We start from the raw sequence: 144,179 nt of genomic DNA, 5'->3' as shown, positions 1-144,179 counted from the left end.
CTGTTGGTGTATGAGAAATTGCTTGGAAATGTTCCTCATGTCAGCACGTTGTATGTATTGCCACCGACGCCAACCTTGTGTGAATGCTCTGAAAAGCTGATCATTTGCATATCACAACATCCTCTTCATGTCTTCGTGGTGTATCAGTTTTAATGTAGTGTATAAGAAAAGTCAGATTCAATGTAACACTAAATATTCAGCCTCTCATCCAGCGGAAAAGAGAGTCTGAAAGAAAAGCTACGGAAGTCTGGAGCCACCACGAAAGCTGACAGCATAGGGAAAAGAGTACACGCGGTGTCATTGCCGGCCTCACTACAACAAAGTGGCATAGAAGTGCCAGCGTAAATACTACCTCTTTCTTAATCAAGGATATCAGTTGCAGCTGCCTGTGGAAGGGGGAGACTATTTTAGTCGATCCTCTACGTCCCTAATAGTTTGTTATCATAGATGGAGCCGCAAGTCTCACTGGAACGATTCCGCTGCTGCTCACCGCAGCGCCACCTTCCGTGTCATCACTGACTGGGTGCAGAGTCTGCCATTAATCTGCTGGACTTCTGAACGGTTGAACACCAGCACGATTGACGTGCCAGTGCTCTGAGAAGACAATTTTGAATTTCTGAGCAAAAAATATGTCACTGAGAGTAATGTTTCCTTGCAACTCTCGAGCGTAAACAGATCCTCATTACTGGAGCCTGGTCGTCACAATCCAGACGAGTGTAGGGGTCTAGGATGTGACAATTGTAGTACTCTATGTTCATTATTGTTCCTGTACAAGCTCCCATCCTAAACTAAAAGTTTGAAATTTCTCATTGAGATGTTACATTACTGCTTCTCTATGTAATTTGTGGAACATACTGATCTTTCTGCTCGCCTTAGTTGTCCTTTGTACTTTCGTATTCATTGCTGCTACAACTACCTCATGCTCCGTGATATAGTTTCAATGAGGATTTTCTCAAAGAAGTCAGGTCTGTTTAAAAATGAAATGACACAATTTCAGAGACTTTACTGGTATTGCACAGATACGATTTTATGTATATATACTGAAGTGGTGAGTGAAAATGTGTAACAAGGCCAGGATTCGAGCCCGAGTCTCTTGGTTGGTTGGTTGGTTGGTTCGGGGAAGGAGACCAGACAGCGAGGTCATCGGTCTCATCGGATTAGGGAAGGACGGGGAAGGAAGACGGCCGTGCCCTTTGAAAGGAACCATCACGGCATTTGCCTGGAGAGATTTAGGGAAATCACGGAAAACCTAAATCAGGATGGCCGGACGTGGGATTGAACCGTCGTCCTCCCGAATGCGAGTCCAGTGTGCTAGCCACTGCGCCACCTTGCTCGGTCCGAGTATCTTGCTTTCTAAAAATGTGCACTAGCAACTAATCCACCTTGGCACAGTAGTTTGCACAATTCCATGGATTATCCTGAGACACTTGCGTTCTCGATCCAAATTCTCAAGCTCATCCCAGTTTCCCCTTACAGACTAGCAGAATTGCTAAGGCTCTCTACGTTCCGTAACACCACCTCAGCATCGCGCATAAAGGGGGGATCCAGCCTGAAACCCAAGTAAAGATTCTTATACGAATGAGATGATACAATGACACAATTTCAGAGACTTTACTGGTCTGAGTCAGATTTTTACGTATATAGGTTGAAGCGGTAAGTGAAAAGTAGTACCAAGGACGGGAGCAGAACGCAGGTCACCTGCATACTAGGCAGTTGCGCTAACCACTAAACGACCAAGGAACAGCGGTTCGCAGGACTACACAATTACGCTGTCACATCTCCATCCTTGATCCCAATTCTCACTGCCACTCCAGTCAACTTTAAATTTACCTTACACACAAATAGAACTGATAAGGCTGTATGTGCTCTGCAATAGCATCGTGGTTGCTTAGTGGCTAGCGCACCTGTCTAGTAAGTGGAAGATCCATGTTGTATTCCCGACCTTGGTACAAATTTTCACCAATTCATTCACTCTCTCTCTCTCTCTCTCTCTCTACCTACCTCGCTCGCTCTCTCTCTTTCTCCCTCTCCCTCTCTCTCTCTCTCTCTCTCTCTCTCTCTCTCTCTCTCTCTCTCTCTCTATATATATATATATATATATATATATATATATATATATATATATATATATAGTCTGTATGAGGGCAGTAAAGCCTCTGAAATTGTCATTTGATCTGTTTAGGTACCTGGACCTGAGTTTCAGGTAGGAACCACATTTGCGCTCGATGCTGAGTAGCTGTTCCAGAACGTGGAGAGCCTTGCCAATTCTGTTCGTGTGTAAGGGGGAATTTAAAGTGACTGGGGCGGCAGTGAAAATTTGCATCATGGAGGGAGGCGGGCCGGGGAGGGGGGGCGGAGGGGAGGGATAATCAGGGGATATATGTGAACCTTTTTGCCAAGGGGGCTTATGGCTAGCTGGCAGGGTTTTGTCCAGAAGGTTCCCTTTGATGGACACGGACACTATGTGTTGACTGCTGCAGCATACCGACTATGGTGTCCTGCTGGATCCTGTTTAAAATCTCTGTCCCAACAACAAACAGTAGACTGTCAAGTTAGGAACTACTACGTGTGCAGCACTAATCGGCCGTTCCTACAAAAACTATGTCAGTCTTACGAGCAAGATTCGAGGCAACTTTCCAGATACGTTAGTCGACATTAACTGGCTGGTACCAACTGTAAGCTGCCTCCCTGGAATGTAATCTGGCCCTCCTGGTGCTCTTTCTCATTTTAAGGAGTTTCTCTAACGGTCACCGCCATCTTGGTGACCCCAATGATTACACTTGGAAAAGCATTGCCTTGAAACTGTCCTGGCCACCAATTACTCCCATACAGACGTAAAATGCACAGTAACTTAGCTCTCCCTCTTGTCTTCGGGCACACACCAAATAGGGAATTAAGTCTATTTTTTAATTTTAAGTTACGACTTAATTCTCTAATTATAAAGTTGTTTGTACTCTATGTGTGGGACAGCAGCTCGCAACTATTACCAGACACCCGAAGAAGTATCAATGTTGCACTCTTCACACCGCCGGCCTTGTTGAAGACACGACCCTCGTCATTGCGGTGTATAAAGTTGACTACTTCGTTTAAGACGAGGAGCCATAATCTAATGTATGTTTCAGTTTATTGAATTCATGGGGCAAAATGAGTCTCAACAACCCGTTTATGGGGGCATTGTGTGTTTTTATTCGTTGCTGAATTACAGGTATATCAAATATTATTAGACTGGGTGAATGCCAATTACTACTAATGATATAGTACAATAATGTCTACCACACACACGAAAAATGGATAATTTTAAAGGTGCAACCGTTTTGGTTAGTATCTCACTGGTCGTTACTACATGAAATTTCTATGGTCTTATAGTAGGGAGGGAAAGTCCCCTCAATTTTGTCATAATTTTCTTTCATAAGTCTTTCGTAAAATATTTTCAGCAAAAGATCGCAGGTAGAACAACAGATACTTTTCGTATGGGTAATGATAGTAAATTTCATGTCATTCGAGAGAGTGAACACAGTATCTCTTCGTTTTAATGGGCTAGGTGTTTTCTTCTTAAAGGCATCAGAAAGCCTTTTAATGTTAGCACTGAAATTTTTCGCAAAACCATCCGAGATATGTATTAAAGTTTAGAGTAAACGCTTACGCAATCAGCTATTGCTCTGTAGTTTTATGCAGGAAGAAGATACAATTTGTGAAAAGCTGACACACCCGAAGCGTTTTATCACAATGCTCGGAATTTCAAGAGCTTTCAAATGTTGTCAAAATAATTATAGAGATTAAGTCGAAGCCCTGCTTAATACGAGTGTTACAACCATTCACGAAACAAAAGTGCCGAAGCCTTTGGTGTTTCGCACTGTACACACAAGCGGAGGGGTAATGTTGTTAGGCAACCTGGACTGTAAATCAAATCTCGAACGGTACCGTAGGCTTAGTGGCAACTGCTAGGTATAGAATGGCAGGAAATTCAGACATTATTGGGGACTTACGCGCTCAGGCTTAACGGGCCCTTTGTTCTCGTTATGTAACCAACAAGCCCGTTTTCCTAGCTCCGTTATGTAAGCAAACCAGTCAATTACACTATTAAGTTCACGTACTATCCGCCACTATATTATTGGTCTTAGCCTCCTGTGGCCGTTATCAGAAACAAGTTGTGAAGTTACTGTAACAAGTTCAGTGGTGACTAAGGAAAACACATTGCGCTGTGAATAATTTCAAGATAGGTGTGTATTCATGTATATTGACAAGTGGTTCAGAGTGTTCTCGTGAAATATCAAGATAAAAATTTACGATAAGCGGACAAAGTTGCCCCCACTCCCTGGTATGAGTAATAATCTAATTTATGACCGTTATGTAAACAACATGGCCGACTTACGCTTTTATCCTTGTGTAAACAAACCAGGCACTTGCGTTCTTATGTTATGTATATGTAAGTCTAATTTATTATCAGATGATTCTAGCCTCATCTTAACGGTCATAACGTATCATCCAAAAAAGTAGCTGCCACTCCCCACCCTCTCCTCCACTCCTCTACTCCAATAGGGTGATGTATAAATGGGAAGAAGGGCTCAGTTATCTTAATTTCAATAATTTATGACCCCCAAAAGTGAGGTCATGGCTGCCCAGACGAGACCGTCACAGTGAATGGCGCTAACATCATAATATCTATTTCCGTTTTTAAATCATCTAACCAACCTCAACTGTAAGGGATCTGGTCTGAACTACAAATATGCATATTTGATTTTTCTGAACACATCTGCCTGAGTACGCCCTGCCCAGTGTTCCAAATAAGCGAACTTTTCCTCTGGAACTGAACCTAAGAGAGGGCCATTATCATTAAACCACACATGCCCTTGGGGACGATAGAGAAAAAGAAGTGAAAAAAGGAAAAAGAAAAGAATGAAGTAAGCCGTTGTTTCCACTCGCTTTCAGCTGTTTGCAGTACCAACAGTACAGCAAGGCGATTTTGGCTGATGCGACAATGCCAGATCAGACAATTATCAGTGTTGCCCCTTCAGCTACTGAAAATACTGCTGTCCCTCTTCAGGGAGGGTGTGTTAGCCTGTCCTCTCTTCAGTCTTCAGTGTAGTTGCACCTGTGATGTAACTGTCTGTGTCAGTGTGGCAAGCAAACCACATCATCCCAGTAATGCCCATGGTTTCTGATATTTGAGAGTTCTGTTTTCCAACTTCATCATATCCCTGTGTCTTTATGGTTATAATTTTTCTTTTTGTCTCTGTCAAGTGGCATAAATTGTTATTCACAAATATGTGTGAAAGCTTATGGGACTTAACTGCTAAGATCGTCAGTCCCTAAGCTTACACATTACTTAACCTAAGTTATCCTAAGGACAACCACACACACCCATGTCCGATGGAGAACTCGAACCTCCACCGTGGCCAGCCGAACGGTCCATGACTGCAGCGCCCGAGACTGCTCGGCTAATCCCACACGGCTATAAATTGTTATCTTTAGTATTATTGAAGTTAAGGAAAGTAATAAAACAGCCGTGAAAAGGGTAGTGCTACCACTAACGAAATATGACCTGCCTCTGACAGTGATCATCTATGGGTCGATGCTGTTTGTTTACGGTGTATGTTAAGTTTCTGCACCCACCATATTTCTCTTTCACTATTGGCGTAGGGTCGCAACACCGAAAACTGAAACTGACATCTACATGATCTCTCGTTTCACTTGTGACTTCAAAAGGATTTGTAGGAGTATCGAAGACGGTACCCTTTCGTATTCTCTTAAGTTATCTGAACATCAGTAGCATTGCTTCCGCGTTGTTGTAAGATGATCCGATCCAACTACCTCTCTGTTAATGCTTTGGTTCTCTAGGAAGCGACTGTAAGAACTGCTTCGCAGTCCTGCAACAGTAATGTGACCACCGCCAGCGTTCGACGTCTACGTGCAATAACCACTCACCTCGTCCGTCAGAACAGACTTCGGTGGGCCCAACTCTTTCAGCCTACTGCCGTGTCATCCTTAGCCGATAGAAAATAACTGGATGCGGATATGGATGCGGATATGGATGCGGATATGGGTGCGGATATGGATGTGCATGTGATCAGCACACCGTGTCCCAGCCATTGTCAGTTTTCGTGACCGGATGCTCTACTTCTAAGCTTCTCAGTTGACGTTACCAGGACTGAGTGCACCCTGCTTGCCAAAAGTGCCGGCAGACTCGGATAGTCGCTCACCCAAATGTAAGTCAATCCCTACAGCGCTTAACGTCGGCGATCTGACAGGAACATGTGTTACCACTGCGGCAAAGACCACTGGCAGCAATACTAATGATGGTATATAAGGATATCGGGGAGACGCGAAAAAGGGTACAGACGCTGTCGTAATGCGGAAACGGATATTTATCTGCCTTCTAGAAGGGCATGATCATTTTCTTTTCGGCCAAGAGTGGAAGCTAAGTCTATTGGTGTGCCTCCGGGATAACATACGTGGTGCGAGAATAAAGTCATGAGACTGATGTGAAAAAAAGGTTGCTTACCGTTTCAGTCCAATTCAGTGTCGTCTCCTTCTGACTGCTCACACTGTTTCCAGCGCTTCTGCCGTTGATGGTAACATTTCTGGAACTCATCTTCTGTAATATCCTCCTAGACCCTCGTCACGGCTTTTTGGACATCTTGTGTTGTTTGAAAATGGTGTCCTTTGGCCGCCGTTTTGATTCTTGGAAATAGAGAAAGTCGCACGGAGCGACATCTGGTGAATAAGGTGGCTGTGGTAGTACTGAAATTTGTTTTGAGCTTAAAAATTGCTGTACCGACAGAGCAGTATGGGATGGCGAATTATCGTGATACAGAATCTAATTATCAGCAATTTTTACACGGACACGAAGAACTCATTTCTGAAGCCTTTCTAAAATTTCTTTATAGTAACATTGGTTAACGTTTGATCCAGGAGGCACACACTCTTTATGAACAACTCCCTTGGAATGAAAGAAACACACAAGCATGCATTTTACTTTTGACTTTTACATGCGAGCTTTTTTTGGTCTGGGTGATTCCTTTGAGCAGCATTGCGAACTTTGGTGTTTTGTCTCTGGATCGTACTGAGAAAACCAACTTTCATCCCCAATGATAACACGGCTCAAAAATTCTTGATTGATTTCCGTTTGCTCTAACAGATCGGCTGCCACATTTTTCCGTGTTTCTCGCTGTTGTGGTGTGAGATTTTTGGTGACCATTTCTGCTCAGATCTTTCTCATACCATGATCTTAAGTTATTGTTAGACGAACCATTTCTCAATTTATGTTCAGTTCTTCTGCAATCATTTTCATGGATAATCTTCGATCAGATCATATGAGTTCACGCAGACTGGCCAAGTTAACAACCGTCAGTGAGGTTGATGGTCTTCGACTGCTGTCTTCAATATTCGTTCTGCCTTCACCAAACATTTTATTGCAAAGATAAACTTGAGTTCTTGACATAACCTCCTCTCCAAAAGCCTTATGAAGCTTACCGTAAGTTGTCATCTCGTTGTCACCCAATTTAATGCAAAAAGAAATGGGATACCTTTGCGCAGTTCTGTTTCTGTGACGAGAGATACAAACACGCGTTAAGTTATTACAGCACAACTCACGACTGAGCAGTTGCATCGATGTGCCGCTTGAACTAGAAGCAGCTTATAAACCAAGGTCAAAGATATTGTGCCTATGCAAAACTGCAGGGTTGCCACATGTTGCAAAGAAAATCAGTCTCATTACTTTATTGTCGCACCTCGTATACCGTGCGTAGCAAAAGGGCGCTGTCCAAGACTGGTGCCGACTGAACAGTGGGCCATAGATGACAGGCGTGAACGACAGATGCTGAGATGTGTACGGGCACACAGACGTGCAGCTGTAGAGCAACTAAACGTCAATATGAACCAAGGAGCTACCAACAGTATCTCCTGGCCGACTGTTCAGCGAAAGTTGTTGCATATGGATCTAGCCGGCAGGCGTCTGTTTCATGCACCCATGCTGCTCCATGAAGGCTCAAATTTGCACGTCATTATAGCAGTTAGGCGTCCACTGAGTGACGACAGGTGACTGCTTCAGGAGAATCACGTTTTATGCTCCATCCAGACAGGTGACTGATGACAAACACCTTGCAACAATCGTCGGATGGGTCCATGCCGGAGGAGGGAGCGTTAGGTCTCCGGTATGATTTCCCTGCACCTCTGGGTGGTGTTGTCATTCTGCAAGCCACAATGCGTCAATAGAAACACGCATCTATCCCTGGGGACCATGTCCACCATCAAATGCAGTTTGTTTCTTCTCGGGCGATGGCGTCTACCAGCAGGACAATGCAACGTGTGACACAGCTCGCGGTGTTCATGCGTTGTTCTAAGTGCACCAGGATGAGTTTATCATGCTGCATTGGCTCTCAGAGTCCCTGGATTTGATCCCAGTGGAGAATCTGTACTATCCTAAGTCGATCGCACTATTCGCGCCACCGCGAAACCTAGCGCAGCTGACCGGCATGGTTCCACATCCCTGTCGGTAACTTCCAGAATTTCGTTAAATGTTTTCTTGCAGGTCTCGCTGTGATCCGTGCTGCAAAAGATGGTTATTCAGGTTTTTGAGAGGTAAATGTCGTATGACTACGGCCTCCCGTAGAGCAGACAGTTCGCCGGGTGCAAGTATTTCGATTTGACGTCACTTCGACTAGTGCGTCCATGGGGATGAAATAATGGTGATGATGACAACACAACTCCCAGTCCCTGAGCTGAGAAAATCTGCGACCCAGCTGGGAATCGGACTCGGGCCCGTAGTATTGACATTTTGGCGCGCCGATCACTAACCTACCGGGGTCGGACTTTTGACAGGTGATCACATTAATGTGGCTGGACATCATTCACAGAGGAAGCTGAAACGTTTTGCGCTAGGAACCTGCCATAGTGAATCTTTCAGTCTTACCTAAATTGCATCGTTCCTGGCGTATAATGCCGTCTACGCCAAACATCAGAAATCGCAGACGATTCACTTGTAAACGCGATGTCGGCTGGTGGCTCAGTGCAATTGTTGTCAGCCGCAACGGTGGCGTTACAAGCGCGTGGCGACGCTGCTGTTTTGTTATTAACCGGAGCAACACAAAACAGCTTTCAGCAGACACTCGGCCGCTAATCTGTAAATTATATTCCGGCGCACCGCGCCTGCGCTGCGCTGCGCTGCGCTGTGCGGCTCGGGGCCAGCGCCTTAAGCTGTGAATTTATTGCGTTTTCCCGACGTTAATCTTGCGAACACGCCGTGAATTACGCCACGCCGCCCACTGAGGCGGGCGTCGTCGCAGCGGAACAGGACTCCAGTGTCGGAGTCCTTGCAGTGGAGAGAAAGGTTAGTGGCGCAAACACGGTGCTAGGGGCTGGGAACGGGCAGAACACTGTGTCACGGGATTAGTTGGCTAATTTAGCGCAGCTGTGGAGAGGGGCGTGCCGTCTGTATGCCCCATTTAGAACACATAGAATTACCGGAGCACAGGACGCATCGAGTGACAAAGATTCTTAGGTTAACACTCTACTGAACTTTCAGTAAAAATTGCGTAATGAAAAGTACTATTACATTATAAGAAACCGAGCTATACACGCTAGGGTGCCCTGTATCACGCAGTGATGGCCACTTGATTACTAGCTTGTATCCAAGGTTCTCGGGTGTCCAGCCGGATCCGATAGTCGAAGTTCCATGATATTTCGGCGAATAACCGTTCCACCATCATCAGGTGGTGCTGATGGAATTCCATTACCAGCACCTGATGATGGCGGAACGGTTAATCGCCGAAACGTCGTGGAACTTCGACGATCGAATACGGCTGGACACCCGAGAACCTTGGATACAGAACATTCGCCGGGAAAGCCTCAGATCACTGATTACTAGCTTGTTGGTCCACCTTTGTATCGCAATACAGCAGTTACGTGCGTGGGGTGCGATTGACAAGTCCAAACAGTCGTCGCAAATTACAGGCCCGGATGTGTTCCATCACTTTCAGATGAAACAAATTTAATGGCCAAGAGAACAACTTGAGTTCGCTATCAGGAATATCGAACCACTGTTGCAGGGTTCTAAATGGCTCAAATGGATTTGAGTACTATGGGACTTAACATCTGAGGTCATTAGTCCCCTAGAACTTAGAACTACTTATACCTAAGGACATCACATACATCCATGCTCGAGGCAGGATTCGAACCTGCGACATTGGCAATTATCCCCCTGGAAAATACCCATCGCCGATGGCAAAGATTTCAAACAAGAAGGGAAGCAGTTGTCAAGTTGATTTTGGAATTTTCGCATGTGTATCATACGAGGGTTGGAACTTAAATTGTGGCAACTACTTATTCACAGCTGATACAAAAGAGTTACATGTTTGCACCTGTTACTGTCGTTCAAAGTAGCCTCCAGCGTTGTGTAGAACCTGTTGCCAGGGATGTGGAAGGCGTAGTATACCGTTAGCAGAACAAGTTGTGTTAATGGTGCTAATGGAGCGGTCTACTGCCTATCGAATCTCTATAACAGTTCTGAAGCGAGTACCACGGAATGGTTCTTCCATCTATAGAATCAAGTCAAAGTCACAAGAACTTAAGTCCAGGGAGTATGGTGGATGGTACAGTACTTCCCAGTTCCATCGACCCAACAGAACAGCCGCACCTTGCGCCGTATGGTCCGACGTACTGTCGTGCAGAAAGTCGTGGGCTGAAAGTATCGCCGCTTGTTTCGCAAAGCTGGTCGCAGGTGATGCTCCAAAAACGAACAGTAATACTGTGCATTCACGGTCTGCCGTGGAGGAACGTAATGCGTTGGGATAGCACCATCACAGACGTACACGAGAATCGCCATAACTTTTGAAAGTGTACAGTACTCCCCGACTTAGAAAATACGTACAACAACATACTTCGTTGTTTTTGACAGAATAGCATTTTTTGTATAATAACACAATTTTATTTAATACACCGAATCCGGATATGAATTTAGTAAAGTAGGACAGTTTATATATTTAATTATTCAGATGCGCCCTTCCTTAAAATAGATCCCTATATCCAGTTTTGTGTTGTTTGTTAATTGAATGAATGGTTGGTCGTCTGCTGACCACAGATAGTAAAGGTAGACTCTATAATCATCTTTGAGACACTCCTCTGGTTACCTTTGGTTGAACCAAAGAGAGGAAGAGTGGAAGTGTACCAGTGCACTAGAGGGCCTGGGATGTGGCTGACCAATACGGTGGCAAGGTCCTCCCCCACTTCTGCGGAAGCGTGGGATGACCTGGTGAACGGCCAGCACTCTGTCGCTGGTTCTTGAGGTGTGGAGACGTGTTTTATGTGTGCTCCATAAAAATAAATTTAAATGAAAATGGTATGCATCTGGAATATTTAAGCGAAGATAAAAATAATGATTTCTCTTTTCAGACACCTTTGTTGGGAGGGTCATGTGAATAATTAAGAAACCAAAAATTAGATACATTCGTGTGATGATTGCTTGATATTCTGATATTCTGAGAGAGAACTAAGGTGAGTCAGCCATCTGCCCAGCAACGCCATGTGGGTTGCATTGTAAAGGGAGATCTGCATAAATCGTCCAGAGATTGTAGTAGGGAAGTTTTCTACGTGGGTCAGAGCACTGTGAATCTGGGATGACAGCCCAGTAGTCAGTAAATTCGATATGTTGCTAATGTTTGAACTTATGAGAGTATGGGGGAGTATGAAGTAGCGAAAGATTGCTTACCAATCCAGAAAGTGCTCAGAGGTAATAAACAGAAACATTACGAGACCATATAGTAGTAAAATGATTATGTAATGTCATGCCCACTGCGTAGAGAATCTTTTGTTTAACTATTGTGTTTCAGCGTAATGCAAAGAATTATGCAACATTAGTGTGAAATAATTTATTTTAATAAAAGAGTAGATAAATGAAACAAATGGTGGTCTTGATTATTGAGTTATGGGTAGTCATATTGTTGAGGCGTTATACCATAAGCTCCATTTTTTGATGGTATGCCCAAGCTGTGATTATATGCCACAGAATGGAAATGACGTCTTTCCAGGGTGGAGTGAGTCCATCAGAAATGTACACAAGTTATTAGTTATATGCGTTATCCATTCTGTTGCGTTAAGAAGTGAAGACGAGAATAAATTATAGCTTAACTGTTAGGTGCTAGGGCTCTAATTTCAACCATAGCTCATGTGGGTATGATAAACCATGAAAATATTTCTGATGTACGAATAATAATTGCACTCACTCGGCAGGCCACTCATGTAGACGCCCTGACTACTGAATGCCAGAGATGAGGGTAACCTCCCACTTTCACCGTTCTGGGGCTCTGACGCACTTTTGACTTTCGTGGCGATGCATAATGACGCCATTCGTTGGACTGGTGTTTCACTTTTGACTTCGTGGCATTCGCTTCAGCCTGCTCCATTCGCACCATCAGCAGAACAAGCTCTGTTAACGGTATACTACGCCTTTCACATCGCTGGTAAAGGGTTCTACAAAACGCTGGAGACTGCTTTGAAGGACAGTAGTAGGTACAAACATGTAACTCTTTCCTATCGGTTGTGACTAAATAGTTCCCACTATTTACATTACTGGCCATTAGAATTGCTACACCACAAAGATGACGCGCTACAGACTCGAAATTTAACCGACAGGAAGAAGATGCTGTGATATGCAAATGATAGCTTTTCAGAGCAGTCACTCAAGGTTGGCGCCGGTGGCGACAACTACAACGTGCTGACATGAGAAAAGTTTCCAACCGTTTTCTCATAACAAACAGCAGTTGACGTGCGTTGCCTGGTGAAAAGTTGTTGTGATGCCACGTGTAAGGAGGAGAAATGCGCATCATCACGTTTCCGACTTTGATAATGGTCGGATAGTAGCCTATCACGATTGCGGTTTATCGTACCGCCACATTGCTGCTCGCATTGGTCGATAACTAATGACTGTTAGCAGAATATGGAATCGGTGGGTTCAGGAGGGTAATACAGAACGCCGTGCTGGATCCCAACGGCCTCCTATCACTAGAAGTCGAGACGACAGGCATTTTTATCCGCGTGGCTGTAACGGATCGTGCAGCCTCGTCTCGATCCATGAGTCAACAAAAGGGGACCTTTTAAAGACAACAACCATCTGCACGAACAGTTCGACGACGTTCGCAGCCGCATGAACTATCAGCTCGGAGGCCAAGACTGCGGTTACCCTTGACGCTGCATCACAGAAAGGAGCGCCGGTGATGGTGTACGCAACAACGAACCTGGGTGCACGAATGGCAAAACATAATTTTTTCAGATGAATCCAAGTTCTGTTACAACATCATGATGGGCGAATCCGTGTTTGGCTACGTCACGGCGACAACCCATAGTGCTCAGAGCCATTTGAACGATTTTTTAACAATTCGCTCTGGTCAGTAGGATGTAGGTAATTCGATGACCAAGCATCTGACAGATGTATACCTTGAAAAAACAGTTCGTGAAATAAGAGACCCTTTATTGTATATCGCTTTTGCAAAGAAACATATTGTGAAACAGCAGCTAATCCGCTATATGAGGAAGCCAAAGCACTCGGCTACAGACCCCAAACCAAACCAATTTAATATCAAAATAACTACTGTGAAGACTTTATTAACTACAATAAATCTCCCTCCGTCCCCAAAGAAATATATTAAGACTGTCAGTGGTAAAATGTGAGGCCTTCAGCAACTACCGTAGCGGAATTTCAAAGAACCCAATGGTATTTTAGTGATAACCGTTTCTAAAGGTATGAATAGTAGTAGGCAGACGTTCTTGGACGATACAAGTACCGAATCTGAGAGCAGCAAACCAAAATCAGAATTGATATTTTCTATTTTAAAATGTTCCTTTACAAAGGATCCAGGATCACTGAAACAGTTTAATTCACGCATCATTGCAAAAATGAGTGATACAGATACTGAAAAACAGCTGAACTCGTTAAAACTGGACAAGTGTGGGGGCTTGATGGAATACCCGGTAGGTTCTACACACATTATGCAGCTGCATTAGCTTTTTTCCTGACTTTAATACAACAGAAGTACCAAAAACGAAAACTATACAATAGTTGGTGAATACAGTGGTTCAAGACAATCAGGTCGATGTTATTGCTTGATTACGGAAAATTATTTTAATCTGTTATGGGTGATATCAGTTTTATGGCCATTAGGCCGTGTTCCAAGGAATAATTGTCTTCCTAAAGTTTTGTCTGCCAATGCTGGAGGCATCATCAGAGGTTTAAACGACTCTAAAGCAATTATAGTGTCAAACAAACTCAGTATGCTGAACTGTTGATACGTATCTATTGATACGGCCCCTTTGTACATCCTAACACAGAAATGATTAGAGCTGGATAAAATCACGTGTAAGAGAATTTGGTGGGTCACTGCTTCTAGTGCATGATCTGTTACTGCTGATTTATCCGTACTGCTTAGGTGACATCTCTTGGGTTCATTAAAACGGTGCTAATACTTTTCTTCGTTGTCCCTTTCTACACTTCACCTCAAGTCCAAGGGCTTTTATACACTCCCGCTGTGGAAAGCGGCCAGGTGTAGGTACTTTACAGGGTGAAAACATTCGCTCACCTTTCTTTTGGGTTTAAACTATGTGCTATAGCAAGCAGCGGGAGTAGGTCCTATGTAGTGTTGAAGTATTCCCATTCATTTCTTGTTGGTTCAAACACTGTATCGATTTTACAAAACGCAAGAAAACTTTTCCTTTGTTAACGTAATCGTTGTCGTGGGAGCAGAGTTCTCTGCACCTTCGTGGTTTCAATAAGCCCCGAATTTTACTGCATTGGTATTCTTTCTTCATTGCCATTGCAGTATTACCTTGATGTGTGGTAAGAATTAAAATGTCTTTACCAGAATTTAAATATCTTAGAGTTTTCATCTAATCTTCCGTTAAATTCTTCTAGGTTGTTTGCGCTTAAGTGATCTTCGACGCCATCAACTGACCGTTGGTGGCTTTCTTGAGACTGTAACTATTTTCGGAGTTGTCAAAGCTACTGATGTTGTGTCCACCATTGAAACACGAGACGTTTCGGAGAAAATCATACCTTGGACCACGGAGATTTGTGAGTAAAACAAATAACACCACTAATACAAATACTGGCTATGAAAGCCGGCATTTCGAAAAAAAACTGTACGAAGTGTCAAACGAAACTGATGACTCTGCTTAAAATTTGTTCGTTGGGAGGGTGCAGCACGTTATCTTGGAGGGAGAGTCATTGACACATTCATATCAGGTAGACAAAAAATTCAGATAGCAAAATTAACGTTAACTTCATACTTTTCCCAAATGACGCTTTTATCTAAAATTAAGTGATGTCCATCAAAAACTGCGCAAATAAGCAGTCTCTGAATAGATTTCACAAGATTTTAACGTAAAATTGTGCTCATCAGGAAACTCAGAAATGAAATGTGTGGATGCAATAAGAGTCACAACTACACTGATATAATTTTGTGTTTACAACAGATGAACTGGTCACATGGCCCTCATTGTAGGTTAGGCAGTTGACGGACTTCGTTTCATTGGTAGGGTAAATGGAAAACGCAGTCTGTCCGCAAGATTACTTCAAAAATACTCAAGCTAGTCATTCTAGAATGTTGTTCAGTTGTGTGGGATCCATGCCAGGACTAACAAGTAATGTTGTTTGTATGTAAAGAAGATAAGCACTGATTGTCATACATTTAATATGGGTTTTACATCTGGAAGAACGTCGCGGAAATGCTGTAAAAACTGACAGACGCCTGGAGGTAGACGCCAAATACCCAACGAAAGCCTTGTTACGAAGTTTCACGAATCATCATGCAATACGCTACTGTACTTATATTTAATTTCACAATAGATTTAGGTCACACTACGGCCATCCTTCTGTCTCGGGACATGTATTTAATTATGCATTTCACAATAGCAGTAATTAGTCAAAATCTTTAAATGGTCTTCTTTGGTATAGCTTGCGATTTAACTAGTAAAGTATTTCCGACTTCGAGTTTCACACTAAGTTTCGAATGTAAAATTCCTCATGTAAGAACTTAGTTTCTTTGCATAAGGACAAGAAGAAGTAACTTTTTCTTTATCTGTTTGCACGTGATCGTCTGTCTTCAGTATAGTAAGAAGCCTGTTGATGGCGTAACCGCGTTTCCAGTGTGCTGAACAATGTTTGTCATTAAGACACGAGTGTTGTATCATTTTTCGAGATACCTATATTCTGCTTTGCACTAGGAGAGACGAAAAACCTCTTCAGGTATATGAATGGATTTATGCAACCAGGTTTCAACCACGTAAACACTACAGGCTTAACTTCGAAAATCGTATATTCATTTAAATTGTGTGCTCTTTAAAGATATGGGACATACGAAAGAATCACCTAGCAATGTATTACTTGTTTTGATTTATGATTATGTAGCGTCACTACTGATGAGGTTTCTGTTGCAGTTTATGCAAATAGTTACTTCGTTGAGTTGGAAAGAAATGAAACTTGAAAAATGGACCGGTCGATTCGTGGGACGGCGATTGAAAATGGAGCACAAGAAAATCTATCGGAACAGATTATATTCCACAGTGGCATCTGAGAAGTAATATGCTACCGGCACGCCATGTCCCCAACTTCCTTTTCCTTGCGAAAATATGTTCAGCTGCATCTGATAAACTGGGGAATACGATATCGAAATTGCCAATCAGATTCACTATAGTGTCACGAAGGTGGTACTTAGCTGCGTGCAGATATAAAAGGGGTGGCCCAGACACCTGAAACATTCCATTATAGCCGAAAGTCATCAAGATAGCGGCAGTTCTTGGGCACCTGAGAGTGGACAAATACGCCCTTCTCATGCAATTTGGGAATTCACAGCCGAGTTAATGTGCGTAGGGCATGCATCGAAGCGGGCCGTAATGTGACTATTAGCAATTCACGACATACTTCACACTTGCAGCTCAAGCGTATTACGGCCGTTTTAATGGACGTCTGCACTGCGTCAGAATGACAACCCTACCTCATCGAACGGAGGTGTACGTGCCAGCTATAGGAAACACTTACCAAACTGGAATAGCACTCGGTTTCCGAAGGCTACTGACGCAGGGCGACAGATGTGCGAATATAATTTTACTACTTTACAGAATGTAGGCATCCGAGCCAGTAAAGGTAAAGCCAGTTTACGAGGTTTACGATACCTTTAGAGCTTTCAGTTTATTTCCAGTTATAAAGGCGTTGCGTTACGTTAACGTTGCAGTTAGCATATACTATAAAGAAAGTTGCAGAAAGTAATTTGAAGCTTGAAGCTGTATCTGTTATCTTTTATCAGAATCAGTTTTTATTTGCATTAATCATGTCCATTGTTTTTAAAAGACCTCATAGTAACTGTGTTTGATGGAACTTCGTGGTTTGATTTAGATTTTAGGGCGATGCCCTCTAATATAAATTCGTGCCTATCGAATATAAATTTGTTCTTATCTAACATAAGTAAAGTATTAGGAAGTTGTTTGTGATCGTACTTGTCTGAAGTGTATGTTTGTACGTAAGTCTAACGTTATGGTAAAATATTCCGACAAAAAGAGAAAGGAATCATCTAATGTGTGGTTCTACGAAAGGATGCTGAGGATTAAAATAGGGTGGATCGGATAATTAATGAGGAGTTACTGCACAAAATTCGGAAAAAGAGAGATATGTGGTACAATTGGTCTAAAGGAAGGGATCAGTAGGGATATTCGACTTGCATAAACATATGAGAACAAGTAGAATACTTCGAGAGGGGAGGGAGGAAGGCAGCCATTTTGGGTCATAATTTATGGTCATTAAGATTAGGCTAAAATCATTTGCTCTCAGACTAGACTGATGTAACAATAACTAAGATGTATGTACCTCGATTGTTAACATCAGGGTCATAAGTTTCACTGGTTTGTCAAAATAAGGACTCTAGGCAAAGTGACCTGTTTTTTTCTTACACTAGGAGAACAAGGGACCCATTGGTCCTGTATGCCCACTGTTGCAAAACTAGGAAAAGTGATTAATAAGATATTAGCAATATAAGAAGCCGAAGTCCTTAAATGTATTGCAAACACTAGCATCATAAGGCGTGTCAAACCTTTGGAGTATTTGGGAACTATATCAAAGATAATACACAGTACTACCAGTCCATAATGAAACACATATGACGAAAACTGTAGATGATTCAGAGGTCGGCCAAAAATTTTCAGTTTGAAGAACTACCATCCCTTCTTTTTTAAAAAATACCTATTTTCTGAGAAAGAAAAAAAAATTTACAGGTGTGTGTTTCCCGAAGCTACTCGCATAAAGATTATCAGTAATACAGAATTATGACAGTCCCATGCCACCTACTGTTAATTTCATTCACATAATATAAATTAATTAACATATATAATTTATTCTGTAAAATTATTATTCATTTACAAAAAGCTACTGAGTGAAAATAATGTGTGCATCAAGTCACTGCGTGACGAGCGATTGCATGCATTTATGGATCAGTATCGGAAATAGTTCTTAAGACACCATGAGTAAAAGTTAAACAAAAAAAAGTAGCGTACACACAAAAGAATCAGCTTCACAAGTCATGTGAATGACACAGTAGTTATCATGAACGGTAACAATGAGTGTGATGTCCAGACCAACCCTCGATTGTTGAATATTACGCATCAGAGAACGTAGTTAACATATGAGCACGAACCATCAACGCGATCAGTTTCCTTCATCCAGCTGTCTTCATACAAAATGATATACTGTCCTTCGAAATTTAAAGAAATCCAGTTACCACAGACGGTGATATACACCAGTCCTTATGCAACCTCAATTCACATAATTTAGCAGCACTCCAGTTTATTATACACATGCCATACAGGATTCCTCTGAATGATGAAGACCTTCAGATATGAACAGAAACCATCAGGGCAACAGTTGATGCTAATAGGTAGTAGCATCAACTTACAGACAACAAATGAAGAATGAATGTAGTAGAAGAAAGAAACGAAAGTAATAAAAAACAAAGTGCCCCTCCCACTTTAGGTCGACGTTATCATATTACATACAGAGGCTCGGGATCTGCTTGTTTCGTCTTCACAAATTTTGTGATCATCGTTTCCTTGGTCTAACTATTTCCGTCCTCTGTTTTGGGTTGCTGTTCAGAAATTTTTGGTATCCTTTAATCATTCTATTCATATGGTGCTTCCACCTAACTTTATATTTAGTTATGTCCTGATTAACAGCGTGGACAAAATATTCCGAAAACCTTTATTTCTTATTAAATCGCTTTTTGTGCAGCCTTTCATTACAATCAAGAATCTTATACCTGCTTTTTGAACTTTCTTTTAATATATCAATCTCCTGCTTTTTAGGGCCAGGGTTTGGATCGAGGTGGAGTTTGGCTCGGGGTTGTACCGGCTTCGACTCTTATTAATATTATGAATCTTGTAACTGCCAGAGCACCTGCATCAGGCAATAAAATCAAAAAATTCGTGCTCAGTTTTACAAATGATTTAATATTTTTTTTCTTAAGTCATTAATCTTCTGACTGGTTTGATGTGGTCCACCACGAATTCCTCCCTTGTGCCAAACTCTTCACGTAAGAGTGCACTTGCACTCAACGTCTTCAATTATCTGCTGGATTTATTCCTATCTCTGTCTTCCTCTACAGTTTTTACTCACTACAGCTCCTTCTAGACCATGGAATTTATTCCCTGATGTCTTAATAGATATCCCTTCTTCTTGTCAGTGTTTTCCATATATTCCATTCCTCGCTGATTCTGCGGAGAACCTCATTCCTTGCCAGTCCACCTAATTTATAACAATCACCTGCCGCACCCAAGTCTCAAATTCTTCGATTCTCTTATATTGAAGAATGAATGTACTAAAAGAAAGAAACGAAAGTAATAAGAAACAAAGTGACCCTCCCACTTTAAGTCACTGGCACACAAAGCTGTGCTGCAAATGTACATTCTCAGAAACTTCTTCCTCAAATTAAGGCCTATGTTTGATTCTGGGAAGCTACTCTTAACTAGGAACGCCCGTTTTGCCAATGATAGTTTGCTTTTTATGTCCTCCTTGCTCCGTACGTCCTGGATTATTCGGCTACCAAAATGGCAGGATTCTTTAAAGTAATCTACTTCGTGGTCACCACTGCTGATAATTAGTTTCTTACTGCTTCCATTTATGCTGCGTCTTATTAATGTCGTCTTTCTTCGACTTCAGTCCATATTCTGTACTCAAAAACCTTATCACTCTACTCAACACGTCTAACAATTGAAACTTCCTGGCAGATTAAATCTGTGTGCCTGAACAAGACTCGAACTCGGGACCTTTGCCTTTCGCGGGAAAGTAGAAAGAGAAGGAGAACTTCTGTAAAGTTTGGGAGGTAGGAGGCGTGGTACTAGCAGAAGTGAAGCTATGAGGACGGGTCATGAGTCGTGCTTGGGTAGCTCATATGTTGGAGCACTTGCCCGCGAAAGGCAAAGGTCCCGATTTCGAGTCTCGGTCCGGCACACAGTTTTTATCTGCCAGGAACTTCCATATAAGGGCACAGTCCGCTACAGAGTGAAAAACTACTTCTGCATCCAACAATTCTTCTTCACTTGCAATGTGGGTAGCAATATCATCAGAGAAACTTATTATTGATATTGTTTCAGCTTGAGTTCTAATTTCACTCTTGAATATCTGATATAATGACATAAATATCTTAAGGGGGCACAAATAAATATAAAATCAGAGAAGCTTAACCAAATGTAAATAAATCATCCAATATAAGTCCTGCACCAAACTGACGTTAATTTAAGACGAGAGGCACTGAATACAACCTGTAAAACTAGTCAACAAGCTAATACAAGGACACTCCACTGTGACCACCACCTAAGGACAAACACAGACAACACGCACAGCTACATAATGTGCAACGACACAACAACAAAACGTGCTTCAGTCGTCAAGGCACGCAGAAGACTACTTCAGTCATTAGAACCTTATCACTAAAGTGCAGTTCCTCAGATAAATCTGAGTCCAACACTGCCTCACCATATTCCGTGAATATATAGTTCACTTGTACTCCTCAAATTACAGGCCCAATAGCAGCCTCGCTGTTCCATCAGTCAAAAACACAGCAATGCACTAATGCCACCACAGACTCAGAAGTCAGCACAAAACAAGACGCATTCCAGCCGTTCAAACCAAACATCCTCAGCCTGTACAGAGGAAAACACAACCTGCTGCTTTAAGAGCCTAGGGGTGAAACCGGGGTACTTCCGGTGTTGACTGTGTGTAAGTCATCTCGCTTGCTGCTTACACGCTATCCGTTCCGATGCCAGATGCCACTGTTGAGCTTCTTCCAGAATGTTGGAAGATTCCTACTGGACTCCCTCCTCTGCTGTATCTTCCCCTAATGGCGACAGGAACCGAACCTCATCGCTCCCATACCGCCAGCTCCCTGGTCCCGCCACGCCGTTTGAAAACAAGGTCGGCTGGAACACCTAGCCAGGCCCCCGGCACCACCCAGAATCCTTGTGTGCGTAGACCACTGGCCCCGGGCTGTAGCTCCCAGAAACACACTGCAGATGTGTCGCGAAATAGCTTATTCACAGCACACTCCTAGACACAAGTGAGGCTCTGCCAGAAAAAGAAAAAAAAAACATCAGTACCTTGGAAGACGACATCGATTTTGATACGATGAGGGCGTATGCGACCTGGGTATGGAAGATGTACTGATAACGGTTTCAAAGTCGTCCGCCAACAGGTAGCTTAGCGGCTAGACACTAGAGCGCCGGCTATGCTAATAGCTCACAAGGCTCAGTGAGGTGCAGAGGCGTTGAAGCAAGTAGGCAGCCATGCCACAAATACGAACTCATGATTACTACACCCAACCGTACAAGTTTGAAATGGGGGGTAATGGGTCAAATTGTGGCCTTCCGAATGGTGGAATTTCCTTTTGGAGAACTGCGACACAAGTTAGAGGTGCTGCGTCAGTTGTGCAAAATACACTGGCCCCACCCGAGGCCTAATGGTGTTGTTGTTGTGGCCTTCAGTCCTGAGACTGGTTTGATGCAGCTCTCAATCCTAATCTATCCTGTCCAAGATCCTTCATCTCCCAGTACCTACTGCAAGCTACATGCTTCTAAATCTGCTTAGTGTATTCATCTCTTGGCCTCCCTCTACGATTTTTACCTTACACGCTGCCCTCCGATGTTAATTTGTGATCCCTTGATGCCTCAGGACATGTCCTACCAACCGATCCCTTCTTATAGTCAAGTCGTGCCGCAAACTTCTCTTCTCCCCAATCCTATTCAATACCTCCTCATTAGTTACGTGATGTACCCACCTAATCTTCAGCTTTCTTCTATAGCAACACGTTTCGAAAGCTTCTATTCTCTTCTTGTCCAAACTATTTATTGTTCACGTTTCACTTCCATACATGGCTACACTCCACACTAATACTTTCAGGAACGACTTCCTGACGTTTAAATCTGTACTCGATGTTAACAAATTTCTACAGAAACAAATTCCTTGCCATTGCCAGTCTGTATTTTATATCCTCTCTACTTCGACCATCATCAGTTATTTTGCTCCCCAAATAGCAAAACTCCTTTACCACCTTAACTGTCTCATTTCCTAATCTAATTCCCTCAGCATCACCCGACTTCATTCGACTACATTCCATTATCCTCGTTTTGTTTTTGTTGATGTTCATCTTATACACTCCTTTCAAGACACTGTCCATTCCGTTTAACTGCTCTTCCAAGTCCTTTGCTGTCTCTGACAGAATTACAATGTCATCCCCGAACCTCAAAGTTTTTATTTCTTCTCCATGGATTTGAATACCTACTCCGAATTTTTCTTTTGTTCCTTTACTGCTTGCTCAATATACAGATTAAATAACATCGGGGAGAGACTACAACCCTGCCTCATTCCCTTCGAACCAATGCTTCCCTTTCATGCCCCTCGACTCTTATAACTGCCATCTGGTTACTGCACAAATTGTAAATTGCCTTTCGCTCCCTGTATTTTACCCCTGCCACCTTTAGAATCCTCCCCATGAACCATGGACCTTGCCGTTGGTGGGGAGGCTTGCGTGCCACAGCATTACAGATAGCCGTACCGTAGGTGCAATCACAACGGAGTGGTATCTGTTGAGAGGCCAGACAAACATGTGGTTCCTGAAGAGGGGCAGCAGCCTTTCCAGTAGTTGCAAGGGCAACAGACTGGAAGATTGACTGATCTGGCCTTGTAACAATAACGAAAACGGCTTTGCTGTGCTGGTTCTGCGAACGGCTGAAAGCAAGGGGAAACTATGGCCGTAATTTTTCCCGAGGGCATGCAGCTGTAGTGTATGGTTAAATGATGATGGCGTCCTCTTGGGTAAAATATTCCGGAGGTAAAATAGTCCTCCATTCGGATCTCCGGGCGGGGGCTACTCAAGAGGATGTCGTTATCAGGAGAAAGAAAACTGGCGTTCTACGGATCGGAGCGTGGAATGTTAGATCCCTCAGTCGGGCAGGTAGGTTAGAAAATTTAAAAAGGGAAATGGATAGGTTAAAGTTAGATATAGTGGTAATTAGTGAAGTTCGGTGGCAGGAGGAACAAGACTTCTGGTCAGATGACTACAGGGCTATAAACACAAAATCAAATATGGGTAATGCAGGAGTCGGTTTAATAATGAATAGGAAAATAGGAATGCGGGTAAGCTACTACAAACAGCATAGTGAACGCATTATTGTGATTATTGTGGCCAAGATAGATACGAAGCCCATACCTACTACAGTAGTACAAGTTTATATGCAAACTAGCTCTGCAGATGACGAACAAATTGAAGAAATGTATGATGAAATAAAAGAAATTATTCAGATAGTGAAGGGAGACGAAAACTTAATAGTCATGAGTGACTGGAATTCGAGTGTAGGAAAAGGGAGAGAAGGAAACATAGTAGGTGAATATGGATTGGGGCAAAGAAAAGAATTTTGCACAGAGCACAACTTAATCGTAGGTAACACTTGGTTTGAGAATCATGAAATAAGGTTGTATACATGGATGAACCCTGGAGATACTAAAAGGTATCAGATAGATTATATAATGGTAAGACAGAGATTTAGGAACCAGGTTTAAAATTGTAGAACATTTCCAGGGCAGATGTGGGCTCTGACCACAACGTACGTCTTTCCTTAATCTTTCTTTTAAGATACGTCGTAAGGTCAGTGTTGCCGCACGTGTTCCAACATTTCTACGGAATCCAAACTGATCTTCCCTGAGGTCGGCTTCTACTAGTTTTTCCATTCGTCTGTAAATAATTCGCGTTAGTATTTTTCAACTGTCACTTATTAAACTGATAGTTCGGTAATTTTCACATCTGTCAACACCTTCTTTCTTTGGGATTGGAATTATTATATTTTTCTTGAAGTCTGAGGGTAATCTTGCTCACCATATGGTAGAGTTTTGTCAGGACTGGCTCTCGAAAGGCAGTCAGTAGCTCTAATGGAATGTTCTCTATTCCCGGGGCCTTGTTTCGACTCAAGTCTTTCAGTGCTCTGTCAAACACTTCACGCAGTATCGTATCTCCCATTTAATCTTCATCTACATCCTCTTCCATTTCCATAATATTGTCCTCAAGTACACCGCCCTCGCATAGACCCTCTATATACTCCTTCCACCTTTCTGCTTTCCCCACTTTGCTTAGAACTGGGTTTCCATCTGAGCTCTTTATATTCATACAAATGGCTCTCTTTCCTCCAAAGGTCTCTTTAATTTTCCCTTAGGCTGTATCTATCTTACCCCTAATGGTTTGGGGTGCGATAAGCTGCAACTGTAGTTCACCTTGGAGGTACTGGAAGGGTTGTTGGGCGCAAAATTTTGTTAAACCCGTTCTTTCGCCGTTCTTGCAACAGCAATGTGATGTGTCGGTCCAGATGGATAATTGTTGCCACACAACGTTCTCTGCAATTCGTGCCGCTACTTCCCTGGCCAGAAAAATCTCCGGAGTCTACTCCAATCGATCACGTGCTTTAAAATGATGGGGCAATAAGTGATTAATGTCACCCGTCAACCAACAACTTGCGAGCTAACATCTCAAAGATGTTCGGGCTCACATGTGGTTCTTCTTCGTCGAAATTTCTAGGCTCAAACTGGTTTAGGGGTTGAACCGCACGTGTCGCACTACACGCCCTAAATTAGAAAGCAAACTATAGCGAAAGCGGTCGTATTGAGAGTTACTGTTACACTCGAGCGAATATCCATTGGACACAGTTGGATCATTCACAATCTCATAGGGAAAAACAATGATGTACGCAAAAAGTTAGAGTTCACACCAGGCTCGCGGCTGCTCACCGCTCAGAGACTAAGTCCCGCGATACCACACAAAGCGTTTCACTTCCTAGTTGCCTCAAGACCGACTGTCCGCTTTCGCGTCTGCCCCATCACTGTCTCTCTGCCCGTACCAGGTCGCGTTCCCTGCGCGCCGAACATCCTCCCTCAACTGACTAGGGCAGTTCCCTTTCCTGTAGCCGCCAATCTGATTGGCTACTGCTTATTCTACATTATTTTACATTTTAACATATTTAAATAATCGAAGCTTGACCACTTTCACGTTCTAAATAAAGTAATACTAGTATCCATTACATAATAAACGTTAAATTCTTTTACATAAAATCATAAAATTTCATGGTGATCCCAACAAAATTTGAATATTGATCATATCTATAATACTTTAGGATTTACTGTTAAAGTGAAATTCAAGTTTTGTAACAAATGCTGAAATCTGAACGCTTTGGTCGATCTTAGCGATCGACATTGCATATAGAAGCGCTTCATTCATCAACTCTGAAACTTTGTTTCTTTAAAAGATATAGTAAATTTAAACTAACAGTATTTTCACTTAAGCATCAGCTCATCATTTCCTCCACACAAAACACATTGAACGATGACAGCGTGACCCCTTATTGAATCATTAGGTAATAGAATATTTGTTGTAAAGTTAAATGGACTATAGTTACTTTTGTTCTTTATTTATTTATCAGAAAGCACATGGGCGCAAGGCTACTGGCCATGGCATCTGAAGCTAAGAAGGAAGTTGTATTGGTTGGTAGATTAAACTACTCTTGGTTCATTCCCTTCATTACTGCAGAATTAAATAGTTTTCGTAAATGTTTCCCTTCATGGCTGATCTTAGGTGCACCGTATTTAACACTGCTACGTCTCCTTGGGCACAAACGACTTCTACTGAGTTTCCCTATGATGTAGGTTCTCGTCTGTGTCACTCGCACACTACAGCGCTTAAACCTCAATAGACAATAGACGCCTGTGAGTTTCCCCATCTCGTGCTGAATCTCCACCCGTTTTGGCACACTATCCTGGAAGACAGGGGTAGTTTCACAATTCCTGAAAGCTGACACTTAAGGCCATATACCTAAATGAGAGCAAAATGTTCGTTAACTCACAAAATCTTACAGAAGTACGTTAACAGGTCGAGCAGGAGCAGCGTAACCTACCATAGAACAATCTTCGCCGTCTTATCATTGAGTGGATGCTACAGTCAGTGGCTGTGTTGCTCCCGGTAGAGACTACACCATGTACTACTATGGGTGTTCCAGCAGGGTTAGATACCTGGTACCTCAGAACAGTCTGTAAGGGAATTCCTTTTATGTACCCCATATTTACTGTTGCAACAACAAACCATGATTGAATTGGAAACCTCTAAAACGATGTACTTTTATTCAGGCAGTGTGGTTCACTCACAATTAATCTGTATATGTTTTCAGACTTGTACTTTCATGTTGTCATTGTTGTTGTTGTTGTGGTCTTCAGTCCTGAGACTGGTTTGATGCAGCTCTCCATGCTACTCTATCCTGTACAAGCTTCATCTCCCAGTACCTACTGCAACCTACATCCTTCTGAATCTGCTTAGTGTATTCATCTCTTGGTCTCCCTCTACGATTTTGACCCACCACGCTGCCCTCCAATACCAAATTGGTGATCCCTTGATGCCTCAGAACATGTCCTACCAACCGATCCCTTCTTCTGGTCAAGTTGTGCCACAAACTTCTCTTCTCCCCTATCCTATTCAGTACTTCCTCATTAGTTATGTGATCTACCCATCCAACCTTCAGCATTCTTCTGTAGCACCACATTTCGAAAGCTTCTATTCTCTTCTTGTCCAAACTATTTATCGTCCATGTTTCACTTCCATACATGGCTACACTCCACACAAATACTTTCAGGAACGACTTCCTGACATTTAAATATGTACTCGATGTTAACAAATTTCTACAGAAACGCATTCCTTGCCATTGCCAGTCTACATTTTATATCCTCTCTACTTTGACAATTATCAGTTATTTTGCTGCCCAAATAGCAAAACTCCTTTACTACTTTAAGTGTCTCATTTCCTAAACTAATTCCCTCAGCATCACCCGACTTAATTCGACTACATTCCATTATCCTCGTTTTGCTTTTGTTGATGTTCATCTTATACCCACCATTCAAGACCCTGTCCATTCCGTTCAGCTGCTCTACCAAGTCATTTGCTGTCTCTGACAGAATTACAATGTCATCGGCAAACCTCAAAGTTTTTATTTCTTCTCCATAGATTATAATACCTACTCCGATTTTTTCTTCTGTTTCCTTCACTGCTTTCTCAATATACAGATTGAATAACATCGGGGAGAGACTAAAACCCTGTCTCACTCCCTTCCCAACCAATGCTTCACTTTCCTGTCCCTCGACTCTTATAACTGCCATCTGGTTTCTGTACAAATTGTAAATAGCCTTTCACTCTCTGTATTTTACCCCTGCCACCTTAAGAATTTGAAATAGAGTATTCCAGTCTACGTTGTCAAAAGCTTTCTCTAAGTCTACAAATGCTAGAAACGTAGGTTTGCCCTTCCTTAATCTAGCTGCTAAGATAAGTCGTAGGGTCAGTATTGCCTCACGTGTTCCAACATTTCTATGGAATCCAAACTGATCTTCCTCGAGGTCGGCTTCTACTAGTTTTTCCATTCGTCTGTAAAGAATTCGCGTTAGTATTTTGCAGCTGTGAGTTATTAAACTGATAGTTCGGTAATTTTCACATCTGTCAACACTTGTTTTCTTTGGGATTGGTATTATTATATTCTTCATGAAGTCTGAGGGCATTTCGCCTGTCTCATACATCTTTCCACCTGATGGTAGAGTTTTGTCAGGACTGGCTCTCCCAAGGCTGTCAGTAGTTCCAATGCAATGTTGTCTACTCCTGGGGCCTTGTTTCGACTTAGGTCTTTCAGTGCTCGTGTTGTCATAATAAATAACTAATGTCATAATGATAACTAAACTCATCACTCATATATATTAAGGCGTGAGGTTTATGAAACTATTTCATTGTTGATGGCTGTCTTCTATAGTACTGAGTATGTTGCGTAACGAACTTTTAAGATGGTGCTGTCTGCGTTTTTGATTTAGTTGATGTGCGACTAACTGCATGTATCTCAAATATTCTAAATTTTTTTCCAGAAGGTATAATTTCAGGTTCGGATTACCCAATCAGATACTGAAATCTTTAAAATCGTGTGTACTGGTCGTAGGTTCAAAACAGGGTTCAGAGAACGTTTCCACACTTCCCAATGTCGCACACCTAATATATCAGGAAACACACATCAGAGACATAGGAAATAAATTTAAAGACGTGTACGAATAACCTGAAACTACGGCATAAGTTAATGAAACGCTATAAAAGGGCCATATGTGAAAAGTTCTAGATTTTCCTGCACAATATATACACTGGAGAAAACATAAAAAAAACTTAAAAAATTTGTATCCAACTCTAGCAGCAACTTTATCAGTCTCTTAAAAATAGTAATTAAACATGAGTAAACCTTTAACAATACTTTAGAACCTCATTTGTGGATGATATTTTCTTTATTTAATTAGATCATACAAAAGTTTTAGTTGGTGGCGTGGCATCTGTAAATCCTTACGACTGGTGGCTATAATGCTTTAAAACTCCGATAACTAATTTCATGCAAGTGTAATACTGTAGATGCTCAGCCGCACATTTTTATGTTTCCCTCTCACCTTTTCCCACACGTTTCTTATATAAAACGGAATTTGATCCAACACTTACGTAGCCCTTCTCAAAGAGAGGCATTGTTCTACTCTCACCAGCTTACTCAATTCCCGTTTTACGTCAAAAAAATTCCATGTGTGTGTGTTGAAACAAAAAATATCGGGACAACAGTTCATACAATCTCCACAGAAAAACAAAACGTACAGGAGATGGGCAACTAGTCGAAAACATGTAAGCAGAGTGACGTACACACTCACTCATCACGAAAACGTGTTTCACAAGTGAGCAATATTCTTTATGACTACTTCGCAGATGACATGCTGTTAAAACAGTAAAAAGGCATAAAAACAAGCCTTTTTTACGAGTGAGCAAGGTGAGCAATCGAAACAAATTTAAAAAATTGCACATGTACAGTTGTAATGCCTAAAATAGAAAAACAACCATGAACTCTATATGATATTTTACAGAAATAAATCGAAACCAACAAGATATGACACTCATGCCAAAAGACGTTTGAATCAGAAGAAATACATTATGTTTAGCGTAAGGTTGAGACGTTGACGTACAATTTTCGCAGTTATTCTATGTTTACTTCGGACCTGGAAGAGCAGCTGAACGAAATGGACATTGTCTTGAAAGGAGGATATAAGAGGAACATCAACAAAAGCAAAACGAGAATAATGGAATGTAGTCGCATTAAATCGGGAGATGCTGCGGGAATTAGATTGGAATATGAGACGCTTAAAGTAGTACATGAGTATTTATGGAAGTGAAACGTGGACGATAAATAGTTTAGACAAGAAGAGAATAGAAGCTCTCGAAATGTGGTGCTTCGGATGAATGCTGAAGATTAGATGGGTATATCACATAACTAATGAGGAGGTATTGAATAGAATTGGAGAGAAATTTGTGGTACAACTTGACTAGGAGAAGGGATCGGTTGGTAGGGCATATTCTGAGGCATCAAAGGATCACCTATTTAGTATTGGAGGGCAGCGTGGAGGGTAAAAATCGCAGAGGGAGACCAAGAGATGGATACACTAAACGGCAAGATGCAGTCAATACCCTCGCTGCGCAGTGCCGGTGGTACTGTTACCGACGACTGTGCCGTTAAAGCGGTGTTATTGAACGCAGTTTTCCGAAATTCCTTCACCAGGGAAGACGAATGGAATATTCCAGAATAAGAAACACAAACAGTTGCTAGCATGAGTTTCTTAGAAGTAAATACCTTAGGAGTTGTGAAGCAACTCAAATCGCTTGATACGGGCAAGTCCTCAGGTCCAGATTGTATACCGATTAGGTTCCTTTCAGATTACGCTGTACAACAGCTCGCTACTTAACAATCATATGCAACCGCTCGCTCACCGATAGATCTGTACCTAGAGATTGGAAAATTGCACATGTCGCACCAGTGTTTAAGGAGGGTAGTAGGAATAATCCATCGAACTACAGACCTATATCATTGACTTTGATTCGCAGTAGAGTTTTGGAACTTATACTGTATTCAAACATTATGAATCACCTGGAAGGGAACGATCTCTTGATACGTAGTCAGCATGGTTTCAGAAAACATCGTTCTTGTGGAATGCAGCTAGCTCTTTATTCGCACGATGTATTGACCGCTATCGACAGGGGATCTCAAGTTGATTCCGTATTTCTAGATTTCCGGAAAGCTTTCGACACGGTTCGTAGCAAGCGACTTCCAATCAAGCTGCGGGCCTATGGCGTATAGTCTCAGTTGTGCGACTGGATTTGTGATTTCCTGTCAGGAAGGTCGCACATCGAGTAAAACTGAAGTGATATCAGGTGTTCCCCGGGGAAGCGTCCTGGGATCTCTGCTGTTCATGATCTATATAAAGGACCTGGGGGACAATCTGAGCAGTTCTCTTAGGTTGTTAGCAGATGATGCTGTAATTTACCGTCTAGTAAGGTCATGCGAAGACCAGTATCAGTTGCAAAGCGATTTAGAAAGATTGCTGTATGGTGTGGCAGGTGGCGTTTGACGTTCCAAAAGAAGTCCGTTGGAATTCGATTACTCGATAAATAGTACAGTTTTCAAGGCTGTCAATTCAACTAAGTACCTGGGTGTTCAAATTACGAACAACTTCAGTAGGAAAGACCACACAGATAATATTGTGGGGAAGGCGAACCAAATGTAGCGTTTCATTGGCAGGACACTTAGAAGATGCAACAAGTCCACTAAAGAGACAGCTTACACTACACTCGTTCGTCCTCTGTTAGAATATTACTGAGCGGTGTGAGATCCTTACCAGGTGGGATTGACGGAGGACATCGAAAGGGTGCAAAAAAGGGCAGCTCGTTTTGTATTATCACGTAATAGGGGAGAGAGTGTGGTAGATATGATACGCGAGTTGGGATGGAAGTCATTAAAGCAAAGACGTTTTTCGCTGCGGCGAGAACTGTTTACGAAATTTCAGTCACCAACTTTCTCTTCCGAATGCGAAAATATTTTGTTGAGCCAAACCTACATATGTAGGATTGATCATCAAAATAAAATAAGAGAAATCAGAGCTCGAACAGAAAGGTTTAGGTGCTCGTTTTTCTCGCGCGCTGTTCGGGAGTGGAATTGTAGGGAGCTATTATGACTGTGGTTCGATGAACCCTCTGCCAAGCACTTAAATGTGAATTGCAGAGTAATCATGTAGATGTAGATGTAGATTCAGAAGGATATAGCTTGCAGTAGGTACTGGGAGACGAAGAAGCTTGCATGGGATAGAGTAGCATGGAGAGCTGCATCAAACTAGTCTCTAGACTGGAGACCACAACAACACCAACAACAACTACGTATAGCGCTGCCAGTGTGAGTCGAAGTAAACCGAACCTCACGAAATGGCTGCTGAAGATGCTTCGGACATAAAAGAAGAAGCAAAATGTCTCTTGCAGCTAAACAAACATTCATTCACTAGTAAGAACTAAATTTACACCACAAGAATTTTTCCTTTTCTAGTTTTTAAGTTATTTGGAAGGCGTATTTACTAGAAGCGATTTTAATGAATCACGTACAGACATAAACAATTAGAGATGCGTCTGGTAGAATGTTCGTACAGAGAGAGTGCCAGGTCTGTATATGTACCCAGTGGCCGACAGTGCTGAGTAGTACAGCGAGTGACCTGCAGCAGTATGTGACCCGCTGTCTGGAGCGGCAGTGAGTGACCTGTTGTCGGCAGCAGCTGTTCCTCCGCAGACACTCGGCCGGTTGGCTGCGGACAGCGGCTGTTAAGGCGACCTGGCGCGCTTCATTATTGATCAGCCGCTGCGGACAGCTCGCCTTGTCCGGCGACACCTGCCGACCACAGTGGCAGTTCTGACTGCCCCGCCAACAGGCACCCGTCTCTGCGCCAGTCAATTACCCGTGTTCACCCGCACGCGGCTGTGACAGCGCAGGCAAACCCACGGTGCTGCTGACTTTTCCACGTGGATGAACTCTACTGCTGTCTGCTGTTCCGTGGAAGTTTATAAACTCGAATGTAAGAACACATTTCCTTACCAATCAGTAACCTGTAGACTGATTTGATACCGTTGCCTCTCAATCCACATCACAATTCCGCAACGGATGTGCTGCCTCTCGTTACGAGATGCCACTGCGGCAATACGTACTTCGTACCAAGGGCGCACGCCACTGTATAGATCAGAAGATAGTTCTGCCTCGATAGCCTGTCGACCTTGTCACTGATAGCATTTATAATATATGATATTTGAAAACCAACTTATCACAGTATATTTCGTTGATACAGTAACTCGTATACTGGGCGAGGTATTTAACAATGTTAGTCGGCATATTTGGCAACATATACATCGGATTTTTAAAAAAAGTGGCAATAAACGTTGTTGTTGTTGTGGTCTTCAGTCCTGAGACTGGTATGATGCAGCTCTCCATTCTACTCTATCCTGTGCGAACTCCATCTCCCAATACTTGCTCCAAGCTACGTCCTTCTGAAACTGTTTATTGTATTCATCTCTTGGTCTCCCTCTTTGATTTTTACCCTCCACACAGCACTCCAATGCTAAATTCGTGATACCCTTGATGCCTCAGAACATGTCCTACCAACCGGTCCCTTCTTTTTGTCAAGTTGTGCCACAAATTCCTCTTCTCCCCAATTCTATTCAATGCCTCATCATCAGTTATGTGATCTACCCATCTATCTTGAGCATTCTTCTGTAGCACCACATTTCGAAATCTTCTATTCTCTTCTTGTCCAAACTATTTATCGTCCATGTTTCACTTCCATACATGGGTACACTCCATATAAATACTTTCAGAAACGACATCCTGACACTTTATACTCCATGTTAACAAATTTCTCTTCTTCAGAAACGCTTTTCTTGCCGTTGCCATTCTACATTTTATATCCTCTCTACTTCGACCATCATGAGTTATTTTGCTCCCCAAATAGCAAAACTCCTTCCCTACTTAAAGGGTCTCATTTCCTTATCTAATTCCCTCAGCATCACCCGACTTAATTCGACTACATTCCATTATCCTCGTTTTGCTTTTGTTGATTTCCATCTTATATCCTCCTTTCAAGACACTGTGTTCACCTTAAAGAGGGACGTCCATTTACATAATGCTCCATCTCCTACAAAACACTGTGGAGTGGGAAGAGAGGGCTGACTGTGAAATGTTCAACAGGAAACCTTATTTTTTATTGCAGATTTCGATTCTCCCTGAAGATATATATGACTTTTATATCAAACACTTCTTTCGTTCCATGTAGATGGCGCTGTATTCAGAACACATGAATATGGGGTGACAACTGTTACAAAACGGTAATATCTCCCAAAAATACACATTCGAATAGGAAAATCAAAGTACGGGGTGATTATAATTAAAGTTAAACTTTCAAAAGGCCGTAGAAATAACACCACTGGTCAGAATGACGTTAAATTACATTGGAATACTATTGGAGAAAGGGGAAAACGTGTGTCAGAAGAAAAATAAACGGTGTTAAATTTGATCAAAAGATGGCGCTGTATGTCTTAGAATACGTAAATGGAAACACCTGTCATGTGCACTACCCAATGAGGCATAAACACGCCGAGCACATGGCTTTTCCTCCTTTCGCGTCTGTGACGTTCGCCATGTCTGTCGCAATGCAGGATAGCTCTCTGCTTGTAAAGCCGTATTACAAGAATGATGACTGTGCACAAGTAGCCCTGCAGAAGTTCCACGCTCTGAAGAGTTCCATAAAAGGCGTTTGTTCGATTACTGCCGTGGGTCTGGAGAAAATGATTCGGAAAGACGGGTTCTTTTGGAGTATAACCTGGTATAGGGAGGAAACGATTCTACGTCAGTGGAATCAGTGGCCACAGCAACGCAGGAGGAGACGAGTGGTGGTATGCAAACGTGTAGTGCACGGAGAATTTCCCGAACATTGGACATACTCTTGAGCACACTGCATAAAATCCTACGAAACATTCTTCTTTGCTATCCATTCTAAATTAACCATGTGCACGAGTTGCTTTCTGTTGACCTGCCACTAATAGAGACCCTTGCTTTACAATTTCTTGCTCGTATGGAAGTAGACAGTGACTGGTAGAGGAAGATTTTGTGGGCAGATGAAGCCCACTTCCACCTGACAGCATATGTCAATACACAGAACTGTCGAATATGGCAACGCCAAATCCACACAAATTTCAACAAGTACCACTTTATCCTGAAAAGGTCACTTCGTGGTGCGGGTTTAGGGCATCATTTATCGTAGGGTCATGTTTTTTCGAAGACACAGGTCCTGCCGGTCCTGTGACCTGTATCCTCAATGGTAAGCGCTATGAGTGTCTTTCGCGCAACCACGTCATTCTCGCTCTCCAACAGCATTGATTTGTGGATGGGATCATTTTTATCCAAGAATGTGCACCTTCGCACATTGCAAATCAAGTTAAGCAACTGCTGAAGCGCCATTTCGCAAATGTTAGAAGTATGAGCCGCCATTTCCCTATAGCCTGGCCGTCCTGATCACCTGATCTTAATCTGTCTGACTTGTGGCTGTGGGGCTATCTGAAAGATGTTGTGTTCAGTGTTCCGATTGCAAAATTAGTTTGCATTGAAGGTACGCATTACGCAACACATTCATAACGTGACCCCGGACTCTCTTGGATCAGTTGTGGGCCATGCTGTTTCTCGATTTCAACTTGTTACAGAAAACGTGGGACAGCATATTAAACGTGTTTTGCGCCAGTTACACGGAAATTCATATTCCGATTCAATATTGACTGATGCTTTTTAAATGGTGTTTGGTCGTAGGGCAACTAAAAATCGATGTGAGTGGTGCTTTTTATGTGGTTTTTGGCCTCAGTACAATTAAAAACCAATTTTTCCCATCCGATGTGATATTACCTTGCCCTGGTGGATAGGCTTACATAACTAACAATGTCACTCCTGTAAGCCAATGCACACTGAGTAGTACAGTTTGTTTAACGTCAAGTGTACAATTTAGGCATTGTTGCACGATTCATTTGTCATTTATAGGCGACCAGTATTAAGTTATGATGCTTGATATATTTTGTAACAATTTATTTTTCTGCCATACGTTTCCCCCACCTCCGATAATGTTCCGTTGCAATTTGACGTCTTTATGACCAGTGGTGTTACCTCTACAGCGATTTAGAAGCTTAACTTTAATTATAATCACACTGTACATGATTTAATATTTGGGAAAGTGCTACCATGTGACACCGCCTACCCACACGCTATGCATTCTCAGGTTGCATATAGCGTCAACCATGAACAACGATGTGGACGTAGTAGAAATATGTCCCATTCGGAGTGCTTGATTTTGGTGATTCCCGTTGCCTCCACTATCTTGAAATGTTTGATTTCCGTGAGTCCGCTTGCCTCTCACAAGTGTTTCTCTGCAGCAAATGTTCGAAATGTTGTACGTTGTTTCTACGTACATTGCAAATTGTGTTTGAATGAAAATCCGACATGTATTAACGTCTCGTCCAATGCATCGACCCGAATAGTTTCGATTCAAAAATTCTCGAGGTAGTCGTGAATAACGCGCTGGTAATGCGTCGTGCTGAAAGTACTTATACAGTCTAGTTTGAAGTGGAATATCGTCCATTAGTATGGGTAAAACATTATTCGCAATGTCACTGTACATTTGACCAGTCGGGTTACCTTCTGTGAAGTATGGGCCAATTAACTGAGTACCTAAAATACCGCACGAAACGTTAAAACTCCATGGGCGTTGATTTTCAACTTGCCTTACCCAATGAGGATTCTGCACTGACCAGTTATGCGTATTATGTCGATTCATATGACCACGATTGGTAAAATCATCATCGGCGAAAAGCGTCTGTGAAGTGAAATTATCGTTAACTGCCAGTTATTCGTGCATCCATCTGGCGAGATTGAGACGATTGTGAAAATCGTCAACGTGCAGTTGTTGATGCAGCGATAGATGAAATGGATGACATTTGTGTGCATGCAGTATGCGTAGAAAACTTCTTTGTGAAATTCCTGAACCTCGCGCAGTTTGCTAATAACTAATGTGAATATTTGCAGCAACCGTGTCTAAAACATTCACTGTGTCATGTTCGTTGTCACAGACTGCGGTCGGACTCTTTCTCTAGGTTTAACGCTTCCCGTTTCAGTAAACAGATGGACGATACTGCGAAGCGTCGTTGCAGACGGGGAAGAGAGTAGCATACGTTTGACGAGCTTCCTCAACAATTCGATGAGGCTCGAAGTATGCGGCAATGAGATCGAAACGCCCTGACATCGTGGAGCAATTGTGACGATGTGTGTACAGTCCGAATCATTAAAGTAAAATGCACAGTCTACCAGAGGACTGAGCGCATGATCACGGTGTGTGCATCATTCGATTGTGGGAGGTGTATTATGACAGCATTATCAAAAATATCAAAAAGTACTTCGATTGTCTTAATAACAACTGAGGCCTAATTTCCTTGTTTGATGATTTCAGTGCCATCTATTATAAAATGAAATAAATGTTTCATAGAGAAGTTAAATGATTTTTCTCGGAGAATTCAAATCTCCAATACAAAATAGGGGTTCCCATTTAAGATTTCAAAGCTACCCCCTTCCCCCTACGGCCGCGGTGGCCGAGCGGTTCTAGACGCTTCAGTCCGGAACCGCGCGACTGCTACGGTCGCAGGTTCGAATCCTGCCTCGGCCATTGATGTGTCTGATGTCCTTAGGTTAGTTAGGTTTAAGTAGTTGTAGGGGACTGATGACCTCGTATGATAAGTCCCATAGCGCTCAGAACCATTTCAACCATTTTTGAACCCTCCCCCTATCTCCCACGGCGGTGGTGCAGGGGGGCCGAGAGTTATGTCTGAAATTGCACTGGGACACAGTGTTTATCGAAATCCTACGCACGCGGACCGTTACCTGCATGCTTCTAGCTGTCATCCATGATCCCAGCGTACTGGGGTCCTGTAGACGTTTGTGAGAAGAGCTTATGCTATGTCAGACGGAGAAAGCTTGACACAAGAATTGGACCCCCTCAAGGTTGTGTTCAAGCAGAATGGCTGTACAGATAAACAGATCCGTCGTGCTTTCCAGTTTGGACCTTCGCCTGAACCACCAGAAGATACCTGCAAATCGGTGACTTATTTTTGTGGCAGCATTTCTTCGAAGATGGGATTAATTCTAAAAAGATATCACATCAATGTTTCGTCCGCCAGCCAAGATTAGAACGCGTCTTGGCTCTGTTAAGGATGACTTGGGTTTGAGGAAGCCTGGTGTGTACAAGATCCCTTGCCACTGTGGGAACGCTAATATCGGGCAGACAATCCGGACCGTTCAGGACCGATGCGTAGAACACTAGCGGCACACACGGTTGCTTCAGCCTGAGAAATCTGCAGTGGCCGAGCACTGTCTCACCAAGGGACATAGGATGCAGTATGACGAGACACAAATGGTTGATCCTGCATCTCGCTATTGAGACTGTGACTTAGAAGAATCCACAGTTTTACTGACAACATGACTCGTGCATGTGATGTGATTTATATGTATTTGACGATGCTGGTGCTGATCTCGCATTTAACAGTTGACTATGCCACTATGGCTGCAGTGCATTAGGACTTTGATTTTATGGGACAGATCTGATGATGGTCATTAAAGACCGAAACCGGTAATCTGTTAAACAGAAGAGATTGTGATCATAGACGTAAATTAAAGGAAACTTAATGAATCCATAGAGATTCGTTCATCTGATAATCTTATTAATAGAGACAGTGGTTACCTTTTAAGTAAGACTTGGAAGCCAGTGTTATCAGACATTAAAAATACAGCGGTCTGTGATCCGATCGTCGGAATAATGTTTTACTTTTGATAGCGATATCTCGATTCCACCTGTTTCCACCACTGGCGGCGCGGTTTGTTTATTTGCACTAGAGGGCGCTTACGGCACCTTTTCGCGTTGTGGGCCATCTGCGGCCTGTATAGGGACCGCCGCTTGCGCTGGGAAGTTAGTTCCGGCGAGATCGTGTACCAGCACTCTCACCTGAAGATGGCGGAAAGTTGGACCGCTGAAATATTGTGTCAAGATGCCGTTATGATCCGGCTGCACACCCGAGAAGAATATTATCAACTTATCTGAATATTAAATTGATATTTCTTCATTACAGAATGATTACACAATCAGTTCAGTATTGAGAAACGTCCTCAATGTATGAATAATGGAGCCATTTCGGAAACATTAACCGTGTGCTATAATAGATCACAACTGATCGTTACCATACCTTAACAAGAACTGGATACATACTTTAATGCATTATCATTCAAAGTTACAAATTTCACTTGTCATCATCACTAACGTAGAGTCGCGCGACTCGGTTCTGTGGAGTGAGCATTTCGTTAGGGGCATGTTGTCAGCCGCAAGCTGAATTTGTCACCTGATCTCGGAACGACGTTGTTCGTTAGTGGTCGCGTTACTTAAAAATATTTCACAGTGCATTTCAATTAGTGGCTTTCACATAGGCCCTCAACGAACCGTCACGACACATCACGCCTCGTCGACATTTTTCGCGAAGAAAGTATTGACGGTGTCGTCGTCTGCTAATAATGTACGTTAACGTATCTTCGCCGAGTTAATTCATGTTATAGTAATGGATTTCATGCGTTTGTTTATTTTTGATCTCCATTTTATTATGATGCTTTCCTTTCGCCACAAATTAAATATGTTCCACAACGAGGTAGATATTTTTTTCATTAAATCACGTATGTGAAAGCCAAAAATTATTTAGGTTATAAAGTGACAAAACAGAGCTGACGCCCACAATGTACATGAATAAAAACGTAAGTCGACGAAGCAGGTTAGATTAACTTATCTTTTAAGTGATAATGTCATCTCTACACAGTGAAGGGGGAAAATACAGTTATTTATGACGTTATTAATTACATAAGAGCCGGCCGTTGGTGGCCGAGCGGTTCTGGCGCTACAGTCTGGAACCGCGCGACCGCTACGGTCGCAGGTTCGAATCCTGCCTCGGGCATGGATGTGTGTGTTGTCCTTAGGTTAGTTCTAGGCGACTGATGACCTCAGCAGTTGAGTCCCGTAGTGCTCAGAGCCATTTGAACCATTAAATAAGGAAAAACATAATGGGTAAGATAAACAGGCTCCAATTTTTCTTTTATACCTATTGTATGAGGTGTCTGTATGTAGCCTATACAGTTTCTCTAGGAAATAAAAATCGATATTTTGAAAGTTGTTTCACTTCTCGCACTTTAACAAACAAAAATGATTAAGAATATCCGTTACTATCATTGCTTTGGCCATTAATAAACGCTGTCGCCGTCGTCGTCGTTGTTAGTTTCTGAAATCCGATACTATACTTGGACGTATTGTTGCATGGATAGTTCGTAACTTTACATTCACCGTTCGGTATTGGACTGAGCGAACTGATGTGACGTGACGTAACGCACAGTGTAAATGCACGCTGACGTGACGGTGTCAGTGAATGATTACTGTTCAATTTGCTGTTCAAAGCTGAGAGTGCACCTTCGTCGATATGTCTAGTTCAAGCTCGTCGCACATGTCGCATTACACGCCTTAAATTAGACAAATGTGAACCTTCGGTTAAATTGTCTGGCTGGCTTCAAGTTTACGAAACTGTGTGAAACGAAGTTAATGTAACACACAGTAACAGTAATAATAAAAATCGGGAACTAAATGAACGACCCATTAATGACGTAGGCCACACAGTAGCTATTTGGTTAGAATAATGTTTATTCAGAAAGAAAACTGATACCGAATGTGGCCGTATTTAGAATTACTATTACACTAGAGCGCACATACATTTGACACAGTTCGATCACTCGCAGTCCCATCGCGAAACACAAGTCCAATACTCCACCTCGATATTTACACGAAAAGTTGGAGTTCACACCAGGCGCGCGGCTGCTCACCGCTCAGAGACTTAAGTCGTGCGATACCACACAACGCGAACTTTTTTGGGTCGTTTCACTTCCTAGTTGCCTAAAGACCGGCTGTCCGCTTTCTCAACCAGCACTGTCCCTCTATCCGTTCCCGGCCACGTTTCCCGCGCGACGAATATCCTCCCTCCACTGACTTGCGCAGTTCCCTTTCCTGAAGCCGTCTATCAGATTGGCTGCATCTTATTCTCATTAGTTTACATTTTAACACATTTAAAAAAATCAAAGCACGACGACTTTCACGTTCTAAATAAAGTAACAATAATATCCATTATATACACTCCTGGAAATTGAAATAAGAACACCGTGAATTCATTGTCCCAGAAAGGGGAAACTTTATTGACACTTTCCTGGGGTCAGATACATCACATGATCACACTGACAGAACCTCAGGCACATAGACACAGGCAACAGAGCATGCACAATGTCGGCACTAGTACAGTGTATATCCACCTTTCGCAGCAATGCAGGCTGCTATTCTCCATGGAGACGATCGTAGAGATGCTGGATGTAGTCCTGTGGAACGGCTTGCCATGCCATTTCCACCTGGCGCCTCAGTTGGACCAGCGTTCGTGCTGGACGTGCAGACCGCGTGAGACGACGCTTCATCCAGTCCCAAACATGCTCAATGGGGGACAGATCCGGAGATCTTGCTGGCCAGGGTAGTTGACTTACACCTTCTAGAGCACGTTGGGTGGCACGGGATACATGCGGACGTGCATTGTCCTGTTGGAACAGCAAGTTCCCTTGCCGGTCTAGGAATGGTAGAACGATGGGTTCGATGACGGTTTGGATGTACCGTGCACTATCCAGTCTCCCCTCGACGATCACCAGAGGTGTACGGCCAGTGTAGGAGATCGCTCCCCACACCATGATGCCAGGTGTTGGCCCTGTGTGCCTCGGTCGTATGCAGTCCTGATTGTGGCGCTCACCTGCACGGCGCCAAACACGCATACGACCATCATTGGCACCAAGGCAGAAGCGATTCTCATCGCTGAAGACGACACGTCTCCATTCGTCCCTCCATTCACGCCTGTCGCGACACCACTGGAGGCGGGCTGCACGATGTTGGGGCGTGAGCGGAAGACGGCATAACGGTGTGCGGGACCGTAGCTCAGCTTCATGGAGACGGTTGCGAATGGTCCTCGCCTATACCCCAGGAGCAACAGTGTCCCTAATTTGCTGGGAAGTGGCGGTGAGGTCCCCTACGTCACTGCGTAGGATCCTACGGTCTTGGCGTGCATCCGTGTGTCGCTGCGGTGCGGTCCCAGGTCGACGGGCACGTGCACCTTCCGCCGACCACTGGCGACAGAATCGATGTACTGTGGAGACCTCACGCCCCACGTGTTGAGCAATTCGGCGGTACGTCCACCCGGCCTCCCGCATGCCCACTATACGCCCTCGCTCAAAGTCCGTCAACTGCACATACGGTTCACGTCCACGCTGTCGCGGCATGCTACCAGTGTTAAAGACTGCGATGGAGCTCCGTATGCCACGGCAAACTGGCTGACACTGACGGCGGCGGTGCACAAATGCTGCGCAGCTAGCGCCATTCGACGACCAACACCGGGGTTCCTGGTGTGTCCGCTGTGCCGTGCGTGTGATCATTGCTTGTACAGCCCTCTCGCAGTGTCCCGAGCAAGTATGGTGGGTCTGACACACCGGTGTCAATGTGTTCTTTTTTCCATTTCCAGGAGTGTATTAACCATGAAATTCAGTTACATAAAACCAATAGAATTTTTTCTTAGCTTTGAATGCCATCGCCAGTACCCTTGCACCCATGTGCTTTCTAATAAATAATTAAAGAACAAAAGTAACTATTATGCACTAACTATGTAAGGATATTGCCATATCGCTTGGTTGGTTACGGAGGATCTTTGCGGGTAGCCGCGTCTGTCGAGTCGAGCGTGGGACACGGAACTTTTGTGTTGTGTGTTGCTGTGCATCTGAGAGGCATTGTTAGCATGGAAGTTGAAGTGATGCTACAAGTGCCACTACACTAAAGTGATAAAATAAGCAAATGACTAAGAGGAAAGTGCGTCATTTCAAAATGAGCAGTGCTGCTGATACCGTATTTGTGTATCCTCTCGTTGCGTGTCGTACCGTACAGTATCAATCATCAGCGCCGTGTTCGGTCTCCAAGAATGAACTAATGCGAATCAGGAATACTATTTACCACAAAAGAGAGTGCAAGTGTCTTATAGCGAGCGTGTGAACGTGCGTTCGACCATCGCGTTTCGCATCATCAACAATCAATCGGACCGCGACGGTTACGCGCGCACGCATGTACAACTGGGAACTGTGCAAAGTAACTTAATGCATTAATTGTGGTAAACACTTATGAATTACAATGTAAAACGTGCAACCTGCCATATCCTTTAATCGTCTCAGAATATAGTTGTTCTTGCCAGGGGTAGAACAGTGTTGTGTTCTGACGATGAGTGGCTCCCCTGACTCGCTTGGATGTTTCGATAGATAATTTCAGGCAAGCCAGCAGCAGTGTGGAGCAGAATGGTACGACCGCTGCGGGATTATCAGGACAGGAAGCACGGTCTAGAAAAGCAGAAGCGACAACCAGTTTAAGGATCCCTCACTCCCATTTGTACTCCTGGGCGTGTTACAACTTTACGACATATATTCTATTACCTAATGACACAATAAGGTTTCGTGCTGTCATCGTTCAGTGTGTTTTGCGTGGAGGAAATAATGATCTGATGTTTACCTGGAAATACTGCTAATTTAAATTTACTATATCTTCTAAACGAATAAAGTTACAGAGTTGATATTTACAAAGATTGTCATTTTAATGATGCGCTTAGATATGAAATGTCGCTCGTTAAATCTACCAAAACATTCAGATTTTAGAATTCAGCTCTTGGTTACAAAATCTGTGTATTTCACTTTATCAGTAAATCCTGAACTATTACAGACATGGTCAGTATCCATGTTTTATTGGGATCACCATGCAATTTTATGAAATACGGTAGATTAAAATTACTTTGGCTTCATTCCCTGCACTATTACAGAATTAAAAAGTTTTCACTAATGTTTCCCTTTATGGCCGATCTCAGGTTCGCCATATTTAACACTGCTACGTCTCCCTGGCCACAAACGCATTCTACTGGGATTCCCCATGACGTAGGTTCTCGTCTGTCTCACTCGCACACTACAGCGCTTAGGCTTCAATAGACAATAGACGCCTGTGAGTTTCTCCATCTCGTGGCGAATCTGCGCCCTTTGTGGACGACAGGATTCTTTTTACAATACTTGTAAGCTGACACTTTCAGCCATATATTTTAATGAGAGCGCAATGTTCTTTAATATACACTCTCTGCAGAAGCGATATAACAACATTCAAAATTTATACGATGGATTATCGACAAACGCTCACCGCCACGAGATCACGTGATAACAGAGGTAATGTGTGTTGGCAACACAAAATCAGTATGCGTATCGGAGTGTTCACTCCGCAATAATTACTACTCTATGGTCGCTTCAGGACGTCTTCCTTTTAAAACCACAGCAATGATGACTGCACCGGCCGGAGTGGCCGAGCGGTTCTAGGCGCTACAGTTTGGAACCGCGAGGCCGCTACGGTCGCAGGTTCGAATCCTGTCTCGGGCATGGATATGCGATGTCCGTAGGTCCTTTAGTTTTAAGTAGCTCTAAGTTCTGGGCGACTGATGACCACAGAAGTGAAGTCCCACAGTGCTCAGAGCCATTTGAACCATTTTTTTATGACTGCCTTAGGACAGGAAGACTATTCCTTCCGACGCTGACATGCCTCACGCTCCTACAGTGAAACGGAAGAAAGAACATACATTTTGTACAGTGTAACATATAATACAAAACAAACGAAATCTTTTGGTATAACCAACTTTATGAAACTTACAACTACTTACTGTCCATGTACCATTCGGCGGAGGAAGATCGATGGTGCTGTCTATATAATCCACTGTATTATTACAACAGAAGGCCTGTTTCGCCTCAGGACTGCTCACAGCATCATACTGAAAGATGGACACTATTTCATGTTCTTCGGGGCTTATACTGAAAACCAGTTTTATTGATTCTGTTCACTTTAATATATACAGTCCTCACCTCGGCTGAGCACACAACTACAATATGCAAGAAGCCAACAGCAGCTCTTCACGCTCAAAACAAAGGTGAAACGTTCTCTCCTCCTATGCTGAAGAAGAAAAAACTTGTACAAACCGTTATACTTCGAACTCTTTCTTACAAAGATGTTAGGTGTACCAACGCCTCTCTCAGCAAAACACACAGTGATGAATACCTGTGTCCCACACTGTATCTCCACGTTGTTCAACTATTTGACCAATTGAAAATTGTAAATTGGTGGTAAGGTCGTATGCGACCAACTATTGAGGTCATCGGTCCCTAAGCATACACACTACTTAATCGAACTTACGCTATGGACAAAACAAACATCCAAGCCCGAGTGAGGACTCGACCTTCCCATGTGGGGAGCAGCACGGCTACCCCGTGCGGCTGTTTGACTGTATTTCACTATCATATATCCATCTACCCTGACTATTTTCAGGCAAGCCCAAAATGGTTCAAATGGCTCTGAGCACTATGCAACTTAACTTCTGGGGTCATCAGTCACCTAGAACTTAGAACTATTTAAACCTAACTAACTCGAGGCAAGATTCGAACCTGCGACTGTAGCAGTCGCGCGTTTCCAGACTGTAGCGCCTACAACCGCTCGGCCACCCCGGCCGGTCCAGGCAAGCCCAGAGATCTCCTAATATTCCTTCTCCTTTTCCGTCATATCACCATTTCTTGAATTCGCCATTCAGTCTTAGTGCTCTTGTCTAAAATACACAACAGAGATTCTCGTTCCCTCCAGAATAAACTCTTTTCCGTCTCACGATTTCATTCAGCCACCCCGCTTTAAGTAGCAGCAAGCCATCTGTCGAACAACGTTCCACACTGTAACAGGGACAAATAACATCTACAGCTTCAAAATACTACTACTGTCATATTTAATAAAACATCAACGATATAGATAATGGCGCACTGCATCAGTTATCTGTTTTCTCGTGCTTAGCACGAAGCGTTTCAATAATTTCTCAGTAAGAAGTGATAACAGTTACATACGTTTTCCTTGTGATGTTCATATATGTGTTCATCTGCCTCTCCCGCTCTGCAGTATTCTTTTTGTGGCTTTTCTGCAATAGGACAAAATAACACTGATGATGTTTTTGTGTTCTAATTGTAGTACATAATATTTTGGTCTATACACTTATAGGTACTGTGTCTCAGAGTCATTTGAACCATAAGAACCTAGACACGAGGGAGTGAAATTACACGACACTGGATCCAAAAGTCTCAGTAGCAATGGGCTCTACAACACATATCTTAAAGGCTATAGGCATTTGTGCAGTAGGGATGAAGATGAAGAAGTGCTCACAGCTTTTTATGTATGCATTTTACAGCCCATGTTTACTGACACTCTTTTGCTTTCAATGTCGTGAACTTTCAAGTATGCGAGTTTATACCATGAGTTATGATACACCTCTGTGTGTGTGTGTGTGTGTGTGTGTGTGTGTGTGTGTGTGTGTGTGTGAGTGTGTGTGTGTTTGTGTGTGTGCTCTGGCAGGATATACTGTGGCTTTAGCGGTTGCTGTATAATGTTTTGTTGTCGATCTTATCACGAGGAGTTATACCGTTTCACTGGCTGAGAGGCGTTTCTGCCATTGTCCTGCAGTCAAGCGGCATGGAAAATCTAGCAGATCCCCGCGAGATAGCCGCACGGTGTGAGACGCCTTGCCACGGTTCGCTCGGCTCTCCCCAAGGGAGGTTAAAGTCCTCCCCCGTCTTACAAATTTACTCTTTCTGATGGACACACGTCCAGATCATCTGATCTCAAGACTCCGCCATTTATCTCCCTACTCATTTCCAACTGCGCTACGCTACGCACTGTTGACATCCAACTGCCAAACGCTACAATAGCGAATATTCCAACAATGCTAACCAGCCACTGACTGCACGCAGCACAGTCAGTGATTTTCATACAGAGCGGTACGTGGCGTTACCAACGTAAAAACCTAAACAGCCTACATACATCCTTTTCATAAGTTAGATTAAGACGTGTGTAAGCATAGGAACCCATGACCTCAGCAGCTTGGTCCCACAGAAATTTACCATAGATTTCCAAGAAGAAATAAAGTGTATCGGAACACAGCCAAAATTTGTTTTCCAATCCTTTTTTTCTATCGGTTCATAGTACAGCCCTTAATGAGATGCAGAAAGGTACTGGTCCAACACAATGGCGTACTCATCCCGGCAGTCATTCCCAGCATATAACAAAAATGACAATATTGTACTACTCTCCCACGAGACACTCCCTGGTCAGCCGTACAATATAGTCACAGCAGCGGTTTGCCCTTGTATGCGAAAGAAGGGGGGAAAGAGGGGAATTTCAGGGTCGAACAAATGGCTTCTGCCGGAGTTTTGAGCTACTCAGAGCCTGTGAGATGGAAAAAGCGCATACGCACTTATAGCGTTATGAATACTGAAGTGCGGTTGGCACGACAGTACAATAAGTTTCTGTTGCGGCCCAGGGTGAGTGAGGCCGTTACAGTTCAAGAGTAGTGCAGTGACGGGATGTAGAGGCGAGGGGGCGGACCAGTGGCGGGTAGGAAAACTCGGCTGAGGGATCAGACATCTTTATTCAGTGCTGTGTTACAATGATCGAGGTGCTGCGACGTTGCAGAGACGCCCCATGCAGGATCGTGGGCTGCCGGGTGCCCCGTCCGCAGCTGAATGCTACGGCGGAGTGCTGCACGTGCGGCGTCCGTGTCCCATTTTCCTGAAACTCGTTTGCTTCGCTCACGAGGATATTACGGCAGGTGCAACAAGCCGATTTCGCAGAAACTTCCCTCAAAGTAAACGAACACGTGTATCGACTTATCTGTAGACATCCGACCACCTCTGAGAAAACGACACTGAAGCTTTATGTGCCTTTTAGCAAGCGGCTATTCCAAACGAAGCGGTGCCAAGGTGGACAGCGCAACCGCTTCACACTGTTCAGCCCCTTGATCGGGATCGGATAATTATTTTTATTCATTTCTTTCAAAAATGGTTCAAATGGCTCTAAGCACTATGGGACTTAACATCTGTGGTCATCAGTCCCCTAGAACTTAGAACTACACATTTTATAACATTATTTTTCATTTATCTGCCCATATCCGTAAAAATATCACTTTACGGCCGCGCGGGGTAGTCGTGCGGTCTAGGGCGTCTTGTCACGGTTCGCGCTGCTATCCCGGTTGGAGATTTGAGTCGCCCCTCCGGCATGGATGTGTGTGTTGTTCTTAGCGTAAGATACCTTAAGTTAGATTAAGAAGTGCGTAAGCCTAGGAACCGATGACCTCAGGAGTTTGGTCCCATAGTCCGATACGGAATTTCTGTGTTTAGAATGTTTCTGCAATCGGCATTACGGAGAAGAATGCACCAAATCTTCCTGAAGGATACACATAAGAATGAAATATAAGAACTAATATAAGAACTTACATAAGAATCAAATATAATAACACGAGAATTTAAAAGGCTTGTAGCACATAACCGCCTCGTGTATGGATGTGTGTGATGTCCTTAGGTTAGTTAGGTTTAAGCAGAACTAAGTTCTAGGGGACTGATGACCTCAGAAATTCGGTCCCATAGTGCTCAGACCCATTTGAACCATTTTTGTAGCACCTAAAATATACACACATACACGAGTATTATATAGGGTGTCCCACTTATCTTGACCATCCTAAATAATTGTTTGTCCAGATGCAAATAACAAAATGTTTGAAGCAAATGTTCTTTAGCCGTCAGGGGGACATCAGTCGTCATGATTGCCTTCGGTGTAGCATTGTTTTTCACCCAAAAAAATATGAACAGCGGTATGACTTCTTTAAAAGGCACCCCGTGTTTTTTACTCGGTAATTCATTCCCTCTCCTAACGACCTTTTCTAAAAGGTGTCACATTGCGCCATTCACTTACATAACACAACACTGACGTTGACGCTCCAGCGCTTAGTGCAGGTAAACGGGGTAATGGAACACATCTATGTGCTGACGTTGGCACAGGACAAATGTAAACATAAGTAGAATGCACATCCGTCATTCCGTCAACCATCGTCAGTTGAAGAGTTGTGTGAGTAGAATGTACATCAATGAAGAGAAGTTAAAATGCTGCTCATCTGTGGGGAATGTACGTTAGCACAACAGTAACTGTAATACTGTTTTCGTATGTACGGGTACATTTAGTACTGCAGTTTAGTCCTTTGAAATACTGTTGTGTAGAGCAAGCGTACAGTAAAGGCTGTTCTTCCTGTAAAATGCATCGACATAACATTTATTATATTCTTCTTGTTGAAGGTAGGTGAAATGCTACACAAGCAGCGTAGCTGTACAGAGAGCGATATCCTGACAAAGACCTACCTTCCCGACGGATGTTTTGTCGTTTTGTTACGACGTTTCTGGAAATGGGGAGTTTAAACCCACGCAATCGTCGTACCACTCGGACAGAAGAAGCTGTCGAATGTACTGTTCTCGCTTCCGTTGCTATGAATCCACATGTGAGCACACGACAGCTTGAACACGAGACTGGCATTCCTAAAACCAGTGTACGTCGTATTCTTGCACGTCACCGGTTCCATCCTTACCATGTGCACCTACATCAAGAATTGCATGGGAATGATTTCCAGAATCGCGTACAGTTCTGTCAGTGGGCACAGCAGCAGATCCTCGTGAACCCGAACTTCTTCTCCAATGAAACTTCCTGGCAGATTAAAACTGTGTGGCCGACCGAGACTCGAACTCGAGACCTTTGCCTTTCGCGGGCAAGTGCTCTACCAACTGAGCTACCGAAGCACGACTCACGCCCGGTACTCACAGCTTTACTTCTGCCAGTATCCGTCTCCTACCTTCCAAACTTTACAGAAGCTCTTCTGCGAAACATGCAGAACTAGCATTCCTGAAAGAAAGGATACTGTGGAGACATGGCTTAGCCACAGCCTGGGGGATGTTTCCAGAATGAGATTTTCACTCTGCAGCGGAGTGTGCGCTGATATGAAACTTCCTGGCAGATTAAAACTGTGTGCCCGACCGAGACTCGAACTCGGGACCTTTGCCTTTCGCGGGCAAGTGCTCTACCAACTGAGCTACCGAAGCACGACTCACGCCCGGTACTCACAGCTCCAGTCCTGAGTTCGAGTCTCGGTCGGGCACACAGTTTTAATCTGCCAGGAAGTTTCATTTCTTCTCCAATGTTCTGTTTACCTATGAATGTTCCTTCTCAAACAAAGAACATGTAAATACAAGAAACTTGCATTATTGGTCCAGCGACCACCCACGACGGCTTAGACAGGTGGAAAAACAGCGTCAACGGAGAGTTAATGTCTAGTGTGGGATGCTTGATACTACAATTATTCTGCCTTATTTCATCAATGGTAGTCTAAACGGCACAGCGTCTGCCAACTTCCTCAGACGAATTCTTCTTCCTCTTCTCGATGAAGTGCCACTAAGAATGCTTATGTGGTACTAACACGATGGGTGTCCAGCACATAATGCCTTGCGTGCACGTCGTGTTCTGGACCGAAGGTATCCTGCCAGATGGACTGCACGAGGAGGAACAGTTTCTTGGCCTGCTAGGTCTCCTGATTTAAGGCCTCTGGACTTTTTTCTTTGGGGATGCATTAAAGACCTTGTCAATCGCGACAACCCCAGACGACATGCAAGAACGTATCGTGCTTCCTTGTACTTCAGCAGGCAACTCTGGAAGCAGTAAATAATTCATTCATTCAACGAGTGCAGCAGTGTATCCGTGTCCAGAGTCACCACTTTGAGCACCTTTGAATGTTCTACTCCTGGGCAATGGTACAGGAGAGTGAAAGGCAATTTTGTGTTATGTTTTTACTTAGTTTCCATTTGATTTCTGGCCTCGGGCATGAATGTGTGTGATGTCCTTAGGTTAGTTAAGTTTAAGTAGTTCTAAGTTCTAGGGGACTGATGACCACAGCAATTAAGTCCTATAGTGCTGAGAGCCATTTGAATCATTTGATAGCTGACAACTCCAGCAACTGGACAAGTTGGTGATCCTGGGCTCAAAGTCAATGAGATGTAAACGATAAGCGAATGGTACACTGCGATACATTTTTGAATAGGTATTTAGGAGAGAATGACTGATGTCCCCCTGGCCGGCTGAGGTGGCCGAGCGGTTTTAGGCACTGCAGTCAGGAACCGCGGGACCGCTACGGTCGCAGGCATGGATGTCTGTGGTGTCCTTAGGTTACCTGGGTTTAAGAAGTTCTAAGTTCTAGGGGACTGATGACCTCAGAAGTTAGGTCCCATAGTGCTCACAGCCGTTTTGATGTCGCCCTGACGGCTGAAGAACATTTTCTTGAAGCATTTTGTGATTTGCATCTGGACAAACGGTTATTTAGGGTGGTGAAGATAAATGTGACCCTTGTACAATAAATGTAGGAAATTCTGAAACACAGTTGTAATTTTGCTATTAATATAACACACTTGTATCACCTAACTTTACAAGAAATATTAATGTAGCGAAATTCTACGTAGACGGGTAGATAAAGGAAAAAATGAGAAAAAAGTAAATAAAAACTACAATCAGGTTTCGAGAGCAGGACTCAAAAGTGAGACACTGTACCACCATTTCGGCTGAGGAACAAGGGTCCTGAGAGGCATGTAAATTACGTCGAGAAAACTTTGACAGTCGCTGTCCCACTAAACAGACAAGTTATCTAAGGTCAGGCAGTGCTTCTTTTGAGTCCTCTTCCCTTGTGTGAAGTTTCTGGGTAATCGGATATACAGGCTCATTTATGAAAGTGCATATCAAAGCCTCTGCGCCTGCCTCCTCTTTAGCAGCTAGTGCCTCAGTTAGCACTCTTCGGCCGTAAACGAGAACTGATAGTGATGCGAACATCATCCCGGATTCTCGTACAGAGCCCTTGCTATCGGAAGAAAAGCTTGCCGCAGTGCGGGTAGATAGCGGTGGTGCCGCCTTGACAGCTAACTGCTGCTCTACAATGCAGAAGTTCACTTGCTGCAGTATTTCACGGAGACGCATCATCCGTTGCAGCAAATTTGCGAGCCGGTCGGATTGAGGTAGTGCCCAGACTGGCATCGGTTGTTCGCTGTCACATAACGTGGTGGAGCCTTGAGTGTCTCTGCTGTGGTGGAGAGGGCTGCCACAATACGCATCACTGAAGTGTACGTTTGTTGTGAGGATACGTTGCTACCGAGCACGTACACATCAACACAGTCGTGGTCCCTTAAGTAGTAACTCCCCACCGTCCGGTTCACGGACACACTGCATTTTGAGCGTAGCCGAGATAGTGATTGGTATACAGGCTCATTTATGAAAGTGCATATCAAAGCCTCTGCGCCTGCCTCCAGGTCTCACATACTACTGCAATGCAGCTGCTTCCCTCACAGTGACGCCCAAAATTACAAATAGCGTTACGTTGCTAATCGAAAATATAAGGGTTGTTTCAAGTGGTTCCAATGCAGTCCGTCCATTGCAATTCACCCAAAAAAAAAAAAAAAAAAAAAAAAAAAAGAAACCAAACGTAGCTGGCAAAAGACTTTCTGTACAGCTTTAAGGGTGTAAGTCAACATTAAGATGATATCTGGCACATAAACCCAATAATACACTACAGGCCATTAATATTGCTACACCACGAAGATGACGTGTTACAGACGCGAAATTCAACCGACAGGAAGAAGGTGCTGTGATACGTAAATGATTAGCTTTTCAGACCATTCACACAAGGTTGGCGCCGGTGACGCCACCTACAACGTGCTGACATGAGAAAAGTTCCCAACCGATTTCTCATACACAAGCAGCAGTAGACCTGCGTTGCCTGGTGAAACGTTGTTGTGATGCCTCGTGTAAGAAGGAGAAATACGTACCATCACGTTTCCAACTCTGATAACGGACAGAGTGTAGCCTATCGCGATTGCGGTTTATCGTAACGCGACATTGCTGCTCGCGTTGGTAGAGATCCAATGACTGTTAGCAGAATATGGAATCGATGGGTTCATGAGGGTAATACGGAACACCGTGCTGGATCCCAACGGCCTCGTATCACTAGCAGTCGAGATGACAGGCATCTTATCCGCATTGCTGTAACCGAGCGTGCAGCCACGTCTCGATCCCTGATTCAACAGATGGGGACGTTTGCAGGACAAAATCCATCTGCACGAACAGTTCGATGACGTTTGCAGCAGCATGGACTATCAGCTCGGAGACCATTACTGCATCACAAACAGGAGCGCCTGCGATGGTGTACTCAACGACGAACTTAGGTGCACGAATGGCAAAACATCATTTTTTCGGATGAATCAAGGTTCTGTTTACAGCATCATGATGTTCGCACCTGTGTTTGGCGACATCGCGGTAAACGCACATTGGAAGCGTGTATTCGTCATCGCCATACTGGCGTGTCACCCGGCGTGATGGTATGGGGTGCCATTGGCTACACGTCCCGGTCACCTCTTGCTCGCATTGTCGGCACTTTGAACAGTGAACTTTCAGATGTGTTACGACCCGTGGCCCTACCCTTCATTCGATTCCCGCGAAACCCTACATTTCAGCAGGATAATGCACGACCGCAAGTTGAAGTTCCTGTACGGGTCTTTCTGGATACAGAAAATGTTCGAATGCTGCCCTGGCACATTCTCCAGATCTCTCACCAATTGGAAACATTTGGTCAATGGAGGCAGAGCAACTGACTCATCACAATACGCCAGTCACAACTCTTGATGAACTGTGGTATCGCATTGAAGTTGTATGGGCAGCTGTACCTGTACACGCCATCCAATCTCCGTTTGACTCAATGCCCAGGCGTATCAAGGCCGCTATTACGGCCAGAGTTGGTCGTTCTGGGTACTGATTTCTCATGATCTATGCACCCAATTTGCGTGAACATGTGTTCACATATCAGTTCTAGAGTAAGATATTTGTCCAATTAATATCCCTGTATCATCTGCATTTCTTCTTGGCGAAGGAATTTTAATCCCCAGTAGTCTATGTTTACTTATAAAATGTCGCAAGCATTAAATGACAAAACAACACTACTTTCTTTGTCCTATCTAAGGCTTCTGACTGCTTGAACAACAACATCCTCCTAAATAAATCTCTGTTTTGTGGAACCGATGGTATAGTTAACTAGGGAGTAATGTATCTAACGCACATAATGCAGGAAGCTCTACTTATTAATTCAGTCAATGTGATCAGGCGAGACTACTCTGACTAGTGAGAAATCAAACGTAGATATTGTGACGGAATAATACAGAATTGCTGCATAAAATGTTTGCTCATTAAGTTTATTGTAAATATAATTCTTTTATTCTGTAAATGTGTTATATGTGCTGTAATGTGTACAAATTAAACTCGAATCTTGATTTACAGCATAAAGCGACTGGTCGCCTTAACCGCTTTTGCCGTCCGTGGTCGAGTCACGGCCAGATCAAACCTTCTACTGCATTGTTCTTACTGCTAATACGGGCACAGAAGCACTGTATTTATCCCCCAACAACAGTCAGAGACTTTCAATTACAACGCCCTCCCCTCCACGGGAATTACATTGTGTGTGTACAAGTCGTGATTCTGGAACAACGATATGTGGAAGCTTGGGTGTGGCTGCGAGCCATTGGCGGATAGCCAAAACGGCTACGGCGACCGCTTGAAGAAAGCAGGAAATCCGAGATCCAGTCCTGATGTGGAGCAAATCTGTAGTCGACGCAGTGCCTCATCCTTCGGACATGCATGGATGGAACACTGCATCGTCCTACACAGCCACTGCAATATCGCCGTTAGAGAAAGTTGGGAAAAGCAATATAGTTGGCAGAGACTAAAGACTTGTGAAGGAGCGTTGTTTCTGGACGCGAGTGCGACGTCAGGGAGGGCTTGTAGGAGTCTTCTTTGGTGGTCAGACGTAAGACTGAACACACGCAAATATCGTGTCCTGTCGGGGCTATGTGAAACGCAGTTGTAACTGGCGGGTATGAGTATGACGAATGTGACGGAAAATGCAGGAGGCTCGAATAACATCTAGATCCTGTCCCACAACTAGTCACTGCGAGTCAAGACGCGTCCGCAAGATTACATGGAGCTATGGTAGCACTGTAGATGACATCGAAGGCGACGGCTTAACGTCTGCAACGAAGTATACGATTGTTTTGCTTTATTTCGTGTAAAAAACTTTGCGAGGCATTACCTAGTGACATTCTCGGAGAATTATGTTTCAGTAGTAAGTTTTGTAGTTACCTGATCTGGTCTTTATACTCAGCCATTATCACCTACTTAGGATCCTATTTCTTTCCAGTTACTAAATACACGTATGTCGTTGTTTAACCCCTCCATACCCTCTGTTTACAATTGTGTGCATTAACTTCTGCTATGTCTTAGCTGCAACAGAAGTATTCTATTCCAAAGGGGAAGCTGAGGTACACATTTATCAATGTTCAACCATTTCATCATTCTTAACTGCTGCCAAGTGTTAGGCATCACTATGAAAATATCTGAAAGTCTATGTGGAAGTGGGCAGCAGCTCATTACCACCATACTACACGGATGTGGTTGGTTTGCTATATTTCACTGTATAGCTTAATACTCTTGTTGTTATGGTGCATGGTAATTATTGAATTGTCTTTTCACTATTTATTGCAATAGAAAATATTTCGCGATGAGTTATTTTAGTCCATAAAATTAAATCAAGTGTAGAAGTTATGTTTTGAATATGGGTACATATTTTTGTAAAAATTTTGCATTTAATCATTAAAAATCACCTAAGAGTATTTACAACATAAAGAAAAATTTTCCTTCTTCCAGAAGTAATTCTGGTCTGATAGGGTTCGACACATAAAAGAACCATAACAACAGACTGTCATAGCCAGTTTTGTTTGTTTGGCAAAAAGATAATTGAAAGTAATTGATGATGAAACCTCAATAAATTGACAGTTTTGTTCGACGATATTAAGATGCAATGTCTTGCTAGCTCAATGAAAACGAAGTAAAGTAACTAAAATTAAAGTAATTCCAGCAATCTTAAATCAAAGAAAAGATTAAATTAAGTTGACATGTTTCATATTTGTGTCTACAGTAATAATTCTATTAAGTATAGTGTTGTTTCGTATCTCCACATTGTGAATATCTTGAAACCCATCAATTGCTTATTTGATCCAGTAAATTTTCATAGAAATTGCATTCTACTCAAGGTACGTAGCTTGCCATATCCAGGAAACTAGTGCACGTAAGTAACCGTTAACCAGAAGTTACGTAAATTACTGTCGCATCAAAAGAGCTACCTCCAATCAATCATTTACTTTTCAATAAAGTATTGAAATGCCGTTTTGAAAAATTAACCTATCTGATTATTGAAGATATAATACAACTGCTTTCTATATTCATTATTATTTTGTATCGTGTTGTGCTCTCAGAAAAGTGTGTCAGCCTTGTGTTGGCACACGTGCTGTAACGTTTACACATTCATTGCTGTCCGCGTTATTGATAAGACGTCGGTGAGACAGTGTCCAGTTGTGCTGGCGACAGTATTAATTAATTTATTATTTAATTAGATTAGTTATGGACTCTTTGAGTCATGTGGTAGCCCTTTTAGTTTCATATTTTATGTGAGTCATTGCATTGTTTAAAACGTTAAATCTAATCCAAATAAGTAGATTTTCAGAAAGAGAAGGAATAAGATTTACTTGTTGTACACTTCTCTCCACTAACCGGGGAAATTTTCTTCAGAGACGATAGGCTTGTCCAAAATCAAATTCATTACACATACGCGATCAGGGTCGTATTATCACATTAACCTGTTGGTAGGGTTAGGTTACAATTTGATGTAACTGCAGCACACACAGACACACACACACACACACACACACACACACACACACACACACACACACACACACATAGCAGTTCAAAACGAACGGTGATTTACTTAATTGCAGTACCAAAATGAAAAGTCACATTCAGTACTACACATTAAGGTATTCTTCAGTATGAGAATTGGTACACAATGATGCAAATAAGACTTAGGATCGCTACCCAGTACAGTAAAATTTAAAACAAACTGATAACTTTCTCCTTGACTTCTTCAATTATTGTAATGTCTAAAAGCTCTTGGAGAGGAAGTAATAATTCACATCTGTATATTTAATGAAAATAACAGTAATAATAGTTATAACAGTAATGACAATAATAATAATAAAGCTTATAAAAGCTCTGCATGTAGCTATATTTAGAAGTTATTTCGCGATGTGAATGTAACATAACTCGTTCCACACAGCTACGATCTGTCGTGCAAATGATCCATTGAAAATGAAAGTAACTAATTAAAAGACGTGCAGTTTTCTAAGCAAACAGTGTTATGTATGGCACCAACAACATCTGAAACGGCGGTAGGAACCCTGTGTTTTTCTGTTAATGCATAATGACTGCATGTGTAACAGCTGAAAACAATTAGATCAAAAGTTGTTTTAACATGTAAGAAACAAGGAAAGTAAAAGAAAACAACTTCAAAAAACCATGAAACGTTGAAGAATGGATTATAGATGCTAAACTATCATAATTTTGAACTGTTGGTATGATCATATAAGAAGAAAAATTAATGAAATCCATTGAATGTAGGACAGAAAGTGCTAAAACATGTCTGGCTGAAACGAAACTGATCAAACGATGCCGTGCGAAGTCCGAATTTTTCCCCAAATTTGTTCGTCGTTCATTTTCTCCTCATGGGCACTTTGGTACCTTGCGCAGGTCGCTTGCAATTCTTAGATACTTGCTTGTATTCATCTGCGTAGTCTGCGAGCAACCTCGTTGTGGTTTCATGTAACGTTGACGGCGTAGTCGTTAGGGGCATAATAAACGCAACAACTGTGAATTTTAGATAAGAGAATCGCAGGCGTCTCACCGGTGTTGAGTTTAAGCGAATTAGAGAAAACACGAAAAACTTTAATTCTCCATAGCCGGAGTGGAAGCTGAACTGATGTTCTTCAGTGAGACATGAGTTCACAACAGTAAAAGCGGATTACGTAAGAAGAGTAGCTGCCTTCTGTAATTTACTCCCATATTACTTTTCATCAAGTAAACACGCACTTGTTTCTCTCAGTTGAAATGTTGCATTAATAATTGTTTCTGTGTGTTAAAAGAACAGGAACATATATGTCGCAGTCGTAAACCAACAGACCAAATATTTGCAGTACGTTTTCAAGTTTCGATGTTTTCATGATATCATTTTGAAGCGGTTGTTAAGTAGAACACGTTCTCCCTCTGAAACAGTTGTGCGGTCGGTATTAATCAAAAGTATCTGAAACAGATTGTCTGTTTGCCCCATTCACATTCCACAAACGCCAGTTCGCACATCCACAGGGGCTATTTTATCAGGTCTGTTGGCATGCAAATATTACTGACATTACTAACCACACATCTCTCCCCTCTCACACAGCAAACACAAGGCAGATGTGAATGCGTTTGGTGCACATTTTCAAAGCGGATATTGTTTACACACACTGCCGATTAAATTTCCTCATCGGCTTATACCACTGTGCAACACAGGTATAAACGATCCTCGTTTTGTTACGGTTAATTTATTTGCCCAGGTGACTTCTAACAACCACTTTTCAAAAGCTATTACGTTATTAGACACAAGGTAAAAATATTTCATATTGCAAACTCTTTATTGCGTAGATGCGTAAAGAGCCTGTAAAAAATTTTGGCTATGACGTAAGTTTTATGACGGACAGTCAAACGAAAAACGAACACCCGCCACAACGGGACAAGGAATATGGAAAAGTTCCATTAAAAATAATTATCACTCGCGATAAAACATTTATCTCTCTGGGAAACGAGACAATCAGTTCCAGTGTTGTAAAAGGTCGTCGGGCGCAGACGGATCAAAAGAAAAACCCTCTATTACACCTCAAATAGTTCAAATGTCTCTAAGCACTACGGGACTTAACATCTGAGGTAATCAGCCCTCTAGAAGTTAGAACTACTTAAACCTAACTAACCTAAGGACATGACACAGATCCATGCCCGAGGTAGGATTTGAACCTGCGAACGTAGCAGCAGCACGGTTCCGGACTGAAGCGCCTAGAACCGCTCGACAACAACAGCCGGCTTAATGCACTTCCCCGTTCGACTGAAACCGACGTCCATGCATTTCTTCCTCAGGTCGCTAAAGATTTGAAAATCACACGTTGAATGATCCAGCCTTTACGGTGGATGTTGCATCTCTTTCTTCAGGTCGCCGAAGTTGTAAAATCACAGGGCGAAAGGCGCGGGTTGTACGGCTGACGTTGCAGTGTTTTCTAACCAGAGCGGTGCAGCGTAGCCTTCGTGCGATTGGCAATAAGAAAAAAAATATTTTTGTAGCTTTTTAGAGACTGACATCAGAGCTTGATAATCAATCGCTTTTATTTTCGTTATTGCCCATAATTATTTTGATACTTCCAAGTAAAGTAAATCACCGTTTATATTTTGTAAATTTACAGTTGAAAACGTAATCTCCAGCCAGCTTACATCCAGAGCGTATTGTAGCATACATTTCTGCTTAAGAAATATAGCTATCATATCGAAATGGTTTTTTAATGTGTAATTAGAGTGACACGTCTTTTTATTCTCGAGAAAGTGCTTGAAATTTATTGGGGACTGTCTGCAATTGAACTGTCTTGCGTTTCTTTTTTTCGTTTTCTGCCTAAAATTAATAGATGGTAGTCATCAGCTAATGAAGACTGGATGTTTCTTCAGTGCATGCTCCCTGGTTTTAGGAAACTTTTTGACAGACGTGAAAGAGATCTGAAAGTTAAATTTCTGTTACTCCTGACTTAGTATTTGGACGAGGCTTGGAAGGACACATCTTGAGTTTTCTTCTCATACAGCTGAAGTATGTTGAGTATTTATATAATTCTGTGGATCCAATTGGTACATCCTTCTGTTTTTCAGCTTTTTGAGATTAAAAATGGTGATAATCCTCAGTAATGCCTTTTTTAGAAGACCTCGTCACTCAGGCTGAAACTGATATAGAAAATTGATTTGTGCTCTCTTGTCATATTGTGAGTCACATCGTGTACCGTATAGCATATCGTATCATCCCATTGGCACCTTTATTGCAGTGTATCGTATGTACCATCTCAGTGATAACTGCTTGCTCAGTTCGCCAGTGTTATAAACAAGATTGCTGAGGCTACTGATACCGCTGGCCGGTGTGGCCGTGCAGTTCTAGGCGCTTCAGTCAGGAACCGCGTGACCTCTACGGTCACAGGTTCGAATCCTGCCTCGGGCATGGATGTGTGTAAAGTCCACAGGTTAGTTATGTTTAAGTAGTTCTAAGTTCTAGGGGACTGATGACCACAGATGTTAAGTCTCATAGTGCTCTTAGCCATTTGAACCAATTCTACCTATACCTAACGTAACCATGGTTCAAAACAATCACAACCCAACCCTTACCATCCTCACCTAAAACAGCTATGTTATAGAGTCCACATGATTGTATGTGGAATGTGAACATAAATTCCACTTTTTTGGTTTGACGATCATAAATGGCAAGCACGTGTGACTAAACTCATGCATGCAGTTAGTTTACCGAGTGGGGTGTCGAATAGATACATACTAGACTCCTATTCAGGAGGAGTGGTTGGTGTTCTGTGCTGCTGACTTCAGTGAGGAGGACCTGGGTTCGATTCCTTGAATTTTCTTTTTGTTGATAGGCTGGAATCAGGTGCACTCAGCCTCATGATGCAAGGTGAGGAGATACTTGACAGAGTAGTAGTGGCGCAAGCCACGAAAACTGGCAACGGTCGGGAAAGCAGTGTGATGACCCCACGATACTCTATACCGTATCCACTGACGCCACAGGCAGAGGGTGACACGGCGGTCGGTCGGTAACGATGGGTTAGCCAGGATTGTGGTTAGAGTTAATGTTTATGTAAATTCCCTTTTTGGTAAAAAATTTCTGAGAAAGTACAGTTGTAGGAGAGCATTAGATGGTAGTGAAACATGAACTGTGAACTGACGGGAAAAAAGAGAATCGAAGCATTTCATATGTGGCGCTACAGGAGAAGATTGAAAATTAGGTGGTATGATTAGGTAAGGAATGGGGACGTTCTCCGCAGAGTCCCCAAGGAAAGGAATATATGGAAAACACTGAAAAGAAGAAAGGACAGGATGGTAGGACTTCTGTTAAAACATCACGGAATAACTTTCATCTATAGAAGGTAAAAACAGTAGAGGAAAACAGAGATTGGAATACATGCAGCAAATAATGGAGGACGTATGTTACAAGTGGTTGTCTGAGAGGAATTCGTAGCAGGCCGCATAAAACCAGTCAGAGGACTGGTGAATCAAAAGAAAAAAAGGTGCCAAATGCGATTTAAGTGAATGCTGAGATGGATCGGTTGCAAGTGCGTGGCCTACTTCCTTCCTCACTGAAAACTGACGTACTGTAATGAAAATCGATGAAAATAAAGAGCCCTGCCACGCGGGATTAGCCGAGCGGTTTGAGGCGCTGCAGTCACGGACTGTGCGGATGGTCCCGACGGAGGTCCGAGTCCTCCCTCGGGCATGGGTGTGTGTGTTTGTCCTTAGGATAATTTACGTTAAGTAGTGTGTAAGCTTAGGGACTGATGACCTTAGCAGTTAAGCCCCATAAGATTTCACACACATTTGAACATTTTTTAAAAGAGTCCTGACTAAAAACTTTCACACTGGACGCACTAGAAACAGACTTTACCAAAAAAAGAAACATGCTTGTTTAACTTTCATTTCATCTATCCTTTTGGTACCTGGAACAATTTGGGCAAAACATAAATTTCACTTTTAATTTACTGTCCCAATAGCAGTGTCTTTAGACAATATAAAGTCCGTAAAGGCCGTTTCACAGACTTCAGTGACGTGACAGTGCACGGGCAAGATGTCGAGTTTTTGTGCAGTATTTTATCATCATGAACGAAACCGACGAAAAACTTATTGAATTAGTGCACAACTACCCTTTGTTGTAAGATCTCTCAGGTCCCCCCACCCACAAAGAAAAAAAATAGGAAAAAGGACACAAAACAGAAGCATACGACCCTGGTGTATAATAGGAAGCGAAATAAAAACAGCTGCTATGTACATAAGCGTATATTTTCCATTTTACATCAAGAGTGCTACCAGCTAGGTAAGAGGTATGCCACTCTACATAGTGGCAAATTCCCCTTCTTCTTCTCTTTTTTTCCCACTCTGATAAACCCACTTCAGTATGTTAATTATACGCACCAACCAACCTCAACCAAGCCGTTCTCTGGGTGTGATGGTTTTTCTTCAGTGTTCGTTCGCCTTTTCAGATGAGCTTTCAAGTTTTTCAATAGAAAGTTGAAGGAATTTTGGGCTATACCTGTAATATTTTCTTTCCATATACCCCGATATCAGTTGCAAAGTAAACGTCTATAAGAGGCAACAAAATTATGGAGAATGGCTTTGTGTAACTGAAGAATATGGGTCCATTGTTCGAAGGAGCCTGAGAAGTAATGTGTTTCATACCCAGAGTTCCTATACTGTTGGAAAAATTCATAAATCTGTAAAAACCACTTAGAGATGTTTTTCCACATTTCTTTTATCGAAGTAGACACCAATTCTTCCATCATATAGTCTATAATTATGTAGCAGGTTTCTCGTACGGTCTTGTGTACTGTGATGTCTAAATTATATCGTGTTTAGTGCATCTCCAATGATCAAAAAGTATGTGTGGAATGGCAGAGAGTAGGAATATAATAAACAAAGATTTCACAGGTGGTGTTAGCGGTAACGAATCAGTAACGAGTGAAAAACTATACAGCCGAAGCAAATACTGATGAACGTTGATTTCACATATTTAATTAACGATAAACTGTCAAGGTTTATGTTAATTATACACACCAACCAACCTGAAGCAAACGGTAAGCCCTTCTCTTGGTGCGATGGTTTTTCTCCAGTTTGTGTGTTTCGCTTTTTCAGATGAGCTTTCAAATTGTTCAATAGAAATTTTAAACTTCTGAAACATCCATAAAACTTTGTTTCCTCGTCCATCAATTCACACTACAGAGTAGCAAATTGCCCTTCTTTTTCTCTGTTTTTCCAACTCTGATAAACCTACTTCAGTATTTTCAGAAGGTTTTCCTCTTTTTCATCCAAAATCCAACAATCCACATGAGATCAGCGTCCGAGAACTTCGCCATACCGGCCTCTCAAGAGCACTAACCACTGTGAATAGATGTCACTTTGTTATCAAGGCCGGTGCAATCACGGGCCGTTCCTAGCACTGTCACCTCACTGATGTGTGGAACTCCCTTAGGATTTTTTACTGTTGCTGATTAGTGTTATATATTGAGATAAACATTAATATATACAGGGTGTTTCAAAAATGACCGGTATATTTGAAACGGCAAAAAAACTAAACGAGCAGCGATAGAAATACACCGTTTGTTGCAATATGCTTGGGACAACAGTATATTTTCAGGCGGACAAACTTTCGAAATTAGAGTAGTTACAATTTTCAACAACAGATGGCGCTGTAAGTGATGTGAAAGATATAGACAACGCAGTCTGTGGGTGCGCCATTCTGTATGTCGTCTTTCTGGTGTAAGCGTGTGCTGTTCACAACGTGCAAGTGTGCTGTGGACAACATGGTTTATTCCTCATAACAGAGGATTTTTCTGGTGTTGGAATTCCACCGCCTAGAACACAGTGTTGTTGCAACAAGACGAAGTTTTCAACGGAGGTTTAATGTAACCAAAGGACCGAAAAGCGATACAATAAAGGATCTGTTTGAAAAATTTCAACGGACTGGGAACGTGACAGATGAACGTGCTGGAAAGGTAGGGTGACCGCATACGGCAACCACAGAGGGCAACGCGCAGCTAGTGGAGCAAGTGATCCAACAGTGGCCTTGGGTGTCCGTTCGCCGTGTTGCAGCTGCGGTCCAAATGACGCCAACGTCCACGTATCGTCTCATGCGCCAGAGTTTACACCTCTATCCATACAAAATTCAAACGCGGCAACCCAAAGCCCCATGTTGCAGTCCCATCGTCCCTGCATCCTCAAAAAGTACTGGTCTGGGCCGCCATTTCTTCCAAAGAAATCATTGGCCCATTTTTCAGATCCGAAACGATTACTGCATCACGCTATCTGGACATTCTTCGTGAATTTGTGGCGGTACAAACTGCCTTAGGCGACACTGCAAACACCTCGTGGTTTATGCAAGATGGTGCCTGGCCACATCGCACGGCCGACGTCTTTAATTTCCTGAATGAATATTTCAATGATCGTGTGATTGCTTTGGGCTATCCGAAACATACAGGAGGTGGCGTGGATTGGCCTCCCTATTCGCCAGACATGAACCCCTGTGACTTCTTTCTGTGGGGACACTTGAAAGACCAGGTGTACCACCAGAATCCAGAAACAATTGAACAGCTGAAGCAGTACATCTCATCTGCATGTGAAGCCATTCCGCCAGACACTTTGTCAAAGGTTTCGGGTAATTTCATTCAGAGACTACGCCATATTATTGCTACGCATGGTGGATATGTGGAAAATATCGTACTATAGAGTTTCCCAGACCGCAGCCCCATCTGTTGTTGACAATTGTAATTTCGAAAGTTTGTCTGCGTGAAAATGTACTGTTGTCCCAAGCATATTGCAACAAACGGTGTATTTCTATCGCTGCTCGTTTAGTTTGTATTGCCGTTTCAAATATACCGGTCGTTTTTGAAACACCCTGTATTTTCTTAATAGTAAAAACTACAAGAAGCCACGTTATAAATCACAACAATTTCGTACTTTACACTCGGAATGACTTTTATCATGCTTGAACACTACAGTCCCAAAGTGCTGATCTGCAAGGTCTGCCATACGCAAAACAACTTTATATACTTTGGCGAGTAACATTAATGGTTGAATTGATTACCTCTTGCAGTCACTCTCCTCTTCTTTTCGCACTTTCCCTTTCTCATTTTAATTATTTCCAATGACGGTATTTCCTATTTCATTGTTGCTGTACATCAGATTTTCGTCTGTTCCCATCCTGAAGTTTTAATGTCAATTTTTTCATTAATATACTGACAGAAAAGAGTCGTTACACAAAGAAGGAGTTGTGCGACATAAGCGAAAGTTGGTACGCGTGTTCCTACACCTAAAGTAAGATGTCTTTTAAAATTCAGCGTTAGTCACATAAAAATGGCTCTAGTATCGCCACTATGATAATGCAAATCCGATTTGCTTTAAATATACACTGTAAGGGTCGTGAGCGTTAGCTATCATTGGGACTGACGCGGTGAGTTGCTGTTAATCAAGAATGCCTGTAAGGCGACAAAGATGCCACTATCAACACCTTACTGTGTTTGAATAAGGTCGTTTAAAAGGGCTACGAGAAGCTGGATGTTCGTTCTCTGACACTGCAGGAAAACTTGGCAGGAATATAGCCACTGTACAAGACTGACTGCACCAACGATCACGAGAATTGTACGGTTGCAAGAAGACTGGTCCCCGGACGGACACGTGGCATTACTGAGAGGAAAGACTATCATGTTCAGCTTATGGCTGTGGCGTATCTGCAACACTATCTGCAGTAGCATCATCAGCAAAATTTTAAACATTAGTTGCCACCACAGTGACACAACGACCTGCTAGAAATCGGTCACTTCAAGTTGAGCTCCGAACCAGACACCCCTGTATCATGCATTCCAGTGACCCCAAACCACTGCCACCTGGGACTTCATTGCTGTCTTGCCCATTGGCGTTCAGGGCGTAGTTGTCTTTTCCGATGAAACTTGGTTCTGCCTCGGTGCCAGTAATGGGCCTACATCTGAAATTATGATCTGTGGTGCGATCCGTATGACAGCAGGGGCACTTTCTTTGTTATCCCACAGCCACTGCAAATTTTTATGTCTATGTGGTAGCTCAGTCTGTTGGGGTGCCATTTATGAACGGTGTTCCAGGGGGTGTTTTTCAACAGTAAAACTCTCGCCACCGCGCAAGATTAGCCGAGCGGTCTTAGGCGCTGCTGTCATGGAGTGTGCGGCTGGTCCCGGCGGAGTTTGGAATCCTCCCTCGGGCATGGATGTGTTTGTTTGTCTTTAGGATAATTTAGGTTAAGTAGTGAGTAAGCTTAGGGACTGATGACCTTAGCAGTTAAGTCCCATAAGACTTCACACACATTTCAACATTTTTGAAACACTCGCCCACATAGTGTCTACATGTTGCTTTGGCCAAATGGTACATCATCGAACGACAGCTCCAGCGTCATCAACAAACAGCATTAACCGTTGCTATATTTACCAACCAAGTGCAATAGTGGTGAAATTCCCATCCTTGCAACACCATTCACTCACGTCTGGATGCTTGCACTAACTATTCTGGTGGTTACTCCGGCTATTAATGTACCAACAATTAATATTTGCAATGGCTTACTTTGGGCTTATTAAGCTGTGATTTTGCAATGTTAATTACTTAAATATGTTTTCTAGACACATGTGATTCACGAAGTTTCATTACTTTTTAGCGATACAGTTCCTTCCCCGTCTCTGTATACGAATCGCTTATTTCTGAAGGGCATAAGTAAATTTTTGATGAAAATGAGTTATTGATGGAAACGATTCTGACTGTAGCGTCGTTTGATAATGAAACAACCTAAGTCTTCTTCATTTATTCATGTAACTTCTTATGTCAGACGACTTATGTCATTTCATAAATAAACAAAAAGATTATCTTTCAAGTATCATTTAATAAGTGGGGATCACAGGGTGGATGTGAGCAAAAACGCGTTTCTTGGACTGTACGCTATATCTGAAAATTGGATGAGGAAGTATAGACTAAAATATTCGTGGAGAAATCAACAACCGACAGACGCGGCCGACAAGAAAACACGAGGACACTCCAAACAGAAGTTGTGGGACAAATTAAAAGAGCACATACGTTCCGTTCCCGCAAGCATCCGTCAATAAGCTCTGAATTTCACAAATATGTGTTGCTCTTTTCAAGAAAAAAAATTCCATATTCACAGACAAAGTATTTATTCTACTACCAGAAACTCAAAGGTCGTTTATATTCAAGCTTGGCTACCAACAGATTGATAATTATGGCGTCTTCAACAGCACAATGTGAAATTAAAGAACCCTACTTCAAAAGTCACTGCAAAATACCTGGCGGCTGCTGGATCAGTAGTATGTGACAGAAAAACTGTAAAGTTGTACAGCAGGTGTGACATGTTTAACAACTATGTAAAAACAACATCAGCATTATGGGTCACACATTTTATTACAAGCAGAGCTTATCCCTGCCAGATGTGTTATTACAGGTCGTTTTATGTTTTCCCACTAGCAGTACATAATCTCAATAACGCAGGTGCCTATTTCTTTTTTGTACTATTGAGGCCAAGGGGAGGAAAGGCCGAATTGGAACATGGTCGTTTCTTCTTAGATATGTAACGAGCATTTTTCCCCAAACCGCAGAAAATTTTATTCTTTCAGCCATTCCTGTGGTGGGTGAAACAAAAACGTTTCCGTGATAAGGTTCTTACTAACCCTAATAGACAGTGAGATATCTGACCAAATTGTTTACAGTTTTCCAATGTACGGTCACTCATTCTTACCGTGTGACTGTAATTGTCGTCTTGTATATCAAATACTCAGGAAGGGAGACGCTTAGAAATTTGCGAAATAATCTGTCGTGCTGCAACATCTGGCAAAGGTAATGTTAACATGGTTACATCGGAGGATATACTGAATTTCAAAACATGGCGGCCGAAACAATACAAGCGGACGTCTTAATCAAATGAATCTAAATCCAGTATTATTCCACGATCCTAAAAACAAGATTTCACCATAGCTAGTTTCAAGAAATTTTAGTACAAGTGAGCCACTACAGATATACTTACTGCTTCTATACACATAGGGATTTAATGCAACACACTATTGTAGTATGGCGGAAATTACATATGAATGTCCCACTTGTAATCCCAACTGAATGAGCTTATGATGTTTAAAGACTGCCTACCAACCACGATAAAATTAAGGTCGTAACTAAAACCGTGAAATACATACTGGACGAGCACCATGACTCCCATACATCTCTCCTCCAGTAGCCCTCAAACAATACTTCTGCGTAATTATGTTTTATAAATTACTGGAATTCTGTGAAGGACATTCTGTATACCTTATCCCATTTTTATTTTTTGTGGCGGTTCGTATTTAAGTTCTTTTAATTGTAATCCCTAGGTATTTAATTGGCAGACTTTAGGTATATATGATTTACCGTTTATTTTATTTTAACAGATTCCAGTTATAATCACTTAGAAGACCTCAGACGTTTTATTATTTAGTTAACAGACACTTTTCGCAGCACATACGTATCTTTTCCGAAAAACTTTGCTATTAGTTTCGATCGTATGTTGACTTTACTAGACGATAAATGACCGCATCATCTGCATACAGTATAGAGGGCTGCTCATAATGTGTCCCACAGAGTTTAAATAGATTATGGACAGAGGTCATTTTACACTTCCATTGGGAATGCCAGATATCACTTCTATTTTACTTGATGACTTTCCGTCAGCTACTTCGAACTGTGACCTTTCTGATAGGAAGTCATGAATCGAGTAGCACAACGTGGAGGATACACCACAGGCATGTAATCTGATTAGAAACCGATGGTGAGATACACTGTCAATAGCTGAGATCCCCTGTCGATATCACTCAGTCTTGGTGTCAATAAAAATCTAGCTGTGTTTCACAAGAAAGGACATTTCCGGAATCTATGCTGTACTTGTGTCAACAGATCGTTTTCTTAGAGGTAATTCATAATGTTCGAACAAGTTTATGTTCCAAAATCGTACTTCATACGGACATAAGTGATATGGCTCTGTAATTCCATTTGACTTTCATCTTAAAATGACAATTACTGTATGATTTCGGAGTAGCAAAGATAACAGTGAATCAAGTAGCCTATTCCTAATACAAACGCATCCCAAGGTTAGAAAAACCAAGAAACGATATAACAGTTAATCAAGTGTATGTATATCTCTTAAGAACGACAAAATATTGTCAGAACAATAAATAAATCAAGCGACATTATACTGGCGTCTTTTGAATGTGCACAAATGGAATAAGGGAACTGTAAGCAACTGCTTGCCGCTTTTCTCTCTGAAAACACGACGACGTACCCAAAAGAAACCAAACTCCTTTTAAATCTTAGTTATTCATGTTTTAAGCTGAGACCTTCACTCCACTTCAAAGTACGCACCACTTGCACTAATACACTTGTTTAACTTTTTATTTCATTTTTATTCAAAACATCGTTTATATTCATCTTTTATGATCCTTGACATTACCTCGTCGCTGTTATCTTCCCCTCAGAAACATAGGCAAAACAGTTTCCTTTCGTGTACCTTTTCATTCCAGCTAACTGTTAGACAGTCTTTTCAGAATATGTAAGTAGAAAGCCTGGTGGACTGCCTAACCCTGCGCAACAAACTGTGAATGAACGACTTATCTCACATCTAAAAAGTAAATCTGCATGGTCTTAATGTTTCATTTCATGTGACGAGATTTCTCGGGACGAGGAGAAATTGAAGCCTTCCACTACCTTGAATATTGTAAGCGCAGCATCAAGTTCCTACACGTGGGACGAATTTGGAAAAAAAATAATAAAAGATGATTCCGGGGCTTCCCGTCTTCGACACGACCTTGTTTTTATTCTTTCAGTCAGCAGCCACGGAACGAATTAGGCCACTTCTCCTTTCTTTCCCAAATCTTCTGTCAAAGTTCGCTGCACTGAACTCCAAGTAACTTACAACAGCTCCACAATTTCTTCAGTGCACATTTCACCATTCCTGAAACTGGGAAACCACTCACACATTTGACATTTCCCCATACCTTAGTAGTTGTAAGCCGTCTTTAACATTTCAAGAGTTTCAGTTCCGTTTATCCAGAGAAAAAATCTGAATTTCAACACCACATACTGTTCACGAAAATCAGCAGTTGCTAAAATAGCAATCACAGAAAAAAGTTGTCACTATGGGCTACGCCGTAACTAGTGCCACCTTCTTCAACGACAGCACTTGGCTTACCGACTCTGCAAAGCTCTATGCGCTCCTAGCGGCAAAACGCGATACTACAACAGCTCTGCCCACTAAAAAGTTTGTTTGGATTCTTTCGAGTATCCCTTGTGAAATTAAATGAGAAATCCTGAATTTTCCTCCATGAATCCATGCTTGACAGCTTGGAAACCATTCATTAACTGTTGCATTTCACATTTAATGGTTAATCTGACAACAAGAAACAGCTGACATGGTCGTTCTGTAGACTGTAACGAATAAGATGCGGGCGCCGTTCATATAAATTGCAGCTCATTATACAAACAGATACATCTCCGGCGGTCATTCGTTTGAATACCGCCCTTCGATTATGCTACTTAGGTACCAGCTGAAGCGATAGGTGTTGCAGGTTCCAGCCAGCCAGCCAGCCAGCCTGCCGACGTGCACCAGTCCAGCCAGCAGCGGTCCCCACCAGCAGCTGGCAGCCAGCAGCGGTCATCGCCTGCAGCCCGCAGCCTACGGCCAGCAGCGGTCCCCGCCAGCAGCCAGCAGCCAGCAGCCAGCAGCCAGCAGCCAGCAGTGGTCCTAGCTGCCTACTGCAGCAGCAGCAGCGGAGGTGTCTCCACCGGCCACCCATCCGCCCCCCCCCCCCCCCCCCCGCCAGCGACCAGCAGAGTGGGTCTTCGGCCGCAGTCTCCTTCATCCTTCGTCATTCTCCGTCCCCTTCTACTCTGTGTCTTGTCTCTTGTCCAGTGTTTTTCCTCTTATCATAATGTCAAACCCTGCCACCTCTTCTACAGCCACCACCACTGCCATCGACTACATTTCCCCCTCAGCCGCTGCCACCACTCTCACATGGTGTGCCGCATCACTCCCCCCCTCAGTCCATCCCCCAACCCCTCACTCTCCCATCTCCCTCGATATTTGTCGCCTCATCCCCGGCTCCTCCCTCCTATGCCTCCTATGATCCCTTACCTCCCCTCCCTCCCTCTGCTCCTTCCGTTTCTTCGGCCCCCACTAGGGTGGTTGCCTGGAGAGCTACGGCTCATGCTAAACTCTCCCCTTCTCCTTCATCGCCGTCATCTTCACCGTCGCCTTCGCCATTGCCCTCAACATATCCGGCGCCGACTCCCGCACTGGGACCTGTCGCTCCCCGCCAAATTCCAGTCGCTCCCCTCCCCCAAACCTCCTCCGCCGCCGTCAAGCGCCCCAGCGGCACCCCCGCCTCTTCTACTCCCAAAAAGGCTCCGCCTTTCTTGAAGCCCAGAACGTCACCCTCTTCCTTCGCCAGAATTTTCCTGGTGCCCCCATCTCCCTCCTAACTCTTCGCCGTGATTCGGTGCTCATCTCCTCCCCCAGCCCTGCCCTCCACACAGACCTACTTTCCCACATCCCTGTCACTCGCTTTGGACCTAATACCTCCCTCACCCCTGCTCCTTCCCCGTATCCCTCCCGCCTACCCTAACCCCTGTGTTGCCCACCAACCCTCACTCGGCTTAGTCCGGCGATTATGAAGGAGGTGTTGGCAAAGCTTAAGGCGCATCTCCATCTGGAGGTGCATGCGGTTCGCCGCATCCATAACTCCGCTGGCCCCACCCGCCTTATGCGGGTCTTTTCTGAACACGCCCCCTCCATCGACCATCTTCTGAAGGAGGGTGCCCTTCACTTTCACCGCCACTACCATGTTGATCTTTCCCGTTCCCCTCCTCAATCCCTCCACTGCCAAAGGTGCTTGCGGTATCATGCACATCCGACACCAGAGTGCCACGAGGCCCCCACCCGCCCGCATTGTAGACAAGCCAACTTTCTAAGGCAGTGCCCCAATCTCCAGTTCTCCCCCATCCTCTAATACCTGTAACCTCCCTCTTCCTACTTACTCCCAGAAATGTAAGGCCCGACCCCCTCCTACCACTCCTGAGATCACTGTTTCTATCCACCCTCTCCACGCCCCCACCCCTCCTGGGAATTCCCTTCGCCCACCCCCTACTGCTGAGGACATCATCAGATTCCTCACCATCGTCCTTCAGAATGTTCATCCTTTTCAGCGCCCCCACACCCTCCAACAGATATTCCTCGCCGCCCGTTCCATTTCCCACCTAAAAATGTACTCCACCTACTCCAACAACGAGGCCCATTTCACCTTCTCCCATCTTGACACCCTTGTCTAAATCCCAGTCATGGCACAACAGCACCTTATCATTTCAACAACATCCACCCCCTTCACGCCAACAAGAACCTCTTCCTCCATACCCTTGCCACCCAATGCGTGGATGTCTTCCTCCTCAATGAAACCATCCTCCAACCCCACCACATTCACCGCTCTAATAATCCCCTCCCGATTGCGCGTGGTGGGGTTGCCATTGGTCACACCACCAGATCCCTGTTTGCCTCCAACCTCTCCTTCTCGACTCCACCGAACACCTGATCGTTAGTCTCTTCTTCCCCAGCCTTATCGTTACCTGTGCCACCATCTATGTCCGCCCTAACGCCCCTATTCCCTTCGACTTCCTCTCCCATGTTGACTGTACCTTCTCCTCCTACATGATCACCGCCAACCTCAACATCCACAGTCATTCCGCCGCCCAGTTATGGCGGTGGCATCGGTTCCTCTCCTCCATTCAACGCGAGCTCATCCCATCCCCTATCACACCTATCCCGAATCCAACTCCACTCCCGATGTTCCGATGTTCTCCTTTCCTCCGCCAACCTCCTTGGCCGCATAACGGTGGATGTCCTGGAGCCCATTGGTAGCAACCATCTCCCTATCCTCCTCACCATTTCAGACGGTCGTTGCCCCCACCCCGACTGTCGTAATGACCCTCCCCCTAAGTATATCCATGACTATTCCCATGCCAACTGGAATGCCTACTGGAATACCCTCTCCACCCGGATCGATAGCCACACCTTCACCTACATCCACCATGATGATGTAACCCATGCCGCCTCCTTTCTCCAGCAGACCTTGTCTGAGGCTGTGGAGGACCACGTCCCTACTGTCGCAATCCACACCCACCGTCCTACCTTACCACCATAGTCCCTCCTCCTCCTCCGTGAATATTGCCGTCTCTACCATGCCTTTCTCCACACATGTGACCCAGACACACTACGACGCCACCGGCAACTCTAGCGACACATTCATAATTTGCTCGCAGCCAAGAAACGCCGGAACTGGCGACAGACAGGCACCCGTTTAAATGCTACCCCACTTATCAAGTCGTCCCAGTTCTGGTCAGCCTTCCGTCGCCTTATCGGAACTAAACCCTCCCCCTACTATCCTCTTCTCCATAACGATCACCCCTTCCCTGACACCCTTAGTAAGGCCAATCACTTTGCCTGCTACATGTCCGATGTATTTTCCATCCCTGATGATCCCGAGTTCGATTACTCCCTCTTCCCGGATGTCCGCGATCGATCTTGTCACCTCTATCCCTCCCCTCGCACCTGGTTTCCAGTACTTGGACAACATTGCACACACGGAACTCAATACCCCTATCACTACACAGGACCTCATTGCTACACTTCGCACAAAACGCAACACTGCTGGTGGTCACCTTCGTGAAGCTCCTGTCTCTTTCCTCTCCACCTTGTCCAGGCTCTACAATGTAGTCCTGTCCACCGGTTACTACCCCAACCTGTCGAAAAACTCCCGTATCCTGATGTTCCTTAAACCTGACAAACCGCCGTCCGCTTCTCCTCCTACCATCCCATCAGCCTTACCTCGGTTTTCAGCAAGTTCCTGGAATCTATCCTAACCCGCTGCATCCATCAGCATCTTGGCCAGCACCGCCTCCTTCCCGTTACCCAATGTGGCTTTCGGCTGTCCTTCTCTTCCAACGACCTACTCCTCCACCTCACTCATCTCCAGCTTAATTCCTTTCTGACCAGCTTAATTCCTTTCGCTCCGCTATCTTCCTCTCCCTGGACCTTGAACGAGCTTATGACCGTGTATGGCATTCCAGTCTCCTCTTCAACCTCCAAACCTTCGCCCTTTCCATTAACTACGACCTTCTGATCGGCTCCTTTCTCTCCTGCCGTCCTTCCTACATCACCATCCATAACAAGGATTCCTACTTCTTTTTTCCCTCCGCCGGTGTGCCCCAAGGCTCCATCCTCTCCCCCCTTCTGTACCTTTTGTATACGGCAGACATGCCGTCGCCGTCAACCCCGTCCACCTTCTCCAGTTTGCCAATGACACCGCCTTCCTTGCCCTTGCCCCCACCCTGCAGCTCTCCCAACCCCTTCTCCAATTCCACCTTGACTGGTTGACCGCTTGGTGCAACCAGTGGTTGCTCAAGGTCAATCCCTCCAAAACCCGGGTGATCATTGTAGGCAAAACCACCACTTCCTCGTGCCTCCTTGATTTCTATCTCACCATATATGGCCGTCCTATCGCCCTCGCCCCCACCCACAAATGGCTTGGTGTCACCCTCTACCGTCGCCTCTCCTGGATCCCCCATCTCCGAACAATCCAAGCCAAGGCACGCTCATGACTCCATGTCCTCAAGCCCATTTCGGGATGTACGTGGGGTCTTGACCCATCCACCATCCTCCACACCTATAAATCCCTCATCTGCCCTATACTTTGTTATGCCCATCTGGCCTGGATCTCCGCCCCCCCCTACTTTTTATAAATCCCTTCAAATCCTTGAAAGCGATGCTCTCCACCTCGCCTATCACGTCCTTCTCCCCTCCCCCACGGGGATCCTGTTCTATCTCATTCCGTTCCCCCACCTCCTCCTTTTCCTTGAAAGGCTACAGATCATGTACACCTCCCGCAAACTCGATCCTCCTCACTCGCTTGTCTCGCCTATCATCTCCCACCCCCACCCGCAGCCGCGCCTGTATTCCCACGTCCAACCCGGTCTCCATCTCTCCTCCCAAGGTGGCTTCCGCCAGCTCCCCCTTCCTGATGAATTCCTCCTCCCCTCCATCTACCCCTCCTATCAACTTTGATCCTCCCCACCCCCACTTCCTGTGTCCTTTACTTTCGGCACCCTCCCTCCCTTCTCCTTTCTTTTCCCCTGTCCCCTTCCTCTACCCCTCTTCTTCCGGGCTCTCCCCCCTTCCACCCCTCCCCCTATCTACCCGCCCTTGGCATCTGCACTCCCCTCTCCCTCTCCCTCTCCCCTTCCTCCTCGTCCTCTCTTCGCACACGCTCAGTGAACATTCGCGCGCCGCAGATAATCGCCATCAGTGACTCGTGTGTGTGCCTTCGTTTGTGTTTAGTGTTCTTTCGCCGTCACGCCACCACTGTTCAAGTGTGCCGTCGCCGTCATCCATGTTATGTGCGCCGTGTCAACTAGTGTTAGTGATTTCTCGTCCAGCGTGAACGGCTCCTTGTTTTTTGTCTTTTAGTGTCTACATTTTTTGCCCGCCGTTTTGATTGTATTCTCTGTGCCTCCCATTTGTAATACTTATTGTCAAACTCAAGGCTGAAGAGCGGCGTACTCTGCTGCTGACAGCCCGCCTCTGTATAAGGTGATCAAAATCACAATAAAGAAAAAAAAACAGATATAATGTGTTTCATCACATTCTATACAGACGATTCCTGGTGTTTATAACAGTATATTGCTTGCGAAACTTCACGAGATCATGTTAATGGACTTTTTGCATCATAAATAAATGAATAGGCAGAATCTCATTGGATACCCAATGTCAAATTTACAACGATGTTTGTCGAAATGTGGCAGAACAAAGTACTCTACAACGTGTGATCAGTAAATGAGCTGTAATTTCTTCGAGAAGTGTATGGAAACGGAAACATTATTCGCAGTGAATTGCGCGAGAGAACAGCAAACACTGTGCGTGCGACATCTGACGATAGCGACTTGCAAGTGCAGTTGCTACCTGAAGGTAGAACGGGCGGACCAGATACGTGAGGACACTCCGTTCCCGTTTTCGCCCACTGAAGACATTCATTACAGCAAGTGTCGTCGATAAGACCGCCCCCTAGCCCGGCTGCTATCTCTCGGCCTTTATGTTCCTCCTGCGGGCGCTGCCGTCGTTGTCCAGTCCTCAGCAGCGCCAAGGAACTACTGTGGCCGTGATGAATGGAGCAGTAGAAGACAACGCGAACACCACTGAAATATTCTGCGCCTGGACTACAGAGCAGAGACAGGACGGTCAATTATGTAAAGCGAGATCCACTAATTTAGCAAGGGCAATGATTTCTTCGTTAAACACATTTACATGACGGAACCAATGGGCGCAATAAGTAATGCACTGAGTTTCACAAATAAGTTAACAGTGTCCTACGTATTTCAAAGGAGTACCCAGGCAGATAGACATACAATTTTGCCTCTAGAGACTCACTATACATTAAATATGAAAATGTTTCATTCCACTTGGTCAGTGACCAATATACACGCTGGTTACTTTCAACAAATATACACTACTAGCATCCCACCTTCTCGAAATTATAAAACGTCCGGGTAGATTAAAGCTGGGTGCCGGACTGGGAATTGAAGAAAGGACTTTTGTCTTTAGCGGAGAAGTGGTGGAGCACTTGCCCACGAAAGGCAAAGATCCCGCATTCGAGTCCCGATCGTGCACACAATTTTAATCTGCCAGCATATTTCGTATCAGCCCACACTCAACTTCACGGTGAAACATTTATTCTGGAATATGTCACCAACTACTGAATCGCCAGACATCGTCGCGATGTTTGATTGGTATTTAATTTTTCCTTAATATCGCCAGAAGCTCTGATATAACTCGAATCATCTACCACACCTAACACTGAACTATTTGTAAACTGGGGCATCTTATCACCTTGTGGTTGAAGCTCTTTGCTTTAACAATACATGTGTTCTGGATGGGGTCCACCTCTGGCAGAACAAGTCTTTGTTTTGTATTCAAAACACGTTTCTTCTTCCAAAATCTGTAATTACAATTTTAAAAACTAATATTTGCATGTATATAAACAGTAAAGAACGTTCTTTATCTTTAAGAGCCGTGAAATAAAAGCCCACTGATGATGCTGCAACTCCAGTGAAACATGTTCGGAATAAAAAACAAAAAAGTATTTTGCTAAAGGCGCACCCCATCGAAAAATATATGTATGGGGCATCTTAGTAGATCAAAAATTAATATTTGCTGTCAACGAAATATGTAACGCTGACAACACGCATATACCATAATCAGTGGCCAATAGCAATGTGCACGTTACATTCGCTGATAGTATACGTCGTTAGTTTTTTGCTTAACTTCCAGAACACGCGACACGATAGCGTTTATTTTCAACGTTTTCGTATTGAAGTTGCGGCAGGCAAGATATTACTTGATGCGTGGATATGATTAAAAACCCATCATAGCATGAATTATTCCTTCTTATTATACGGCGTCAGGGCGGAATATGATTTTACCGTTCCATTGACGGTCGGATCATTTTAAATGTAGCAATATCCCAGTTAGAATGATGTACTGCGTTCACACACAGTCAACATATACGCACCTCTACAACGAAGATTTATACAATTTTACTACACCTTAAAACACACACACACACACACACACACACAAACACAAACACATACTAATACACATTAAGTGAAGTGGGGAAACCTCTAGGGAATGGATAGAAAACTTAATAGGTTTCGAATATATTTTTAATACTGTCTTTTGGTATCTCACATAAATCAGAAAGAAACCGGAGGTACGTCATACAGTTCTGGACTCCTTTGTAAAATGTGTGACTGAAACGCAGCCGACTTTGGGTAACACAATATTTTGATCGTTTCTTAGCTTTGGTTACTGAAAGTAACTTGATACCAGTGTCTATGAGTTTAATTTGTACATCACAGCACTGAAGATGATGACTATGTGATTGAAAATCGATTTTGCTATCAATAAACCATCAATATTATGGCTAACGGTGACCTTCCCTGTAAACTGAGAGTGTTGCCGAACTGGCGAGACCTTACATTGACCTTTCGCCGTTTTATTCACTCACGTTTAAGTGTTGCACCTTTCACCTACCACTGCTCAGGAGGGAACGAAACAGGAGAACTGAGGAAGCATAAGAAACTTTTGGCGCTTCAGACCACATTCAGATTTCCTTCAATGGTTTGTTGCAACCTGTACACCAGAGAAAAACTTTCTGTGGCGCTACACTTCAAAGGGTGCTCACGTTCAGTGGAATTGTAGCCCCATAGTAGAGAAGGAGTGAGTCATCCAGAGGTGTCAGCATTGTCAAAGACTGTCAAGAACGTGGTTCCCGAACGCGAAATATTTGGGAATTGACGTCCGAAGCAAACGGGTGGTTTCGCAGACGCCCCATATGTCTGTCCCCGAAGCTTTTAGTGTTGATTCTGAAAGACGGTGAATCTTCAATATTTTCCTCTGCAACCCATAAGAAATCTCCATGATTTCAATGATGGGCGTCACGATTCCGACCTCCATTACACAGGCGTCAATAGGAGGGGTAAAATATGAGTAAGAGGAGTTGTGATGACATTTCCGTCGTATGACGCGTCCATTGTGATGGTGGACTGAATTGTGTAGAATTTGGTGCTAATGTGATATCAACAACCCTTCTTACCCCTCACATGACCTTTTTAGCTCAGGCGTTTTTCGCATGTGTCGACATCTGCAACACTATAGAGGAAGGCTGTAAGCGCGTTGAGCCAAATATTTTCTCGCTGTATTAATCTCACAGTTGCCGGAGCAACGTCATAATGTGTGAGACAAATGTCGTGTTATAAGGCGATTTGTTCAATAATATACCGAGTCCAATAATTTTTAATACCTTGGAAGGTGACTGGTTTTGTGTTTAAGTATCAATCGCTCTCAGAAGTAGTGCTGTGGAGCCCTTGATATTAAAGTGATAACCAAAAAGTATATGTGTCATGAAAGAATCACTAACAATATGAGGCTCATAAGAATGCTTCAAAAGTAGTTACAGAGCAAGCACTTTCGTATGACTTAGTAGAACGAGTAATAAAGGTCCTGTATGTCTCAGTATAGGATAGAATATGCAAGTAAATGGATTCATGAAAGCAACAAGTGTTTCTAATTTGTTCGCACCTGTAATGACCTGTAGAGCTACGCGACTGTTTCTCCAAGGATGTATTCATCTGTCAGTAAATGCAACGGCTAAACATCTGAATAACAACAACTCCACAACAGAAGTGATTCCACGACACATCGTCACCGCTCGTAACAGCATGATGTTCAGCAACAGCAACGCAAGTCACCTTGCCTCATTTGATGGCCGAAATTAACTACCAAAAGAGATAATGCGCCAAAATCACTCATTGGTTTCCAGTTTGGATTTGTAGTACACAGCGTAAACATAATAGTTGTCTTTCCACGACTACTATTCGAATGACAATAAATCGCCAAGATGAAGGTGCCCTATGTTCAACACATGGGTAAAGGACATGATCTGTGTAGAAATGATAGTGGATCACATACTGTAAAGAATGGATATGGTGCTCCTCAAAAACAAAGATATCTGTACCTTTACAATGACAATCGTATGCATAATCAATTTCACAAAACAGTATTACATCGTTAGAAGTACAATATGATATCACCTAGGAAACTGACAGTCTACTCCTCATAAAACTTCGGTTTGAGAAGCTGAATTCGAAATGGAATGAAACGAACTAGGAAATAACACAGAACACAGCATCTCAGTACTAAACCAATCCTGAACCACAACCAATGAATAAGCATGAGTGAAAAACCAGTGCCCAGAACGAAAAAAGTCGCGACATAACTAATCTCAAACGCTACCACAGAATTCACCACAATAAAATAACTTGGAATTATCCTACCGGTAAAATTGCGCATTGTGCAAATTATTCACCGCCATACCTTTCCATCAGCCAAAGTAATATCATCACAATAGAATGCTCAAAATCAGTCATGTCTTAATATTAGAAGTCCTGTTCACCAAAAAGTAATGCAACTAAATCACAGTGTAATGGTATGGCTTTCTTCTAACAAGGAAGATACATCGTAGCTTTACCGCCAAGTCACGCGATTCTTTTAATAGAAAACCAGTGCATTTATTACCGATTCCACAAGAAGAGTGACAAAAAATTGATTAGCCTACAATGAAATGACATATCTAGAGTAACAGCTAAATGTAATCATCAATTACAGCAGCACATGGAAACAAATTTTACAACATCCTACATTCCGGAGGTATCTTCTCTGTTACCTTCAACTGGAGGCAGTTCAGCCTCCTCATTGTCTTTTTCTGTAGTCTCAGATTCGTCTTCATCAGTGCCCAGTCCCAATTTAATCATTTCCTAAATCCTTGACGTATGCACCTTACCCTCCTTCAGAATAAATTGTGAGTACAGAACAGTCTCCAACAGCATCATCGGAAAGTCCTTCAGCGCCCTGTCATTCTTGTCACCTTCAGCCATCTATCAGCACCCTTACGCAGTTGAAGACCTTCCTTTGTAAACGATACCAGATGTTTTCCGTTATAGCCTTTTATCTACTGTTCTGCTGAATTACTTTCCACTTGTGACTTAGGGAAAGATTAGGGTCGGTAACGCGCCACTGAACTAGTGTCGCCTCCCCACGGCATTGCTAACGCTTCGTGGCTCAACTCATCCCCCTCCACGAGCATGCTACGTGTCCCTAACCTACATCCCTTATGTGTAAGACAATTCGGAACATCTTACCGAATTCTCATTGTTGTCCGGGTACTTAAATGTCTTTTTCGAAATCAATTTCCATACACATTTTGTATTCAAGACGTTAATCTCTTCCAATGCAGCTGAAATGTAGCTTTCATATTTTCCCAGTAACCAGATCACTGCGTAAAGGTAGTACCATTATTCTAAATGATAATTAATTGAAACCCTCAGCTGCCGAACACGTGTTGATGATATGCCCCTATGGGGACAGCTGAAAATGTGTACCCCGACCGGTACTCGAACCCGGGACCTTCAGCTTACTCGACAGTTACTCTATCCATCTGAACCACCGAGGAAACAGTTGAATAGCGCGACTGTCATGCAAGCAGGCGATCCCGGGTTCGAGTCCCGGTCGGGACACAGGTTTGCAGTTGTCCCCATCGAGGTATATCAGCAACACCTGTCGGCAGCTGAGGGTTTCAGTTAATTATCATTTATTCTAGAGAAGCTGCACGGTCGTCAATGGTATCTGTTATTTTGAGAGCATTTTAAGAAAGGATGGGGCCCCACCACGCCCACACCAACGTGGTGACCAAACCAAAAGTTCTACTGTCACCTCCGTAAACATGTTAGTTTTTGAATCAGGCGTAACAGGATGCGGACTGTGATGTTGGCCATGCGTCTGGGTAAGAATACTCATTAACATGGTCCACCAGGAGTTAGAAGTGGTCGAAAACGATTGAAGGGTAGTGGTTGTAAGGGCAGAGGAAGAAAAGTGCCAAGGCAAGAGCCAAGGGAAAAATCGCTCTGCGACAGTAGGACGGGTAGTAAGGGCAGTAGCGGCTTGCTATCTGCGACAGTGCACGCAAGGTGTGGTTGTGTGAGTCCGAGGTATCGTGCATCGTTACCTTTGTCGTTGTTGGAGCTTGTTGCGGCGCTCGCTGCAGTTGCTGTGTCCCTGCAACAGTTCAAGGTCGTTGTAGATTAGTGGGCGATCGGTCATTGATCGGCTCACAGACAGTGTAGGTGTGTGTGTGGCTGGTTTGCGTGCTGTGTACAGAACGGTTTCCCTGCGGTTGCCTGGGTTTCGAGTAATAGCTGTGTTGCAGGGGCTCACCAGTACTGTCGTGTTAGCGTTCTAAGGACCATAGATGTTTAGTTCCTAGCCAGTAATGTCTTTGGTCTGTCATGCTTCCATCTATGGTTGTGGTCGTAATTACCCTGAGAAAGAATAAACGGGTTGCGCGAGTGTCTCGTGTTATAGTACAGTCGTGTGGAGAGTTTTTGGCATACCTGTAGGATAGTATCTAGCCGGTATTGCCGGTGAAGGTCCGCGATGCGTGTGTAGCGCGGAGCGTTGCTTATGATTTTGAGTACTTTGTTCTGTATGAGCTGCAGACAGCGCAGGCGAGTTGGTGCAAAATATCCCCAAACAGGGGCAGCGAACGTCATCAGGGGTCTAATAAGTGTCATGTACATGGACCTAGACACCCTCCTGTTCAGTGTGCTACGCGTGTTAAGCATAGGGTAGAGTTGTTTGAGCCTCGCGTTAGCTTTGTTGGTCACGTGTTGAATGTGGCCCCCCCAGAGTAAAGTCCTGTCCAGCCAGACACCGAGGTATTTGACCTTCTCGCGGAAACGTATTCGGCGTGTGTGTAGTGTTATTGGGTTGCAGTGCTGATGTTTGCGCAGTTGCTTCGGTCTTCTAGTGAACAGAACGGCCTCGCACTTGTCGATGTTTACTCTAACACGCCATTTCACCAGCCAAGGCTCCGCCATTTTGAGTGCAGTCTGTAGTCGTGAGTTAATGTTAGACGGCTTCCAATCTTGCGCAAGGATGGCAGTGTCATCCGCGTAGATTGCTACCGTCGTGTTATGTGTAGCTGGGAGGTCGTTGATGTAGAGGTTAAACAGTAAGGGCCCTAAGATACTTCCTTGGGGTACTCCTGCCTGTATACCATGTCGTGTCGATTGTTTACCCAGCACATAGGTGTTGAAACTCCTGTCCGTGCGATATGAGTGTTTGAGATGTAAGAGCCCGTCGGGGGTTTGCTTCGCTAAGTTTGCGTATCAGGCCGTTGTGCCATAGACGATCGAAAGCCTTTTCGATGTCCAGGAAGACCGCCCCAGTTGCCTTGTTTGTGTTGTATTTCGAGAACATTACTATTTTCATATATAAAGTTAAAGGCTACCCAGCAATTGACCTTCGTCTGTGCGAATGATCACAGGTTGCCCGAACTGTTACCGAATCGTCACTTTAGTGTGCACGAGTAATGAGTGGATGGGCAAATATCTATTAGGTACTCTGCGTATGTAGATTGTAGACAGTTGGGAATGTAGGTCCGCAGCTCGTGGTCGTGCGGTAGCGTTCTCGCGTCCCGCGCCTGGGTTCGATTCCCGGCGGGGTCAGGGATTTTCTCTGCCTCGTGATGACTGGGTGTTGTGTGCTGTCCTTAGGTTAGTTAGGTTTAAGAAGTTCTATGTTCTAGGGAACTGATGACCATAGACGTTAAGTCCCACAGTGCTCAGAGCCATTTTTTGGAATGTAGGCCTCATGCAAGGGATAAGTCCCTGCAGTCTCTTAATTCGTTTGTGTAGCTCTGCCAAATAAGTAGGAGATCCTGTGTTCGAGTCCCGGTCGGGACACACGTTTTCAGCTGTCACCATCGAGGTATATCAACAACACCTGTCGGCAGCTAATGGTTTCAATTTATTATTATTCATTTTAGAGAAGCTGCACGTTCATCATGGGTGTCTGTTTGAAACGGCCCCTTGGAAAAAATTTAACATAACTGTGCTTAAACTGACACACAATATTTTTTAGCGCAACGCAATCTGACTTTTAAAAATCCCTACAAAAGAATGGCCCTGACTAACATTAACCTATACGTTTCACAAATCACTTACCTCACAAAAATCTTCGTTACTGAAGCTACTGCAACACAGCGAGTGCCACAACTGTCAGCTAAATAAAAGATTCAAACTACGGAAGGCACTAACTACTGATAGGTATAGTTAGCGAATGAAAGATTTTAATAGAGAACCAACAATGTATTTCCCTTAATAGTCATAATATATATAGCAGTTCATGACATCCAGTCTTACAAATTTCAAAACTCCGCCATCTCTCTCCCCACATCCACCACTGCTGGCGGCTCACCTCCAACTGCGCAACACTACATGCTGTTCACATCCAGCTGCCCAACACTACAATGGCACACAACAATGCAAACGAGCCACAGACTGCACACAGCACAGCCAGTGATTTTCATATAGAGCGCTACGTGGCGTTACCAATATAAAAGCCTAAACAGGCTACTTTCATGTTCCTTCGAGAACAGTTACTATCTTCATACATACCATTACCACAGACAACGTTAGTCGGTACATTATTTGCGGGCCGGCATGAGTGGCCGTGCGGTTCTAGGCGCTACAGTCTGGAGCTGAGCGACCTCTACGGTCATAGGTTCGAATCCTGCCTCGGGCATGGATGTGTGTGGTGTCCTTAGGTTAGTTAGGTTTAATGAGTTCTAAGTTCTAGGCGACTGATGACCTAAGAAGTAAAGTCGCAGAGTGTTCAGAGCCATTAACTGCAAAAGTTCTTATTACTTGAGTAATTTTCTCCCAGGTCTACCTACATTTGATAACACGATCTCCACTCGTGAAACGATGAGGCATAGTCTCAACAATTTTACATTTCCAGAAGAGGTTAGTGTCACTTAAACAGATGGCGAAGAGATGTTCATCGGTGGTGATGATGTTATTGAGTATCCTGTGGCAGGCCGTTCTCAACACAGACGAAAGAACTTTACTACTACTGATGTTTTGCGAAACTATATCCCACGCGTTTGCGGCGTATTAAGGGTAAGCAGCTCAGGAAAAGGAAAGTTTCGAGGCAGTAGTTATGCAAAGACATTATGAACCTATCACAGTTGTTATGTAGCAAAGTTGGCTGACTTAGTATCTCGGAAATAGTTCTAAATTAAATATCATAAATCTTTGAAAAAAGATAAAATAAGTGTACGGAAAATGGAAGAGCCGACAACAGGCACCTTTCACCCTAAAAGCCCATCATAATAAACTGTCATGAAAAACAAATCTTTCACAGGTAGCTCAGCCACGCTGTCTTCATTAAAGGTGTGCAGCATTATTGTTTCGCATTTTAGCAGCCGCGACTGCCTCTCAAGCCTAATCAACGCAAATTTAATTTGGCGACCGACGCTAATTGAATGAGGCACACACTATTAACTAATCAGTCGGCAGCGACGTTCGGGGGCGCGATGCGTCGCTTGTGGCTGTTGCCTGACTGCGAGGCGGCGTCAACATCAGCTCCAACGGCCGCGAGCCTCTCAGCCGACGCCGCACCGAACACACGCCTGCGGCTTCCTCGGGTCCGCCCCCGCCGCTCCAGATCTGGGACCGCATACAACATGTTTAGGCGGTTGGTGTGAGGCAGCAGTAAAGGGAGGGTTTCGCTTAATATTTAGAAACGCGTTGTAGCAATATTACTTCAGTTATGTATGCAGTACTTTGTTTGGCATATTCATAATATCGTCTAAAAGTTTCACTTTCATCCAGTTATTATTAGAGGGGTATTAAAAGTTCTCTCAAACAATAATTTTGTGAATGTTATACAAACGTCTCAAAAATGAGATCGACAGGAAGTGCAAAATGGCTAAGCAGGGATGGCTAGAGGACAAATGTAAGGATGTAGAAGCTTATCTCACTAGAGGTAAGATAGATACTGCCTACAGGAAAATTAAAGAGACCTTTGGAGAAGAGAGAACCACTTGTATGAATCTCAAGAGCTCCGATGGAAACCCAGTTCTAACCAAAGAAGGGAAAGCATAAAGATGGAAGGAGTATATAGAGGGTCTATGCGAGGGCGATGTACTTGATGACAATATTACAGAAATGGAAGAGAATGTAGATGAAGATGAAATGGGAGGTGCAAAAGAGTTTGACAGAGCATTGAAAACCTGAGCCGAAACAAGTCAACATTCCATTACAACTACTGACGGCCTCGGGAGAGCCAGTCCTGACAAAACTCTACAATGTGGTGAGGAAGATGTATGAGACAGGCGAAGTACCCTGAGACTTAAAGAAGAATATAATAATTACAATCCCAAAAAAAGCAGGTGTTGACAGATGTGAAAATTACCGAACTATCAGTTTAATGTGTCACAGCTGCAAAATACTAACGCGAATTCTGTACAGACGAATGGAATAACAGGTAGAAGCGGACCTCGGAGAAGATTAGTTTGGATTCCGTAGAAATATTGGAACACGTGAGGCAATACTGACCTTACGACTTATCTTAGAACAAAGATTAAGGAAAGGCAAACCAACGTTTCTAGCATTTGTAGACTTAGAGAAAGCTTTTGACAATGTTGACTGGAATACTCTTTTCCAAATTCTAAATGTGACAGGGGTAAAATATAGGGAGCGAAAGGCTATTTACAATTTCTACAGATACCAGATGGCAGTTATAAGAGTCGAGGGACATGAAAGGGAAGCAGTGGTTGGGAAGGGAGTGAGACAGGGTTGTAGCCTGTCCCCAATGTTATTCAATCTGTATTTTGAGCAAGCAGTAACGGAAAGAAAAGAAAAATTTGGAGTGGGTATTAAAATCCATGGAGAAGAAATAAAAACTTTAAGGTTTGCCGGTGACATTGTAATTCTGTCAGAGACAGCAAAGGACTTGCAGGAGCAGTTGAACGGAATGGATAGTGTCTTTACAGGAGGATATAAGATGAAAATCAACAAAAGCAAAACGAGGATCATGTATTGTAGTCGAATTAAGTCGGGTGATGCTGAGGGAATTAGATTAGGATATGAGACACTTAAAGTAGTAAAGGAGTTTTGCTATTTGGGGAGCAAAATAACTGATGATGGTCGAAGTACAGAGGATATAAAATGTAGACTGGCAACGGCAAGGAAATCGTTTCTGAAGAAGAGAAATTTGTTAACATCGAGTATAGGTTTAAGTGTCAGGAAGCCGTTTCTAAAACTATTTGTATGGAGTGTAGCCATGTATGGAAGTGAAACATGGAAGATAAATAGTTTGGACAGGAAGAGAATAGAAGCTTTCGAAATGTAGTGCTACAGAAGAATGCTGAAGATTACATGGGTAGATCACTTAACTAATGATGAGGTATTGAATAGAATTGGGGAGCAAGCCACACACCCTTGGGTGGCTTGCGGAGTATAAATGTAGATGTAGATGTAGTTTTCTTAATGCAGCCTCTGAAAACCTAATAGCATTTGATGTTTGTAGCATTACGTTCCCATTTTCAGTAAGGGTTGTGGGTAGTTTGGGGGAGGAGAGCAGACAGCGTGGTCATCGTTCTCATCGGATTGGGGAAGGACGGGGAAGGAAGTCGGCCGTGCCATTTCAAAGGAACCATCCCGGCATTTGGCTGAAGCGATTTAGGGAAATCACGGAAAACCTAAATCAGGGTGGTCGGTCGCGGGATTGAACCGTGGTCCTCCTCAATGAACACCTCGCTCGGTTTTCGGTAAGGCCAAGAACTTTGTGGTATAGTGTCCTTGTCAATGGCTGTCGAGTTGATGTTCTCGGTCGGTTTGTTGAAAAATGCAACTATGGAAGAACTGTTTATATTCATAGTGTGTTTCAGGTGCTTGAAGAAAACCGCTATTCAAGGGAAAGAAGAACTACAGAAAAAAATGGTTCAAATGCTCTGAGCACTATGGGATTTAACTGCTGAGGTCATCAGTCCCATAGACCTTAGAACTACTTAAACTTAACTAACCTAAGGACATCACACACATCCAGGCCTGAGGCAGGATTCGAACTTGCGACAGTAGCGGTTCCGGACTGGACCACAAGGAACCGCTCTTCCACAGCGGCCGGCTTTTTAGGCAATATACAGGCAACAGACAATTTTGAAGTCGCGGAAATCAGGGAGGGTACTGTATGCTTACAGCCCCCAGTTCCGGCACTGAGTGTATCTGATATCTGTAGTGATTCAGGTTTACTTAACACTTGGACTTTCTCCAACTGTAAGCCTCCGACTACCACGGGGTTGAAGAAGAGATCTGAGGAGATGACAAACTATGCACTCCCTGGTTGTTTTACCCCACCTACCCTTAAGGTAGTGCATTACCGTTTAACAGTTACTATATCATAACTTTAGTATTCACAGTCGCAGACTACTTCAGAAACTATAACCGATATAGACGTTCTTCCGTGAACATTAAGGCAGGTATGGTGGTCAGCTGCTAGATCAGCATCGAAAGAGTACCGTAGAGTGCAGCCCCTTGAGGGCAGTGTACGAAGCCATACATGGTGTTTCCTGACCTGAGTTTGAATCTAGTAATTTCCATCTAGTGACCGATTTTAGAATCACATGAAGGAATGTGCAGAGGAGATCGCCATGGGCAGTTTACAGTGTTTTTTAGTGTTCTTATTCTTGTGAGGCATGAATTTGTATTTTGTGCAGCATTTGTAAATATTTTTAGTTCTAAAGCTCTGAATAATATACTAAGGCTACTTCTAAGATGTTATTAGCTCTTCTGTTACGTAATTCTATGATGAGTAAACATATTTACATTTATAAAACTAGGTAAATAACGTGTGGACAGTTAAGCCACAGTTTCTCGTGCAGTATTGATACATAGTAGAGTAATGATATCACAGGTAGACTGTTAAATACAGTAATGACAGGATTTTCTGGATTGCAGAACTTTTAAATTCAGTAGAACATTTATTCTCTGGCACATGACCGTGAAGTACAGTCAAAAAATTTTTCACGTTTGGGGAAACATTTTTTCTCAGAAATGTTTGTAATTTCAGAAAGACACTATAGCGGACAAGAATTGAATGCTATCATTTAAAAATGGAATAAGAAAAAATATCAAACATCAGTTATTCGACTGGCTAAAAAGCACAATTCTGTCTCCTACTGAAGAAGTTGTCCACGTAGACAAGTCAATCGCCACAATAAAGCTACCTACTTGATGATGACATAAACGACGGAACCGTTTATTCCTGCTGAAACTGTCTACGACTGTGACTCAAAACGACACTACAGGCTCGCAAATGGTACACATTATATAAACTTAAATGCTGTAATACTCTTGAATAGCTAGCCTCAGGTCAGTTACTGGGAAGTCGAATATACCAGCTGCCAGAAACTCAAGTAAAATTGGGCGACGACTGGAGGACGAAGGGGGTTAGACTTGAAAGGGAAAACCCTCCACACAGAGAACAAAAACTGACTCTCGCGCTTGTAGGCGGAAATAACAAAAATAAACACTCACTACTATTTACATATGAAGTCACGGTTTATCGACTTGTTTTCACAATCGTTGAGCTAAGTGATATACTGATAACTGTGATGATGCACTTTAGTTTTGCATCGTGTAAATTGCAGCGTTGACGAAGTTGTGAGAGCTTCTGCAGTTATATTTCTTATATCGGTTGAATGATAAATGTAAGTCTCAATTTTTCAGAAGAATTGTGTTCTAATTAAATAGTTCTCTGAATAACAATTTCGTACAGATTCACTATCATTATATTACATATTTTATTGGCATTTTCATTAAAATGATAGACATCTGTTGTGTATATAAAGTGTGGGTGATGCCAAGTTATATTTCGAGGTGAGAACTGGAGGAGAATCTGTAAAAAACTATGACCCCTTCTCCTCCAGAATCGAAACATATATTCCTCCTGTTTCCCAGACATTGGATTTTTATTGAGTATTTTCCACCCCTCGTTATGTATGAACAGTATAACAACAATTTGTAAGGAACCAAGTAAGCCAGAGTATGTTTTGCTACTCTCTGGTATGAGTACTTATATTGACGCCTTTCTTTTCTAAGGTATCAGTCCGATAGGTATTTCGAGGCTCCCTTTTCAAAAATGTGTGTAATGATTTGGAATCAACTGCATTGCTCTACCAAATATGGCCAGTAAAGCCGAATTTTTATCGACCGCTTCCAGGTCGTCTTCACTAGCGGTATTAAGATTATCCTAACCTTTCCTTGCCTGCTGCCATCTGGCTGCAGACTGATGAAGACTGCTGAACCAACGTTTGTGAAGTCTGCAAGTCGTTGGGGTACTGTACGATGTCTCCGACTACGTCTAACATGTCTGAACGAAATCAATATAAAATTCACGCAAAATTCCAGGTTCTTTGTGCCCTATTTCACCTTGCGCCTGGATTTTCCAAAGTTACTCGTGGAACAGATATATGGTTTCGAGAATTAAGTCCATAAAATTTCATAATTCTACCTTTCATAGACTCCGAAAAAATAGATACCTAAACTTTAAAAAACATATTTGTCTGGAAATGCAATTTGCAGTTCAATCTAACTTTTTTCTTATGTCACCTCTTAAGGAGGCCTCAGATTTGTACTCATGACCCCTTTTCCTTCAAGGCTTTTCTTCTGGTTTTTTCTTCCCTGCCTTCTTTCCTTTACCTGATCTTCAACGGAGTTTTGGCTGCTGAGAGGCGCTGTAAAACTATTTTTCTAAAAACGCCTTGAGTGACATTTCTTACCTTAAAGCTCATTTTCCCTAATACGTTCATTCTCCATACATTCTCATCATTAAATATACTTAACTGATTCTTCATAAACAGTGCTGCCGGTTTGTTATTGTTTCTAGAGATACGGAACAGAGTCACAGATGATCTATAAAACTAAAGAGTATATATATCTACATCTACATACATACACCGCAATCCACCAAACGGTGCGTGGTGAATGGTACCTCGTACCACAACTAGCATCTTCTCTCCCTGTTCCACTCCCAAACAGAACAAGGGAAATATGACTGCCAATATGCATCTGTACGAGTCCTAATCTCTCTTATCTTATCTTTGTGGACTTTCTTCGAAATATAAGTTGGCGGCAGTAAAATTGTACTGCAGTCAGCCTCAAATGCTGGTTCCCTAAATTTCCTCAGTAGCGATTCATCGAAACGAACGCCTCCTTTCCTCCAGAGGCTCCCACCCGAGTTCCTGAAGCATTTCCGTAACAAATCTAGCACCCCTCCTCTGGATTCTAGATGCATCCCGTGCAAGTTAGCTTCAAAGTAAGTCACGGAATTGTTAAACTAACTGACAGGTTAAAACTGTGTGCCGGACGGAGAGTCGAACTCAGGACCTTTGCTTTTCGCGGGGCTCTACCATCTCAGCTACCCACGCAGGACTCACTACCCGTCCTCAGAGCTTTAATTCCGCCAGTACCTCGTCTCCAACCGTCCAAACTACACAGAAGCTCTCCTGCAAACCTTACACAAATAGCACCCCTAGAAGAAAGGATAATGCGGAGACATGGCTTAGCAGCAGCCTGGGGATGTTTACAGAGTGAAAATTCTTGCACACAGTCGTTGTTCATCGAACTAGTACTGAAATGTTGCTTCACGAAATGGGCATGGCGGGAAGGTACATTACATGATTAATTACTTTCAGGCATTTCGGAAGTGATTTCGTTATTGTAACTTTCGGAATTCGTTGTCTACTAGTTCTGCTAATAAAAAATCTAAATTTTTGGTCAATTTCATTAACATTATCTCTTAACCGACTTCGATACAAGTTAAGGTGCTTCAAGCCCCAGTAAATACTGTTTTCATTATAAATTCCATTAAATCTTGACAAAAATCTGTGTTTTGTGAGCGGGCGGCGTGTGGCACCATACTGCTGACAGGGAGTGAAGCAGATGGACACTGGAGAGGAATTCGATAACTGATAAAATAAAAAGAAAAGAGAAAGAGCGTGGAAGAGGATGCAGCCACGCAATCTAAACTGTAATTTGTCCCTTGTGCGTGAAACACACTGGAGATTCAGTGTCGATATCGAGATATTTCTCCTGTAGGGATGAATGAAGAATATACAGGGTGGTCCATTGATAGTGACCGGGCCAAATATCTCACGAAATAAGCATCAAAGGAAAAAGCTACAAGGAACGAAACTCGTCTAGCTTGAAGGGGGAAACCAGATGGCGCTGTGGGTAGCCCGCTAGATGACGCTGCGATAGGTCAAACGGATATCAGCTGGTTTTTTTTTTAATAGGAACCCCCCTTTTTGTTACATATTCGTGTAGCACCCACAGAAATATGATTTTTTTTGGTTAGAACACTTTTTTTTCACTTTGCGACAGAGGGCGGTGTATTAGTCACAAACGGATAAGTACGTGGTATCACGTAACATTCCACCAGTGCGGACGGTATTTGCTTCGTGATACATTACCAGTGTTAAAATGGACCGTTTGCCAACTGCGGAAATGGTCGATTTCGTGTTGATATATAGCTATTGTGATCAAAATACACAACGGGCGCCGGCCTCGGTGGTCTCACGGTTCTAGACGAGCAGTCCGGAACCGCACACTGCTACGGTCGCAAGTTCGAATCCTGCCTCGGGCATGGATGTGTGTGATGTCCTTAGGTTAGTTAGGTTTAAGTAGTTCTACCTTCTAGGGGACTGATGACCACAGCAGATGAGTCCCATAGTGCTCAGAGCCATTTGAACCATTTGAACCATTTGAACACAACGGGTGTGTGTTATGTATGCTGCTCGTTATCCTGGACAACATCATCCAAGTGTCCGGAACGTCCGCCGGATAGTTACGTTATTTGAGGAAGCAGGAAGTTTCAGCCACATGTGAAACGTCACCCACGACCTGCAACACATGATGATGCCCAAGTAGGTATTTTAGCTGCTGTCATGGCTAATTCGCACATCAGTAGCAGACTTATTGCGCGAGAATCGGGAATCTCAAAAACGTCGGTGTTGAGAATGCTACATCAACATCGATTGCCCCCGTAGCATATTTATATGCACCAGGATTTGTATGGCGACGATTTTGAACGTCGTGTGCTGTGCTGCCGCTGGGCACAAGAGAAATTACGGGACGATGACAGATTTTCTGCACGCATTCTATTTCGCGACGAAGCGTTATTCACCAACAGCGGTAACGTAAACCGGCATATAATATGCACTACTGGGCAACGGAAAATCTACTATCGCTGCGACAAGTGGAACATCAGCGACCTTGGCTGGTTAATGTATGGGACTGCATTATGGGAGGCAGGATAAATGGCTCCCATTTTATCGATGACAATGTAAATGGTGCAATGTATGCTTATTTCCTACATAATGTTCTACCGATGTTACTACAAGAGCTTACACTGCATGACAGAATGGCGATGTACTTCCAACATGATGGATGTCCGGCACATAGCTCGCGTGTGGTGGAAGCGGTATTAAGTAGCATATTTCACGACAGGTGGATTGGTCGTCGAGCACCACAACATGGCCGGCACGTCCACCGGATCTGACGTCCCCGGATTTTTTTCTGTGAGGAAAGTTGAAGGATATTTGATATCGTGATCTACCGACATAGGCTGACAACATGCGTCAACGCATTGCCAATGCATACGCGAACATTACGGAAGGCGAACTATTCGCTTTTGAGAGGAAAGTCGTTATACCTATTGCCAAATGCATTGAGGTTGATGGTCATCATTTTGAGCATTTATTGCTTTACTGTGGTATTCACAGGTAATCACGCTGTAAACAGCATGCGTTCTCAAAAATGATAAGTTCACAAAAGTACGTGCATCACATTTGAACAAACAAAATGAAATGTTGAAACGTAACTAAGTTCTGTATTTTAATTTAGAAACTTACCTGTTACCAACTGTTTCTGTAAAATTGTGAGCCATATGTTTGTGACTATTACAGCGCCATCTATCACAAAGGGAAAAAGTGGTGCAACTAAAACATTCATATTTCTTTACGTACTACACGAATATGTAATAAAAATGGCCGTGCGTATTTAAAAAAAAAACCGGTTGATATCCGTTTGACCTACGGTAGCGTCATCTAGCGGGCCAACCATAGCGCCATCTGGTTTCCCTTTCAAACTAGACAAATTTCGTTCTTTGTAGTTTTTTCGTTTGACGCTTATTTAGTGAGATATTTGGCCCGTCACGATCAATGGACGACCCTGTATATCTTCTCTGTTAAAAAAAGAAATCAGCAGCTATGATTCATTCTTTTAATTTTATGTATTTATATTTCACTTTTTGCTAGTCGTTCTCGAGCACTCATATCTGACTGACATACAATTTTAATCTCACTGCGGCCACTGATAGCTTGATCCTATAGAAGAAAGGACTTACGAGAAATGTAAACAATTTAAATAAAACCATCAAACTTCAACAGCAAAACGCGTATTTCCGAAACAAACGCATTCTATTAGTGCTGAAGTTCTGACAGGAAGAACGTGTGAGCAATTGAACGTATTCCGTTTGGTTGTTATACTCACACTGGTGTTATGCGGTTAACTGGTGCCTGTCGGCTACAAGGTGAACGGTGCGTAACATTTCAGCTAAAGGTCACGCCGCCACAGGCACGAAAGCACAAAGAGTATCATCGTCGATATGTCAATAGCCTATACTCGGAGCGAGTGTGCACGCGGGCAGACGCACACACGCACATAGTATTCCAATATCCGCTCCACCGTCAAGTAATATTTTGTTTGAGCAGACAGGTGATTCTGACTCGCAGACTAGCGATCAGCCGCCGCGCAGCCTATGATCGGCGCGCACACCGGCGTCGGCGGCCGGCGGCTGCCGTCGCTGCTCGCTCGTTACTGTTTCATTACGAGAATTAGTGCAAACCCTACCGCCGGCTCCCGGCTAACCGTTACCTCATCCCCGGAAGCTCGCAATATTGGCCTCGTTACGCCGCTTAATGACTCGAACATAGATTGCATAACCTCATTTACATATGCGGTGTCACGGCCGCCCGCAGTCAGTGCAGTGCAGTGAGAGAGGGCGCGAGGGCTGCGTAGCGCTTCGCGTTTAAACACACATGACAACAGCCGCACTGTACTCGTTCGAGGAATTCATCACTCTGCTGAAGTGATCTTTACGCGTAAGCTCGAGCGAATCATTCTACGAACTGAAACAAGAATCATAGCTGCCAAATATTTTCATAAACTACACTACTGGCCATTAAAATTGCTACACCACGAAGATGACGTGCTACAGACGCGAATATTAACCCACAGGAAGAACATGCAGTGATATGCAAATGATTAGCTTTTGAGAGCATTTAACAAGGTGGGCGCCGCTGCCGACAACTACAACGTGCTGACATGAGGAAAGTTTCCAACCAATTTCTACATCTACATCTACATCTACATCTACATCCATACTCCGCAAGCCACCTGACGGTGTGTGGCGGAGGGTACCTTGAGTACCGCTATCGGTTCTCCCTACTATTCCAGTCTCGTATTGTTCGTGGAAAGAAGGATTGTCGGTGTGCTTCTGTGTGGGCACTAATCTCTCTGATTTTATCCTCATGGTCTCTTCGCGAGATATACGTAGGAGGGAGCAATATACTGCTTGACTCTTCGGTGAAGGTATGTTCTCGAAACTTTAACAAAAGCCCGTACCAAGCTACTGAGCGTCTCTCCTGCAGAGTCTTCCACTGGAGTTTACCTATCATCTCCGTAACGCTTTCGCAATTACTAAATGATCCTGTAACGAAGCGCGCTGCTCTCCGTTGGATCTTCTCTATCTCTTCTATCAACCCTACCTGGTGCGGATCCCACACTGCTGAGCAGTATTCAAGCAGTGGGCGAACAAGCGTACTGTAACCTACTTCCTTTGTTGTCGGATTGCATTTCCTTAGGATTCTTCCAATGAATCTCAGTCTGGCATCTGCTTTACCGACGTTCAAGTTTATATGATCATTCCATTTTAAATCACTCCTAATGCGTACTCCCAGATAATTTATGGAATTAACTGCTTCCAGTTGCTGACCTGCTATTTTGTAGCTAAATGGTTAGGGACCTATCTTTCTATGTATTCGCATCACATTACACTTCTCTACATTGAGATTCAATTGCCATTCCGTGCACCATGCGTCAATTTGCTGCAGATCCTCCAGCATTTCAGTACAATTTTCCATTGTTGCAACCTCTCGATACACCACATCATCATCTGCAAAAAGCCTCAGTGAACTTCCGATGTCATCCACCAGGTCATTTATGTATATTGTGAATAGCAACGGTCCTATGACACTCCCCTGCGGCGTTCTCATACACGAACAGCAGTTGATCGGCGTTGCCTGGTGAAACGTTGTTGTGATGCCTCGTGTAACGAGGAGAAATGCGTACCATCACGTTTCCGACTTTGATAAAGGTCGGAATGTAGCCTATCGCGATTCTAGTTTATCGTAACGCGACATTGCTGCTCGCGTTGGTCGATATACAGTGACTGTTAGAAGAATATGGAATTCGCGGGTTCAGGAGGCTAATACGGAACGCCGTGCAGGATCCCAACGGCCTCGTATCACTAGCAGTCGATATGACAGGCATCTTATCCGCATAGCTGTAACAGATCGTGCAGCCACGTCTCGATCCCTGAGTCAACAGATGGGGACGTTTGCAAGACAACAAACATCTGCACGAACAGTTCGACGACATTTACAGCAACATGGACTAGCAGCTTGGAGACCATGGCTGCGATTACCCTTGACGCTGCATCACAGACAGGAGCGCCTCCGATGATGTACTCAACCGGCCGCGGTGGTCTAGCGGTTCTAGGCGCTCAGTCCGGAACCGGGGGACTGCTATGGTCGCAGGTTCGAATCCTGCCTCGTGCATGGATGTGTGTGATGTCCTTAGGTTAGTTAGGTTTAAGTAGTTCTAAGTTCTAGGGGACAGATGTTAAGTCTCATAGTGCTCAGAGCCATTTGAACCATTTGATGACGTACTCAACGACGAACCTGGGTGCACGAATGGCAAAACGTTATTTTTTTAAAATGAATCCAGGGTCTATTTACACTATCATGAAGGTCGCATTCATGTTTGGCGACATCGCGGCGAACGCAAATTGGAAACGTGTATTCGTCGTCTCCATACTGGCGATTCACCTGGCGTGATGGTATGGGGTGCCATTGAATACACGTCTCCGTCATCTCTTGTTCGCACTGACTGCACTTTGAACAGTGGACGTTACATTTCAGATGTGTTACGACTCGTGGCTCTACCCTTCATTCTATCCCTGCGAAACCCTACATTTCAGCAGGATAATGCACGACCGCATGTTGCAGGTCCTGTACAGGCCTTTGTGGATACAGAAAATGTTCGACTACTGCCCTGGCCAGCACATTCTCCAGATCTCTCACCAAATGAAAACGTCTAGTCAATGGTGGCCGAGCAATTGGCTTGTCACAATACGCCAGTCACAACTCTTGATGAACTGTGCTATCGTGTTGAAGCTGCTTGGGCAGCTGTACCTGTACACGTCATCGTAGCTCTGTTTGAGTCTATGCCCATCCATATCAACGCCTTTATTACGGCCAGAGGTGGTTGTTCTGGTTACTGATTTCTGAGGATCTATGCACCCAAATTGCTTGAAAATGTAATCACATTTCAGTTCTAGTACAATGTATTTGTCAAATGAATACCTGTTTGTCATCTGCATTTCTTCTTGGGCTAGCAATTTTAATGGCCAGTAGTGTATACACCAGAGCAGTGCCACACAATGGAACCATAGGAAGTCATCAGACTCAGATTTCTCTGTCTGTTTTCTCTTCTGCACATCCTAGCTACCCTGAAAGTAATCTATAATCCGTTTTACGTACTTCTTTCCTTTTGTGCCATGATCCCCGAATACCATAGCACAAGTTCACTAATCTGGCCCTTATTACGATAAGACCATGGAGGCTTCAATAAGTAAGGAAACCTTTTATTTCTTCATCGATTTGTGCTGAAATATGCAGAATTTTGTTGTGGCACGTTGTGGAACATTCCCGCTTCATACCCTATAGCTTAATGAAGCTCTGATAGGTAGCTGCGCTATACGTAGCAGTCAAAATGTGTCAGCAACGGAGGTGCGTTCCGAGCAGAGTTTTCTTTTGGCGGAAAACCAAAGCACCGCAGATATTTATAGGCGCTTGCAGAATGTGTACGGAGACAAGTAAGCTGAGTCGTTGGGCGAGGCGTCTATCACTATGTCAACGGGGTTGCTCAAACCTGTTCGATCTCTCAAATGCCGACCAGCCGCACACGCCTGAGACTCCTACAAGGTTGGAACGTGTGGACACTCTCTTTCAAGATGATCCACAGATCACCATGAAACACCTTGCTGTGCAGCTGGGCGTCTCTGTTGGTAGTGCTGAAGCAACCATCCACCAGTTGAAAACTCACGCGTGTCTGCACTCTGTTTTCCTTGCCTCCGGCCGCCGTGGCCAAGCGGTTCTAGGCGCTTCAGTCCGGAACCGCGGTGCTGCTACGGTCGCAGGTTCGAATCCTGCCTCGTTCATTTATGTGTGTGATGTCCGTAGGTTAGTTAGGTTTAAGTAGTCCTACATCTAGGGGACGGACGACGTCAGATGTTAAGTCCCATAGTGCTCAGAGCCATTTGAACCATATTTTTTTCCTCGTCGCCCAACAGAAGACCATAAAGAGCAAAGAATGACAATCTGTGGGGCATGGTTAGCACGTTACGAGGCTGATCGTGACAATTTTGTATTGGACGTCGTCACAGACCATGAAACATGGGTTCATCAATTCCAACAGAAAACAAAACAGCAATCCATGGAATGGCGCCACACCCCCGATTCTCCGAAGAAAAACTTCAAAGCCGTGCTTGGAGCCTGGGGTCATGGCGACAGTCTTCTGGCATTCTGAATGCATTGTGAAACGTCTCAACAGAGCCGTTCCATAATAATTTGCCACTAACAAAAGCTATTAAGAAAATGTGTGTCCCACCGTGTAACTGTGGTTGAGCGTATGCACCGCCTCAGAAGGCTTGAGCAGATGGACTGATGGCAGAAAAATATTTTTTCTTTGCTACAAAACCAAGTATTTTGCAAAAGGTCATCAGTGTTTGATTATATGATGTCATTTATTATGTTCCACGTTTCCACATACACTCCTGGAAATGGAAAAAAGAACACATTGACACCGGTGTGTTAGACCCACCATACTTGCTCCGGACACTTCGAGAGGGCTGTACAAGCAACGATCACACGCACGACACAGCGGACACACCAGGAACCGCGGTGTTGGCCGTCGAATGGCGCTAGCTGCGCAGCATTTGTGCACCGCCGCCGTCAGTGTCAGCCAGTTTGCCGTGGCACACGGAGCTCCATCGCAGTCTTTAACACAGGTAGCATGCCGCGACAGCGTGGACGTGAACCGTATGTGCAGTTGACGGACTTTGAGCGAGGGCGTATAGTGGGCATGCGGGAGGCCGGGTGGACGTACCGCTGAATTGCTCAACACGTGGGGCGTGAGGTCTCCACAGTACATCGATGTTGTCGCCAGTGGTCGGCGGAAGGTGCACGTGCCCGTCGACCTGGGACCGGACCGCAGCGAAGCACGGATGCACGCCAAGACCGTAGGATCCTACGCAGTGCCGTAGGGGACCGCACCGCCACTTCCCAGCAAATTAGGGACACTGTTGCTCTTGGGGTATCGGCGAGGACCATTCGCAACCGTCTCCATGAAACTGGGCTACGGTCCCGCACACCGTTAGGCCGTCTTCCGCTCACGCCCCAACATCGTGCAGCCCGCCTCCAGTGGTGTCGCGACAGGCGTGAATGGAGGGACGAATGGAGACGTGTCGTCTTCAGCGATGAGAGTCGCTTCTGCCTTGGTGCCAATGATGGTCGTATGCGTGTTTGGCGCCGTGCAGGTGAGCGCCAGAATCAGGACTGCATACGACCGAGGCACACAGGGCCAACACCCGGCATCATGGTGTGGGGAGCGAGCTCCTACACTGGCCGTACACCTCTGGTGATCGTCGAGGGGACCCTGAATAGTGCACGGTACATCCAAACCGTCATCGAACCCATCGTTCTACCATTCCTAGACCGGCAAGGGAACTTGCTGTTCCAACAGGACAATGCACGTCCGCATGTATCCCGTGCCACCCAACGTGCTCAAGGTGTAGGTCAACTACTCTGGCCAGCAAGATCTCCGGATCTGTCCCCCATTGAGCATGTTTGGGACTGGATGAAGCTTCGTCTCACGCGGTCTGCACGTCCAGTACGAACGCTGGTCCCACTGAGGCGCCAGGTGGAAATGACATGACAAGCCGTTCCACATCCATCATCTCTACGATCGTCTCCATGGGAGAATAGCAGCCTGCATTGCTGCGAAATGTGGATATACACTGTACTAGTGCCGACATTGTGCATGCTCTGTTGCCTGTGTCTATGTGCCTGTAGTTCTGTCAGTGTGATCATGTGATGTATCTGACCCCAGGAATGTGTCAATAATGTTTCCCCTTCCTGTGACAATGAATTCACGGTGTTCTTATTTCAATTTCCAGGAGTGTATATACCTATTCCTTTTCCTGAACCGTCTTGTGTGTGTGGATGTGATCAAATGACCATTTGAATGTCTTTTCTATCAATTTGTGGTGGAATTGAGTTGGTCGTCGACTGCTAGAGGGAGGGCTGTGTGCTCGCTGCTTGGAGGAGAGAGCAGGATGACCAACTCAGGATCCTAGTACCTGGGCCGAGAGGTCTATTCTTTCTGGAGGTGGTATTGTTGGTTTGTCTTGTTGGTGACGGAAGCTCTCTCCGGTTTCCGTTTTCACGTGGTAGCCGGTGGAACCTTTGTGAAGAGGCATTCTACCGCTGGTAAGTATATTCGTAGTCCTGTGTTGCTCTGCTAGGAACTCACTTTGTAAATAGCCTGAGATATTAAAGTTCGCTTCATCAGAAACGCTATGGATCTCCCAGTGCCTTTGTGCTATTAGGTAGCAGTAATAGTTGACGATTATGCGCAATTTTTGCACTGATCGGACTATGCTTTGTTCCAGTAGAACGGTGTCGTGCTATTCACACACCACGGAACTTTCCAGCGTGCATAAGTCACGAGAACTTCCCCATGCTTCGTGTGAAAAGGAAGGGTGGTTATTTCTTCATGCGTATGCGTTTTTCTACTCCTTTACGCCATTGATTTTTAAACTGTTTGTCGTGCCTTTTATTTGAATGGTAATGGATGTCGTTATTTCAAGAGGCACCTGCTGAACCTTTCATGTATGATAAGTTTCTTTTGGTATGACTTTAAGTAATTACGTATATGGCACTATTTGTGAAATCTTGGAGTTTTCATGTTTCTGGCGGAACAAACCTATTGTGTGAGAACCACGTTGGCGTGGAATAGGTGGAGGCCTTCATCCGGACCATATCATTCCCCATCGATTTGATTTATACGCCTGCTATTCTGTGGTGGAAATGCACTCTCTCTGCCCTCTTTTCCTCCTTTGCATGCGAGTGCTGGTGGTGGTTTCTTGCTTGAGTCCATCTTCTGAGTCTGAACTGAGTGAGTGAGTGTGAGGCCATTTCCTCATTACTACATGTCCTTTTCCTTTCGCTGAATTTGACAAGTGTTACGACCTTCTCATTAAAGAGCAGCAAGTTATTTTTTTCCAAGAGCAGGCAACCGTTTTTCTCTTGTAATGTAATTCATTCCCTCCACTATTGAGCACTGTTTACTGAATAAACAAGTGATAACCTGTACACCATGAATCCTGCGTATTATTTCACGATCGTCAGGTTAATACCCGGTTGCAATTGTAAAATCAATATGAATACTCTGTGCATTTTCATATCTTTTAACGAGTCATTGCATGAGGGCAGTAATAAAAGAGATGGTCAAAATCGCCAGAGCCACTTAATAAAATGATCAAGGAAAAACGGAGAAAACAATTGTAGATCCCTTTTTTTTTATAAACAATTTCCAGATCGGTCGATGCTCTGGTCTTACGAGTCGCCGTAGGTTGGTGGAGACATTGAAATTGTATCATGTTACTCGTAATTGTAAGTCTGAGAGCCCCAAGGTACTAAATGCAGCATACCGATTCATGAGTCCTAGGTCAAGTTGCTGGTGCAGACTCTGTGCAAGACCTAAGCATCCTACTTACAGTTGTTCTGTTTGATTTCCTCCCTTCATGGCGCAACTATCAACTATCATTGTGTTACCCTAAGGAAATTGATGAAACTGCTTCAGCGTGATAGTCGCACAAAAATGCAAACGAACGCCTTCGCTCCACGACAACGCAAGGCCTGACACATCCACCCTACAGTCCAGACCTTGCAGCCTCAGGTTTCCATCTGTTTGATACAATGAAGTTCATACTCTGAGAGAAACAACACGTGGATAATGGGGGGAGCTTAGTGGTGCTGCACGACGCTGGCTCCGGTTGGAGTGGTATCATGAGGGCATACAGCGCTCCCAAGTAAAGTGTAATAAGGCCATCACATTGAACGGAGATTTTTTGAAAAATCGCTATTGTAGCCAAACTAGTAGAGAATATTATGGCGTGTTGGAATCGCGAATAAAACCAAGCAATTTCCAGAAGAAAACGTGTCACATCACTTCTTGAATACACCTGTTACATTTATTTTGGTCTTTCATACGTACCACGTTTCACTTAATTAGTGTCCAGTGAACCAACACATTCAGCGAGTGTTTTTTCGAGTATGGGGATATCACTGCTTTCACTGAATGTCGTGTGTTTTACACCATTTGCAACTCATAATATCTCTTGTAAAAGTTTATATTTAGGCTGAAACAGCGTTTTTGAAAATATACATATATGGTCAAAGCGGAGTCCATCTGGGAGTGTTAAGAGCGACATGAGAACATTTGTCTTGCCGCAATTGGGTGGCCCTACAATTGTAGCTTGTATAGTATCAGGAAGAAGAACCCCGTTTTTTGTTATTCTTCTGCTGGTCTGCTACACGAACACAACACCAGCCACTTACAACAAAGCCCTTGTGCTGAGGATGCTCCACCGACTTTGTTATGATACCGACTACATCTTCTACTTCCGTGCACTGGGATTTTATAGACAAAAGCAAGTGATAATACATGTAGCGGCCGTAGTGCAATCACTTGACCAACCAACGTACAGTGGCTACAAGGGCTGCACGGAAACTTCATATGTTATTATGTGAGACATGTAAAAGAAAGCTGTGAGAATATTTTCTTATTTTAAACTGTCCATTGGATGGACTACATAAAAAATATCCTCTGTTCCTTCCTTCATCTTCTTTACACCTGTACAATACTTACCAAATAAGGCTTTCTTGTAAACACAAAATTCAGCAAGTATTATCCTCAAACTGAAGGGTGTATCATAGATATTCCACTCATAAATTTAGCACAGATGGCTTCTGCTTCTATTAGGTAGACGTTGGCACCGCATTGATACATGAACTGAAGCATTGTTCTAAATCATCCACATATACACTATGCAGATGAAGATTGTTTACAGTGTCATTGTACACTGCTTGAATACGTGACAGCCAGAGGTTAAGTCTCTGCATTACAAGAGAGGTCACAATACTTAGTACATATAAGATCATAACGGTGGTGTGCTGTAGATAAATGGGTAGGTCCCCTGGTTTCCCCTGCATCGTCATCATACATTATTCTAATGGATAGCTTCAGACCAGTACCGCAAATATTTGAGGAGAATGTGATGGGTAATACTCAGTAGTCATCTACGCATTGATGTAGCATGTAGTGTGACATAGTTCATTACACTTTCGATCTCCAGTACAACACGTCAGTCATTGTCTGCTGATGCTTCTATACCAGTATTTAGACGCTTTGAGCAGCTAACAGTTAAATTATACATTGAAGTGAAAAGTAATAGCACACTGGGCTGAACTGGCGTTTTCTTACCCATAGTATCTGCAATTTTTTCTGGGCCAGCATGCTAGTCGGAGCCCAGTATTGACTTGCACCTTGCTGTTTAGCGCACCTCTGCGAGCTGGTGGTAGGCTGGGTGTCTTCATCACACAAATAAATGAGCAGAACAGACATTATCTGTTCCTTTTTGTGCTCAAGCATACTGACCAGAAGCACTACATGATTCCAAGTGGTCGCTGCACAGTGGAACTCGATGCTGGTCCTGGCACACTGGCCGTCATCTCTGCAGGTCTCAACAGGTGGAACGTTCCTGAACCAGGAGACAGAACCAACGCATGCAGTAAAAAGACGTGCAATAGTAATAATAATAATAATAATAATTGTAGTACTAGCTACAGACAAAGATGATATTACATTGTATTTTATTGAACTGGGAACCTAGAAAAGACAGAGAGGCTTCGTTCCCGCTGTAGCCTTCAGTGGTACACAACACCCCAACAGGCTACAGCAGTCCGCTCACGCGACCGCTGCCCCGCGCCGAGCCCAGTGTTTCTGAGCGGTTCGGCCCCCATTGGATCCTCCTGAGAACGACTCATTCCAGACGGTTGTAACCCCAATGTTTGTGTGGTAGAGTAATTGTGGTGTACGCGTGCTTGGAGACAGTGTTTGCACGCCAGTCGCCGACATAGTGTAACTGAGGCAAAATAAGGGAACCAGCCAGAATTCGTCTAGGCAGATCGAACACCACAATAACAACCTCTGTACTAGGCCTATTTTTTGTACTGGCCCTAGAAACCAGGCAATTTTGTCAATATTTAGAAAATCAGTGCTTCATATCTACTGTTTGGATTGTGGCAAATTTGGTACCACTTTGAAGCTGCACCTTTCGTCTTTAATTCTGTGCAAAAGGAACTGTTTCGGAATGCCCAGCGTTAAGTTACAGTTATAAAAATCCCAAAGGTGTTTTTAAGAATTTAGGAAAGTCATACGGATAAGAGAATGCAATTTTATTACTTTAAACTAACATTGTGGCACTACGTAACATCTTTCTGTCAGTCTACAATAACTGCATACAAATTTCACACAGAATCATATTATTTTTAGTGTGGAAAATTTTGAAGCAATGTTCCAGGCAGAACGAAACACCACACTGTTCACATTCGTGCCGCGTCTCTTTGCGAGAAGCTTTGCCATTGTCCTTCTTACTCCTGTCACTGCACACTTGACACACACGAGCAGCGTATTTCTTTGTAGTGGGAGGTATGTGTTGCAAAAAATGTCTCTATGTTAGCCGACCTTCATCTTCCTTCATTCCCTTGTATGATTTCAAGTGTATCATCTTCAACAAATTGAGTAGCACGCACTGTTATGAAGTCTGTTATTGTTAGTTTCTTGTTGTGCAATGCATTGTACAGCTAAAAAGCATTTCATACTCCCATCAGCAGCAGATGGAAATCTAATTTTCGCCACCATTTCACTGTTCTGTGCTGGAATGGACTGTACTGCAGGCGCTGATCTCCGATATCCACTCCAATTTTATTGAGATTGTAATCTAGTAACTAAAGTGGTTACATTATTACAGACCCATTTTTCTTAGTATGCATACCAAATGTGGCCTGATGCCTTGGAGACAATGTATACACGTCCCTCTTATCCTTCCATTTCATTGTTAATACATTATCTTTACGCCGAAAAGACATTTAGCCCTTTCTCAATTTATTAGATACTAAATCTTTAGGTAATCATTTCCTACATTTGTTAACATTACCAACAGCTCCAGCACCTTTGTCAATCAGTCGTTGCTCAAGCTCTGGACCGGAATAAAATCGGTCTAAGTACACAGTATGACCTTTATTACGCAAGCCATCGTCAGACAACAATCGCAGTACAACGGCGGACGAAGAATTGTGTCCACAGTATGGTTACCAGCATAAACTTCAAAATTCAATACTGGCTTCAGCAACACCATAAACCTTTAGTCCATACTTATGAGGCTTATTTTGCATGTAAACACGGAAGCTCACAGGACTTCGAAATGGGCATATGTCTTCATCAATTGTCAGTTTTTATGAGGGACGATATGCCAGGAAACATCGCTCATAAATTTTCTTATAATAATGTAAAAATTTATAAAGTGTTTTTTTCTGTTTAGAATTGTCAACAAGATGCAAGCGCGACAGTATCTGAGTAAAGTGCAAACGACTCATAACTTGGGGACAGAAGATACAACTAAGAACAGGATTAGTGCCCCAAAGCTCCACAATTTTTGGCTGTCTTGAAATACACATGTCGAAAAGCATACCCAAGAAACGTCTCGTCTCACTTGTAGTTAGTGGCTGCCAGGAACTCAAAACGGAATTAGGCTTCATGTTATTTCCTCTTCTTTTCTTCTGGATTGTGTGTGATGCATACAAATTTGTCTGTATCTTGAGTTCTCTTACGCCACTGTCAGTAAGGAACGCTTTACAGCCATCCAGAACAGAACTTGAGTAATCAATATTCACTAGGATCTGCCTGGGTGTAGTGTTGAATGGCAGAGGTCGGTAGGTGTCAAATTCAGACAAGTCGACATCTTTTCGATGTGGCGCCGCCGCTGGATTTGAAGTAACACCTTCAGCATCTTTCATGTCTGCATCTGAAGAGAAGCTGTCGTCGACCTCGCTCTCTAAAAGGAATAACATGTTATATGTAACTACATATAACTCTTACAGAAGACATGTTCAGCAGAAATGTGTGTACTGCACGATTACGAGCAGTGATATGCCGTAGAAAATTCTCAAATACGTACCTTCAACACATCGCCAGAATTACTCTCCACATTATCCAGAGTGCCGCTACCATGAATGAAATCCGCGATTTCTGCGTCTGTAAACCCTGCCGAGACATGGTTACATATATGAAGTAACTCAATGACATAAGGATGACTGACAACGCAAAGATAAGCTTTAAGATGAATTACGGAACCATTCACAAGCTGGCCGGCACACCGGACCTCGACACTTAGCAGCCTGGCGGATTCGTGTTTGTGACCGGCACGCCCTCCTGTTCGGGAAGCAGTGCGTTAGACAGCACAGCAAGGCATGGGGAAGGGGAGAATGTAGTGGGCGCGCGACTGACAGAAGGTGATGTCATGAGGTGACGTCATCAATGCGGTGTTGCCACATTTATCTTCTAGGGAGAGGAGAGGTGGGCGAGGAGCAGCCATCTTGAACAAATTTGGCAACAATACAGCCTATCCAAATTTCGGCTTTAATACCCTGCTGTGGTGAGGTACCTCAGGCGGGTTTCAATAGTTATACTTCAGTGAGAACTTACCAAGTGGCCTGATGTGCATCCCTACAAAATCCCACACATCTCTGTTCCGTCCAACATTTTGCGTTAATGATCTATGGGACTTCATAATGTGATGCAAGCCGTCTACGAGAGAGTCGTCCTCTATCGGACTACAGAAGTTACGTAAGTGGTGCCACCTACTGGCAATTTTCATTACTATTTCACGCATGTACATTTAAATTCTAAACACTATCTAATTTTACATTCTGTTCGCTTTGTATAATTTTTCTAATCATTTGTGAGAGCACTTCCTTATTATAATGGAAATGTTTATATTCAGTTACGTTGAACAACGAATAATTCTTAGGGTGGGCCTCAATGCATATTACCTTGTTTGGCTGTTAACTGTGTCTACATCTGTGATAAAAGCAAGGTGAGAAAATGGAGGTCGCTCATGAGTTTTGTTACCTAATCGTGTGGAAGATTTCCTTGGTTGTATGTTGCCGAATGATCTGCGTTGGAGAAATTATTGGCAGAAGACATTCTAATGCCGTTAAATGCCAACGTGCAGTGCTGTGCAGTTCAGTTAATTAAGGCTAGATTAGCAATTGAGGAAGCTGCAACCGCTGTCATCTTAAGTCGTTTACACACCAACGGTAATGTGAATCATTATGCTCCTCTTACGAGGAAACTAGCAGCTCAGTAAATTCATAGACTTTCTAAACAATAGTACGTTTCCTTAAAATGAAGTTCATACGTGTACCTTTGTTGCAGTTGATTATTCATCATGATTCAATAATAAAAGCTCCGATCTATGACGTTAGTGGCATTCATTTCTGTTCTAACAGTGAACAAATTAATGAGACAGTTCACAAGCTCTTCATATACACTGGAGAGCCAAAGAAACTGGTACAGCGTGTACAGTCCCGCGAGCACCAAAAAGTGCCGGAAATGGAATTGGCATGGAGTCGACTAATGTCTGAAGTACTGCTGGAGGGAACTGACACCATGAATCCTGCAGGGCTGTCCATAAATCAGTACCAGTACGAGGGGGTGGAGACCTCTTCTGAACAGCACGTTGAAAGGCATCTCAGATATGCTCAACAGTGTTCATGTCTGGGAAGGTTTGTGGCCAGGCGAAGTGTTTTACCTCACAAGAGTGTTCCTGGAGGCAGTCTGTAGCAATTCTAAATGCGTGGGGTGTCGCATTGTCCTGCTGGAATTTTCCAAGTCAATCGAAATGCACAATGGGCGTGAATGGATACAGCTGATCAGACAGGATGCTTCAGTACGTGTCACCTGTCAAAGTCGTATCTGGACGTATCAGGTGTCCCACATCACTCCAGCTTCACACGCTCCAGCGCCTCCACCAGCTTGAACAGTCATCTGCTGACATGCAGGGTCCATGGATTCATGAGGCTGTGTCCATACCTGTACATGTCCATCCACTCGATATAATTGGAAATGAGACTCGTCAGACCAGGCAACATATTTCCAGTCATCAACAGTCCACTGGTGACGGGTCCAGGCGAGGGGTAGAGCTGTGTGTCATGCGGTTATCAAGAATAGATGAGTAAGCCTTAGGCTCCAAAAGCCCGTATCTACGATGTTTTGTTGAATGGTTCGCACGCTGACACTTGTTGATGGCCCAACTTTGAAATCTGGAGCAATTTTCGGAAGGGCTGCACTTCTGTCACGTTCAACGATTCCCTTCAGTCGTCATTGGTCCTGTTCTTACAGTATCTCTTTCCGGCCGCAGCGATGTCGTAGATTTGATGTTTTACCGGACTCATGATATTCACAGCACACTTGTGAAATTGTCATGGCTACCTCGGAGATGTTGTGTCCCATGACTCGGGTACCGACTATAATACCACATTAAACTGACTTAAATCTTGATGATCTGCCATTGTAGCACCTGTAACCCGTCTAACAACTGCGCGAGACACGTGTGGTCTTATATAGGTGTTGCCGATCGCAGCGCAGTATTCCGCCTTTTTACATATCTCTGTATTTGAATATACATGCCCATACAAGTTTCTTTGGCAATTTAGTGTAGATATTGGTTTAACAGCAGATAGTAAAACTACCACAGAACGACATCTTTACTCGGCTGATAACCCAAGAGGACTTCATCACTAATATCAAAATGCTGTTTACATTCGAAGATATTGGTTTAAAAACAAATATTGAAATTGTATTTACGTTGTACTGAGGGAACGCCAACTAAAAAATAAAAACAAAGATGACTGCAACATTGCACTTCAGTAGATTGCATTCATATTTCATAATTATATTTACATTGCACTGAGGAAATGCCAAACAGAAAATAAAACCATAGCTGACTGCAACATTGCACTTTAGAAGACGGCATTTATATTTCATATATATTGTGATTCGAGATATATATAAAGTGATTTGTGTGTGTGCGCGTGTTTATGTGACTCTGCGTTTGTTCGTGCGTGCTTTCTGATAGGAGTGTGAAATGTTAACGTGTTTTCTTCTCTTCTTGCTTTAGGGGTATTGTGTTTGCCGCGTGACGTCGGATTTGTACTGTATTCTAAGTAGTAATACGGCGTTGTACCCGTATATCGCCGTTGATGCCAACTGTATTTGCTTGAACTCATACAAGGTAGGAAGAAAGTGTATCGTTAGATATGCTTAATTTATTTTACCAGCTACTGTGTGTGTGGAGGGGGGGGGGGGAGGTTATGGGTGGGGAGGGTTGAGGGGATCGCTGTCTTGCTATACCGTATGTTTGTTAAATAATGAAAGCCTACGCTTGTCAAATAGTGAAAGTAAAATCACAAAGCAGTCAAATAACCAATATATTACCATTGAGTTACCTGTTGTAGAGACGTGTAAGCAAATGTGTGTGTCGTTGTTGGACAATAGGAGTGGTTTCGACACATTAATGTAGTGAGAATTGTGCCTGATCTTAATTTTTTAGACGAATTTTTAATGCCAAAAACACAGTCATATTTGAAAGTGGCTAGCTATACATTCCAGTGAACAGCTGGACACAGAACTGTCTATTATTTTATACTGTTTAAGCCAGAGGTTGGAAATACCGCTTCAGTTGTAAAGTTCTTCTATTATCACACGACCGGTTTCGGGCACTTATAAGCCCATCTTCAGGTGGCGTAAATTGGTGTAAAGGGTTATGTGTTATGTCTTTCAGTAGCTGCGAAGCATCTACAACTGTGCAGCGCGGGTTTAGTTGGTGGAACAGGACTGCAACTCGTACCAGGTAATTTGAGAACACGTCACAGATCGCACGATGGCTATTGACGGCGCATATTCTCGCTGTAAATTTTTCTTTGAAACAGTATGTCGTAAAACCACCATAAACCGCAAAAAATGTGTTAATCTGCAGCTAATTTAGACAGAAACATGGTTCTGGTGCAAATGGCTCTGAGCACTATGGGACTTAACTTCTGAGGTCATCAGTTCCCTTGAACATAGAACTACTTAAACGTAACTAACCTAAGGACATCACACACATTGATGACCGAGGCAGGATTCGAAACTGCGATCGTAGCGGTCACGGCGCTTCCAAACTGAAGCGCCTAGAACCGCGCGGCCACACCGGCCGGCCAAACATGGTTCTACCTGCGCGCAAGTAAAAGATACTAAATTACTCTGGAAAATCAGATAGCTATTGTAAAAATAAATACTTTTAAATTCCCTAAAAATTTCTCACTTAGTTGTCATATAAGATACAGTCTTCTAAAAGCAGATGAATCTCTTTGAAATACCCTACAGCTTGTGCACAATGTGACTGAATAGGTAACCTCAAATCTACAAAATGATAATAACGTACTGCAATGTATTCATGCCCACGCAATGAAATTAAATTGCGAGCTCTAGAAGTTAATAGGCTACATCTTATGGTTCATATTCCTCTCTTTTCCATGCTCACATTCGTCATTCGTTCAACGTCCTCTTCCGTAATGACACCAGCAGACAAGTTAAGAGCCTCTTCTACATTCATACGTTAGATTAACGTATAAGGTCTGAGACGCTAATTCTAGCTTTTGCTAATTTCTACGAAATACATGAAAGTCACAAAAAATCTTTTGAGGTGTAAGTAACACGTGTACTTCGTGCACCACTGCATTTTTTTGCGACAAAGCAGTCGATCCAGTTCTAAGTACTCGCTTTCCTGGAATGAAAGTCGCTGAATGCAAAACCATTAACGTCGTACTGCAGGAGCGTTTGATGGTTCCATTTACAAGGGACTCATTCAGTGCGGGAGCTTTGAACTGGCAGGCACGGAAAGAAAAGGGAGAGCTATTTTCTAATTATCCATTCTTTATACCACACATACTTACGCCTTTGTTTGAGCACACAGGAAACAATGGATGCCAACGAGTATTGTTCTACAAATGATCCCGAGTGGCGTGTGATGGCTGAAATGACAACTGAATAAGAGTGAGCCAAAGAGGAGGTACAAAAATCTGTCATTTTTCTGCGCTCGCACCTAGTTCAGAGAACTGAACAGTTCCTCATTTGATATTTTTGTGATTCACGCGCGTAAGGAATTAATGTTAACAACAGTAAAAAAATACGTTTCTATCTTGACGAATGGATAAATGACTCTAATATATTAACACATGCTTGAAAATTTATTACATTAAATGATTTCGATCTTATACTGAAATAAGAGAATTCTTATAAAAGCATGTTACATGACGGAGAAATTAGGCTCTTTAGGTTTTTATGTTAGTGAAGCCACGTAGTGTGTTGTATTAAAATCGCTGAGTGTGCTGCGTGCAGTATGTGGCTAGTTGAATTCACTGTTGGATTATTCATTTGTACAGTGTTGGGCAGTTGGGTGTGAACAAAGCGTAGCGTTGCGCAGTTGGAGGTGAGCCGCCAGCAGTGGTGAATGTGGGGAGAGAGATGCCAGAGTTTTGAGAGGTTACTATGAGCGGACGATCCCGACATGTGTCCGTCAGAAAAATGAAGTTTGTAATGCTGGATGTCACCAATGACATTTGAACACTATTAACGTAAATACATTGTTTGTTCTCCACCCAAATCTTTCATTTGCTAACTACGCCTTTCAGTAGTTAGTGCCATCAGTAGTTACAATCTTTTATTTAGCTGGCAGTATTGGCGTTAGCTGTATTGCAATAGTTCGAGTAACGAAGATTTTTTTGAGATAAGTTATTCATAAAGGGTATAGGTTATAGTTAGTCACGGCCATTCTTTTGTAGGGATTATTGTAAGTCAGACTGCGTTGCGCTAAAATATTGTATGACAGTTTAGACATGATCAGAATAAGTAAAGGTAAAACAGTCTCAGTAAGTTTAATTTTGCTTAGGTGTTTGAAAATCAAATAACGTAAGAGTTTTTCCAGCACTGTCATCTGTAATTTTCTAAGGAGACCTTTGAAACTGTAGAACTTCGTTCTGGTCATCTTGTAATTTAGTTGTTGCTTAAATGCGCAAGATGCCGACCAATCAAAGTAATTTATTTATGTTTGTGTATCTACTGTACTTAACACTGATATCCATAAAAAAAACCATATAGTGATAATCGGGATCTTTAACTAATGGTTGCGTCGTCACGAGGAAACTTTCTTAATAATGGTATACACTATACACGTTTCTAGAGACTTCTGTGTCATGGTTAATGAAATTCCAGTCACAATTTTACCACGGCTTTTCAACATGAAACGTCGCCGAGAGCTGCTGAGTTCATTTCTATGTCGTTGTCAGATCATTGAATAGACACGATATACGCTCAAGAATTAAGGAAAATAAATATGAAATTATATTGTGTTGTAAACCAGAATACATCCGAAATAGATTAAACATAGCATGGGAACTGAGAAAGTTCAACAGTTTAGCTATGGGAAATCACATGCTGACCTGAACAGATACCACAGAAGGTAAAGGAAAGACATACGGACGAGGAAAAGATACCAGGCTGAAGAGAGATGATTAATTTTTGACGTCAGTGTCTTTCAAGCCATGCTCGAAGGCAAGTAGCATGTGCCCAAAAAACACATATCGTAGATTCACGAATATCAAAATTGCAATAAAAACGGTGCCTGAAGATCTAACAGCGCCATGAACTACCACGTCACGATGACGAGTTGATCAGAGATGCGTTTACTCAACCATATCAGCATGTGTATCACGTAAATGCACACATAAAGCGACACAATCATGTGTCATCCTAGGGCAATAAACAGGCTTTTCTCAAGGAATTATTACGCAATCTGAAAATATTACTGATGTAATAACTCAAACGACCTTTCGTAAATAGTAAGGCAGACGAACAAGTATATTCTGTCTTCTGAGATCTCCGAAAAGAGTGACGCCTGTATCACAGCATTCACTAGTAAAGAATTATTTGGGGTATGTTCCCTGACATTTGGACGCCTCGATAAATATCTGAGTAATGGAAAACCAACTCCGCTAGGACCTTGTCTACTCGGCGGTACTGGTACCACGCATCGTCCTCTACGTTCCTTAGAGTACGGGACATCATCATCATCATCATCATCACTAGGCACTACCATATACTAGACTAAGAATTTTCAGTAAAAACAACAGTTTCATTGGTTGGGCCCCAACTAACCGTAGCAGGACCTTTAACGTTCTCAGTACATATAAACGATTTGTTCGGATAGACTGTTCTAGAATCTTTTTCGCAGATAACGTCGTTGTCTCCAGAAAAGTGTCGTAGTTTGTAATGTCATGATGTTCTCTCCATTGACATAAGATTCAGGACAGTCCCCCATTCGGATCTCCGAGAGAGGCTAACAAGGGCGAGGTGACAATGAGAATAAGACTGAATAACCAGCGAAAGGGTAACGTTCTACGAATTATGGTGTGGATTGTGAGGATTTTAAACATGATACAAAAGCTAGAAGATCTGTAAAGGGAAATACTGATGATCAGTATAGTTATAGTCGGGTCGGTGAAATGCAATGGAAATGTTTCTGTCCAGACGAGTAAAGGGTACCATCTGCAGCAGCAGAAAATGGTATAATGGGAGTAGGACTCACTATAAATTCGAAGGTAGGGCAGGAAGCGAGCCACTGTGAACAGTTTAGCGATATCAGAACTTGTAGTACCCGAACACCGACAACAATATAGTACGTATACATGCCAACATCGCAAGCAGATAAGAAAACATAAAGTATATGAAAAGACTGAAGGTTTTAGATGGAGGAGAAGATGAAAGGGTTACGGGAGAGTATGGGCTTCGTACTAGAAGTAAGAGAGGAGAAAGACTACATGAGTTTTGCAAAAAACTGCAGATAGCATTCGAGAATACTCTGTTCAAGCATTGCAAGAGGAGGTACTACACTTGAAAGAGGTCGGCAGATATACGAAGATTTCTGCTAGATTACATCATCCTCAGGCAAAGATTCTCAAATAAAATCTTAGATTGTAAGACTTACCCAGAAGTAAAGAGACTAGTCAGGAAGAAACGATGCCGAAGGAGTGGAATACGGAAGTGCTAAGCACTGAAATGCCCTGGAAGTTATCTGATGCTAAAGATATCGCGATAACGTATACATCAGAAGACAGTTCAGTTACCGAGCGAGGTGGCGCAGTGGTTAAACACTGGACTCGTATTCGGGAGGACGACGGTTCAATCCAGCGTCCGGCCATCCTGATTTAGGTTTCCCGTGATTTCCCTAAATCGCTCCAGGCAAATGCCGGGATGGTTCTTTTCAAAGGGCACGGCCGACTTCCTTCCCGGTCCTTCCCTAATCCGATGAGACCGATGACCTCGCTGTCTGGTCTCCTTCCCCACAACAACCCCCCCCCCCCCCTCCCCCCAGTTCAGTTAAAGATGAACGGACACGTCTAAAAAGATCAATCACAGAAGTTGGAAAGAAAACCATAGGTACAAGAGGAATAACTGTAAGAAGTCGGGGATAACAAAAGAACATTAAAGAAGCAATGACGGATATAAAATAAATGTTCGTTCGTGAGATTCAAATTCAAAGTGAATGAATATCAGTGATAAAATTCGCTGGTGACGTTGCTATCCTCAGTGAAAGTGAAAAGGAATAACAGGATAATTTGAGTGGGATGAACAGTTTAATGAGTGCATATATGGTTTGACAGTAAATCGAAGAGTGGCGGAAGTTATGAGAAGGAGCATAAATGGAAACAGTGCGAAACATAACTTCCGATTTGGGTATCACGAAGTAGACTAAGTTATGGAATTCTCCTTTACAGCCATCGCAATAATCCACGATGTACGGAGCAAGGAAGATATTAAAAAAAAAAAAGACTTGCACTGACAAAAGGTGCATTTTGGGCCAAGAGAAGTCTACTAATATCAAACATAAGTTTTAATTTGATGATTTTTTTTTCTTGAGATAGTACGTTACGACAGCAACATCATGAGGTAGTGAAATATACACTGTGGGGAATCAGGAAAACAAGAGAGTCGAAGCATTCACTATATGATTTTACAGAAGAGTGGTGAAAATTGAGTGGACTGGTGTTGTAAGGAATGGAAAGGTTCTCCGGATAATCGACGAGAAAAGAATATACGGAAAACGTTTAAAAGAGAAAGGGATAGGATGATAGGACATCTGTCGAGACGTGAGGGAATAACTTCGATGGTACTAGCGGGAGCAGTGGAGGGTAAAACCTACAGAGGAAGACAGGGACTGGAATAGATTCAGCAAGTAATTGAGGTTTTAGGATGCAGTTGTTACACTGGGATGAAAAGACGGGCCACATCGAACGATTCCGAAGACTGATGACTCAGAATACGTTTCTGACAAAACTTCATGACTAACAGGTCCTTTTGAATATAGATAAGTGTATGATAATGTCTATAACAAAGAATCAGACCGTATAGTATTCGATTACATGATTATGTGTGCACATCTTGAACATGATAATCCTATAAGCCTCCAAGCGTAATAATAACAACAGACATAAAATGGAATGTTTAAAAAATTAGCATTTTGAATGACGAATTTAATACTTGGACTTTTTGTAAGGGTGTTAGGAATGTTTAAACCATTTCTAAAAGAAATTGCCTACAAGACGTCAGTGTTACACATCTATTGTTCGTAGGTTTGGAGTCTTTAAATAAACACCCAGAAAAAAATACAAGGACTATGTTGAATGGCACTGAGTCATTTGGCAGGGCCATGGACGATCAGATGCGGCTCAGGAGATCTATCTCTGCGCCCACCGTTTAGGTTCTTCAGCCAGTAATTGTGATGAGTCTGGAGGTGAACAATGTTTACAACATCATTATTTGCTGTACCGCCTGTTGAATCACTGTGGGCCTGCGAAAAGGTGGATGGACGTATCAGAGTATCGACAGACTGCTGCACATGCTATGCACTGTGTATCGATGCTGTGTCGATGCTTTCAGTAATGTTCTGTGAAAAACTGTTACACTCGTGAGAGAGGTTACGTGAAGTACAGACTCACGTCAGGAATTGCGAGCAGCGATTGCCAACCAGACATCATCCAGGGAAGAAATTTAGACACAAGTTGCACCTGACGTGTCAACTAAGGCTACTGGGAACTGTATGCTCGAAGAAGCACTACAGTCAAGATTGCCTCTGGAGATTCTACCTTTGACATAACAACACCACTGAGCACAGCTATGACACCGTAACACCGCCGAGAACACCTGAAAGGGTCGATTGGAAAGTGGAATGGCATTCCGATGTCTTCAGTGACAACAACAGGTTCTCACTGTAAGCGAGCGATATACGTAGATAGCACAGGAGTGGAGAGTGGACCACACTGGAGTGCATTCACCCACGACTCTCAGATCCCAACTAAGCTTCATGGAGGAGGGGCGGGTAGGGGACCTTCATTTACATCTCTCATTTGGATTTTTTGTAGGGTAAAGCAACAGCTAAAAGGCGAAGGTGTGACTGCCATTTCTTCGAAAGAAAGATGATGTCCTTTCTCAGCAGGACAATGCGATGCATTATTTTCCTCGCTGCTGATACCTTCCTCTGCCCAATAGGATCACAAGATCTCCTGCCAACTGAACACGTATATGACATGATGAAGCAAGAACTTATTCGTATTCCAGACCTTGCAAGAACCGTTACTGAATGCTTGGGACAGTTTATCGCAGGATGCCATTTGGTACTTCTGTAATGGCTGTCATTCGAGAATAGGCATCAGCGTTACAGTCAGTGACTGGTGCATTGTGTACTACAGGGGCGCTCTTTACTGTGACACCTGTATTTCATTTGGTCAGAATTTTTCTTCAGAGCACTGATTACCGTGATGGTGAACACCATATTAAAATGAATAACAAGTATCTACAAGAATGCGGTTGAGATTTCCATTATTAGACCATCGAGATTTATATAGTCTTTAGTTTTCCCAGATCAAGCGACTGCGCTGATGATTTCTTTGAAAGCCACCATGGCTGATCACTCACTGTAGCTTACCTTTTAGAGGCCAGGGCAGTATAGAACCTACTTCCCGTTTCATACTCCACGGAGACTCCTTACTGGTGCAACATTCCAAAGAAATACGAATATAATTACACAGTTTCAAGATAGGAAAGTACGGTGCTGATATAGTGTTCAAACCGACATGAGACATGTGTGAGTATCTGAACACTGCGAAAGTCCTACACCCATCGCTGTCAAAGCGTCTGGTATACACAATCGCATGCATATGCGATCAGTTGTAATAGGAACTACTTAAAAAAGCACTACCATCCAGCTTAAGGAACACAAAGGAAGATGTCATCCAGGTAAAAGGGGAGAATCGGCCGTAGTATATGATCACTGCGTACCACCAAATCCAATTCTGCGATACTAAACTTTTACCAAGTTCCAAACATTATTATTGTGTGGGTTAACGTGAGGTGGGAATGAGTGAGTGAATTTAATTTTGTATGTACACCTTTTACGGTCTAACAAAAGTTTTAGCCCTTTTTTGACATTCGTTTTATATATAAAACAGCCCTAATTATGTAGAAACTCCACAACACACTTTGGCGAGGCGTGAATCCGTGATTTTCGTCAACGATACGATGATATTACGAAAATTGTCGTAGCGCAGTGACGAATAGACATTTCGCTACTCTCAACTATCTGCGTGCGTGCGTGTGTCGTGACTCACGTGCACGGTTGATGCAGATTAAGCAGGGCCTGCTGTTCCTGCAACGGGCATCTTTGGGGATGTGTCGTCATCTCTGTTTGGTTCGTCTTCTCGCTTGTCACACTTGTGCTTTCTTCTTCTCTTGCTGCCAGGTGACCATTTTAGGAGCAGGTCGGACCATCTGGTGGCTGGGCGCCAGTGGAGTTGGTTGCTCAGTCCGATGACCAGCGGGTTTCGCGATGCTGTCGCCGACGCGTAGAATCTCGTCACGAGTGCGCGGAGGTGGCGACGCAGCAACGGGATTCTGGTGATGTCTTGCATCTGCCTTCTGTGGTAGTCTCTTGGCAGATGGAACGCGAGCAGCAGGGCTTTATTCTCCACTCGCTGCAGTGTCTGCAGATGGGTGCCTGACGCGTTTCCCCACACCACAGCCACGTACTCAAGCACCAGCCTGATAAGTGCTAAGTAGAGCGAGAGGCCGTAGGGAGAGGAGGCGGGGGGGCTAGCGTGGTCGTGGAGTAGTGTAGTGGATACAGCAAGCGCATCCTTCAGAGCGCTCGGCCTCTCAACTCCCGGATGTGTCGGCCCCAGGTCAGGAGCCGGTCTAAGCCGACGCCATTTTCCAGTGCGAGACCACGGTATGGGGCATCTCATGATCCGCACTTACGGCAGGGCATCGCGAATTCGCCGGCGCGTGAGCACCTCCGCCTGGCTCTTCCCAGCATTAAACCCGAGCCGCCATTTGTTAACCCAAACTCCAAGCTCGTTGCAGGCAAGTTTCAGGCGGGGGCTCTTAAGCTGCGCACTCTTGCTGCGTGTGTAGAGCGCGGTGTCATCGGCGAAGGTCGCCCGATCTACACTCCGTGTCGTCTTCGGTACATCGGCGGTGTAGAGGGAGTACAGTAGGGGGCAAAGCACGGACCCCTGCGGTACACCAGCTCGGATGTGGAGCGCCGTTGACACGCCACTATCAGACGCACATTAAATGTATTACCGGGCAGGTGGGACTGAAGCAGGCGGACCTGCGACATGGGAACTCCCAACCACCCTGCAAACGGACACAGAACAGACACATTTTACGAACAAGTCTCCGGTAGAGATAAAAAAACGACAAGTCACCACCATGGGAAATGCTCAGCTAAAACGAATCAAACTCCATACTACCTGAAACCATAAAGCAGGAAAGACGTGCTGCACTACAAAATTATTTGAAATCGGAGCAACAAAAAAACAGTCAAGAACACCAGCCAAACTCAACCAAGGACCCCAAGCTCAATACCATTAATTACGTAAACTACGAAAACGTAGAAGTTAGCCAACTGCTTAGCAGACTAGAAAACAAGGATATATTCCAAACAGCTCTTCGCTATGTAATACGAACTAAGAACGAAAACGGGTATAAAATCTTCTCCCAACTACGGAACAAACTGACCGAATAATCCTAAGAGTTGAAAATCTGCCAAAGAATCCCAAAGAACTATGTAAGCTTTTAGGGGAGGCACGTGCGCCAAGTGGAGAGGGCCTAACCTAGAGAAAGTATACAAGGATTTTGTGAGAGCACATTGACGTGTTTTGTGGATTTTAAAGAAAACGCCCCCAAGTGTTTTTCATTCACTACATACCCGTTCTGAAGGTAATACAACTAAACTGCCAGATCAGTACCCTAGTAAACAAGGAATAAGTTAGGCTCTTAGAAGAAAGAAAAGCAGACATCACCTGCCTTCGGTAACCTTTTCTGCGAGGCGGGAAGATTTCAGAGCTCCTCTCACATTGCATCACAATAGCAGGAACACTAAACGTGAAGGCCCCGATAATAGTAGTTAATCAAAACCTCATAGTAAAACATATCACCCAGTTTCTCTCTGAACACATTGCCACAGCAGAAATATCAACCACACGCAAAAACTGGGTGGGGACAGAAACAACCGTGGTAGACAGAACTACCAATAGTAAAGAAGGATTCACGGGACAAAAGAAAATACTACCAACAAGCAAAGGCATTTCCTGAAAGACTGTCTTATCTGATAAGACTTGATCTGTATCGTGACGCTAAACATAAATACCAAAAACAACTAAAGACAACAAGGCAAGACTACTGGACCAATTTTGTAAAAACCCATCTGCAGAACGACATCTGATGACAACCATTCAAGATAGAAACAGAACGAGCTAAGACACCGAAAGTTTTGCCAGCACTAAAACAAGCTGACGGCACAATGACCAGAGGATGGAGAAGCACAGCACAGCACAATATCTTCTGAACAGGCTCCTCCCAGGTGACGACCCCACACAAGTCGAGCGACACCACGTTGACCTAAGAGAGAGCATGAGGCAACCATACATCAGTGGCAGTGTAACCATGCCATTCACGCGAAAAGAAGTCACGACGGCAATCAGCAGGCTTAAAAACCGAAAAGCACCAGGTCCAGACAAAATACTTTCAGAAACATTAAAACTAACAGTTACACAAATCACACGTTTTCTTACTAACATGTCCAACGAAGCACTACCAACAGGCAGAATTCCAAACCTGTGGAAAACTGCTGATATAGTAATATTCAGGAAATCACAAGACAAAGAGCCAACAGACCCCAAAACGTAGCGAACGATCTGTCTTTTAAACACTCTCGGAAAGGTACAGGAAAGGCTCATGTCTGACCGTTTACTATCGCGCAGACGCCTCCTCGGCCTAACACCCCATCAATTCGGCTTCAGGGAAGGTGGATCAATAGAAGACGCCGTCAACAAGCACGGACAGTTACAGATATCATCAGCGACCAATACGTGGCCACCATACTACTCGACATAGCCGGGGTTTAGACAATTTGTGGTACCCGTCCCTCTTTCCCAGGTTAAGGGAAATGAGGCTATTATCTTCCTTCCACAACAGCCTCCTCGAGAACTGCACAGGCAGAGTGGCGGAGTGGAGGGCTGGTACACGGAAGGTTGTCAAGAGAATAACAAAAGGGATGTCCAAAGGGCTCGATCTGCGGACCAATATTCTGGGATATCGCAGTCCAGCCCTCGCTGAACACCCTAGCGACAGTGTAAGAGGTATGGTGGCTTACGCAGATGACCTGCTCGTAGTGGTGTCAACCACCTCGAGAGCAGCACTAGAGACAAAAGGCACGCAACTGCTTCTGAAAATTAACGGTCGGTACAACGAAAATAAATTAAAAATAGCTCCCAACAAAACCGTATAATTGCTGCTTAGAGAGACACTACAGAGGAATAAAGTTCTAAAATCAGGCAATGCAAGCATACAGAGGAAGGGCTGCATCCTGACGAAAAACAGACTTTCAACAATCGTATAAAATTGACAATTGACAAAGCCTCCAAAATTAGGCACAAACTAGCAAGACTAAATGCAACTCAGTACAAATTACCTATTAAGACGATAAGAACCTACCACATTGCGGTATTTGAATCCATCGCATGCTTAGCCGCAAGTGCTTGGGCTCACAGACTGAACATACAGACTAACAAGACCACTGCAAGACGAGATCAACGTAGTGTACTCCTGAGAATGAGCGGAGCCTTCAGCGCCACGCCGCTAGAGGCACTTTGACTTGTGATGGGGACCTGCCCTATAGACATGACAATACGTTATAGAACTCCTGTTTAATGGCTTAAGAGGGACAGGCTCAATAAAGTCACCGAAATTAAAGAGAACGCACATTATTAACAAAACTCAAAAGAAATAATGGAGGATTCAGACATGGTAGAGAGAGTGGGATGCATCCGACAATGGTCAACGAGTACAGTCTCTGTTTCCTGATGTACTCAAAAGACTGAAAGAAGTCGACACAAGCCTAGGGATGGTCCATTTCCTGACAGGCCACGGGCCGTACCCTGTACATGTGAACCGTATGGGCCTAACTAACGATGAAGTACCCGTATGCAGAGAAACTGGGACACCAGAACATGTCACACTACTGTGCAACACGCTAGCACAAGTGAGACCTATACAGAACGACACTGACATCGCCAGAATAATACATAATACCGATGACTGGAACACAATAAATAGCGTAGCCTATATTGTATCGAACACACTGAACACGCCAAAATCTATATGGAAGGAGACGTAGACAAGCATAAACAATACAACAAACCACATGGGAGGACACCAACACGACCACAAATTCCAAAACCGAGGAAGGGACCCTAAGTGAACGTGACTCAGAAGGGATTAACATGTAAGGGATCAAAACAAACAATGCATAACACTCCATGTCACAACCCAGTCACAAACACAACAATCATAAAACAAATAAACTGCGGCACCACATACAAAACCTGTAGTAATAAGGGTATGTCGCTTGGGAGGAGAAGCCTTGAAGAACTCCGAGGCTCCTCCTCCCCTGTGACACACCGCATACTGTTTTAAGCACACTTCACACAAGAAGTAATGTATTGCTCGTCTTATTGTGTGCAGACAGAAGTATATTCTCTTCTTTATTCAGAGCTACAATCAATGAATTTTATATATCAGTAGTGTATTAAGTTGTTTAAGGAATAATGCATTGAAGAAGCAATGAACTATGTTATATTTCTACTAATAAATTACAAACACAAGTGTATGTCTCATGAAAAGCTAAAATTCATGTATTCCATGTATGAAGTGCTCAAAGAGTATTTAATCTTTATAATCTGTGTAAACATACATTATCACTACCCATTTCAGATGAGAATAGCTTTAGTTTGTACCGAGGCCTTCACATTTGTAATAGGTAGAAACAGGCCTTTCTCAGCGAACATGCTACTTAGACTATATTACACATCCTAATACAACATATCATTTCTGTGTGCATACTGAAAATTATATTCACCACGCCCATTGTATCACATTTTCTCTTTTTAATTTCTTTTTTTCTTTGACATTTGCATTGTATAAATTATATTCTCATCAACTAGGTATTAACAAATCATATGGAATCATTTCAACTATTCTTAAGCTGTAACCTCAGACAAATGTTAATATACTATATCCTATATATTATTTTTTTAAAAACGTTAACAACTGTATACCAATAAGATTGTAAGAATGAGAAGTCTTTGCTGTTAGCTTCAGAAGCATCCAACCCACTTTACAGTTCAAGACTGTGGGTTACACTATACTCTTATTGAAATAAATAAATAAATAAATGTACCCCCAATACCAGCAGCTTACACAGGATGCCATCGTGCCACACGCTATAGAAGGCCTTTGAAACGTCACGGAGTACCGCTCCAAGGTACTCGAGAAGTTCCAGGGTCCCAATCGCATGCTCAATCAGTCGCAGAAGTTGATGTTGCTTCGAATGATCGCGGTGAAAGCCATACTGCTCGTCAGGAAGCAGGAGTTCTTCACTGACGTGACGCTGCAGCCGTTTGGCGTTTGTTCTCTCGAATGTCTTCGAGAGCGAAGGCAGGAGGCTTGTCGGGCGATATTTGTGCGCCAGTCTGGGGTCCTTGCCGGCCTTGGGATGACGACCACCCTGGCGTGTCTCCACACAGTGGGGTAGACGCCAGTGTGAAGAATGGCACTGAAGATCGCGGTAACGACGCACACTGCTTCCGGTGGTAGCATCTTCAGCAATGTGTTGACCATCGTGTCACATCCCCCTACCTCCCTGGGCTGTAGGAATGTCAGGTGGCGTTGGACTTCTTCCTCCGTGATGGCTTCGATGACGTCGTCCTCGTCCTGTTCAAATGGTTCAAATGGCTCTGAGCACTATAGGACTTAACATCTGAGGTCATCAGCCCCATAGAACTTAGAACTACTTAAATGTAACTAACCTAAGAACATCACCCACATCCATGCCCGCGGCAGGATTTGAACCCGCGACCGTAGCAGTCGAGCGGTGACGGAATGAAGCGCCTAGAACCGCTCTGCCACAGCGGCCAGCTTCGTCCTGTTGATTCAGGTACAGAGAAAGACGCTCCTTCATCTCCCGGATTATTTTGTCGTCGACATCGTCGTCCACCGGCTCAAAGCTCTCCTTGAAGATGTCTGCGAGCACGCTGGTCTTGATGTCACGACCAACTTGTACCGGTGGGATGCGCTGGCCTATGTGTAGAAAGCTCTTCGTCATTGCCCAGGCGCTGCCGTCGTCGATCCTGAGCGTGGCCTTCTTGCTAGCCCAGTCCCGGTTTCGGTGGTGACCAACGGCATCCGATATTGCACCGCGCAGACGGTTGAGCAGCCGCTTGCTGGCAGGATTTCGCGTGATATGCCGCTCACGGAAAACCTGGTTTTTCTCGAGGATGGACTCCCGGGTTCGATTCCGGGCTGGGTCGGAGATTTCCTCCGCTCAGGGACTGGGTGTTGTGTTGTCCTCATTATCATATCATCGTCAGTGCAAGGCAAAGGGAAACCACCACGGGAATCATTTTTCTAGACGCTAATGCGGTGGACCTCTCTGACGAGGCTTCTCCCATGACAAGACCTGCCGTAAAGTTTAAAGTTTATCTACTGTGACGTGGCGTTTTCATAATAGTAATATCCCAGGCCTTTCACTAGTACTATAAATTCGGGAGTGAAACACTTCATAGTGCGATATTTACAGGACCTGCTGTTGCGACTGAAACTGGTGTAATTGTAAAGTTTGCAGCGGGAAAAAAAGAATCAAGGTTGGGACTAAGGTCCCGACAAAATCCAAGTCATTATAGATGGTGCAAAAGCTCGGATTGTGTCAAGGATGGGGACGTAAATAAACAGTGCCCTTCCAAAGGAACTACACCGGCATTTGACTTGGGCGATAAGGGTAATCACGGAAAACCTAAATCTGAGTCGTCGGACTCGGGTTACAACAGCCGTCCTCCCAAATGCAAATGCAGTGAGGTAACCACCGCGCCACCTCGCTCGGTGTTTGCAGAGGATGAGGACATTTGCAGTCATAGATACTGGTACGATCGTAAGGATCTTGGACGCCCTGTTGGAATACTGGGTTGCTCACCGCCAGTGGCACCCAATCGGATTGTCATTAGGGAGGAGCTGGAATTGGGTTCTGATCCGGGCAGGAGTAAGTGGGGGTGGAAGGCGAGGCCGTTTCAATTTCCCCCACAGGTGGGCCACCCCTCGAAAGCGTCCGGTATCGGAGCCGCCCCTCCCCCTTTCCGTATATTAAGGGGGCGGAGACGGCGACAGCGGGCCGGCGCGTGCGCTGCGGAAGAGATCGTAGCAATTTCTGGCCCGCTCGCGAGCCCATTCAGGGGGCCGCCGTGATACGCCGGCGCGCGTATCGCTGTTGCTGATTTAGTATTCAGCTCCGGCGTAACTCAATTTGCTCTCATATCAGTCGCAGCGGAGCCCACCTGCCTACCTGCTAGCTGCTGGCTGCTGCCGGCAGCGCGCGGCCCGACTGCCTGTGGGCTGTCACCTCCACGCCTCGCGAGCACGTAGCCGGGATGGGCGCCTCCAGGAACAGAAAGAAGCCAAGGCAAAAAAGGAACAAGTTGTCTCTCTCGGCAGCGGAATTCCTGCAATTTCGCAGGCGAGAATCGATGGCGTCTGTCGCGTAAGATGGAAATGCGGACGCCGTACCTGCTGCCTTCTCCGTCCTGTGCTGCGTTCGAGCTCGTTACTGGCGCGGCGGAGCCCCCAGGCCTTAGACACTGCCTTTTCCCTCCGCCTTAATAAGTGTCTGGCAAGAGTTCTCGTATGGCACAAAAGAGTTATTAGGAAATCTCAGTTTCTGTTCGCGGAATACCGTCGCCTGCTTGACACAGGAGGAAGTTATGCGAAATAAATGTCCTTTTCAGAATGAGGTTTTCACTCAGCAGTGCGCGCTGATGCGAAACTTCCTGGCAAATTAAAACTGTTTGCCGGACTGAGACTCGAACTCGGGAACTTTGCCCTATCCAAGTTCGAGTCTCAGTCCGGCAAACAGTTTTAATCTGCCAGGAAGTTTCAAATGTCCTTTTCATCTATATTTACATCATAATCCGCCAACCGCCTAATAGTACATGGCACAGCGTACTTTTCGTACCACTGACTGAGCACTGCAGCCCTGTTCCACTCGCAAATAGCGCGTGGGAAGAATAACGGTTCATAAACCTCCGTATTGGCTCTAATTTCTCGAATTTCTCCTCATCACCATTACGGGAGGTGTATGGAACCGGAAGTAATATGCTGTCCGACTCTTCCCAGTAAGTGATCTCTCAAAACTTCAGTATCAAATCTTTCCGTGATTCACAACGCCTCTCTTGTAACGTAAACCAACGGAGTTCGTTGACTATCTCCGCAACGATCTCGTGCCCACTGAACGATCCCGTGACGAAATGTACCGCTCTTTGTCGGATCTTCTCTACCTCTTCTATCAGTCCTATCTGTTGAGTTACATTTCCTTAGGATCCTTCCTATGAATCTGAGTCTGCCATCATCTTTCCCCGCTGCTTGTTTTGTATGGTCATTCCACTGAAGCTCGCTCCGAATAATTACTCCTAGATATTTTAAGGCAGCGGTTTGCTATCAGTAGTGTAGCTTTACAACAATGGATTCCTTTCCTTAAGTGTGCGCAATATGTTATAGTTACTTATGTTCAGGGTTAACTGCCATAGCCTGCACCATTCATCAATTTTGTGGAGGTCATTCTGCAAATCGTTACCATCTTCCGTTGTTGCTACTTTCTTATAGACAACCACAACATCTGCGAACAGCCTTAGAGAGCATCCGAAGTTTTGTACTAGATAATTTTTCTATAACACTTCCTTGAAGTACACCGGAAATTACATTTACATCTATCAATATTGTTCCGTTAAGGGAGACCCGTTGAGTTTGTTCCAGATTATACAACAGATCGACGTCAACGGTTTAGGTTTCAATTATATACATCAGTCCTACGGCCCTTCTTAAAAATGGGAATGACGTACGCTTTTTCTAGTCGCTAAGTACCTTTCGTTGCTCTAGAGATCTACGATAAATTGCTGCTGGAAGGGGAGCAGGTTCTTTCACATAGTCTGGTTCTGATAAGTACACTATGTGAACAAAAGTATCCGGACATACCAAAAAACATACGTTTTCAATATTAGGTGCATCGTACTGCTACGTACTGCCAGGTACTCCATATCAGCGACATTAGTAGTCATTAGACATCGTGAGAGAGCACAATGCGGTGCTCCGCGGACTTACTGATTTCGAACAGGTCAGGTTATTGGGTGTCACTTGTGTGACACGTCTGCAAGCGAAATTTTCACACTCCTAAATATCCCTAGGTCAACTGTTTCCAATGTGATAGTGAAGTGGAATCGTTAAGGGACGCGTACAGCGCAAAAGCGTACAGGCCCACCACGTCTGTTTACTGACAGAGACCGCCGACAGTTGGAGAGGAATTCAAAACTTTGATTTCATGGACGAGCGGCTGCTAATAAGACACACATTATGCCAGTAAATGCCTAACGATGCCTCGCTTGGTGCATGAACCGTAAACATTGGATGATTGAACAATGGAAAAACGTTGTATGGAGTGACGAATCACGGTACTCAATGTGACGATCCGATGGCAGGGTGTGGGTATGGCGAATGCCCGGTGAACGTCATCTGCCAGCGTGTGTAGGGCCTACAGTAGAATTCTGAGGCGGTGGTGTTACGGTGTGGTGTTGTTTTTCATGGAGGGAGCTTGCACCCCTTGTTGTTTTGTGTGGCGCTATCACAGCACAGTCTTACAATGATGTTTCAAGCACCTTCGTTCTTCCCACTGTTGAAGAGCAGTTCGGGATGGTGATTGCTCCTTTCAACACGATCGAGCGTCTATTAGTAATGCACCAACTGTAGCGGAGTGGTTATATAACAATAACATCCCTGTCATGGACAGGCTGCACAGAGTACTGTCCTGAATCCTATAGAACAGGTCTGAGATGTTTTCGTACGCCGACTTCGTGCCAAGCCTCATCGACCGACATCGATACCTCTCCTCAGTGCAGCACTCCCTGAAGAATGGGCTGCCATTCCCCAAGAAACCTTCCAGCTACGTATTGAATGAATGCCTGCGAGAATGGGAAGTGTCATCAAGGCTAAGGGTGGGCTAACACCATATTGAATTCCAGCATTGCCAATTGAGTGCGCCACGATCTTGTAAGTCCTTTTCAGCCAGGTGTCCGGATACTTTTGATCACGTAGTGTATCTCATTTTGTCCTGACGGCTTTCCGCTGCCAAAGGATTTCAGTTGTTTTTCTGTTCCGCGATCGGTTATTTTAACATTTACCATTTAGACGTTCGTACGACGATTTAAATGTGTTACGATCTTCCACGGTGAAACAACTTTGGAACTATATGGGATTCCTGAACAGATAATTTTGACCCACTTACTGATCTTACATAAGACAAAAACCTGTTAATGTTTTTACTCAGATCGGTTGACAAAGTATTAATCTGAAAGCCATTGACGCTTCTCTCATTGTTCTCCTTACGCTCGTTTTCGCTTCGTTCAAATTTTTTGTGTCAGCTAGGTTTTTGCTTCTTTTATTACGTAGCAGTTTTCCAATAAGCCTATTATACGATGGTGGGTCATTCCCATTCCTTAAGACCTTACTCGGAACGTATTTGTCTAGGAATATTGCACGATTACTTTGAATTCTTTCCATTTTTCTCACATGTTCGTCCTCAATACCGAATATTTGATAATGCCTGCTCAGATAGTTTGAAATTTTTATTCTGTCACTATTGCTAAGACATTATCTTCCTACCTTACTTAATTTTCTATGTCATACACTTCTCATAGATGCTATCACAACCTTATGATGATTGATACCTTCCTCTACGTTAACTTATTTGATACGTTCAGGAGACAAGACGTTATCCTCATGAATTGGCTCTCTGAAACTTCTCAAAGTAAATTTCGGACTAGACATCCAGAATAATATCACACGAGTCGCTGTATTTGGTACCAGTTCTGATAGCAGGGCACTCCCAATCTATAGTGGACAAGTTGAAGTCACCCCCTATTACAACAGCAGGATGAAGAAAATTACTAACGATGTTCTGCAAGTTCTGTATGAAGTGCGCTATTACTAAAGCTACTGAACCAGGGGGTCTATAAAAGCATCTGATTGCCGTTTTCAACCGACCTTTCATACTTAACTTCACACAAATTAATTTTCATTCCTAATCCTGATAACTTCCGGTAGATTTTATTGAATACTTTACTGCAATAAACGCGCTGCCAGAATTTTTTGTTTGCCTGTTTTGGGCATTTTAGGGAATATAACTAACTCAAGAATATATTGCAGGGTCCTGTTTAAGGAACTAGAGATACTAACTACTGCTTGAAAATATTTTTTTTTTATTTGCAAACAAACAGCTCAGGTCAATGAATCAGTACTACAAATAAACATAATCTTCATGAATATTTAAAGTCGCTTATTTTGGTGCAGAAAGGTGTCCATTATTCAGGAACAAAGGTATGCAGTAACATGCCACAAGGTAGAATTAGTTTACTACTAATAAACTTCAGTTTCAGAGCAGTCGAAAGAATTTATAGTATATGTATTCTCATTTGCCTATGTGGGCGACCATCAGCTGCATAATGGAATGATGACAATGAAAATTTGTGCCACACCCGTTCTAGAAGCCGTATTTCTCGATTATTACGAGCGGTAACGAGCATTCATGTCCGAATTGAACTTTGCATCGTAGTCCTGAACAACAGAGACACTGCAGAATAGCACCCAAAATTTTTACATGTGACGTACTTCCTCTACTGCACTGATGGATCTGTTAGTAGAAATGCACATTTGTGTATGTTGCTCTCATCTCATTAGTCGTTTTACTCATTCATGAGTGTCGTGACATCATTTCCTCATTCATTCTCACGTTGTTGAAACTTCAGACAGATGTCTCCATCCACAGCGATCTTCGGCCTTTCTTAAAATGATGTGCAGAAGCAGGCTCGTAATCTTCTTCGCTTGATCCAATCATGTGTTTGCTGCTCTCCCACGAGGTCTTATGCCCTCTAATTTTCCCTGCTCTATGGCTTCTCTAAATTATTCCCGTTCCTTCTCAAGATGTACCCAAGGAACTGAAAGTACCTTTGGCTGACACGAGAAGATAACCGTCTACGGTTGAAACATTTTTTTTCTTTTTTTGTTTCCACAGTATACGTAGCATCCTCCGCCAACACCACATCTCGAAGGCATCAGCGCGGCTATTATCACTACCTTTCACTGTTCAGGTCTCGCATCCTTATAAGAACACAGGAAACACCAATGCTTCTACCAAGCGCATCTTAGTTTGTCTTCGATATTGCCCGATTCTGCCATATCTTAATGCGTTTGACCATTGCGACACGGCCAAGAATGATTCTTCGTCTTATCTCTTTATGACACTTACCTGTGAAATTGACCAGAGAGCCTAGATATACATAATTAATATCCCCAGATTCCTCAAGCATCCTGTAATTTGGTTTTGATGGATGCCTTGGTGATTTATAACGATTACTTTTTTTTTCATGTTTACCTCTAGTGCAAGGTGTAGAGTAATATCTTTCACTCTTGAGAAAAGATTTCCAAGTTCTTCCTCACTTCCTGCTATGTGTGTAGCATCATCTGCGAAGCGTTAATTGTTGATTTTCCTGTCGCCAACTGAAATCCCACCGTCCCAGCTATCCTACGTTTTCCTGATTACACACTCTGCATAGATATAGTAGAGCTGAGGTGACACTAGACATCCTTGTCTGGCGCCATACGTCACATCGAAAAATTCCGAGTATTCACCATCATGGTTGCGGTATAGCTATTATAAAGACCTTTTACTAATGATACCAGGTGTTTTCGAACATCAGAGTCGTTGAGCACATGCCACAACTTGTCCCACATGACACAATGAAAGGCCTTTTTATAATATAGGAAGCAGATGTAGGCAGGGAGACTGAACTCATGTTGTTGTTGTTGTGGTCTTCAGTCCTGAAACTGGTTTGATGCAGCTATCCATGCTACTCTATCCAGTGCAAGCTTCTTCATCTCCCAGTACCTACTGCAACCTACATCCTTCTGAATCTGCTTAGTGTAGTCATCTCTTGGTCTCCCTCTACGATTTTTACCCTCCACGCTGCCCTCCAATACTAAATTGGTGATCCCTTGATGCCTCAGAACATGCCCTACCAACCGATCCCTTCTTCTGGTCAAGTTGTGCCACAAAATTCTCTTCTCCCCAATCCGATTTAATACTTCCTCATTAGTTGTGTGATCTACCTATCTAATCTTCAGCATTGTTCTGTAGCACCACATTTCGAAAGCTTCTATTCTCTTCTTGTCCTAACTACTTATCGTCCATGATTCACTTCCATACATGGCTACACTCCATACAGATACTTTCAGAAATGACTTCCTGACACTTAAATCTATACTCGATGTTAACAAACTTCTCTTCTTCAGAAACGCTTTCCTTGCCATTGCCAGTCTACATTTTATATCCTCTCTACTTCGACCATCATCAGTTATTTTGCTCCCCAAATAGCAAATCTCTGTTACTACTTTAAGTGTCTCACTTCCTAATCTAATTCCCTCAGCATCACCCGACTTCATTCGACTACATTCCATTATCCTCGTTTTGCTTTTGTTGATGGTCATCTTATATCCTCCTTTCAAGACACTATCCATTCCGTTCGACTGCTCTTCCAAGTCCTTTGCTGTCTCTGACAGAATTGCGATGTCATCGGTAAACTTCAAAGTTTTTATTTCTTCTCCATCGATTTTAATACCTACTCCGAATTTTTCGTTTCCTTCACTGCTTGCTCAATATACAGATTGAATCACATCGGGGATAGACTACAGCCCTGTCTCACTCCCTTCCCAACCACTGCTTCCCTTTCATGTCCCTCGACTCTTATAACTGCCATTTGACTCATAATATTTTTCAATTATCTGCCTTAAATTCAAGACTGCCTCTCGAGCACCTTTACCTGACGCGAAACCCGCTTGTTCTGCGGAGATCTGAACCTGCAGAAGACTTTTTAGGCGTTGATTTATTATACGCAGGAGCATTTTACTAGTATTTGATATTATTGCTATGGTCTAATAGTTGGAACACACCCTAACTGATCCTTTTTGTGGTGACGAATTAGGACAGATATAGTCCACCAGTTTTCCATACCTTGTTACATATTAAATGTAGGGCATGGATACCTTCCTCTCGCACTGCTGTCAGGATTTCTCTGGAAATACCATATATACCTGTGTATTCGCTGTTTTTCAGATGCGTGATTGCATTTTCGATTTCAGTGTCAGAATGTCAGGTTCTTTAATTGATTCCATGCAAATGCTCTCTTCTTCGTTGTTGTTTCCTTTGCAATATAGTGTTTCACAGTGTTGTTTCCACCTACCTATTGCTGATTGCTTGTCACTAATAATAGTGCCATCTATATCTTCTACCATCCACGTGCGCGGATTGAACTCTCGGGTGATTCTGCTTATCTTCTTGAATAGATCATGCGTTTCATTTAGTATTTGATGTTGTTCTATGTCATCACGCATACTAGTGAGATACTGCGTCATGTCAATTCGGCAGCTGCGCTGTATTTTGCAGCAAAGTTCTTTGTATGCTTCTTCTCCTTTTTGAGCCATTTGTATGCCACGTTTCTTTAGTGAGCTCCGTTCTTCGATGGGTGGCACAGTATTGTTCGAAATTCAGGTATTCTTCACTTGAGGGGTGTTAGTAGCCTGTTCAGGGAGAGATAAACTGATCATTAATTTCATTTTCTTCTATATTTTGGGAGATTCGTCTTCGTGTGTTAATTTTTGGAGCTTGGGTCTTATTCTTTCTCCAAATTCTTTGAGACTAGCTTTATCTGTCAGACGAGTCCGCTTTACTCTTTTCGTTTTGGTCACTTTCAGTTTTATCTTCATTTTCATCTATAGCATGATATGGTCACAGCCACAGTCTGCTCCAGGATAGGTTTGGCAATCTAGGATCGAAGTACGCCAAATTTGTCTCACCAAAATGAAATCAATCTCATTTCTAATTCTATCCCCCGGAGAAATCCATGTGTATCGACGCCGTGGATGATGTTGAAAGAGGGTGTTACAGACAGATAAGTTGTTACGCATTCGAAATTCCAGTAGCCGCTCCCGATGTTCAATTCTCACTCCCAAGCCGTGAAATCCAACCACAGATCTCACGTGTCCATCATCTACAGTCTCGCCTATCTTTACATTAATTTCACCGTCGATGAGTAATATTTCCTTTTTGGGTATCTTTCTGGTAGTATTTTCCAGCGACTCATAGAATTCATCTATTTCTATGTCTGATAAAGCTGCTGCGGGTGCATAAACTTAATGATGTTGATATTGCACGGAGTAGCATTCTTTTAATGGAGATTATTCGGTCGCAAACGGGTTCATAGCCTATGGCAGCATTACAGAGGTTCTTACGAATCACTACAGCAACGCCATTTCCACGCATATCCTCACATCCAGAAAAATATACTGTATTCTTTGCTAGAGTCATGAAGTGGCCACATCCTCTCTCAGTGTGTCTCGCTAAGTCCAAGTATGTGTAGCTCACGAAGATCCATTTCTCTCTCCACGATAGCAAGCTTTTCCGTCTACAAGAGACCTCGCATTTTCCAGCTTGCAATCCTTTTTTTAACTTTTTAGATAAAAGTTGGTTTTTTGTTTTGTGTGTGTGTAGCGGCATGTGCAAGTTATCTGCTGTCTTTTGCTGTTTCCGGTACGACACCTGAGGATAGGTTTATAACAGTCCGAAACCGGTCGTGTGAAAATACAGTAATTTACAACTGAAGCGGTATTTTCGATCTCTGCTGATAGTAAGTAAATTAATGTTTACACTAGTCGTGTGTACATGTCCTGTAAACTGACTCGTTCCACGTCATTTCTATAAAAGAATCTTTGGGCCACGTAACTAAGTGAAGGGGGGGGCTGGTTGCAGAAACCCCATACGTAGCAACAGATGAATCATACGTTGTCGCGCAGTTAAACCGGCAGAAAGGCTTTTTTTCAAAATTATTTCCAAGAGTGTTTCCCACAAAGGAAGCCATCTGTTGACAGAAACAAATTGCCGAAATCGGTGTTATGGTTACGAGGCTGTCTGGTAATAATTTATTATATAATCATTTGTAAGGTCTCATGCTATCGTTTCAACTCTTACAGGTATTCTCTCGTTGCTGTGAAGAACACGACGTTCCTCGTGCAACGTAAGAGCAGTGGCGCAGTTTCAGCACGACGGCGGCCAGCTATTCCAGGAAGGAGTATTTCGCGCCTGATACATCGATCGCTATCGCAGAACGGCGCCAGGAGCTGGGCGCTGTTAATTCCAGAACGGTTCGCCTAGTGCGGTCGGGGGCAGCGCCGTTCGGTAAGCCCTCCTGCTAATATGCGTCGCCCTACATCACGTAAACTGGCGACCGGGACGGGACCGCTGGGTCGCAGGCAGCGCCGTAATGAATGGCAGCCAGCGCGCTGTGATCTGTGGTTTAATTTGGCAGCGGCGCGGCTTCGTCACTTTTGCAGTGGCGGTCGTGAGCTCCAGTCGGCACCGTGCTGCGCCACCACAACCGCTGCTCTAACTCACCCATCCGCTTGAACAATTTGCAGTTCTTGTCTTGGCCCCATAAATTTGCAGTCGTAGAACACGACCAGCGATTGTAATTTCTGGCGTCTAAAAACCGCTGCACCAAATTTGCTTCTGCGGTGGTCCCTAAAAATAAGAAACCACACCCTCTAAAATACGAAACGAGTCGAACCCTGCACGAAATTTATCACGCTCTACTTCAGTAACATCTGCCATATGTGGCTTACGTCGCTCATAGGTAATTTGCAAGATGGCCATTCATTGTTTGCTTGATTCTGTGGCAGCAGCTAGTCTGTCTCAGTGTTCTGTTGACTTCAGCAAGGCGTTCAGTACAGTTCTCCACATTCGTCTAATGAACAAAGTAAGAGCTTATGGACTATCGGACCAATTGTGTGACTGGATAGAGAAAGTTCCCACATAACAGAGTGCAGCATGTCATTCTCAATGGAGGGAAGTCTTCCGAAGTAAGAGTGATTTCAGGTGTCGTTGGACCGTTGCTATTCACAATATACATAAATGACCTTGTGGATTACATCGGAACTTCACTGAGGCTTCTTGCTGATGATGCTGTAGTATATCGAGAGTTTGTTACAACGGAAAATTGTACCGAAATGCAGGAAGATCTACAACGAATTGACGCAGGGTGCAGGGAATGGCAACTGAATCTCAATGTAGACAAGTGTAATGTGCTGCTAATACATAGAAAGAAATATCCTTTATCATTTAGCTACAATACAGCAGGTCAGCAACTGGAAGCAGTTAATTCCATAAATTATCTGGGAGTACGCGTTAGGAGTGATTTAAAATGGAATGACCATATAAAGCTGACCGTCGGTAAAGCAGATGCCAGACTGCGATTCATTGGAAGAATCCTAAGGAAATGCAATCCGAAAATAAAGGAAGTAGCTTGCAGTACGCTTGTTCAGCCACTGCTGGAATACTGCTCAGCAGTGTAGGATCCGTACCAGATAGCGTTGATAGAAGAGATAGAGAAGATCCAACGGAGAGCAGCGCGCTTCATTACAGGATCATTTAGTAATCACCAAAGCTTTATAAAGATGATAGATAATGTCCAGTGGAAGACTGTGGAAGAGAAACGCCCAGTAGCTCGGTACGGGCTTTTGTTGAAGTTTCGAGAACATACTTTCACCGAGGAGTCAAGCAGTATATTGCTCCCTCCTACGTATATCTCGTAAAGAGACCATGAGGATAAAATCAGAGAGATTAGAGCCCACATAGAGGCATACCGACAATCTTCGTTCCACGAACAATACGAGACTGGAATAGAAGGAAGAACCGATAGAGGTACACAAAGTACCTTCCGCCACACACCGTCAGGTGGCTTGAGGAGTATGGATGTAGATGTAGATGTAGATATGGGTACAACTAACGAGGACAGATTGTAGGTAAATATTAGTGGCGACATTCCCTCACTGTTTGGGACAGGTACTAGAGCTGCAGTCACGAGAATAGCCACGTCAAGGTCATCTCACCGTCCTACAGCGTTGCCAATTATACGCCATGACGAAGCCGTTTTTGGATGATTGAATCGTCTGAAGGTAACAATATCGGCTTGACGGATTAACAAGAACTGGTGTGCTGGTCACTCTGGTTTTTAGGTGGTTTCCCACATCCTACTAGCTGAACAGTGAAATGGCGTCCATGTACCCCCATAGTTACACGATTCACAAACTTTTAGGAAACGTTCACACACTTTCGCAAAGGGACAACACTTGATGCAGTGAGAAGGAGTATACAAATTCTGCCCTGCGCTAGAAATAATGATGAGAGGATATGCTTCTGAAAAGTCTGGATGCCCTCTGCCATTATAATAGCCAAATCTAGATCAACATGCTGACACTCCGAAGATACGGGAAAATTCCAGTAAAAGGAAGAAGAAATACCTGAAGGCTGTAAACTGGCGAAACCGTTTATGTCAATATCGCTGTAATCAGGCGATTTTGAGATAGTAAATAATGATATGAGAGAAGCCAAGTTACTTTATGTACGGAAAAATTCCATCTTACATGTCGTTGTTACGAACCAGTGGATGCAGCTTGACAAACTCTAACTAGATTGTAAAATAAATGGGAAAGTTATTAGGGCATTGTGACAATGAAACAAACTAGCAGGTTAAACTGATGATCAGGATTTGTATCCAGAACCTCCCCTTTCGCTGACAGCGCCCATATTGACTGAGATACCCAAGCAAGACTCTTGTACCCTCCTCACTCACAAATTTGATTCTATGAGTATCTGTGTCCAACATTCCAAATTTCACATAAGTTCAGCTGCCTTGCAAGAGAAGTTTTTCCTGGATAACTTCTGTCAGTTTTGGAATGTAGGAGAGAGGTCCTATCAGAAGTAAATCTGTGAGGACAGATCGTGAGTCGTGAGTGGATAAAACTTTCTGTAAGAGCGCTCCCCCTGAGAGGCAAGGCTGCGAGGTCATGTCCAGATTTTGCATACAGTTCTGCTGTGCTAAGAACCTTCAAAATGGCTTACATATCGATTCAGTGCAAAATATTGGCTCTGTCGTTCTGAACTGGCTCATTTTTAATGGAGGCCAGTCTGAAGAAAGCTCAAGATACTTTTCTGGCATTTTGGGCCTAGCGAAACTCTTCGTCGTTTTAGTGTGGAATAATATGTACAGAACGGTTATAAAGTTGATTGTGTGGTACGTAGATGGAGGGATAATCTACAACAGACAATGTATCCAAGAGGGATAAGTCATAGTAGGTTCATACCAATAAGTTCAACTTTCGTACCTAAGAAGGGCTGGAGTAAATAGGATGAGAGTGAGGAAAATGACAAGAAACGAGAGGTACGCCGACGACATAGACCCTCAGACTGCATGTGAATGAAACTTAGCCCCTCAAAAATAAATGGGTATATCACGTTGGAACATTTGGCTTAAGAATAGCAGAAGAAAGAATGAAAACGATGTGATTAACATCCAAATAGGGGACGACACTGTGGTGATGAAGCAGCGAATGACGCCTCCTATCCTGGAAGCGAGGTTAGAAAGATGGCCGGAACAAGGAAGGTATTACAGGTACCTTTGATGATCCGTTCCTTCGTAAATTTCCTTGGTAAATAAATATTATAGTTACGTTGCAGCTAGGTATTAATACGGAAGATGAAATTTATGAAAGTGTAATGTTAAACATAAAAATGTATGGGGACGGCACATGACTCATCCGAAAATCGAAGATGAAGAAATTGGAATCGTTTGAAAGGTGGTGTTAATGAAGAATGTTAGAACCTCATGCTAAGCACACTCGTTAAAGCTTAGGAAGGATGAAAGTACTCTAAGATAACCACATGACAAAAAAGGTCACCTGGCCCATAGAGTGATTAGACGAAAACCAATAAGGAAACGCTTAACGGCGAGGTTGTAAAAGGTCGATGGTGTTTACGGCCTCAACGCCACGCACGTGGTCGATCTACCATGCAGCCTCAATATCGGCTGCTACTGGCAACTGGGCGGGACTGGAGGTATCGTATCGACAGTGCAGCTTATGGCTGCGGAGCGTAGTTGAACTGCTAAGTCGACGAGTGCTCCAAGTGTTAATACAGAGCAATGTAAATGTCGCGTGACTAGGTCTTCCCGTCGCGTAGGCCGTTCGCAGGGTGCAAGTCTTTTTATTTGACGCCACTGCGGCGACTTGCTCATCGGTGGGGATGAAATGATGATGATTAGGACAAAACAACACCAAGTCCCTGAGCGGAGAAAATCTCCGACCCAGACAGGAATCAAACTTGGGCCTTTAGGACTGACATTCTGTCGCGCTGATCACTCAGCTACCGGGGCGGTCGATACAGAGTAGAGAAGTCGCAACGATAAACAAATCGAACGTTGCATTACGTCTACAACAACAGACACCGAAGCTGACATTTCGTTAGAAGGGAACACAACGAATTTCGCAGTGTGAAAAAGAAGTAGCAGATGAAGTATTAGCGTTTCTGCAAGATGTGTCAGTGCAATGCTGTATACGCTCTTACGTGCGGACAATGTACACGACGAATACAATTGTGACGATCTGAGCTTAACAAGTGAAAGTGATACTGAAACAGATGTCGATCCTTGTCGGCCAGGCTGCCACAAATCCTGTCTCCAACGAAATTCAGTTAGGGACAGTCCTTGTCCAAGGAGCGTATTCTGAATATAGTTATGTAGATGGAAGATAAGCAGCAGCATAGTAAACGAATAATTACGAACAGATTTCGAATAAGTCCGTAGCAGTATGACCGTGTAGTATATAAAGATAACTACAGATTCTCAGTGCAGGATGAGGCGCACTTGTTACAAAAACTGGTGTTCGTGCGTTTCAAGGGTAGTCGATAAAATCTACAGGATGTGCATGTTATGCACATTAAGTTGAGTACGAGACAAAAAAAAGCAGTGATTTAAGGGGGGGGGGGGGCGAGCGAGGGATGAATGTTTCCATGACTTCAAACAGTTCTGCAGAATTGGAAGACGTAAGATAACCATATTTCAACCAAACTGTGAACTTGCTAATGCACACCTCGAAAATTTTTAGATGACATATACAAATTCATCCCCATCGTTCAGTAAGGAATTTTGTTTTCGATTCCGACCAATCTGGATTTGAAGAGGAAATGCGTATGTAAGAAACCCTGGATATTAGAGGTACAAAGACAGTTGTATCTAGAACAACTCACGTCAGTATCTTAACGTATTCGTATATAATTACGCCGACTTTTAATCTGAGTGGTAAATTTCCTGGAAAGTTAGTTATTATGCAGCGAGAATCTGGAGGTTCCATGCCCACTTCGATTCCTTCTCACGTGAATCATCTTCCAAGGGCTGTAGGAAATATTTACGTCACAGCAAACAAGAGTGGGAAAATGGGCATAAGAGAATCACAACTATGGTATGATCACACCTTTTGACCAATGGATAATCTCAGTAGCTTGCTTTTGCTTGATTCATGGTTTGCGTATAAAATTGATATTACTTTAGAGCAAACTCTTGCTCCCGAAAAGTGTGTGACATTGCAATTCATACCACCTGCAACCGCCGGACAAATTCAGCCAGGACAGGAGCGCCGAAAGTTAGTTATTATGCAGCGAGAATCTGGAGGTTCCATGCCCACTTCGATTCCTTCTCACGTGAATCATCTTCCAAGGGCTGTAGGAAATATTTACGTCACAGCAAACAAGAGTGGGAAAATGGGCATAAGAGAATCACAACTATGGTATGATCACACCTTTTGACCAATGGATAATCTCAGTAGCTTGCTTTTGCTTGATTCATGGTTTGCGTATAAAATTGATATTACTTTAGAGCAAACTCTTGCTCCCGAAAAGTGTGTGACATTGCAATTCATACCACCTGCAACCGCCGGACAAATTCAGCCAGGACAGGAGCGCCGAAAGTTAGTTATTATGCAGCGAGAATCTGGAGGTTCCATGCCCACTTCGATTCCTTCTCACGTGAATCATCTTCCAAGGGCTGTAGGAAATATTTACGTCACAGCAAACAAGAGTGGGAAAATGGGCATAAGAGAATCACAACTATGGTATGATCACACCTTTTGACCAATGGATAATCTCAGTAGCTTGCTTTTGCTTGATTCATGGTTTGCGTATAAAATTGATATTACTTTAGAGCAAACTCTTGCTCCCGAAAAGTGTGTGACATTGCAATTCATACCACCTGCAACCGCCGGACAAATTCAGCCAGGACAGGAGCGCCGAAAGTTAGTTATTATGCAGCGAGAATCTGGAGGTTCCATGCCCACTTCGATTCCTTCTCACGTGAATCATCTTCCAAGGGCTGTAGGAAATATTTACGTCACAGCAAACAAGAGTGGGAAAATGGGCATAAGAGAATCACAACTATGGTATGATCACACCTTTTGACCAATGGATAATCTCAGTAGCTTGCTTTTGCTTGATTCATGATTTGCGTATAAAATTGATATTACTTTAGAGCAAACTCTTGCTCCCGAAAAGTGTGTGACATTGCAATTCATACCACCTGCAACCGCCGGACAAATTCAGCCAGGACAGGAGCGCCTGCGATGGTGTACTTAACGACGGACCTGGGTGCACGAATGACAAAACGTCACTTTTTCGGATGAATCCAGGTTCTCTCTACAGCATCATGATGGTCGCATCCCTGTTTGGCGACATAGCGGTGAACGCACATTGGAAGCGTGTGTTCGTCATCGCCATCCTGGCGTATCACCCGGCGTGATGGTATGGGGTGCTATTGGTTACACAACTCAGTCACCTCTTTCCGCATCGATGGCACTTTGAACAGTGGACGTTACGTGTCAGATGTGTTACGACCCGTGGCGCTACCCTTCTTTCGATCCCTGCCAAACCCTACATTTCAGCAGGATAATGCACGACCTCATGTTGCAGGTCCTGTACGGGCCTTTCTGGATATAGAAAATGTTCGAATGCTGACATGGCCAGCACATTCTTCAGATCTCTCACCAACTGAAAACGTCAGGTCAATGGTGGCCGAGTAACTGGCTCATCACAATACACCAGTCACTACTCTTGATGAACTGTGGTATCATGTTGAAGCTCCATGGCCCGCTGTACCTGTACACACCATTAAAGCTCAATTTGACTCACTGCCCAGCCGTATCAAGGCCGTTATTACCGCCACAGGTGGTTGTTCTGGGTACTGATTTCTCAAGATCTAAGCACCCAAACTTAGTGAAAATGTAATCACATGTCAGTTCTAGTATAATATATTCGTCCAATGAATAACCGTTTGGCATCTGCATTTCTTCTTGGTGTAGCAATTTTAATGGCCAGTAGTGTAAAAAAAATACATAATAAAAGAGAGACTTTAAAGATAAGCCCTTACTCAGTACAACAGAAAAACATCTTAAGAAAACTTGAAGTATCGTGTCAGCAGAAACCCCAAACAGTTACTCAAGAATAATTTGAGACAACCTTAAGATAAACATTTACAGAACGCGGCTGAAGGCCGTTTCAAGAATACAAGACAATTAATCAGAAACCTTTCAGACAAGAATTTACATAATAAAGCCACAGATTCTGAAACAAACGCGGGTGAAGCGGCTGAAGGTCAAAATGCAGAGCAACAAGAATTTTAAATTAAACACGGCTGAAGATCCAATCTTAATGTTGGTATGAAGTTCGGATGAAGGCCATATACTAACCATAAAACAGACAATATTAACACACGGTTGAAGGCCTAGCACAGTACCTGCAACCAGATAAAATGACAGTCACAATCCATAAACAGTGGTGCTCAGAAGTGTTCCAAGGGTCGGCCTGGGGAGGAAACTCTAACAACAGTTTACGTGAGATAGACAGCCCAGAGTAACACTAATCAATCGCATTGTAGCGCGTCCTATGGACAGCTGACGAACCAACCAACCCCCTAATCATTTCCCTTCCATGCGACCAACAGCATGGCAACCAAAATTACCAGCGAAGACGAGGCCTATGAACACAGTCAAGGCACAATAAACACTCTAAGAGAAAAGGAGATCAACATGGCAAGGAAAACACACTGCCGCAAAGCTACGCTAACGATCAGAGTAGATTACCAGAACGTTAAAGACCACAAGGCTGAAGATACCACTGGTGCACTTCAGTAATAAATTATAATCATTTCAAAGGTTAAACACCATACAGGGAGACGCCTGCAAATTTTTGCCGACTCCAACACACCATCACATTGCTGTTTGCGGGGACAGCCCAGGATGCAACAACCAGCAATCAACGAAGAGATGTCACAACGGTTGAGCTTTCAAGACAGGTTCACCCATTACTCAACTCCAGTATGCAGGTGCGGTGGGCGGCGAACTTAGCAGTTCTCGCAGCTAGTGCCACACAACTCCGACCGCGCGTGCACGCTGCCAGCAGCCCCGGCCTGGTCATACACCGCATAGACTTCCTCGCTGTTCCGCCGCAACCGACCAGCTGCCTCACGCATCGTGACATGGAAATATAACTGCCACACCAAAGATCTTACAGCAGTACTAGTATCGCTGCTGCTGACACTGACTGAGGGAGGAATAAAACGCCACACTCGATAGTCACAAAATGCCCAAAAGGGAAAACGGCATTAACGCGAACCAATCATGGCTCATCTGTTTTGTAGCTCTACAATAAAAATGGATATTCCTATTCATTATTTCAAAAGTGCCTCTCAGTTCACACCATGGGGATGGGGCAGGGGGAACCAAGACTGGTATCTCTGGATACCATTTTTAAAAATACTCAACAGGTATTTTTCCCGTTTCTTTCGTCTGCTCGGTAGTTTTAGAGATATGTCGTTGTCTGGAGATAAAAAACCTCACTCTGTACAACTGACAAGAACTCAGCACGACTTATTTAATTTTCTGTATTCCGACAACGGATACGTGGTCAAATTCTACTCACAGGTATGCATGATAGCACATGAACGCAAAAGAATAGTAAATATATGGTGGCAAAAAGGATAAAGAAAGTGTAAAATTGAAGTTAATGGAGGTAACATAAGTGGGTAGAATAAACGGGAGAAGAGTGTCTGGATGAGATTCAAATACGATATGGCATATCACAGCTTATTCTACCTGCTGGTTAAATTTCGCGTCTGTAGGACGTCATCTTCGTGGTGTAGCAATTTTAATGGCCAGTAGTGTAATACAGAGATATTCTTTGGGAGACGGTCGCTGTGGCGAAAGGTCCTAGGCCCTTCAGTCCGTAACCACGGATGCGTGTGATGTCCTTAGGTTAGTTACGTTTAAGTAGTTCTAAGTCTATGGGACTGATGACCTCAGATGTTAAGTCCCACAGTGCTTAGAGCACTGAAGAAGTGGGATACCAAAGTTCTAAGGAATGACGAGATACGTTTGAAGTTCTCTAACGCTATAGATACAGCAATAAGGAATAGCGCAGCAGGCAGCACAGTTGATGAGGAATGGACATCTCTAAAAAGGGCCATCACAGAAGTTGGAAAGGAAAACATAGGTACAAAGAAGGTAGCTGTGAAGAAACCATGGGTAACAGAAGAAATACTTCAGTTGATTGATGAAAGGTGGAAGTACAAACATGTTCCGGGAATATCAGGAATACAGAAATACAAGTCGCTGAGGAATAAAATAAATAGGAAGTGCAGGGAAGCTAAGACGAAATGGCTGCAGGAAAAATTTGAAGACATCGAAAAGATGTGACTGTCGGAAGGACAAACTCAGCGTACAGGAAAGTCAAAACAACCTTTGTTGACACTAAAAGCAACGGTGGTAACATTAAGAGTGCTACGGGAAATCCACTGTTAAATGCAGAGGAGAGAGCAGATAGGTGTAAAGAATACATTGAAAGCCTCTATGAGGGTGAAGAATTGTCTGATGTGATAGAAGAAGAAACAGGAGTCGAATTAGAAGAGATAGGGGATCCAGTATTAGAATCGGAGTTTAAAAGAGCTTTGGAGGACTTACGGTCAAATAAGACAGAAGGGATAGATAACATTCCATCAGAATTTCTAAAATCATTAGGGGATGTGGCAACAAAACGACTATTCACTTTTGGTGTGTAGAATATATGAGGCTGGCGACGTACCATCTGACTTTCGGAAAAGCATCACCCACACAATTCCGAAGACGGCAAGAGCTGACAAGTGCGAGAATTATCGCACAATCAGCTTAACAGCTCATGCATCGAAGCTGCTTACAAGAATAATATACAGAAGGATGGAAAAGAAAATTGAGAATGCGCTAGGTGACGAGCGGTTTGGCTTTAGGAAAAGTAAAGGCACGAGAGAGGCAATTCTGACGTTACGGCTAATAATGGAAGCAAGGCTACAGAAAAATCAACACACGTTCATAGGATTTGTCGACCTGGAAAAAACGTTCGACAATATAAAATGGTGCTAGCTGTTCAAGATTCTGAAAAATGTAGGCGTAAGCAATAGGGAGAAACTGGTCATATACAATATGTACAGCAACCAAGAGGGAATAATAAGAGAGGACGATCAAGAACGAAGTGCTAGTATTAAGAAGAGTGTAAGACAAGGCTGTAGCCTTTCGCCCCAACTCTTCAATCTGTACATCGAGGAAGCAATGATGGAAATAAAAGAAAGGTTCTGGAGTGGAATTAAAATACAAGGTGAAAGGATATCAATGATACGATTCGCTGATGACATTGTTATCCTGAGTGAAAGTGAAGAAGAATTAAATAATCTGCTGAACGGAATGAACAGTGTAATGAGTTCACAGTATGGTTTGAGAGTAAATCGGAGAAAGACGAAGGTAATGAGAAGTAGTAGAAATGAGAACAGCGAGAAACTTAACATTAGGATTGATGGTCACGAAGTCAATGAAGTTAAGGAATTCTGCTACCTAGGCAGTAAAATAACCAATGCCGAACGGAGCAAGGAGGACATGAAAAGCAGACTCGCTATGGCAAAAAAGGCATTTCTGGCCAAGAGAGGTCTACTAATATCAAATACCGGCCTTAATTTGAGGAAGAAATTTCTCAGGATGTGCGTCTGGAATACAGCATTCTATGGTAGTGAAACATGGTCTGTGGGAAAAC

Source organism: Schistocerca gregaria, chromosome 1 (assembly GCF_023897955.1).
Source record: "Schistocerca gregaria isolate iqSchGreg1 chromosome 1, iqSchGreg1.2, whole genome shotgun sequence".
Classification (NCBI taxonomy): Eukaryota; Metazoa; Arthropoda; class Insecta; order Orthoptera; family Acrididae; genus Schistocerca; species Schistocerca gregaria.
This window is presented reverse-complemented; position numbering follows the sequence as displayed.